The 144179-nt window shown below is 40.7% G+C and overlaps 1 protein-coding gene across 1 annotated transcript; it reads right to left on the minus strand.

Moving 5' to 3' along the window:
* Positions 1 to 51438: 51438 nt before the first annotated feature.
* MTPN (myotrophin) lies at positions 51439 to 112084 on the minus strand. The gene is made up of 4 exons (XM_080666879.1): positions 111742 to 112084; positions 73793 to 73906; positions 71796 to 71879; positions 51439 to 54683 (listed from the first exon to the last, which is right to left on the minus strand). The coding sequence occupies exons 1-4, from the start codon at positions 111811 to 111813 to the stop codon at positions 54597 to 54599; spliced, it is 357 nt and encodes a 118-aa protein (XP_080523005.1). The 5' UTR covers positions 111814 to 112084; the 3' UTR covers positions 51439 to 54596.
* Between the last annotated feature and the right edge of the window lie 32095 nt (positions 112085 to 144179).

A 144179-nucleotide genomic window follows, 5' to 3' on the forward strand; every position in this document is an offset into this window, starting at 1 on the left:
CCTAGAGCAGAAGGTGAACGAGGACTTGGTTCAATAAATATAGTTTATACAAGAGTGAGTTATTCAGTAGATCTTATCATATTTCATGGCAAAAAATTTATTGGGAAAACAGTAGCATGAGATACAACTCCATATGCCCAATCATGGTTGAATCACAATCATAGTTTGACAACAGATACAAGGCTTTAGAAATTTAAAATGGAACTGCCTTATGATCCAGCAATTCCACATTTGAGAATATATCTGAAGAAATCCAAAACACTAACTCAAAAGAATATATGCACCCCTATGTTCATTGAAGCATTATTTACAATAGCCAAGATATGGAAATAACCCAAGTGCCCCATCAACAGATGAGTGAATAAAAAAGTTGTGGAACTTCTACACAATGGAATACTACTTGGCCATAAAAAAGAATGAACTCTCATCTTTTCGAGACAGCATCGATGGAGCTAGAGGGTGTTATGCTAAGTGAAATAAGTCAGACAGAGAAAGACAAATACGATATGATTTCACTTATATGTGGAATCTAAAGAACAAAATAAACAAGCAAACAAATAGAAATATTCACATAGATACAAAGAATAGACTGTTCATAGAGGAGAAGGGTGTTTTATGGGGGGCTGGGTGAAAAAGGAGAAGGGATTAAGAAGTACAAATTGGTAGTTACAGAATAGTCACCGAGAGGTAAATTATAGTTTAGGAAATATAGTCAATAATCCTAATAATAAAAGGCTAATATGCAAATTGTCCCCTTGGGAGTTGGACTGACTGGGAGTTCGACTGCTCACTATGATGTGCGCTGACCACCTGGGGGTAATGTGGAATGAAGGAAGGCCTCAGGAAGGAAGACCCCAATCAGCCTTGATCACCAGCCAAGCTTAGGGACCCTACCCATGTACAAATTTCGTGCACCAGGCCTCTAGTATTGTAATAACTGTGCATGGGGCCAGGTGGGTACTTAAAATATTGGGGGAACCACTCTGTAAAGTAGATGATTGTCTAACCATTATGTAGATGATTGTCTAACCATTATGTTGTACACCTGCAACTTATACAGAATGATATTAAATGTCAACTGTAATTTTAACCACCCCCCTCCCCCCCAAAAAAATCAACAAAAGCATCCTGGGATAAAAATCAACTATATGGGCTCTGTAATAAAGACTGTATTTTATCACTATCTATAATATATATTGTAAATATATATTTTTCCTATCAGTAATATTTATAATAGCCGTATGTATGTATATACATGCATTCACTTTTTTTTGAGAGCCGGTTGTTAAGTATTTACCTGCACACCACCATCCTAGCTCCAGAATTCTGTGACTACACATTGATTTTATGCTATTATCTCAAAAGAAGCGATGCTATTCTCATCAGTGCCCATGCTGGGCAGTGGAGATAAGAGATGGCGAAGACACCATTTGCCTCCTTGCTTAAGGAGTAAAGCTGGGGGCCGGACAGTGTATTTACTGCAAGCTCGGTGTGTCACTCATGACTGGAACAAGGATCAGGCCTCGTGCTGACGAGCTGGCTCTTTGGAACCAGGCACTTTTTGCTAAACCTTTTTTTTGGTTCAAAGGCCAGAAGTTTCTGGCTCTTTTCTAACTCAAGGGTTGGCAACCTTTCTGAATTAACAAGCCAAGTCCTCATTTATTCACTCTAACGTAGTGTGTGCCAGGAATGCATAATAACTCTGAAAAGTTCTCTCTGTTAATCCACGTTCTGGCTGAAGTCACTGTATAAAAGAATTCTTTTATTAAGACAAAGACTCTGAAACATAAAACCAAAAATATGCAACTTCTTTAAACGTTGACAGGAATGGAATGTTTGTTATTTTTGTCCCTCATGTGCGGGAGATTTTCATCTTGCCCCGTGACAGGAGCACAAGGGCACGTTTCTTGTATCAATGTCCCAAGTCAATCAATGCTCAGGGTCTATGTGCTGGCAACTCAAGGGCCAGGGGGAATGGGCTGGTGTGGGGGGTGTTCCTGAGCGTGGATCATGGTTTAGGGGGCGTGATATTTCTTTTACTTGGTGTGTCGTCCAGAATTCATCAAGGCAAACAAGAGATTCTACCTCTGCTTATGTAAATGATGAACAGATTTATTGAATGGAGATTTGGTAGGTCAAAGAACCCTTAGGAAGGCTATAGAAGCAGGTTTGTAAAGAGACTAGGCATCAGCTAGGACCACAACCCAGTCACATTCCAAACAACAGCCTGGTGAAGGCCCTGGAACTGCCTTTGCCATCACTGAATTCTGGGCACCTCTGCCTCTTTATTTGTGTGTTGTGTGAAGACCTGACTCAAAGTCTGGCATATAGGAGCCTAGGCCACTAGCCTTTGCTGAGCTGTGAGGCGCCCTGGGAAAAAGACTATTTGGCTTTTTGCAGGATCTCTAGTGGGAAGAAGGCTCTGCTTTCCATAGAAAAGCACAGGGGGGCGTCCTGCACACGAAGGTAGGGGATTCGGGCTGGGTGGCCAAAAATGAAAAGTCAAATGTCCATGACACTTGGCCACATGCTCTGCAGATTTATATGCTCTCAGGTGTCAGCTGGGATGTTCCCAGGTACACGGGAACTTTCTAGTTATCTGTGGCTCTGTGGGACCACTGCTCACTGTGCCTCCTCTTCTCCAAGCAGGTTGCTCTCTGAGCCCCTTCTCCTCCTCTGCAGGCTCAGGGGTGAGTCTGGAGGAGATGCTGGTTCAATCTCGTTCCTGTTGCATTCTTTCTTACCCATCCTCAGGATAGCACCTGGGCTCCTCCTGGGTGAGCTGCGTCATGCGCTTCTTCTGCCCCATCACTCAGATCTCCCACTGCTCAGCCCATAGTGTGTATGTAGTCCCAGGAAGCAAAAGGGTGTAAGAAACCAAGGACTGGGTCCTTGCATCCCAACGCTTCCTGGGGCGGAGAGGGGAGGGTCCACTGGAGTCCTCTTAAAACTATGGCCCATGTTGCCTTGTGTCACAAGGGGGCGATCCCTTGTCTTGGTGTTTCATTTGGAAAAGTGCCTAATCCTTACTTTTGGGAAGATACTATCAAAATAGTATGCATTTGTTTGGTGCTGTAGGGTTTTCAAACATTTCCATAACGATTATCTTATTTTATTGTCTTAGTCACTCTCTAAAAGAGCCATTATTATCTCCATCATGGAGTCAAGACGCTGAGGCCCTAAGGGCCCAAAGTCACAAGGCTGCTAAGGGCTAGACTGGCCCTAATTCTCCTTACACCTCCCTTGGCACTCCATGGACTGTGTTTCTGCTGTCAGCTTCTAATGACAATGACATGTGCAGCTATGAAGAAGTCAGTCACCCAAGATCCAGCTCCTTGCTGAACAGTCGTGTCTCCCGTGGTGTTTGCAGACCCCTGCCTGAGCTCTGTCCTGACTCTGGGGTCAGATCATGTGAGCCAGGCTCCCCCCTAAGGTGGCGAGGAGTTCTCAGCAAGACCAGAGCCGTGGATTAATTCCCAGACCCACACTTGGCCTGTAGCTCTCACTCACTCTCCTTCCCTGCTAGTCATGGAATGCCTCAGGGGCAAGGCAAACACAGCTGGTGAAGTAGTCACAGTCCCCTAACAGGAGGCCACGGGGAGGAATTCACAACAGCCCCAGCCCCTCGGTCTGGAAGACAAATGACTTCTGTTTCAGACCAATGGGAGTGTCAGGTTATTCCAGCCTGATGAGATTACAGCTCAGAGGGTCACGAGGAATCAGTTCCTCCAGAAGAGGAAAAAAACAGCTGGCACTGGAGGGCCTTCTGCTCCAGGTAACGTGGGGTCACAGGCTGACAGGCTCCAGGTGTGACTGGATTAGGGCGAGAGCAACTGGCATGTAAAACAAGCCCAAAATATAGTGATAAACCAGGGACTGTCAGGAAGGCTCAGGAATGTCAGGAAGCATGACTTTGATGATGCAGACACTCCAGATCCTGGGTCCCTTCTTTCTGTCCAGACACAACAAAGGGGGCGTTAGAGTCCAACTGGAAATGGAGAGATGTTAGGCCTATCAGAGGGAAGGTGGAAAGGTGGTGGGAAATAGGGAGGGGCCAGTGAGGAGAGGGAAGCACTTTTCTGGGTCACAGAGTTTGATGGGGAGCCCAAAATCTGAGAAATCAAGATAAATAATATTTCAAAGCAATATTTACAAAGATTAACATTACTGCAAAAATAATCTGTGTTGAACAAAATGACATCTTAAAGGAAGACTGGATTAGTAGCAATGCTGTATGGAGCCATATCAGAGCCTTAGGCAAAGAGAAAAATTAATATCGATTCTGTCTTTATTTAAATTTTGACATTTTGTTCAACATGATTTTTTGGGTCATTTTTTCCCAAATTTTTTGTGGTTAAGCATATATAACACAAAAGTTACCATTTTAAACATTTTTCAAGTGCCTACTTCAGTGGCATTAAGTACATTCACAATATTAGATACAACCAGAGGCCAGGTGCACGGATTCATGCACCAGTGGGGTCCATCGGCCTGGCCTGTGGGGATCGGGCTGAAACTGGCTCTCTGACATCCCATGAGGGGTCCAAGGTTGTGAGAGGGTGCAGGCCGGGTTGAGGGACCTCACTGGTGCACAATCAGGGTTGGAGAGGGACCATGGGAGGGCTCCAGGGCGTGTTTGGCCCATCTTGCTCAGTCCTGATTGGTCAGACCCTAGCAGCAAGCTAATCTACTGGTTGGAGCATCTGCCCCCTGGTGGTCAGTGCCTGTCATAGTGACTGGTTGAACCATAGAACCAACAGTCTGGCACTTAGCATATTAGGCTTTTATTATATAAGATCATCATCGCTGTCCATCTCCAGAGTCCTTTTCATTTTCCCAAACTAAAATTCTATGTTCATTAAACACTAACTCCCATCTCCTCTCCCTCCAACCTCTGGCAGCCACCATTCTACTTTCTGTCTTCTGACTGCTTAGGTAACTCATATCAGTAGAATCATACAATATTTGTCTTTTGTGACTGGCTTATCTCAGCACAGTGTCCTCAAGGTTCATCCACCTGGTAACATGCGTCAGAATTTCTTTCCTTTTTAAGGCAGAATAACATTCCATTTTATGTATGCACCACATTTCCCTTATCCATTCATTCATCTATGAACATGTGGGCTGTTTCTGCCTCTTGGCTATTGTGAATTATGCTGTGATGAATATGGGGATACAAATAACTGTTCAAGTCTGTTACAATTTGTTTGGGGTGTACCCAGAAGTGGAATTGCTGGATTATATGGTAATTTTATGTTTAATTATTTGAGGAATCAGCTTTTATATTAATACACTAGAGGCCCGTTTCACGATATTCATGCAAGAATAGGCCCCTGGCTTCACTCCCAGCCGCCCGGGAGCTGGCACGTCCCCGCTCCCTGGGCACCTGGGAGCCGGCACATCCCCGCTCCCCGGCCACCCGGGAGCAGGCATGTCCCCGCTCCTGCTGGGATCCAGCACGTCCTCGCTTCTGTCTGGAGCACCACTCCAGTAGCTCCCCCTGCCGCCCCCCTTCCCCTCATAGCAGGCTTCACACCGCTCTGTGCCTGCATATGCAAATTACCTCCATCTTTGTTGGGTTAATTTGCATACTCACTCTGATTGGCTGGGGGCGTAGCGGAGTGATGGTTAATTTGCATGTTTCTCTTTTATTAGGTAAGAAGATTGCATTAGAATATTACTTATCTTGTTACTAAAATTTTCAGGACTTGCTTCAATGTAGTCCTAGCCCCAGAACACAGTCCATGATGCCCAGGGGTTCATCCATGGCACTGTGCTGAATGGAGCCACACAGCTCTTTTCCAGAAGCACGAAAAGACCCCTTGGCTGGCCTGTTATTCAGTGTTTTGTCCTTATTTGGGAATATGATGCTTTAGGTTGTTTTTCTAGTTGTGAGAACAGGTAACACCAACCTGCTGCCTTGTGACACTGGCACAGATCTGTAAAGGAGCCGCCAGGGTAAGGTGTGGTCTGCAACAGAGACGTGCTGTTCTGATGAATGGGATGCAAATTGTTCTGAGCAGGAACTGCACCTGCTGGCAGTCTTTATCCTAAATTTTATTAGCAGCCCTTAGTTCTTCACGGTCCCCTTGGTTTTCTTATTTTTTTCAAGTGAGATTCTCTTCCATAAAACAAACAAGGTTTTGATCCCTTTGTCCAGGTATTTTTTGTTTTGTTTTTATTAGTGGGAGAAAGAAGAGCAGCCCCAGGCCTGGAATCAAGCATGACCTGCACTCTGACAGCACCCTTGGACAGCCTGAGCACATTCTGGAATTACAGAAACAGGCGCATCTGAGAAATAAAATCAGTTTTTCTCTATTGGTGCTTGAGAGGAAGATGCAAGTGCTCACTGTTCCTGTGGTGGTCCCCAAGCACCTCTGGGAGTGACAGGTGCCTTTGAAGAATGACATTTGGGAGACACCCCGGCAGGTTTCACCATCTACTTCTTGGGATCCCTCCCCCAAAGGGCAGTTCAGTCCTTGGCTTTTTGGGTTAAATATGTGTTTCCCAGGTTATAATCTCCATCCCCCTGGCGCTCTGTGCTCCATGAAGGTTGGTGAATGACTGCCCTTGTTCTTATGCTCATCCTAGGACATAGGAGTTGTCTCTTTACTTCTCACCTCCCATCAGGGACTTACTATTCTTTTCTCACTTGATTGGAAACTGGGTGGGGAATGGACATGGGAGCAGAGAATAGCATTTTACCATTGACTTTAGGGTGATGGATGAGCCACTTCATAACTCTGGGCCTCAGTTTCTCCAGTGGCTCTACAATAACATCTGACTCCCCACTGCTTTTGTCTGTTGGGAAGAGTTCCTCTGACATGAGAAGAGGAGATGTTGATTACATGTAAGGGTGTATGGCTGGGCTGGCTGTGTGTGTGAAGTCTACATGGAGCTTCACTATGTACCTGACAGCATTCTAGGTGCAGAAGGTATAGCATTGCTAAAGCATGGTTAGGGTACAGTTGGGGACACAGGCAAGTAAAAGGATTCAATGAGAGTGTGTGTTTAGTACAGTGCCCAGTACAGCTCAGCAAGGGCAATCCTCATTTCTATCTTCCTCTTCCTCTCCCCCCTTCCTTCTCATTCCCCCTTCTTCCTCCCGGTGCTAGGGAGCGCCTGCACTTTCCTAGCACCACCAGGCACTGTGCTAGGCCTTGGGGATGAAGATGTTACATACAAAGATGAAATAGTTACATTTCCTTCCCTTAATTTGCTAATAATCTAGAGGGAGAAATAGACATGTTAACTCAATTTACATGTGGATGAGTTAAAAGCTATCACACCCATCTGCCTCTGGAGTTCCCCCTCACAATAACCCCTTTATGGACTAGGAAACAAGGCTCAGACAGCCATGGATTAGGAAACAAGGCTCAGACAGCCATTTGGTTCCTTTCAGATATGCAAATAGCAAAGGCCAAGCCGAGATTCAAACCTGGGGCACTGGGATGCGGAAGCCTGAGATGTTCCATCTTTCAGAGATGTTGGCCAATGCTTGTCCAATGAATGTTCATTCATGGGATGCACGAGAAAATACCCAGAACAGGCACAGCAGGGAACACAAAAGGTGCTTAAGAGAACTGAAGAGTATCTGCAGTTCTTCTCTCCTGCAATGTGTATGCATAAAGAAAGAAAGGGAGAGGAAACAGCAACCGAAACCCATCTTCTATGAATCAGTAGCAGAAAAAGACATAGACTCAGTCAAAGACCCGAAAGTTTGTGTCCCCATCAGAGTTCATATGTTGAAGCTTAACCCCCAAGTATGGCTATATGGGGAGGTGGGGCCTCTAAGGAAGTAAGTTGCTTAAATGTGGTCATAAGGGTGGGGCCCCCATAAGAAGAGATACCACCCCCACCCCCTCTCTCGAAAAGACCATGTGAGGACACAGTGAGAAGGTAGGAAGAGAGCCCTCACCAGAAACATCTTGGCAGCCCAAGCAGGCTAACACACCTTCCTTCGCAGTGACCGAGGCACTCGCATTCGCTGCCCCTGCTCTGGGGCTTTTAGTCTGTGTCTCTGTCTTCAGTACTGATCGCTTTGCTTTGCAATTTCTGCACAGAGATGTTTATCTTAGTTTTGTGTCCAACTATGACTTTCAGTGTTTCTTTTTTACATATTTTACTTACTGTGAGGTGACCTAGGAAGTGAGTACATCAGAGTTCTAGAAGAAAGAGTCACAAGGAGACAGATGTGCCATTTGACTTTGCCCTTACTAATTGCTTTTTTTTCCTTTTCTTGTGGGCACAGTGTTTGGAATCAACTGGTTACTACTCCATAGTTACTAATTATTCTCAGGTTCACTAGGAACCAGTATTTTCCATGTCACCTTGGGGGAAGGCAGTCAACCATTCCTTCCCCTTTCTCCATCCTCCAGTCTACTGATCACGGCATCTCTCCAACCACAGCTCTTGGTGGCTCTCTTTCCACATTACCACCAACTCAAGCCTTCACTCTCCCAAGCAAAAATGGCACACATGCATCTTTTGTGTGTACCTAAATGAGGTGCAAGTTGGGAAACTACGCTACAGTGATGTATTGTTTGGGATGTTTGTGTGTGCCTGTGTGTGTACTTAACATCTCTGTTTTGAAGTGTGAGCTGAAGTGATTAATTTTGCCCACATAAGGAAGACACACCTGGACTGCTGTGTACCTGTTGGCCCTCCCACTGCTCGCCCATTGGTGGCTTCTTAGCTTGCAGATGGAAACTGCTGCTCACAGGCTCTGTAGACACTTGTGATTCTGCCCCACAGCCTCAAGCAGAACTGGAGCCTTTTCTTAACATTAACCTCTTTCTTTCTCAGTGTTACAGGATTGCACAGTTGTACCTCTGGTTTCCAGCTCGTGGCGTTAATGCCTGACAACCAAGCATCGAGTGGAAGAGAAGGCTTCAGATGCAGTTCTCGAGAGGTTCAGTAAGGTGGAAATAGGATGCACTGTGTGCTGCTCAAATCTTATTCATCCGCCCATCAGCCAGGTGGCCTTGGCCAAGGTCTGTGAGCTTAATGTCTGTGCATTCATCTGGAAAGTGGGCATAAAATACAGGCTCCCAAGGTTAGTGTGAGTGTTAAATAAATGGGAAGCACCCAGCCTGGGTCTGGAGATGCTCAAACTATATGAATTTTTCTCCCTCCCTCTCTTGATCCTTCCAGAGCTAGCTGCCAGATCTTTGCTGTCACCCCCTCCCCCCCGCCCCCCGCACCTCATCTTCTAGTGCTAATCCAGCAGTTTGACTCCTCTGAGATCCTTCCGTTCTTGTCATGTTGTGATTGGGATACAACAGCTGTTATTTGGGCTTCTTAGGTGGTTTGTCTGGTGTGTCTCCCACTCCATCCTCGCTGTGATTAATTCCTTGGCTAAGGGGCCAGGCAGTTTTTTTATGATTACATTGGTTAGGAGAAAAGTGGAGAGAATTTTAAAAAGGCTTAAAGGGGAAATAGGGTGGACCAGAATCTGCCAGAAGATGGTGTAAAACTCAAAATTGCTGAACACAGCCATGGGGACAGTCCCTTCTCCATCTGAGAAGGTCAACTGAGTAACTGAATTTCTGTTCTCAGAGAATTCACCAGAAGTAAGAGCATCTTGCTGTGTTTGGCCATTCTAAGCCCTGGAAAATCTATAGAGAAGTTGGACTCTGTCCTTGACACAAAGCCACCTCCTTTTTTTGTGTCCACTCCCCACTCTCCCCAATAGGCCTGTCTTCCTCAGTTCTCACAAAATTTACCTCTTCTTCCCTCAAATTGAATATTCTTGTGGCACTCAACCATCTGAGAACTCAATTCACAACTAGGTTTCTCTCTATAGCATTATTTGTAAATTCTTCCAAAAGGAAGAATTTGCATTTTTAAAAAATTGCTTCTTAATGAAATGACATATTTAGTTGGGCTGTTCTACATTAATTGTGGGAAGAATTAATGGTAGATGTGATGGCCTTAGGAAAGCTGCATTAGTATGGCCACACTATGAAGCATGGAAGCATATGAATTCCAGTCTGACAGCATGGGGATCAAACTTCCTTTGGAGTTTCTACGTGTGGTCTTGGACTCCTTGCTTTAAGAGACACCTAGACTTTATGGGATCCATTTGTATCGGTGAAGTGTTAAGAGCAGATCCAGTAGGCCTGAAGAACCTTCTTGCCTCTCATGAGAAATGTCTTTTAGGAAAGAATATACCTGTTCAATATTACATCACCCAGTGAAGTGTACAGGGAGATGGTTTTGTTTTGTTCTTGCCCCATGTGAGGATGGCTGTTGTTTGAATCAGAACTGCCCCAAGATGTAACGGGCGGTCAGAAGGGCAGCTGTCAAGGGAATTCTAGTCCAGGTGGCTGATCTGACCCATTCCCCTTCCTGCCTCCTCCATCCCAGATCATCAAAGCTTTCCATGAGTGAAATCCGAGAAATCAGCCTGTGGGTGGAGTGAATTTGGAGTGGAGAAGATTCCTTCCCCACGGTTTATGTCAGAGTCCCCAAGCCAGTGCAAGGCTGAGAGGAAAGAAGTGACTGACGGAGGCAAGGCCTTTGCTTCTCCCACTCCCATAACTGCCCTGCTTTGGGAAATGGACATCTCATTCATCTGCTGCGGTGACAGATCTCTGCAGGCTCCTGAGTGCTGATGAATATGAACCATTTTTATTTTATCTCTGTGGACTGAGTCCCTAGCACAATAAGGAGACATCTTGCCAAATCTAGATATGGCATTTAGGTGAGGGAATAAATTTGAATTCTTTGATAATCACATCATTTTTACTTTGACCCCAGACAAAAAAATCATATCATTTTTACTTTGACCCCAGACAATCGCTCTCTCCCAAAGAAAACTAATCTGAAAAATTAGTTTTAATGGAATATATAAGGTATTCAAGGTATATAAGGTATTCAAGGTTCTTTGGATCTTATTGCAAGCCTGACTCAATTTTTAGTATAGTAGAGTTTGAGAATTAAATTTTCTATGAGCTAGCAAGAACTGAGAGACAGCAGTACTTGATATGTACTTGGGAGTCTTTCCCAGTCCAGAAACTTAAAGACCCATACAGTTTTATGGGCAATATCTCATAAGTTCTTTATATCCAATTGTGTTCTTTTCCTATTTATCTTAACAGAATTCCTGGAAGGATCAAAATTGGTATTTAATAAACCATTATTTACCAGAATGCTATACAAAGCTTCCTAAAGTGCTTATGTCTCAAATGAATCAATCAGTACAGTAATCACATACAATCAAACATATGGATGTTAAATTACAATTTAAAATTCCCACTTGACTTTTCTGCTATCCCTAAGTCCTGTAAAAAAATACTGACAATACTGAAGATTAAGTATATTTTATGAGTAACAAAAATGTTTCCCAATAAAACTTTTTATGGTGATTTACTGATGGAAATTGAGAATTCAACAAATAGTGATGGAAAAGGATAAAACAAGAGATGCATGAAATTAATATTCATTATAATAAAAACTGAGCAATCTAGGTAAAGAACTTCAATTTAAGAAAAATCTATACACCTACAAAAAACTTATAGGTAACATTATACTTAATGGTGAAAGACTGAATGCTTTCTCCTTAAGACAGGGAACCAGGCAAGGATGTCTGTTCTCACCATTTGTATTCCAAGATCACGGTGTCAGCATAGTTGGGTTTTGGTGAGGACTCTTTTTTAGGCTTCTCACTGTGTGTTCCCATGACTTGGTCTTTGTGCATTCGGCGGGGTGGGGGTGGGGGGTCCCTCTCTAGTCTTTTCTTAAAAGGGCACTAATCCCATCAGACTAGGGCCCCACCCTGATGATCTCATCTTACCCTAATTACTTCCCAAAAGCCCCATCTTCAAATTCCATCACTTTGGGGGATAGGGCTTTAACATATGAATTTTGGGGAGGCATGTTCAGTCCAAATCACTTTCTATTCAGTAGTGATAAATGGAATATATACTTAATAATCAAAATGGATTACACATAAGTTTAAAAAGACATATGTATAAGACATCTTATTCCATCTAAAGGTATCATTTGGTGCATAAATGGATTTTGAATAACTCCTTCGGCCTAGGTCAAGACTAGACATTGGCAGTTGCTACTTTAGTTGTCTACCAGTTACTGTGTACCTATTTAATGTGGGTGCACTGAGTATTATGTACTGGGGATACAAAGTTGACTAAGCCATGGCTTAAAGAGTCTATATCCTGGGCAGGGAATCCCTGGAAGGCAGGAACTGTGTCTGGTTTACCTCTGTGCCTTGACAGAACTTCTGAACAGTGTCTCACACAGAGTCACTGCTCTGTAGACATTTATTGAATGAATAAATCTAAAATGTGGCAGTTCATGCCCCTTGAGCAACATCAATCTCTTGTGACTTCCCCTCTTGCATAAGGTTACATTTTGTGAGTCCAATAATGCAGAAAATTTGGGAATAAGGCTCAAAATCTAGGCTGAGACCAACATGTAAATGGGAAAAGTTTGTCTCTAACTTCCATCCTCCTTGTCTCTCTCCTATTCTGCAGAACTTTAATCTATTCATCTAAGGCAAGAATCAACAAGTGGTTGTTTTTTTTTTGTTTGTTTGTTTTTTTAAAGCTAGATAGTAAATATTGGGCTTGCTGGGCAATTGGGTCTCTTTTGAAACTACTCAACCCTGCTGTTGTGCTGAAGCATCCACTGACATATGTATATAAATGGGCATGGCTGGGTCCCAATAACACTTTATGTATAAGAACGAGCATTGAGCTGTGTTTGGCCTATGTGCCATAGCTTGCTGACTCCTGCTCTAGGGTTGGAATCCATTGCCAGCATTCACTGAAGCCATGGGAGCTATACTTTAGCTTCAAGTAATGGGACTGATATTCACTGAAGGCCACCCAGTTTTCCAAAAAAGCTTCTTGAAACATATTTAAAATTGTACTCAAAAGTACACGATCCAGAAGGTAGAAAGCCATGCTGGGACTGGCCTCACTGACACTCAGGACATACCTATGCACCCCCACTCTTACAGATCCCAGAGTATTGTTTGATAGGGATGTGTGTGGTAGGCACTGTTTCCAGGGAGTGGTGTGGATGAAGCAGGATTGCATTTGGAGTAAATGGGAGGTGAGGCCACAGTGAGAGGCAGGCATAGACCAAGTATCAGAGTCCTCAAGGCCCCGTGTTTAGAGACATGTTAGAGGCACTTATGGGAATAGCATGCCATTGTACTCATTGCAAGGATTCATTAAAATAATGTAATAAGGGTACATATCTAACCATGCTGGAAAAAGACGTGGGTGGAGTCTGGAGAAATCCATATGCAGGCTTCCTTATGCTCTCTCCCTCGCATGAGGGGCCACAAAATGCTCACTCTTCTCCCATCAGTGAAATGCAGTGACATGTGTGTGATATTTCTGCCTAGGAAATTCCATTAGAGACTCAGCGCCCAGGTTGTTGTTGAGGGCTGGTCATGTAGGCACCCAGTGCATAGCATGGACCAAATTCCAGGCTCCCAGAAGGAAAGCAGGTGTTTATCATAAACCACATTGTTCAGGCACCATAAACTCCCCTCATCATTAAGGGAACTGTTTGAGTGTCTCCTTCCCAGACTCCAACCTTGCAAGCAGACCTTTTTAAAGGTAGCAGTTTGGAGCCTGACATGTTAACTCTGTTGTATACATCCCCCTACTCTGAGACATCTGAATAATCAAAAGGAGAAGAATGATAGGGCATAACATAAAGGGCGGGACATAAAGGCCATGGTGGTTTTGTGATGTATGTATTGTGAGCTTCCATGACATCTCAATGTACACACACCAGTGGGATGATGTAATGTGGTACTGCACTCACCTCCCATGTCTTCTTGGTTCTTACTTACTGCTGTTCATGCTAGTTTGAAACAACTCTCACGTCTCCCTGCCTGCAGCCCACTTGCCACAGTCCATTTGCACAGGCTGCCAGGATATGACTTGGCTCTCATTTTTCTTATGTTGCTGTTTGTGCTAAAAAAAAAAATCACAACAACAACCCTAAACTGCCTGTCTATTGCCTGTTTTATTGAGAAAGTCTAGGTTATTATTTTTAGTTAACCTTATTTACTTACCTCAATCTACCTTTCCCTTCTTCTCTCTTGACTCAGAGAATAAAAGATCCTTCTTTCTGCTGATGGCCAGTGTCACCACCTGTGTCTTTGACCCCATTCTCTGACCCTCCTCTCCCATCTCTAGGATCTTGCTCCCTCACTTATCTCTCTTCTCCTGTATTTTACCTCTGTACCGGCTTTTTACCCTGAGAACATAAATATATTGTATTTAAGTTTTTCCCATCATTAAAAAAATGCTAAAACAAAACCTTCCTGTGCCCTCTTCAGCTGCTATTCTTTCTCCTTTCATTCTCATTCAAACTTCTTGAAGTACTTATTTTTTAATCATCTCCTCACCTCCAATTCGATCTTCATTACATTGCAATTTGACTTCCACCTACAGACTTCTATTGACTGTAAGGAGCCTATGAGCACCTAATTGCTGAATCCAATGGGCACTTTTTATTCATTATCTTTCTTGACCTCTCTGATAAATCTAACACCATTGATCACTCCTGCTTCCTGGAAACTTTTATGTTCCCTGGGCTTCCAAGACAGACAGAAGAAAACCGTGGTTCTCACCATTTCTATTTGACTAATTCATTATGGGCTCTACTTTCTTCATCCACTATCTAGTTGTTGGTGTACCCCAAGGTTTTGTGTGTTGTGCACTCATCTTATTATATACTAGAGGCCCGGTGCACGAAATTCGTGCACGGGGAAGGGGGTGTGTCCCCCAGCCCAGCCTGCACCCTCTCCAATCTGGGACCCCTTGAGGGATGTCCGACTGCCTGTTTAGGCCCGATCCCGGTTGCCCGTTTAGGCCCAATCCCACCAGGATCGGGCCTAAACGGGCAGTCGGACATCCCTCTCACAATCCAGGACTGCTGGGTCCCAACAGCTTGCCTGCCTGCCAGCCTGATCACCCCCTAACCAATCCCCTGCCAGCCTGATTGATGCCTAACTGCCGGCCTGATTGCCCTTAACTTCCCTCCCCTGCTGGCCTGGTCACCCTAACTGCCCTCTCTTGCCAGTCTGGTTGCCCACAACTGCCCTTCCCTGGTCGCCCCCAACTGCCTCCCTTGCTGGCCCTGTCACCCCCAACTGCCCTCCCCTACAGGCCTGGCTGCCCCCAACTGCCCTCTGCTGCAGGCCTGGATTCCCCCCAACTGTCCTTCCCTGCTGGCCTGATCGCCCCCAACTGCCCTTCCCTGCTGGCCATCTTGTGGAGGCCATCTTTGACCACATGGGGGCAGCCATCTTGTGTGTTGGAGTGATGGTCAATTTGCATATTACTCTTTTATTAGAGAAGATAATCCATCTGAGCACTCTAACCACTATCTGGATACTGATAACTCCCCAATTTATATCTTCAGCTTACACATCTCTTCCAAGCTCCAGACCCATGTATTCATCTCCATCTGGATGTTCTAGGAGAACCTCAAATTCATCATATTAATAACTGAATTTATCATTTTCCTACTTCTTGGATTTCCTATCTCATTTAGGGGCACACCACTCACTAGGTGTGCAAGATAGAAGCCATCAAATATTTTTTATTTTTTCCTTCATTCACATGTTCCATCTCTCTTTAGTCACCAAGTCCTATTGATTCTATTCCTAAATATTTCTCAACCTATTATCTCTCCTTCTCTGTTACCAACACCTCTTCTATTCTTGCCTGGATAACTTTAAAAGCTTTCTGATAGGTATCCTTGGTGACTATCTTACCTCCAACAAACCCATTCATTCAACACATATTTACAGCACACCTACCATATGAACTGTGCTAGGGGCTGGGGACACTGAGCTTACACTATGGTAATTGTGACTTGTGTGTGTGACATATAAGTGGCTAAGTAATTGAATCTACATTAAATAAGAAAACTTCAGATACCAGTAAGTACTCCAAAGACAAGATACTAGGATAGAAGCTGACCAATGGGGTGGATTAACTTTGGATAATCCCAGTAGGCCTGCCTGGGCAGGTGATATCTGGGCTGAGACCTGAATGATGACAACACCAGATCCTGAAGGAAGAGCATTCTGGGCAGGTGAACAGCAAGTAGAAGGACTCTGAGGCAGGTCCATGCTGATGTGTCTGAAACATATCAGGAGAAGGGATGGATAGTCTGGGATGGGGCCAGATTGTGTTGGACCTTTTAGGCCATAGAATGGGATTGGGAATTCAGACTGTTATGAGGAGCCACTGGAGGACTTCCATCAGGAGATTGACATGATCTGATTTACCTTCCAAGCAGATAACTCTAGTTGCTGCATGCAAAACAGGTTGCGGGAGCACAGTTGGAAGTGGTTAGGAGGTGAATGAATGATTCCACATAAGAATTGATGATGGCTCGCCTAAGGGGTTAGCAGGCATGGAAAGAAGTGTGTGGGATTGTAACGTAACTTGATGCAGAGTCAATAGGACTTGGAAAGGAAAGAACTAAGGATGTCTCCTCCAGCCTCCATCATGGGCTCCAGAGTGATTTTCTAAACACAACTCAAGGCATATTTCTTCCATGATTCAACAATAACCCTTGGTATTTCCTCTCTGCTTATCAAACAAATTCTAAACACTGTAGCCAGAGACATAAGGCCACCCCGGTTTGTTCCTGCGTTTCTCTCCAGAGGACTTCCTTGGCCCCGCTCCCTCCCTAGTTGTTCTTTGTCTCTTCTTTGGGCATTTGCTGTTGAAACAAACAGTGTTGAAATTCTCTGTATGTGTCTATAGGATCCTAAGGTATGAAGACTTTGTCATGTTTATCATTTTATTTCCATTGTCTACCTCTTTGATACTTGAAGTGTGGTTCTTGGGCCAGCCATGTAGACATCAGCTGGGAGCTTGTTTGAATCTGTTTTTTAGTCATGAGATCTCCAGGGGACCCACCCTACAGTTTGAGAAGCTGGCTCATTTTCTGGATGCAGTTGGCACTCACTGAATATTGAACTGAAAAGAACCAGCAATCCAATCTAGACTCCTTCAGAGCACAACAATGATTTCCTTTTGCTGAAATAGATCCAAGTCATGAAATTAGCTTCTTTGAGGTGGATTAAACCCTTACAAGATGCTTTGGATGTATTGAAAGTGTCTGTCACCACGGGACTGGTGACATTAGTTTAAAGTAACATAAGACAAGTGTTACATTTACTTCAAGCATAAAAACTAGCGTATCAACGTTTCAGACTGGATTGACTCAAATGTATTTTTCTTATAGAATACTCTGTAATTTTTTTTTTGCAAAGTTGCCATATAATCTAACACCTAACTTTTTCCTTTGAATAGTCAATACTCTAATTAACTGTTGAGAACAAACTTCTAAGTACCAAAGGCAGGTACTCTGTTCATATTTGAACTATTAACAAACAATGCACAGTGCTAATTAGTCCATCAACACTTCAGTGTTATTCTTTGAGATGCTCTCAATTATTTTGCAGCCTAAATAAATCCATAAGATCAAAAGATCCCAACTTTTCTTTATCTTTCTTATAAACTTGGTTAAGTTACTATACCTTCTTAGCCACACACCACAAAATAGGATTAACAATCTATTCCCTACGTAGGCCCTCAGGGTGATGAAGATTTAGGGCTCTCACACATAGCAATTCTAATTTCCTTCCCAGGCCCTCATACTCTGATCGCTCAGTGTCCCCTAGGCATGAGTGGTCAACACTAGAGCCTGAGGATAGCTGCCAGGTCACCTTGTAGTAGAAGAAGGGACAACTACCTTACCTCCTTAGGGAATTCAATGCTGCTTGAACTCAGAGGCATCTCTTTGATATTAACTCTACGTCTCCAGCAACATTACCTAGCCCCTCAATGGACTGAATGTGTGTGTCCTCCGAAATTCATACATTGAAATCCTAACACCCAATGTGATTGTATTAGGGGGTGGGACCTTTGGGAGGTAATTAAGTCATGAGGGTGGAGCCCTCACGAATGGGATTAGTGACCTTATAAAAGAGACCCCAGAGAACTATCTCACCCCCTTTCTGCCAGGTGAGGACACATGGGAAGTCAGCAGTTGGCCACCTGGGAGAGGGACTTCACCAGAACCTGATCATGCTGGCACCTTGATCATGGAATTCCAACACCAGAATTGTAGGAGATAAATGTCTGTTGTTTATAAGCCACCCAACCTATGGTACTTGTCCTAGTAGCCAGATGAGCTACGAGAGGCCATTGCCTGGAGGCAAATGCTTCACCTTCTCAGGGGCTGACAGCTCAGAACAGCTCTCACTTCCACCTGAATGAAACAGCAAGTAGCTCTTTCCCATAAAATGCTTGGTAAGTTCTTGACCCACCTGCTTCTCAGATGGAGGAACATCATGGTGAAAAGCAAGTGTTTCATGTTTAAGATGGGAAAATCCACTCCCAGAACAATAGAGTAAAAACATGTTCAGTCTTTTGCTGTTACTATTTTTGTAGAGTTTGTGTGGGACATTGCAAAGAGCAGTGACCTGGAGGTGAGGGATCTGGGTCTTGTCCTCCTTATCTGTAACTGGCAGTGTGACATCCTTGTCACCTCTCTTTGCCACAGTATTCTCACTAGGTGGCCTCTAGCACCTCTTTTAACACCAACATTTTAGGACACTGTTTCTATACTTCCCAGTCTTTTCTGGGGAGGATTAAAAAAACAGAATGCTCAAGGTCTGACCCTTTCTGAATGTCTACAAAATCCCAGTGATTTAATGACAAGCAGTGGTGTGCTGGTAAATGTTTCACAACTGGCACTGATTGTAGTATTTGCCAATTTCCATGGTGTAAATAATCTCATCATGGCTGATTTCCAGCTAGCAAGGCGATAACAACCTGCTCATTAAATTTCTGAAAATGTAACAGTCAGACCTAACGAGGTTCTGTGAGCTGACTTCAACACACCATTGGGAACAAGCCTCCTTGTCTATTCGGAGAGAAGCAGGACTCACTCAGTAAGGGGCAGAGATGCTCGCTCATCATCTTGGCTCTATGCCTGGCTATTGGGAAAGGTCAGTGTGGACATCAGAAAATTATAGAAGATTGGCATTGAAATGTGCGGTCAAACACTGAGAATAGAGATGATTCCCATTTATCAGGATGTCTGACAACTCTCTCAGGGCCTTCTGCCAGAAATGCATCATTCCTTTATGCTTGTAGAAGGGCATACAATGACACTCAGAAATTAGATTGCCAATAAGAAGTGTTCCAAGTAGAGAGATAGTCCTTTCTGTGCCAGATAGGAGACAGTTCAGGAGTGGGGTGAGGTTCAAGATTATGTTGAGTGGAGTCTCTCCTATTTAATTTTATGCTCATTAACTAAAATCAACTTTTTATTTTGGGCTGGCATCCCTTTTCCTACAGGTATGAATTCATCTCTTGCTGCTGTTTCTGCGGGCTAGTACTCTCAATTTTTCTGCCTCTGTTAAAAAAAAAATCCCAGAATATGCTGAGAGAGAGACTCATATTTCATACTTCTTTAATCGTAATTGAAAGCATAATGGAAGGTCATAGGTTCAGTTCTGCAGCAGCCAGGGGTGGTAATGGGAACATGGGCTGTATGTTGTCTAAACAAGGACCTGAAATAGAAACGGTGTTCTCTTCATATTCTGTCTCCCAAGGGGGACACCAGTGTCAAGTGGGGCCTGGTCCTCAGTGAAACGGAAATATCAATAGACCAAGAGCTTTGCACACCTGCAATGTCAAGATAGAGCTCAATTTGCAGATGCCAAGCACTGAATGTTTTGGTGAAGACTGGGCAGGAAGTCTGGTATAATGCATAGCCCTGCAGTTCTTTGTTCCCTTCCCAGGACAGCATGGAGCAACCCCTAAGGTTATTGTCATCACTGGAAACTATGCAGGTAAATTATGTGTCTGTGTGTAGGTTAATTAGGAGGCAAGGGACAGGGACCCTTACCCAAAGGTAACAAAACAAAACAAAACAAAATGAAACTTGACATAAACTCACCCATCCATCTTCTATATGAATGTTGTTAGGCTCAAGGGAAATCTGGCAAGACTGGGCCAATGGACTCAATGAGCCCCATCTTCTTAATGGACAGATACACACACCCCTCAAACATTCATTCTATCTTTTCTAGAGTATGGATGAGGACTCGAGGAATAATCTGTGCAGGAAGGATAGCACATTTATTGGGATTTGCCTGAAAAGTGGAGATGAAAATTAACGAGTGTGAGAAGAAGTGTTTTAATGAGAAGAGGAGTCTACAAGATAGTGCCTATGATAGGTTATTGTTTATTGCAAATATTTATACCAATGGATAAAATTTGGAAGTGCATACAAAGAAATGAAATTTAAGGTAGGCTGGTAGGATAATGAGTGAACATTTTACAAACTTTCCTAGTTTTGTAATGCTATTTGAATATATTTAAATCTTTTGTGAAAAGAATTTCAAACTTGGGAGGGGTAGGGGGCAATGGGGAGATAAAGACACATATGTAATACTTCAATCAATCAAGAGAAAAAAAGAAATAAACCTACGTTTCTATGAAAAAAAAGAAAGAAAGAAAGAAGGGGATTTCAATCTTCATGAAGAACAAAATGTGCTGGAGTTTCCTGGAGAAATTGAAATCAGATATAATTAAGAGTTTCTTTGTGGGATGATTAGACCCTGGGAGGTGCTTATAGCACAGCTAAGAAGCCACCTTCAAGAATGGGATCCCCTTCACCCTGCTGGCCTCTGGACTGGGGGGATAATAAACCAGACTGCTGCTGAGAATTCTCCCATCTGAGACAGTGGTCCTGATACACAGCGTTGACTGAGATGCATTGTGACTCGGTGAATTGAAGGCAGAGCTGTGCACAGGCAAGTTTATAAAGCGGGGAAAGACCAACTTTGATGACCACCTCAGATCTCAAATGCGTTTGCCCCTTCCCATAACTGAACTAGGACCTCCCAGCAGCCACGGCAGTTAGAAACCAGGTGAGTCAATCCTGCCTCAGGGTCAGCCTATCATGAGGACTTTGCAGAGGCTCTTGCAGCCATAACCCAAGGGCATGCCTCTTGCATGTAGAGGAAGACATTAGGAGCAGCTTTCTAGTGTGGGGAGGACTTTTGCTACCACATGGGGGGACCACCTCTTCACACCCCATTCAGGCCATTCTTCTGCTCCAAGTTCAGCGTTCTCCAGTGCAAACGCCTTTTTTTTCCAGACAGGGAAGTTATTTTGGTAACTTGGCTGGTACTGTGGCCATACCTGGTTAGAAAGATACTACTTGCCTGAGATATAGAGTTCTCCTGGAGTTAAAGGGCTCTTGTCTTCCACCCGGCACATTTGTGTAGCAGGAAGCTCCCACTGAGCTTAGGCTGCAGACAGCTCTATTCGACCCTGGCCCTCGGTTGCAAGCTCAAAGAGCCTCAGTTTTCTCATTTGCAAAGTAAGGCAATTACCTCGCAAGGTTCTGGAGATGAAGTGCACCAACAATGAGGGCCTGGCATAGCATAGGCCCTCATTAGACATTAGTTCCCTTTAAAATGTTAAGAGCAACAGAGATAAAGTACTCATTTGGTGCTTCCTGTATGGTTGTGACTCATTCTCAATGCTGACCAACACTCAGGAGGTGTCAAACAGCAGCCCTCGCTGGCTCGGAAAGGCACACTTCTTGCCATGACTGGCACTTCTTACCATGACACGTGGTTTAGCCACAGATATTAGCAAAGATTGTTTCAAAGTAACTGTGGGGGCCTCCTCCCCCAAAGCCACTGTGAAACCCTGTGACTGCTTCTATTCTGGGCCCCCGGTCTCCGCCAGGGCTTGGTGTTGGCTCTGAGTGCTTGGCACACCCTTGGGACAAGTTGGCTATTCTAGAGTTCAGGGCCAGAGCTCACCGCCCTTGCCTGCTGACGGATGAGGCTGCTTGCCCCAGCCCAGGGCCCAGAGTGAGGAGGCTGGTGAGTAGGAAGGAGTTGTGGAGTGACCACATTCTAATGCAAAAACAGATCATAAACTAATGAAGTAAGAAAAATGTATAGTATATTTACTAATAACAAATGCTACGGAGAAAAATAAAGCAGGGGCTGTGAATAGGAAGTGTTCTCGGGACATTTGACATTGAAGCTGGGGTGATGCATTAGGTTGCTGGGGCTGCCATAACAAAGCAACACAGACTGGGTGGCTTAAACAACAGAAGTTCTCGTTTTCACCATTCTGGAGGCTGCAAGTCTGCGCTCAAAGTGTTGGCAGGGAGGTTTCTTCCGAGTCCCCTCTCTCTGCTTCGAGGTGGGTGCCTCTTTCCTGTGTCTTCACGGGGTCTTTCCTCTGTGCGTGTCTGTGTCCTGCTCTCTTCTTCTTATAAGAACACTTGTCCTATTGGGTAGGTGTCTACACCAGGGTGGGGAACCTTTTTTTTTTTTTCCAAGAGCCATTTGAATATTCATAACATCATTCATGGGCCATACAAAATCATCAACTTAAAAATTACCTGCTATATTTGGCCAAACATTTAATTAACTCACCCCTAATGCCTTGGTAGGGCCAGACCAAAGGATTTTGTGGGCCTTATGAAGCCCGTGGGGGGGATGTTCCCCACCCCTGGCCTACATGAATGACCCCGTTTAACCTTAATTTCACCTTTAAAGACCCTGTTTCCAAATACAATCACAATCTGAGCTACTGGGGGTTAGGACTTCAACACATAGGTTTTGAGGGGACACAATTCAGCCTATAACACGGCCAGGGAAAGTCTTACTGACTTGACACTTTGAATAAGAGCTTGAAGGAGGTGAGGAAGCCAGCATGGGACGATGAGAAGAGTACTCTAAGCAGTGGGAACAGCAGGTGCAGAGGCCCTGAGATGAGAACATGCCGGCTTCTTCTATAAGCAGTAAGGCAGCTAGTGTGGCTGGAGCCGAGGGAAAAGGAAAGGAGGGGCAGGAAGAGAAGTCGGAGGCATCAGGGCTGACTGCATGGGGCTTGCAGTCCATGAGGACTTGGTCTTCCCCTAGGGAGGGGGGTGCCAGGGGAGCGATGTGGTCTAACGTACAGCACCATGAGATGGAGCAGAAGCAAAGGCTGTGGCAGTAACCATGGGGACCAGGGTGGTGGTAGTGGGGGTGCTCAGACTCTGGGTAGATTTTGGAGGAAGAACTGACAAGATTTGCTGCTGGATCAGATGGGGTGGAAATGTGAGAGAAAAAGAAAAGTCAAAGCTAACTGCAAGATTTGGGGCTGGAGCAAGTGGGACTAAGGAATGGCTATTTATGGAGATGGGGAGACTAGAGGATCTTTGGGAGAAAATGAGGAGCCAGTTTAGGATAAGTGAGGTTTGAGATGCCTATAAGAATTCCAAATGAAAATACTGAGTGAAGATGCAAGTGTGGCTGTTAGGCAAGAGGTTCCGGTACGAAGAGAAATGTTTGGGAGCCATCAGCTTATAGATTTTATTTGACTATGAGACTGGGTGATATGACAAGGGAGAGAGGGTAAATGCAAAAAGGAAGATGATCGAAAGACAAATTCCAGGGTTCTCCAACGTTTATAAAAAATCCAGATGAAAGAGGGCTCTAGGGGTCACGCTCCTCTTAGGCCTCCAAGTTATCATCCCCGCTGAGGGGGTTATTGTTAACAATCAGACCAGGAGTCATTTCTGTGTTTTCCTGTTGACTTAGAGGAACCACAGCTCCCACAACCTTTCCTTGGTCTCTTGCCTACCACACCCTGCTCGTCACTGTCTCCTGGCTGGAGTGGGGCGTGGAAGGCGGACAGTGCAGGCCACACACGGAGTCTTGGAGACTGAGACCTGGCTTAGCCCTTGCCAGAGACTGTGCTGAGCACACATAGTTCTGAAGCTGCCCGTCTTATCAGGGACCAACAAGTCTTTATTTCTCTGGAGATCAGCCTCGCCGCTTGTATTAACACGGAGGGGAACCACCGGTGTTGCTAGAGGCCTGGAGAGGACCACGAGGCTACCATTTACTTTCGTCCAACCCTGCAGGGAGAGAGCCTGTAGGAGCCATTTTTAAGTGGCCAACTGACATGACTTAAATGAAGCTGGAGATGCAGGGGGAGGGTTGGTTGACGCAAGCCCTGGTGTTAACCCGCAAGAGGAAACCTGCCTTTTGGCAGGAAGTGCCCCTTTGGTTTCAGATTTTAAAAATCAAAACAAGGGTTAGTGTTCTTGTCTGACCTTAGCTGTTGAGTCTGGGGATGTCTAAAGGCCCTCAGTGCCTTCTACACATAGGCACAGGCAGGTGCCTCGCCATTCCCCAGACCTGCTGGGGAGGGCCCCGTGTTCTTTCAGTGCAGAGTTCCCAAGAGGAGCTGGTGGCATGGGCAGGCCGTGGCATGTAGTTGGTGCATTGAGGCCACATTACATAATGTGGAATCATAGAGACAATTAGCTCTTTCATTTCTCTTTCAATCTTCTTGCTTACATCAAAAGACACCCCAGGTGCTGGCCTTCAGCACCTCTCTTATCCTTGCTAATCATCCTTTCTCATGCAGAGAAGAACTCCAGGCTCAGAGTCTTGGGGAGCCAGCCAGAACTTGAAATCATTGCTTTTATTATATTTATTTATTTTTTTATCAGGAGTGATAGCTGATTTCTCATAATAAATTCCCCAAATAAGTTTTAAAAGTGACTCAATTTAAGAAAAACATTAATTAAAAAACCAGAGCAAGCCATTTGTGGCTATGGGAAAAATCATGACAGTAGTGTGTGAATGACCGCACACTGACACCATGAAATCTCACATCTGCGCACATGGAGTGCAAGCGCCTTTCCTAACAATGGAGAGCCAGGTGAGAAACCATCATCCCAAGAATATTGAGGATATTACATTCTGCTTTCCGGAGATGCAGGGGAGAAGTCAGGAGTCACCCTGAGGCCTTTTCTAAGTGCTTTTGTTTTCTTCTCCCTGGAAGCATGTCGTACCTTCTCTTAGTCCTCGTGTTCTGAGGCTCCACGATGTGCCTGGTGTGGGTCAGAGTTCATCCTTTGTGCTGAACACACGGTGGTTCCTTTCTCACCTGTGTCAACTCTGGGAAACCTTCTTAGAAATTTTTATTGAGGCATATTTGACATTGAACATTGTGAAAGTTTAAGGTGTACAACGTATTGATTTGATATTTCTATTGCAATATGATTGCCATTGAAATGTTAGCTAATGCCTCTATGATGTCACATAATTATCACTTTTCTAGCATTGAGAACAATTCTCATTCTAGTCTCAGGTTCCCCAGTGAAGCCTCTTTCAAAGCCTTGCCTGCAACATACACACCTGACTGCCTCGCTCCCAGAGCCTCTGGTTCTTAGGATGAGAGGATCCCCTGAGAGTCCGAAGTGAAAAAGCAGGTTGCTTCTCAGTTTCCCCCCCTGCAGCTTAGGATTGAATTTTGTGCATTTATATCTTAAAAAAAAAATCAGTTTGCTGTGTTAATGAGACGTACTTTCTGTAACCCATAACTTATTTATGAGTATATTTAAAACAACTTTCACTAATTTCTTTTTAGCTGATTTCTGATTTAATTGCATTGTGGCCGAAGATGTGGTCTCTCTACAGAGTGCATGAAATTTTAGGAAACTTTGTCTTTTGCGATCTACTTTATGTTCAATGTCCGTAAGTGTGCACTTGTGTAATTGATCCTTTGAAGTATGCAAAATGGGATTGTTGTCTCCATATTACAGGCGGGTAGTCAGGAGCCCAGAGGACTGTAAAGACTTGTCCAAAGCCCCACAGGAAAGAAGGACCAGGACTGAGGGATGCGGAAGGAAGTGCAGCCTGATGGTTAAGAGCATGGACTCCAGTAGAGTTACCTGGGTTGTATCAATGCTCTGTCATTTTCTAGCCATCTGCCTCCTAGGGATTATAATACGTAGTTCCTACTTCATAGGATTGTCAGGAGGTTTACAAATATGGCACATAGTAAACATGCAGTAAAAGCTAATTATTCTATTTTTTTAATCCAATGTTTATGGTCCGTTTAGTGTAGAGGAGTCATTCCACTGAAGAGTATGCCTTTAGAAATGTTTGCAACTACTGCTTAGCCCAGCAATTTGTATTACATTATGGCCACTATGCATGAGAGAAATTAGGGATAATTAGAAATACCACAATGTAAGTGGAGAAAAGCATTCTGGATGTAATCCACAGAGGGCATTCTAGCCAATTCAGCAAGTTCTTTATTGAGCATCTATTATGTGTCAGTGGCCATTCCTACCCAGGAGTTTTTTTCTATCTTCTGCAGCTCATTACCTCAAACAAGGTAAATACTGGGGAAAAACTTTATAAAATGAACAGCAATAAAAATGCTTAGAACTACAAGGTTGAAAGAAGGCTGGGGTGTGTGTGTGGGGGGGTGGTTCGCCATCCACTTTGTGGTGGATCGCCTAAATAGGAGGAATTATCTAGGCTGCCCAGACTGGCAGGTGCTAATCCCTGCAATAATCATTTCGAAGCTCTCGGAGCCTAGAATCATCTAGCAGGGAGGGCGAGATGCCAGCGGTGGGTGTCCACTGCGCTGTCTCGTGGAAGCAGTCCTCTCTTCTCTTTTGTGGGCACAAACAGCTGACAGTCTTTAGAATAAAGGCGCCTGGCCTGCCTCTGAGCTGGACACCTGGAAACAGGCCAGCCCCCACCTCCCTCATTGTGGACTCTATGCTCCACATCTGTCTCCATGAAATCTGACTTTCACTCTGAAACGTCCCAGCTCTGGCCCCCTCTTTCTTCCTGTTGGTGGAGAAATTGTGCAGTTATCTCTTTCTGTGCCATCTCCCTCCAACCCCGCAAAGAAAACATGCTTGATGATATATTTTCCTGCTCCACCACTATTGCAAGCAATGTGATATGCAGGGACATTTAAAAAAAAAGCTTTTTAATTGGAAATAATTTAGACTTGAGAAAAGCTGCAAAAATAACAGAGCATTTCAGGATACCCCTCACCCGGGTACCCTCATGTTACCATCTTACATAAAACATAGTACGAAGATCAAAACCAAGGACTTAACATTGATAACAATACTAACCACTCAACTGGAGACTTTATTCAGATTTAACCCAGTTTCCCATGTGTGTTTTTTCTCTGTTACGCAAATCAATCCCAGACCCCAAATTGCATGTGATGTCATGTCTCCTAAAATCCTTTAATCCATGACATTTTTTCAGTCTTTCTGTTTTTTATGACCTTCACACTTTTGAAGGATTGTGTTCAATTTTGTGGGCAATTTGGGATGCTTTCATGTTTTTTCATGATTAGACTGTGGTTATGTATTTTTGGCAAGTGCTATGGACTAAATTGTGTCCCCCGGCCCCAATTTATAGGTTGAAATCCTAAACCCCATTGTGACTGTTGGGAGATAGAACTTTTAGAAGGTAATGAAGTTCAAATGAGGTCAGAAGGGCGGGGCCTTAATCTGATACCAGAGGTACATGAGGTCAGTAGGTCTTATTACTGGTACTTTTTCCTTGATAGTTGGCTTAAAGCATGTCTGAAGGTGTGTGTTTTTCCACTGTAAAGTACTATGTTTCCTTTTACAATTAATAAATATTTTGAGGGGAGATACTTTTAGATTATTTAAGTATCTGGTTTTCTTCGAACTTTTTCCCATTGAGTTTAGCAGCCATTGGTGGGGTTTTGCCCGCAATAATCATTATTGTGAAATCCTATTGGTGATCTTGTATTTCCTTCTTTCCTTCTACATTTATTTTTAAATATTTTTATTGATTTCAGAGAGGAAGGGAGAGGGATAGAGAGATAGAAACATCAATGATGAGACAGAATAATTGATTGGCTGCCTTCTGCCCACCCCCTTCTAGGGGGGGATTGAGCCCGCAACCCAGGCATGTGTCCTTGGCTGGAATTGAACCTGGGACCCTTTAGTCCACAGGCTGACACTCTATCCACTGAGACAAACCACTAGGGCCTTCTACATTTATTAATTGAAATTCTTTTGTGAAGAAGAGATATATCTTCTTGCCAATTTACTTATTTGTTCAACTATTTTAAAGTATCTGAATAGACTTACGTATGTTTATTTTATTCTAGGATTACAATTAGATGTTATTTATTTTATTGCTCTATTGTTCTGGCTTTGGCCATTGGGAACTCTTTTAGGTTGGTTTCTATGCTCTTTCAGACTTTTTGAGCACTTCCTTACTTCCTGCTACCAAGAAACGCTCCAGTATCATCTCGTATTTTTCTTACCCAGACCTCGAATCAACCACTTCAAGGAGCCCTAGTTCCTGTTGTGGGAACAGTATTTAAAAAGCAAGATCTGAGTGCTGGGTGTCCTTGTTGCTACTGGGGTGCCAATGAGGAAGGGACATATTTTCTTTCCAGGCATATTTTTCTGTGCTCCCATCTGCCGTAGTGCCTGAAATTCTGAGTCTTCTGGAAACCCGTGTGATTGAAATAAGACATCCCACTACCCTCCAGCGGCCTTAGAGAGGGACTGCTACATCTGGCAGGTTTTTTCAGTCCCCAGGTAAAATGCAAACATCCCTGGACTGTAGGATGATGCAGCACTAGGTAAAAGCAGGTTCCTTGTGAAGGAGGCCCAGGAGCAGCCCATGCCTGAGGTCAGCTGAGACACCGACACGGGGGACAGGGAGGGACCTGCAAGAGGAAGTGGTGTTCACCTGTGACTGTTACAGCTTACTCACAAACTTCCCTAAGGCCAAATCCACCCTTCATCCCTAAAACGGAGAGCAGTACTCCCTCACGCTCCATTTTGGGTATAGATAAAGTTTTTTGAGTATTTTGGGGTCAGAAAGTTGCTGAGAACTGGCAAAAAATATCTAGGTAATAACTTCACTAACTTTTATCAAGCTCATAGACCTAGGTATCCACTTTCTAAAACGTGTTCCATTGCAAAATTTTGTCCCTTATTTGCCCTACTCATATAATTCTGGTCCTTTAATTGATCTCAGCTCCATTTTTCTCTCTCAAGTACATTTGATCAACTATAAACTCTTCTGATAACCCACACTTCCTTTCTTCTTAGTGTTAGCATGGTATATTTTTCTCCATTCATTTACTTTTACTATACAGTATGTGCCTTCGTAGTTAAAGTGCATTTCTTGTAGACAATATATAGTTGGGTACTGTTTTATGATCCACTTTGATGATCTCTGCCTTTTAATTAATGCATTTAGACCATAGATGTTCAAAGTGATTATTGATATAGATGAATTAATATCTACCATACTCATTACTGTTTTCTATTTGTTGCCCTTGTTCTTTGCTACTATTTCTGTCTTCCACTCTAGTCTATTTTTATTTAAAAAATTTTTAAATTAAAATTTTTAATTATCATTGACATACACTATTCACTTCAGGTGTACAACATTGCCTTTTGTGGTTTTACTTGAGCATTTTATATTTTTCCTCCTTTCTTAGCATATCAGTTATGCTTTTTTTTTTTTAACTTTTTAGTGGTTGCCCTAGAGTTTACAACATATATTTATAACAAATTCAAGTCCATTTTCAAATTATACTATACCACTTCATTGGTAGTGTGAATACCTTATAATAATCCTAATTCCTTTCTCCTTTCCCTTGTATTATTGCTGTTATTAATTTATATATAAGCATACATAAGCATATATACACTGAGTGGCCAGATTATTATGATCTCTGAACGCATAATAATCTGGCCACTCAGTATATATAAGAGGCCCGGTGCATGAATTCATGCATGAGTGGGGGACACGGATGGTTGGCTGGCCTGCCTGCTGGTCGAACTCCTGGTCGAGGGGACAATTTGCATATTAGTCTTTTATTATATAGGATATACATTGAGTGGCCAGATTATTATGCATGAAGAGATCATAATAATCTGGCCACTCAGTGTATATAACATATATATGTTATATACGTAAGTATACCTAACTGAATACATTGTTCCTATTATTCTTTTGAACAAACTGTTATCTGTTGGAACAATTAAGAAAAAAATGGAAGTTTTTATTTTACCTTTACATATTCCTTCTTCAATGCTCTTTCTTTCTTTATGTAGATCTGAATTTCTGACATATATTATTTTCCTTCTCTCTAAAGAACTTATTTTAACATTTCTTGCAAGGCAGGTTTGCTGGCAACCAATTCTCTCAGTTTTTGTTTTTCTGAGAAAGTTTTTATTTCTCCTTCACTTTTGAAGGAAAATTTTTCAGGGTACAGAATTTTAGGTTGGTGATTGCTTTATATCAACACTTTGAACATTTCACTCTACTCTCTTTAAGCTTGCATGGTTTCTGAGAAGTCAGAGTAATTCTTATATTTGTTCCTCTGTAGCAGGGGTGGGGAATGTCCAGTCCAATAAGGTCTGGGAAATCATTTGGTCTGGCCCTGCCAAGGCATTAGGAGTGAGTTAATTAAATGCTTGACCAAATATAGCAGGTAATTTTTAAGTCAATAATTTTGTATGGCCCGGGAATGATGTTATGAATATCCAAATGACCCTATGACAGAAAGAAAGGCTCTCCACCCCTGCTCTATAGGTAAAGTCTCCCTGCCCCCCACCACAAGCTTCTTTCAGAATGTTTATTTTTGATTTACAATAATTTAAAAATGAAATGATATGCCTGGGTATGTACTGGGGGTGGAGTGGGGTGGGGCATTTATCCTGCTTTGATGTTCTCTGAGCTTCCTGGATCTGTGGTTTGGTGTCTGATATTAATTTAGGGAAATTTCCAGTCATTATTGTTGCAAATGTTTCTTCTGTTTCTTTCTTCTCTTTTCTTTCTGTTATTCCCATTATGCTTATAAGGTGTAGCTGTTTCATAGTCCTTGGATATTCTATTCTGTATTTATTTTATTATTTTATTTTATTTATTTTATTTTATTATTTTATTTATTTTATTTTATTTATTTTATTTTATTATTTTATTTTATTTATTTTATATTTTATTTTATATTTTATTTATTTTATTTTATTTTATTTTATTTTATTTTATTTTATTTTATTTTATTTTATTTTATTTTATTTTATTTTATTTTATTTTATTTTATTTTATTTTATTTTATTTTATTTTATTTTATTGCAGTCTTTGTTCTCTGCTTTTTGGTTTTTGAGAATGGATTCTCCTGATACATCTTCTAGCTCGCAGACTCTTTCCTCAGCCATGTCCAATCTGCTAATGAGCCCACCAAAGACGTCCTCCACTTCTGTTACCGCAATTGTTTTTGTCGTTAGCATTGTTTTGGTTGTTTCTTAGGAGTTCCATCTCTTGGCTCACATGGCCCATCTGTCCTTGCATGCTGCTTTCTTTATTTACTAGGGCCCTTAGCATATTCATCAAATTTGTTTCAAAGTCCTACATCTCTGTCATGTCTGCCTCTGATGCTTGCTCTATTCAAATTGTGTTTTTGCCTTTCGGTGTGCCTGATAGTTTTTGCTTGAGAGCTTGACATGAGGTACCAGGGAAAAGGAACAGCTGTAAATAGGCCTTTAGTGATCTGGGGTGTGGTGTTCGCGGAGGGAAGCATTCTACAGTCCTGTGACCAGGTCTCAGTCTTTTAGCGAATTTATGCCTCTGGACTGTGAGCTTCACAGTGTTTGTAACTGTGTTTCTCTTCCCTAAAGTGGGGCAGGATTCCTAGAGCCACAGAAGATGGTGTTCCTCCTCCCTCCCCTTAGGCTCTGATTATCCCCCCGCAGGCCGGCCTCTGGTTAACTAGTCTCACCTGAGGGCAGGCCCGGGGAGAACAGCCTGCTCTGGGGTATTTAAAAATGGCTCCTTTCCTTCTGCCTCCTGGAAACGCAGGGAGCTTGTCTCAGGCACTGACGGTGGGAATCTGGCTGAGCTCCTAGAGGTAAATTTCACCTTACAGGCATGCCTCGGAGATACTGTGGGTTTGGCTCCAGGCCACAGCTATAAAGTGACTGTAGCTGCAATGAGACTTGCAATCTTTTTGCTGGTGGAGGGAGGGTCTGGCCTCCAATTTGTAAAACCACAACTTCTGTGAAGTGCAATGAAACGAGAAGTGCCTGCGGGGTTCTCCTGGAGCTTCCTCCGCCAGCAAGTGGGCCGTGGCTGGTTCAGGTTTTCCGCGGCGCTGGTTCCCTCGGGCAGCTCTGCTCCCCAGTCTCCGCTCCTCCTTTCCCCCCTTTTGTCGCTCCAGTCTTGGCGGGCAGCAGTTTGCCCTGTGCCCTCCCCTCCCTTACAGACCCAGGCAGAGTAGTTGCATTTTCCGTCTGGGCAGCTCTTACTTGTTAGGGTGGAGTGGTGACTTCTAAGCTCCTTATGTGTGGACTGGGCACTGGAGGCGTCTCTCTAGCTTCTGCCTACCTTCCAAATGTGGGCTCCCCCGCACCGCACCTCTCCTCCCCCACCCTGCCTCTCTAAACATCCAGTGGAGTTGTAGCTGGAGAGTCAACATTAAGGCCAAGGAAAGAGCAGTCTGTTTTTCAGAGGCTGGCTGACATGCTCTGGAGAATGTGGGTGGAAGAGGGGAGGTGGGGACGGGGCGATGGCAGGCCGAGTTGGAACAACAAGCTTCCCGGGCTCTTCCCGGCTCTGACTCCCAGGTCACAGGTGGTCCCTGCAGGCTCAGATCTGGCGTCTTGGAAACCCGAGTGACTTGCCCTGGGAAGAAAGCTCAGGCTCTTGGAAAAGCCCACTTCCAAGCTCTCCTACCTGGAGTCTTGCTCATGAATCTGTCTGCCTCTGTTGGGAGGAGTGGACACTTTGAATTATCAAGCATCTCTATGCACAGGGGAAGACAGGAGCGCCCCACTGGGTATTTTAAAGACAAATCATATTTGGGAAAGCGGTCAAGATTCTCAGCATTGAGAAAATCCTGGGGAAAGGCGCTCAGCCAGTTATTTATTTATGCTTTCCAAGGGCGCTGGAAACACTGGTAGCAATGGGGTGGAAGAACAAGCCGGCCATGTATTAATAACCAGAAAGCCTGATAATGGGAGGGGGAGGGGCCACAGCGGACTAGTAGGCTCCCGAGGCCCTGGGTGTGGGCCCTTCTAATGACTTCTCAGTGAGGCTACTGGGAAAGAGAATGGATTTTTCCCTCTTCAGCCACCTGTGTCTGAAGAACTTCAAGGTAATTCACTAGCAAGTTCTTTATAAGAAGGCAGCTATTGCTTTGCCTGGATGGACACAGAACATATATACCTGAGGCTGGATTTTTATCTATTTTTTTAAAATATATTTTATTGATTTTTTACAGAGAGGAAGGGAGAGTGATAGAGAGTTAGAAACATCGATCAGCTGCCCCCTGCACACTCCCCACTGGGTATTTGTCCGCAACCAAGGTACATGCCCTTGACTGGAATCGAACCTGGGACCCTTGAGTCCGCAGGCCGATGCTCTATCCACTGAGCCAAACCGGCTAGGGTGAGGCTGGATTTTTTAAAGCAAATTAAGTAAAAGACTTATTGAAAGTCTGTGAAATGCCAGATACTGTTCGAGGCACTGGGGACACAAAACTTAAAACAATGGTCCCTGGCATTTAGCTCACAGCCTACCTGGGTATGCCAGGTCAAGGGCAGAGCAATGCAAAGGTTGCCAGATTAATTAATCTATAAGAATTTTTGCAGTATTGGTGTGCTTGGGGAGATTTAAAAAAAAATCATAGCCTATTTTCTCATGGGACTGATAGGGAAGGCAAAAATAAATATGGAATAGTAACAGGATATTTAATGAAAACTTGGGCAGCAGGACTTTGAAAAAAGGAGAGGTCAGTGTGGATTACAGTTTAGAGAAGAAACAGTGGGAGACTCATTTCTAAAAGGAGGATGAGGTGGAAAAATGCAGGGCTCAGGAGCAAGGCCAAATATTGAACCTGACATGGAAGCCACTGAAGGTCTTAGAAGAGAAGAGGAATGTATTTGTGTCCTAGGGCTGTCATAACAAAAACCACCCACTGGGTCACTTAGCACAGCACAAATGTACTGGTTCGCCGTTCTGGAGGCTAGAAGTCAGAAATCAAGGTGTCAGCAGGGCATGTTTTCTCTGAGGCTCTGGGGGAATTCTTCCTAGTCTCTTCCTAGCGTCAGGTGATGGCCATCCATCCTTGGCTTCAAGTTACATCCCTCCAATCTTCACATTACCTTCTCGAGGACACCAGATGTATTGGATTAAGGGCCCATCCTACTCCAGTATGACTTCATCTTAATGAATGACATCTGCAACCCTATTTCCAAAGAAAGTCACATTCTGAGGTACTGGGGGTTAAAACTTCAACATATTTTGGGGGGACACAATTCAACCCATAAGACTGGTCAATTGGTGAAAGGTGGGATATTGATAAGGTTAGTCTGAATGGAGCATGTTGATGGGTTGGGTTGGGAGGGACTTCTGGCTGGTGGTTGCGACAGTCTCAGGGCCTGTAAGGGGCAATCGTGTGGAGAGGTAAGCGTGGCCATGGGAGTTTTTATGGAAGACATGACAGCAAGAGAATATGAAACTAAGTGTGAAATCAAACAAGCGTGGCCAGGTGTTAAGTCTACATGATTAAAAGAATGATGTTGTGACATGTTCAATCAGTTGATTTTTAATAAGCATTATATTTGGAAGGAAAAATGTTTTCTTTGGAAGAGTGGGTGAGCAGTGAAGATTGTGAGTTTAGTTTTCGTTGTAGAAGGTACTTGGAGGGCAGGGCCCAGAGCTTGGATGAGATTTCAAGAAGAAAGATATAAATTTGGGAGTCAATCCCGAGGAGCGGGGGACGCCCTGGAGCCTTTGAGTTAATACCTGTATCCTGGACCTGGCTTCGGGGTTGTTTCTTGTTTTGATATTAAGCATCACCCCGTTCTCTCTCCAGTGGGGTTGCAACACATGAACACTAGGTACACTGTCGATGGTGTGACAGGCTGACTGTGGGTTGTCTCCTTGGGGATGAGAGTAAAGGGCTTTAGGATTAGGATGCAGAAGGACTACATCAGTTGCCTGACATTCTTGTTCCCAGGGTATCCTTGTTTATGCCTCCAAACTCCCGGAGCCTTCACTTGTTGGATTAGAAATGGGATGTTTTCAGGTTTCCTAAAACCTAGCACAACTGCCTGTGTCTGTCTTTAAACATTTGAATCGTTACCATCATTCTGTGCTGCAGATCGGTATTAGCTGAGGGCTCTCAGCACTTGCTTCTCACTTGATTATCCACAAGTGTTTCCGACTCCATTAGTCAATCTAGTTTAAATTTGGCTCACCTGTGCTGCTCATCAGCTACTCTGCTAGTCTGTGGTCTTAAATGAACCTCTTTAGGCCCATTAGCATCATCAGGGGAGAAAGCAGGATTGAGCAAAGATCTTCAATTTTCGTTGGATGGATTTACTTTTGGATACAAGGAACTTCATCACTGGTGTCAGAATTGTTTCTGGGTTCCCGGCAGACACATTTCAGCTCAGCCAGGTGGGAGCACAAGAAACATGGACGAGTTAATCTAGGGTGCAAGTTCAGTGTGTGCAGAGGAGGACAGCACACGATATGAGGAAAGGAGATGCTGCTACGCCAGGGTGTTCATCCACGTGCAGCCCATCACCCTGTATGGAGAATCTGCTGGCGCACCCTTTGCTTTGACATCTTTAGCTCAGAAGCTTATGAAAGCACAGATGTCTTTCTGCTTAAGGAGATGACGACTTCAAAGAGGAAGAATGGGGCCAAAACCATAGATGCCATTTTTGGCAAAAAAGATTGTCAAGTTGACACGCAAAACTATAAACATAATTCTTTCCTAAAATATGTCAGGAAGCACCAGGCAATCTTTAACCCAAATAAATGACTGTGGCAAGAGAAAAAGAATAAAGAGATTTTCCCTTTCTTCATCACTCCCCAATTGACTCTCATAATAAAATAGTGAATATCTCATAAAAACAAATAAATTCAATCAAATGAAAATGTTCTGGTTCACGTCAGAGGTACTGGATTTTTTTGACTCCCTGATATTGAATCAGTAAGACCTCCTTTTAAAGTCATGCCCTTTTAATCTGCTGAAATGATGGAGTTGAAACTTTTAAGAGGTAACCAGTATGTGTCACAACCAAAACATGGGCACTTGATCTGGTTATCCTCAGAGAAGAATTCCTTTTTTTTTTCTTCCCATCATCAAACCACAGTCATATCTCCTGAGTGAGCCATTCAGTTGCCTGCAGGAACTGGGTGGCAGACATCCAGGTTTTAATTTTTTTTTTTATTGATTGTTATCATTATGAAGAGAACTGTTAATAATGGCATGAAACAAGATCTACACTCCTAGTTATGGTCAGGAGAGGGACTACAGGCTGTCTGTAATGGCACATTCAAAAAGAAGAGGAGTAAGAAAAGTGCTTCTGTGCTCAGTGCAAGGAGTAGATGTTAGGAAGCATGTCCTCCTTGGGGAGAGCAAGCCTGGGACCACGTTGCTGCTTCGTGCAGCAAATGAAACTCTGGTCAGCCTCTCCCTGGATGTGGACACTCCCTACAGAGAGCGCCAGGCTTCCATCCCCTGCGTGGTTCTATTAGATGATCGGGTCAGAGGGCTCTGGGGCTGAACACATCACGGTGGGGCCTGCTGCTGCTCCTTGGTTAGTGAGTGGACACAGGGCAGAGAGATGCCCTGGGCATCGCTGCCCTGCAGGCAGGGTCATTAGCAGGGTGCCAGGCAATGCCCCGAGGGGCCTGCTGGGCATGTACAAGGGTCTCGGTGCTGCTGCCACCTGCCACCTCCCTGCCGTGTCTCCGCCCGCGTCAGGGTTACACAACACCATATGCTACCCGTGGAGCAAGTCCAACCGGGTGGAGCTTTGCATACCTGAGGCCATAACGTTTCCTGCAGATTTACAAGCACCACCAGGGGCGCCAGCCTGAGCAGGACATGGTGCCTGCCCTCCAGGAGTAGCAGGCCCTCTCTGCCACCCGCTGTGGGTTTTCTAGCTCCGTTTGCTCATTCCCTGCCAGCACACATCAGGACCGGAATGATTTCGTTAGGAGTAGACTGTTTTCTGTTTGTTCTCTCCTCCCAGCACCTAAGCCCTATTGGGCTGGAGTCATGGCAGTAGTACTTACTGTAGTGCCCGATACATATTTAGACAATGAATATTTGTTGAATGAATGAGCTCACCATTTAGAGAGCTGGCTAGCCTCACCACCTCCTTTCATTAAATTCACACTGAGCTGAAATGCCCCTGTTTCTTTTGTAGTTGGATTCTCTGGGCAGCTCCTAGACCCTGTGGCTCCTGTATCAGGCATGTCTTTCTTCCCTGACCTTTCACTTTCCCCTCCCTTCTTGCTCTTGTACCTGGAGGCAATGTTTAGCTTCTGGAGCCACTGTGGCTGGTATGGGTCTCAAGCAGGCTGCTTTGAAATGATTTCAGTCTTGGCTGAAAGATAGTGCTGAGGCCCTCCCACCCTCCACAGCCTTCATTTTTGGCAGGAAGGCCAACACTGGGTACCTCAGTGGTTAGCATGGGAATCCTGGTGAGTCTTAGCCCTGTGGCTCCTCTTTTTCCCATGCCATGCTGCCCTCTCTATGCAACCTGCCAGCCCCTCCCAGCACTACTTACGCCACAACTTTTTCTTATTACCATATTTTGTCTTAAACCACTAAGTGGCTCCTACCAGCAAATCCCCACCAGCCTTTGATTCCTGCAGGAGGAAAAAGAAACACCTTCAAGGATGTGAGAGACTCTTTTTTTTCTGTCTGCGCAGATAGAAAGGGATAAAAAAGATGCTAATGAAACACAAGGGTTCATTATTTATGGTACCTAAACTTTCCCAGAGGGAAGGCAAAGGTTTTTGGTTTTTAATGTATTTTTCTTTCCTTCAAGAGTTTGAAAGAAAAGGAAATCTGGGCCCTTAAAGGTATTTGTTTGCTATCCCACAGGTGTGTGTGTGTGTATAACATCATTTTCCTCTTACTCTTCAGCTATATTTTCTTGTCCGTAGGAGACGCTACTGATTCTTCATAGTAGATGTCCTTCAGAGAGCGTGTTGTAGCAGTTAACCTATTGCTGCATAAAAAACCACCCCAAGCTACATGTAAAAAAGTGAAACTAGACTACCAATTTACACAATACATAAGCATAAACTCAAAATGAATAAAATATTTAAATATAAGTCATGAGAGGAGAAACCAAGGTGGCGGCATAGGTGAACACCTAAACTGCTGCTGCGCGCAACAATTTCAAAACTACAACTAAAAGACAGAACGGACACCATCCAGAACCACAGGAAAGCTGGCTGAGTGAAAATTCTACAACTAGAAGGAAAGAGAAAAGCTCACAGAGAATTGGAGGTACGGCAAAGGGTCTTTGTGCGTGCAGAGAGGAAGGGCGGCTGAGAGCCCGGCTGACTTTCTCTGGCGGAAGGGGGAAGGAAGCCCCCGACCGCACTGAACCCCAGTTCTGACTGCATTGAACCCCAGTTCCGGGCGAGCCCCTGGGGACCCACGCTCTTGTGGGGGGAGTCTGGATTCTCGGGCGGAGACTCGGGAGCCGGGGAAGGCGGAGGACTGAAAGCGCGTGCGTGCCAGTGCGCACAAAGGCTGCGGAGGTTGCCACAGGCTTTCCCTAGTGGATGGGAGTCAGAGGCTCCTGACTGCACTGAGCCCCAGTTCTGACTGCACTGGACCCCAGTTCCAGGCGAGCCCCTGGGGACCCACGCTCTTGTGGGGGGAGTCTGGACTCTCAGGCGGAGACTCGGGAGCCGGGAAGGCAGAAGTCTGAAGGCGCGCATGTGCACGCAAGGGCAAGGCTGACGGGAAGCCAAGACTGAGACTCCACCCCATCCAAGCTGAGCACAGAGGCTATTGCAATTTGGCAAGTCTAATCCAATAAGGCTGTCTCCAGCACCGAACTTCTCCCAGCATAGACACAGCTGATCCTTACAGCCAACTGTCCTGGAGGTCAATTTTTCCCAGTGATACCAACAACAATAAAGACTTAATTACAACAAGGCTGTACACACAGTCCACAAAGGGGTGCACCAAGAGTGTCCACCTCAGGTTAACTGGGGAGGCAGACCCACTGGGCCGTATTGGAAACCTAGCACACAATTCTACCTTACCAACTCAGGGAAGCAGTGAAAATGCGGCGTCAAAGAATCAGATCACAAACGAAAGAAATGGAGGAAAACAAACGACTGGATATAGAATTCAAAACTACGGTTATAAGGCTTTTTAAGAATATCCTAGAAAAGGCCGATAAATATAACGAGACCCTCGAAGATATGAAAAAGGACCAACTAGAAATTAAACATACACTGACTGAAATAAAAAATATTATACAGAGACCCAGAAACAGACAAGAGGAACACAAAAATCAAGTCAAAGAATTGAAATACAAAGAAGCAAAAAAAAACTCAACCGAAAAAGCAAAAAGCAAAAAAAAAAAATCCAAAAAGTTGAAGATAATGTAAGAAGTCTCTGGGAAAACTTCAAGCGTACCAACATCAGAATTATGGGGGTGCCAGAAGAAGAGAGAGAGCAAGATACTGAAAACCTATTTGAAGAAATAATGACAGAAAACTTCCCCCACCTGGTGAAAGAAATAGACTTACAAGTCCAGGAAGCGCACAGAACCCCAAACAAAAGGAATCCAAAGAGGACCACACCAAGACACATCATAATTAAAATGCCAAGAGCAAAAGACAAAGAGAGAATATTAAAAGCAGCAAGAGAAAAACAGTTAGTTACCTACAAGGGAGCACCCATACGACTGTCAGCTGATTTCTCAACAGAAACTATGCAGGCCAGACGGGAGTGGCAAGAAATTTTCAATGTGATGAATAGCAAGAACCTACAACCAAGATTACTCTACCCAGCAAAGCTATCATTCAGAATTGAAGGGCAGATAAAGAGCTTCACAGATAAGAAAAAGCTGAAGGAGTTCATCACCACCAAACCAGTATTATATGAAATGCTGAAAGGTATTCTGAAAGAAGAGGAAGAAGAAAAAAGTAAAGATAAAAATTATGAACAACAAATACATATCTATCAACAAGTGAACCTAAAAATCAAGTGAATTAAAAACCTGAGGAACAGAATAATCTGGTGAATATAATAGAATCTGGGGCATAGAAAGGGAGTGGACTGATAATTCTCAGGGGGAAAGGGGTATGGGGGGGTTCATGAAGTGACTGGACAAAAATCATACACCTATGGATGAGGACAGTGGTGGGGAGGTAAGGGCAGAAGGTGGGGTGGGAACTGGGTGGAGGGGAGCTATGGGGGGAAAAAGGAGAAATAATTGTAATAATCTGAATGAAGATTTATTTAAAAAAAATATAAGTCATGAAACCATAAAAACCAGTGAAGAAAACAGCAAAATCTCAGACATCTTGTGCAGCAAAATTTCACTAATACAATGCCTAGCACAAGAGAAACAAAGGAAAAAATAAACAAATGGGACTACATCCAAATAAAAAGCTTCTGCACAGCAAAAAGAAATCAGCATCCAAAGGAAAAGGGATCCCACTATATGGGAGAACATATTTGCCAATGATATCTGCTAAGGGGTTAATATCCAAAATATATAAAGTACTCTTACAAATCAGCAAAAGGAAAACAATCCAATCAGTAAATGGGCAAAGACCTAAATAGACACTTCTCTAAAGCAGACATACAAATGGCTAAGAGACATATGGAAAAATGCTCAATGTCACTAATCAGAGAGATGCAAATTAAAATGACAATGAGATACTACCTTACACCTATCAGAATGGCTGCCATCAATAAATCAACAAATGACAAGTGCTGGTGAAGAAGAAAGGGAACCCTCGTGCACTGCTGGTGGGAATGCAGACTGGTGCAGCCACTGTGGAAAACAGTATGGAGTTTCCTCAAAAAAATAAATATGGAACTGCCATTTGACCCAGTGACCCCACTTCTAGGAATATATCCTAAGAAACCCTAAACACCAATCAGAACCTATGCACCCTTATGTTCATAGCAGCACAATTTACAATAGCTAAGATCTCAAAACAGCCCAAGTGCCCATCAGTAGATGAGTGGATACAAAAGCTATGGTACATCTATACCATGGAATACTATGCAGCAGTGAAAAAAAAAGGATCTCTCACCCTTTGAGACAGCATGGGGGGACCTGGAGAGTATTATGATAAGTGAAAGAAGCCAGTCAGAAAAAGACAAGTATCACATGATCTCTCTCATATGCAGAATCTAATGAACAAAATAAATTGATGAACAAAATAGATCCAGAGACATAGACGCATGGAACAGACTGCCAAATCTCAGAGGGAAGGCAGGTGTGGGTGGGAAGAGAGCAACCAAAGACCTTTCATGCATATATGCATAACCCATGGACACAGACAATAGAGTGGTGCAGGCCTGGGGTGGTGAGCAGGGGCAGGCTAGAAGAGGGAACAAATGTAATACTTTCAACAATAAAAATTAAAAAACACCCAAAATCTAGTGGCTTAAAACAACCACTGGGATTCTGCAACTGGGATTGGGTTAGCTGGTGGTTCTTCTGCAGGTCTCATCTGGGTCACTCATGCAGCTGCAGTCATCCGGGGGCTCAACTGGGGCTGGACGGCCCAAGATGGCCTTACTCCCACCTGGGCCTGGCAATTAGTTGGGCTGTTGGCTAGGACACTCCAGGCTGCTTTCCATGCTGAGATGCAAGGCGCAAGCCCCAGTGAGGCAGTACTTGTTGCTGGGTTTGTGTTTTATGTCCCATTTGGCTCCAGCAAGTCACATGGCCAAGCCCAGGAGTCTGTGTGGGGTGTAGTTACCCAGGGGCATGGATAAAGGGAGGCACGATTCACTGGGGTCATCACTGTAACCATCTACCACAGCTAGAAAGAGAGGTGTGTTATCTGTGGGTGTGGCATTTCACTTGCTTCAGCTAACACATTATACTCTCCCCTGGTTTTGCTGATCATTCCATAACTAGGTCCTGGCCAGTCCTAGAGTTTTTCTTAACTGATTCCATCAGTATCAGGAGTTGGCAGCCTTTTTCTGCGAAGGGCCACAGAGGAAACACTTTAGGCTTTGTGAGCCATGCAGTCTGTTACAATCACTTGCATCTGTTGTGAGGTGTGGCAGCAGCCACAGACAATATGTCCATGAATGGGGCATGGCTGTGTTCCAATAAAACTGTTTACAAAAGCAGTTGGTGGGCCAGGTTTGGCCTGTGAGCCATGGTTGGCTTTGCTGAGTCTTGATCTATATCACACTGTTTTAGACTGCTAACAAAATGTACATTACACTCAAGTATTGCTAATTCTCAAGCTTGGAAATGAAATGTCTTTGTGGAATTTGATTTCATCATGAAATAACATAATTATGTTAATAGATACATGTAACAATATTTAACATCATAAACAAGTCCATAAAAAGTGTTCTACGTATCCTCTTAATAACTTGGGAATAGCTGTGTTAATAAAATGAAAGTTGGTTCAGTGGGTGGGGCAATGTTATAGGTGTAGAGAGAACAAACTTTATAGAGTCAGAACTAAGTTGCCTGAGTTCTAGCCCTGGCTCTACCACTAATTGGCTGCATGACCGCAGGCCACTTCTCTGAGTTTTAGATTTCTCATCTGATAATAGAGATGAGAGAAAACTAACAGTGCTACCTCATAGGGTTAGTATACAAATTAAATTCGTTTATATAAAAAAAACTTAGAATGGTACCCAAATCATAGTAAATGCTCCATTAAAATGGTGAAAAAATAAAAATATCATAAAACTCTAACTTCCTTAAATAGTAATTTTTGATAAGCAGAGGCTGGGGGTAGTTTCCAGGTTCAAAGTGTTGTGGTATAGTTTCAAGAATTTTAAATTTTAACTTAAAACTGTTAGAACTAATAAGTGATTTTAGTAAAATCACGGGATATAAAAATCTGTTGCATTTCTAACAACTACCCAAAAAGAAAATTAAGACAATTTCATTATAATAGCATCAACAGGAATAAAATACTTAGAAATAAACTTAACCACGGAAATGAAAAACTTATACTAGCATAATAAGAACTACAAAACATTAACAAAAGAAAAAAGACACAAATAAATAGAAGGGCAATTCATATTCATGAGTTGGAAGAATTAATATTGTTAAAATGTCCATACTTCCCCAAGTGATTTATAGCTTCAATACAGTCCCTAACAGAATCCCAATAACATTTTTAAAGACCTAGAAGAACATTCCTAAAATACATTTGGAAACAACAAAAGACTCCAGAGCGCCAAAGCAGTTTTGAGCAAGAACAGCAAAGCTGGAGGCATCACACTTCCTGATTTCAAAAGATATTGCAAAACTACAGTAATCAAAACAGATTGGTACTATCATAAAGACAGATGTATAGACCAATGTAACAGAGATAGACATAAACCCTTGCATATATGGTCAACTAATATTTGACAGTGGAGCCAAGAATACTCAATGAGGAAAAGATAGTCTCTTTGATAAATGATGTTGGAAAATTGGATATTCACATATAAAAGAATGAAATTGGGCTTTTATGTCACATCAGGTATAAAAATCAACTCAAAATGGATAAAAAAGTGAAATTTAAACCCTGAAAAAATAACTCTTAGAAACTTAGGGAAACAGCTATTGACATTGGACTGGACAATGATTTCTTTGATATGACACCAAAAGCACAGGCTGCAAAGGAAAATAGACAAGTGGGACATCACACTAAAAGGCTTCTGTACAGCAAAGGAAGCCACCAACAACATAAAAAGGCAACCTACAGAGTAAAAGAAAATATTTGTAAATCATATATCTGATAAGGAATCCTATATAATAAGAGTAATATGCAAATTGACCATCACTCCAACACACAAGATGGCCAGCAGGGGAGGGCAGTTGGGAGGGACCAGGCCTGCAAGGGAGGGCAGTTGGGGGCGATCAAGCCTGCAGGGGAGGGCAGTTAGGGGTGACCAGGCCGGCAGAGGAGGGAAGTTGGGGGCGACCAGGCCTGCAGGGAAGGGCAGTTGCGGGGGACCCAGGCCTGCAGGGGAGAGCAGTTGGGGGGGTAACAGGCCTGCAGGGGAGGGCAGTTAGGGGCAATCAGGCTGGCAGGGGAGCAGTTAGGCATCAATCAGGCTGACAGGGGAGTGGTTAGGGGTTGATCAGGCTGGCAGGCAGAAGCGGTTAGGGGCAATCAGGAAGGCAGGCAGGCGAGCAGTTGGGAGCCAGCAGTCCTGGATTGTGAGAGGAATGTCCGACTGCCTGTTTAGGCCTGATCCTACCGGGATTGGGCCTAAATGGGCAGTCGGACATCCCTCGAGGGGTCCCAGATTGGAGAGGGTGCAGGCTGGGCTGAGGGACAACCCCCCCCCCGCCCCGTGCATGAATTTTGTGCACCGGGCCTCTAGTTAACATATAAAATATATACAGAACTCCTATAACTCAATAGCAAAACCCCCAATAACTCAAATGAAAATGTGCAAAGGACCTGAACAATTTCCCCAAAGAAGACATACAAATGGCCAATAGGTATGTGAAAAAGTGTTTAATGTCAGTAACCATCAGGGAATGAAAATCAAAACCTCAATGTGATATCATTAGGTTGGCTGTTATAAAAAAAACAAAGGACAAGTGTTGGCAAGGATGAGTGGAGAAAAGGGAGCCCTTGTACTCTGTTGGTGGGAAGGCCAATTGGTGCAGCCACTATGGAAAACAATACAAGGTGGGGCAAAAGTAGATTTACTTTTGTGAGTACGTGAAACACAGTTTATTATAGTTTTATTATTAATTATTGTATTTTCCATACAAACCATGTAAACCTACTTTTGCCCTACCCTGTGTAGATTCCTCCAAATATTAAAAAAATAAACACTTGATCCAGCAATCACATTTCTTATTTTTCAATTACAGTTGACATATATTATGTAGTAGCTTCAGGTGTACAACATAGTGATTAGACATTTGTATAACTTACAAAGTGACCACCCTGATAAGTCTAATTCCCATGGACACCATACATAGTTATTGCAATATCATTGACTATATTCTCCATGCTGTACTTTACTTCTCCATAACTGTTTTTATAACTGGCAAATTATACTTCTTAATTCCTTCCCCTTTTTCACCCCTCCCTCCCCATCCCCCATCTGGGAACCCTCAATTTGTTCTCTGTATCTATGAGTTTGTTTCTGTTTTTTTGTTGCTGTTGTTAGTTTTACATTCCACATGTAAATGAAATCATATTGTATTTGTCTTTCTCTGTCTGACTCATCTCATTTGGCATAATACCTTCTAGGTCCATCCATGTTGCCACAAATGGTAAGATTTCATTATTTTTTTATGTCATTATTTTTTTAATAACACAGCTATTCCCAAGTTATTAATGTGGTATATATTTATACCACATCCATTGCATATATTGTGTACTAATATACATATGTACCACATCTTTATCCATTTGTCTATTGATAGACACTTAAGTTGCTTCCATATCGTGGCTATTATAAATAATGCTGCATATGTCTTTTGGATAAATACCCAGAAGTGGAATTGCTGGCTCTTATGGTAGTTCTGTTTTTAACTTTTATAGGAACCTCTATACTGTTTTCCATAGTGGCTGCACCAATCTGTATTTCCACAGATGGTGCATGTGAGTTCCCTTTTCTTCATATTCTTGTAAACACTTGTTTGTTGATTTATTGATGATAGCCATTCTGACAGGTGTGAGGTGATATCATTGTGGTTTTAATTTGCATTTCCCCGATGATTAGTAATGTTGAACATCTTTTAATGTCTATTGGCCATCTGTATGTACTCTTTTGGGAAGTGTCTATTCAGGTCATCTGTTCATTTTTTTTTAAATTGGATTGTTTGAGTTTTTTTGGTGTTAAGTTGTATGAGTTTCTTATGTATTTTGGATAACTCCTTATTAGATGTATCACTGGTGAATTTCATTGTTTTTCTTTTTATGGTTTCTTTCACTGTGCAAAACTTTTTAGTTTGGTGTAGTCCCATTTGTTTGTTTATTTATTTTTGTTTCTCTTGCCCAAGGAGACATATTTTTTTAAAAAAGTTACTAAAAGTGACGTCAAAGAGTTTGCTACCTGTGTTTTCTTCTAGGAGTTTTATGGTTTCAGGTCTTACATTTAAATCTTTAATCTACTTGAGTTTATTCTTGTATATGGTGTAAGAAAATGTTCCAGTTTCTTATTTTAATGTCTGTCCAATTTTTACACCACCATTTATTGAATAGACTATCTTTACCTCACTGTATGCTCTTGCCTCCTTTGCCATAGATTAACTGACAATATAGGTGTGGGTTTTTTCTGCATTCTCTATTCTGTTCCATGTGTCAGTTTTTATGCCAGTACCATGCTGTTTTGATTATGATAGCCTTGTAGAATGCTTTGATATAAAGTGATATCTCTTTGTTCTTCAAGGTTGCCTTTGCTATTCTGGGTTTTTGTGGTTCCATATAACTTTTAGGGTTATTTGTTCTAGCTCTGTGAAAAACACCATTGGTATCTTGATATGTGTTGCCTTGAATCTATAGATTGCTTTGAGTAATATGGAAATTTTAATGATGTTAATTCTTCCTATCCATGAGTATGGTATATGCTTCCAATTATTTGTATCTTCAATTTTTTTCTTCAATGTCTTATAGTTTTCCAAGTACAGTTTTTCACCTCCTTCTTAAATTTATTCTATTTTGATGCAATTGTAAATGGGACTATTTTTTTAATTTCCCTTGTTGGTATTTTTTATTGGTCTATAAAAATGCAACCGATTTGTGAATATTAACTTTGTATCTTGCTATTTGACTGAATTCATTTATTCTAATGATTTTTTTTTGGTGGATTCTTTAGGGTTATCTATAGCATGGGCGGGGAACGTCTGGTCCATGGGCCATTTAAAGGCTGATAAATCATGTGGTCTGGCCCTGCCAAGGCATTAGGGGTGAGTTAATTAAATGTTTGACCAAATATAGCAAGCTAATATTTAAGTTGATAATTTTGTATAGCCCTCAAATGATATTATAAATATCCAAATGGCCCTTGGAAGAAAAAAGGTTCCCTGCCTCTGATATATAGTATCCCAACAATTCCATTTTGGGATATACACCAAAAGCAATTGAATTCTAAATCTCAAAAAGATCTGATCTACATTCCCATGTTTATTGTAGCATTATCCACAATAGTCAAGACATGGAAACAACCTAAATGTTTATCAATTTACAAATAGATAAAAGAAAATGTGGGGAACAGGTGGAACAAAAGGTTTATAGTTGTAAATACGAGAAAGTTTATTGTTATTATTTATTAATTATTGTATTTTTCATACAAACAACTGTAGACCTACTTTTGCCCCATCCTTTATACAGACAATGTAACATTATTCAGCCTTAAAAAAGAAGGGAATCCTGCCATATGAGACAACACAAACCTTGGCGGAATTATGCTAAGTGAAATGAGCCAGACACACAAAAAAATGCATGATCTCACTTATATGTGAAATCTAAATTACAGTAGTCCCCTCCTTACCCATGGTTTTGCTTTCTGAGGTTTCAGTTACCTGCAGTCAACTGTGGTCTGAAAATGTTAAATGAAAAATTCCAGAAATAAACAATTTATAAGTTTTAAATTGTGCACTGTTCTGAGTAGCTGATGACATCTCACCCTGTGTTGCTTGGGGCTATAAGTCATCTCTCCACTGTACACACACTCTTGCCTGTTAGTCACTTAGTAGTAATCCCAGTTATCAAGTCAATTGTCATGGTATCATAGTACTTGTCTTTAAGTCACCCTCATTATTCTTAATAATGTCCCCAAAGCCATTCACATAACTTTTATTACAACATATTGTAAACATTTTTCTATTTCATTACTAGTTACTGTTATAACTTTTCTATTTTATTTTTCTTACTGTGCCTAATTAATAAATTAAACATTATCAGATGCATGTATAGGGGAAAAATAGCATACAAAGGGTTTGGTACTTATCACGGTTTTAGGTATCCACAAGGGGTCTTGGAATGTATCTCCCATGGGTAGGGGTGAACTACTGTGGTCAAACTCCTAGAACAGAGTAGAATGGCGGTTGCCAAGGGCTGGGGGAGAGGGAAATGGGAGGTGTTGGTTAAAATGCACGAAGTTTTAGTAAATAAATTTTGGAGATCAACTGTTTTAAAAATTAAAAAAAAGCACCAGGTCACAGAGCCACCTCATAGACTGAAGCAGCGTTCAGCAAGGGGGTAGGTCTGAGCATTGGTTTTGAATATCTGCGTGAGAACAGTTTTTATTTTCACTTATTATTTGTAGGAGCATGGGCTCTAAAATGAGACAAAATTAATTTTTACTACTAATGTGTTGTTTAATGGCTGTGAGCAAGTTACTAGTATTTCCTCTCTCTTGGTCTGTCTCTCTTGTTAACATCTCATTATTGTGAAAAGTGAGTAAGATAAAGTTCTCAGCACAGTGCCTAGCTCCTGTCACACAAGAAATGTTCATTAAAAAAATTACGTAAATTAGCTGAGACCTGAGTACCTTCGAGCTTGCTGAAATTGGACTGGCGAATCACGAGCCAGACGACATAGCTGGACTTGGGAACACCCACAAGAGACGTACAGAAACATGGAACATTAGATGTCAGGAAGGGACATATAAGACATTTTCAGACTTGTTAGTAAAACCTTAGAAAAAGATAGCTTCTTTAAAAAATGATGTTAATTATCTAGTGTATCCTCAAAACCGGCATCCTCTGGCTAGGAATCGTCTTTGCGTACTTTCCTTTGTGTGATAGATGAGTGTTGCCCGACATGTGAGCCAGCATTCTACCCCAGCCCTGTAAATGAGACTCCCCTTGTGGCTGCAGCTGCGGAATGCAATGCGTAGACGTTGCTAGGGTGGCCAATCCTTCATCTGCTTCTTTTTAAAGCTGTGCTTCAGGATATGCCACAATGGCTGTGACCTGCATCCCACCCCATGGGCAGCATTTCCTCAGAGAACCATTGTGACTGTGATCTTTGTCTTCCCTTCATTGATTGTGGTTTGCAGTATCAGTAGTATTTAGGCTCCTTGGCCAATATTTAGGTACAATTACACTTAGGCCCCATGGTCCTAACGGCAGCAATCCTTTAGCCAGGCATCACTGAAACAAAGCTTATCTCACACTTGACTATATAATGGTTTGACATTAATGGTTCAGAACAAATACAGTGAACATTTACCATGTGCTAGGTACTATTAAAGCTGCTGATACATTTTCTCAATCAGTGGTTATATTTCAATGAAGTAAAAGCTTTGAAAAAAAAATCCTAATGCTGATGTACAATGATCTGGCTGGCGTTTGGGACAGAGTTGACCTGAAACTGAATATACTTGGCACGAGGTGCACCCACTACAGTGGAGAATCCATAGTCACCGCACTGATGCCAGCGCAGGGCAGTGGGGTGGAGAGAGGTCTTTGGCCTCCCAGAGGGGTCTCTCCTGCTGCCGGACTGGCAAGCAGAAGCCAGAGGGACACCATTAAATGGCTGTAGCAATCCAAGTGACCTGCTGTTGGGGGAAAACCCCAAAAGTCTGAGATCAGGATTGATTCCAAAGAACTGACATGTAGCCTTACTCAAATTCATAAGAGCTTTAGTAAGAGAAACTTACATACATGGGCAAAGGGCAAAGCAGCTGCATCCAGTGATGGCGGGCAGGAAGAATCCACACCCCTCCCCGTAAGGGCCCCTTTTTAAAGGGGAAACTAGGAGTTAATAGCAAAACCAGACAGCAGGTAGTCGTGTTGACCTCCTGAGAGAACAATGTATCACTATGTGAAAAGTTAAGAGAACATCAGGCCGTTATTACACTCTATACCATCATTAATCTCCTTCCTGAGGGCATGACGTTTGCCCTTTTGGGTGGCATTTTGTTTTTGGGGTAGTTAGCCAAGAGTGAGGATACAGAGTTAAACAGTCACAAAAAAGTTCATCTCCCATGGGGCCGTGGCTGCTGGAGCCATATTGCATCTCTAAAGTGAGTTCCCCTGCACCTGCGATGTGGCAAGCCTGAGAGGACTCATGATGCTTCTCCCCAAATTCCTGAGGTTCCCCTCACCCTCCTTTGGAATTCAGGAAGCGGACTTGGGCAGGGCCTAAATGTCAGGAATTCAGCAGTGCGCGGGGGCTGTAACCCTGAACTATGGAAATACTGTCCATAGCAAGTGAGAGGACATCCTACAAAGAAAAAGCCCTAAGAAAAGTGAGGGGTTATTCTCACCTGTGTTCAATCTTTGGACCCACTGTTACATCTTACCCTGACTTCTTTTGCCCTGAACATAACTTTGAATATCATCTTGAGATTTTCTTGGGCGTCTAGAGCTCAGGACTTGGCCAGAGTTTTGCCGTCTCCCATGTTAAAGGATTCCATTTACTTTCTAGGAAGCTAGCCTTGATGATGTCGTATTTACAGGCTTTTTGACTATTGGTTTCTCCCTTTATGGTCTGTATACTGGTCCTCCAACTTGGGCGTACATCAGAATCACCTGGAGGGCTTGTTACAACAGACTGCTAGACCCAGCCCCAGAGTTTGGGTAGAACCGGGCTGGGCATTTCTATCAAGTTCTCAGTTTATGGTGATATTATTAGCCCAGGGACCATCTTTTGAGAATCACTGGCAATGCAGGAGGAAAGAAACAAAATCTTTTAAGTCTGATACATTGTGCCATGTGAAAGTCCTGTGATAGCTGCTCTCTAATCACCAATTTCGCAGTAACTCACCCTCAACTCTTTCTTTCCTATAGATGTACTTTCCATCAGCAGATACTGGTCTTCTCTTCAATTATATAAGGGGGCTCTATCCCCTTTAACACATATTTAGCCAGACTTAAATACTTTTATAGACCTTAATTCTTCAAACAAGAACTTCAGTGCTTATAACCTTTTCTGTGGACACTCCCACCTACAACCACCCATACTACCTGTGTGCATTCTTCTGTCGACCACATGAAAGTTCTGAAAGACAGCTTTTGCTGTATTTTAGCATCTGTTCATATTTTTGGACCGTTTCAAAGTAAACTACACAATAATCTTGGGGTATCAACAGGATTACAATAGAATAACAAATTTTACCTACAATCATGTTCAGTTTTGAGGTTTAAAGTTAAATCAGAACATTTATACTGAAGAATATACCCTATAAAAGTGCTCAGGGTCAAGTGAGTTTGGAAAAAATGGAGACCCTTCAAGGACGGTGCAGCAACTTACATGAGCACGTGAAAGATCGATCAACTTTAACACTTATTTAGACCCTGGTGACCCAGGCTGTGCTGGTTGCCTTGTCCCTTGTAATGGACCCAACATTTATAGAAAGACCATCTGTATCAGGAGACTGACACAAAAGCAAAACTTCCCAATGAGCAGCCAGCTTATTTCAATTAAATCGTTCCTATGTCTTATTTTTCTTTCCACTTATTTTTTCCCCTAGAAGTGTGATTCAGGGAGAAAATTTAGATTAATTACATGTTTAAGTTGATCAAAGTACTGGTCCAGTTGTGGAGAAGACTGGAAAAGGGAGGCAATAGTAACTGAGGGAGAAAAATGCTGCCAACATGTTAGCTGTAGCACAATTCAAGTTTATTCCATTTGTTCTTGCAACACAAAACTTAAACACAGTATTAGTTAGCATTCTGATGTACATGAACTAGGATAATATGAGAAACCCAATTGTGTCAAAAGTATTACATTGTGGAAAAAATGAACTCAAATATGTCAAAATGCACAAAGCATTAGTCTTCCTTTATTACTGCTTAGAAAGATATGATTGTTTCTCCATTTACAAAATAGAATCAGGACAATTTAAATTTTTTAAATTTTGCATGCAAAACACTGCAATTGCTTATGTAGGAGGGCACTCTCACCAGCTTCTATACACAACCGAGTATGCAATATTGCATGGAAGAAAACAGCTTAATTGAAGTGTTAGGGAGAAAAATCAAATAGGTACATACTGACTTGAGCTCCATTATTTGGGAGAAAGAATCAATGAATAAAGGGGCTACTTGCTTGCAGCTTCCACACACTGACCCACCTACCTGCCCTTCATGCCCACTGGGTGTAGAAGGTGAGCTATGCATAGAACTACTTGGTTTACTCAGGTGCTGTATTTGGACTGTAAGTCTATAGATAACCAGTCTGAAGCTGCAAGGGGGAATTTGTTAGTATATTAATAGCATAGTAAACACTCAGGTGTTTTTATACACCTGTTTTTAATTGCTATAGTGCATACGAAATGACTGACTTAATACAAAACTACAGAACATGCAAGGTTTTTGCTGAGATGTTATATATTACTTCAGTGGAGAAAAAAAACTTACGTAACCTTTCACTAATGTATGTAGTACCAAAAAGCAGACATGGTTTTAAATTCCTTTACTCAAAATATGAACATTAAGTGTTGTGAATTTTTCTGCCAAGCGGTTCAGAAATACATTATAAATAACCTAGTTAAAAAAAAAAAAAAAGAAATTGTAAACCATCTTGGCCAGTCTATTCTATGTTTACATGTTATTTTCTCAAGCAACCGCTTCATAATTACGGGGTTTACAAAATGGCTGGGAAAGAAGAAGGCGAAGCAGCCTCCACTGCATCACAGGGAACACAGGGCAAACTGTACAAAAAGTCACCTGGCTTCTACACCAGGTGACTGTGGGAAGCAGACCAGGTTCAGGAATGATAGGACAGTGCACTCTCTGCAATAGCCAACTAGAACAAAACACTGAGGATGTAAAGGTAAAACTGTAGAGGGTAATCCAAGCCTTTTAGATCACATTATGCCAAGAGGTGAAAACAAAGATTTCAAAACACCTTGTTGATGGTTCAAGACTGATAGAGTGCCCTCCATCTCCAATGAGGATGGCTCCAGGTTTCAGTTCAGTGGTATCATAAAGTACTGATTACTGACTTTGACTCTGACTCTAACAGGCTGCATTAAGGCAGCAGAATTAGCCAAATGTATCAAAGTATTTAAACCACCACTTTGTGATTGTTTTCTTAGATAAAGAAAAATTACAGGGTTAGGCTAGTTTTAAGTGAAAAAAGCCACAGGATAAAAAAGGGTTCACGGGGAAAAGTGTACGTGTACACACACACACACACACACACACACACACACACGCCACACACACACACACACACACACGCCACACACTAACCAACCAATAAGACTTGTTATTAGCCAGCCTGACGGTTCTTTGATAGTTTAACTCTGCTGTCGAATGCTACATTGCCTTAAAAAAATCCATAATTCTTTATTTTCCACAATCTGAATACTAGTCCCTAACCCCATTTTTAAAAATTTGAGGTACATTTAGTTATTGCATGACATGGCTAAGGAAAAATCCTAATATTTTTAGTAAGCTTAGATGGGTGGCAGGTCAAAGGAATCTTAAACTTTGCTATTGTGCATTTAAAATACTAAGTATATGCTTTAATTAGTCATACTGCTCAAGAAATAAACATTTGAAAATGTGTCTAAACATTTTCTGCAGGTCATAATTATCATCTTAGGGCTGTATTTAAGGGCACAGAGTACATTTTGAAAATGTCACATTTTCTATGTTGCATGATTTAGAAAAGAATAAAAAATATACTGTGCAGGTGGGCTGGCATATGTTTAGCATAAGTTTATCAACAGCTGGGGGAACCTGGTAACAAGCATATTTTTGAAGAGATGGGGGTTAAATCTGTCCAAATAGTAAATCTCACCCCAGTGATAGCTTTGGTGCAATAAGTAATCAGCATCCAAGATGGGTCAAAGAGACATTCCAACAATGTTCCTTGTTCTCCACACATAACCGGGGTCAATCCATTCAAATAGCAAATGAAGAAAACTATAGGTACGAAGACAACTGTCTCTCTTTGTATGATACTAACAGGCTTATGGCTATGATTCTAGTTTTACATCCCCTTTTACTACCAGCAAAGTTTAAAAGTGTTTCAATGTCATATAAGTATTTGAATCTAGAGGAGAAAAATTTATGCATACTGGAATGGTTTCTCCTATAGACTTCCAAAATTTAAGATTTTATAAATAAAACTAGTCAGTTTTACCTAAAGATACATGAAATCCATGTGAAAGGGGAGAGGAAATCCAAAGTTCAGGCATCTAGCAATTTAGGTGTGCCCCACCTCACCTTCACTGAGCTTTCGCGTAAAGCTGAAAGTCACTGAGGGAAGATTTGGTCACTAACCACAGGCAGCGCTCTTTACTACACCAGGAGATTCCCCAGAATGCACCTTAAGGCAGAAGGCTAGAGCTAATTGCTTATCTCAGCACCCTAAGTTTACATCACAGCAGCCACTACTGTTCGCACAGTTAGGGCTACCAATTATGTAGAGTTGGCCTTTGTATAATCAGACCCTCGACACAATCTAATTAATGAATTAGCTAGGGAGCTGAGAAGGTCAAATGTTACGGTATGTGTCTTTGCTCTCCCTTGGGTATAAACTGTGTATTTTTGGAAATGGAAAAGAGGCCGACTTGATCAGGAGGCTTTGTAAAAAGCCTGATTGTAGTTTTTGCCTTTTCTCCAAAACATTGTTTTTGTTTTTTGTTTTCTGGTAGTCTGATTTGTTATGAATTTCTCTCTCCCCTCACCCCTCCTAAAGTATTTAGCTGAAGAAGCTGGCAGATAGAGAGTGACAGACAGACAGGCAGCAGTGTGAGGCCACAGGAGAGTCATTCTTCCAGAGCTGTCAGCCCATTCGTCCATCACTGAAGTAGGGCTTTGATTGCCTGGTTGTCAGTGGCTTCAAAAGCAGTTAGTCCATCTGGGCCTTTCACAGTCTTATCAGCACCCTGGAAAAGAATGGGAAAAGCCTTTATCATTAAATGAGCCCACAACTGAGAGAAGAGAATGAGACTAGATTACTTTCTCTTACTTAAACAGAGTTCATCCTATTGAAGAAAAAACCCTAAACACTTGGCAAAGTTATAGATTAAGTTATAAAAATGTCAGATTATTTTTCAGGCACTAGAAATTGTAAACTACACACACAACTTGCCAATAACATTGGCAACGACTGGCTTTTATTTATACTAGCATGTATTTGCCCAATTAACCTTTAAAAATTAATACCCCTAGGTGTAGTGTAAAATCTCTTTAGCTAAAAAAAGAAAGTGTCATAGTGACGAAATTATTTTTCCCCTCTCTGCAACTTTTTGGAGTGTACCTAAGTGTTACATTATTTTTAAAAATCTGGGGCTTACAAAACTTTTATTTTTGACAGAGTCCTAAAGAACACGTGTAATACGGATCATTATTCTTATAAACACTTAGCAGTGAGTGGCTGGGATATGGCTAGGAGAGGGGCTCTGTGATGCACTCTGGGGATGAAAGCTCTTCAGCCTGCCTCAACACTTCTGGAAGCTGCTGTTCTGGATCATTTACTTGCAACACGGTGTTTTAGGTTTGGGAATGTGGACCTATACTTTGTGTCCATCCACTGTTTTAAATCTGTCTTCCTTTACTAGAATAAAAGTTCCATGGGAGTAGGAACCGTGCCCGCCCGTTTTACTCACCACCGTGTCCCCAGTGCCTAGGAAAGTGCCTGGTGCATGGTAGGTGAATTTGCTCCCTGAGCCTCTTTAACTACCAGAGACAGCATTATTCTCCCACTGAGGGTTCTCTTTGCTAGCTCCACCCAACCAGAATTCAGTCACCGAATAGTCTCCAGTGTCCTTGCCAAATCTCATTATTTGTTCCTAAGGCCTAGCCTACAGAGCTGACTAAACTTGGCATAGTGGGTTCTTTTAAAGACCAACTCTAGTCAAACGCACCAGTCTCTTCTCCCATTAATCTTTCTATGCTTTAATCCTATGGAATTTCTCACCATTCCTGAACATACCATGTGCCATGCCTTTATACATGCTGGTTCCCAAATGGAATGTCTTACCCCTTTTCCCTGGCAAATCCATTCAATCACTTAACAAATATTTGCTGAATGTTTGATGTGTAGACATTATAAGGGGCTGGAGAATCAAAGAAAAACTAGACAATCTGCCAGCCTGGCTGGTGTGGGAGACAGACAAATCAACCAGTATGAATCAGTGGGATGAGAACAATAATGGTGTTATGCATCATGATGAATGGCCTGTAACGCAGACTGGGATGTGATACAGGGTGTAACAAAGAAAATCTTTCTGGATGAGGCAATGCCTGCACTGAGTCTTGATAAGTAAGTACAAGATGATTAGGTAAATCAGGAAGGAGATGACGACGAATTCTAGGAAGTGTGACATTATTACAAAGTCCTCTTCAATATGATCTTAAAAGTCTCTATTTCCTCACTTTCTAATTCAATTTAACTGCTTTATGGAACATATGGAACTCATAGTTAAGTGGGAGAGAAACCTGTAAGAACTTCAATGTGGTAAATCCTCCAACATAGGTTAAATGCAATAATTGGGATCATTGTATTCAAAACAAATTCTTCATTTTGAGTTTTTATGACTAGCACTGTAAACTATAATTCTACATTAACACAAAGTTAAATATTACAGTGAACACCTGTTGCTTTTTAAGCTTCCAGAGTTCATTTCCCTTCTTTTGATAACTGCATCCTAATTTCATTTTGGGGAATCATTTGTCCCATTGTGTGGACTCCTGGGAACATAACTCAAGGTGCTACGTACTTTGCTTGCCAAAGAATAATTTGACTCAAGCATCCATTTCAGGATTCTGAATATTGACTGGAGAGATCAAAGGAGAGAACAAGAAGTTGTGAGCCCCTGTTTATTTCTGTAGCATCACCCAGAGGAGACAGTCAAGAACTTTCTGCTCTCGAGTCCTACAGCTGCCATACCTCTGGCCTCTTCTGAGCCTGATCCTCCAGCTTTCCTGTTGGTTCTATGACTAGTCCAATATCTTCAAAATTCTTTCTACTTGTTAGTCAGTTTCTGCTATCTGCAACCCCCAAAATCTAGCTTACAAAGTATTTTTTTAATTTATATAAATCATCCTATATAATAGAGGTATGTGCAAACTGACTGTCACTCCAACACACAAGATGGCCGCCCCCCATGTGGACACAAGATGGCCAGCAGGGGAGGGCAGTTGGGAGGGACCAGGCCTGCAGGGGAGGGCAGTTCAGGGTGACCGGGCTAGCAGAGGAGGGCAGTTGGGGGCAACCAGGCCTTCAGGGGAGGGCAGTTGGGGGCGACTAGTTCTGCAGGGGAGGGCAGTTGGGGGCGACCAGACCTGCAGGGGAGGGCAGTTGGGAAGGACAAGGCCTGCAGGGGAGGGCAGTTGGGAAGGACAAGGCCTGCAGGGGAGGGCAGTTGGGGGGGGGGGAACAGGCCTGCAGGGGAGGGCAATTCGGGGGGAAACAGGCCTGCAGGGGAGGGCAATTGGGAGTGACCTGGCCTACAGGGGAGGGCAGTTGGGGGCAACCAGGCCTGCAGTGGAGGGCAGGTGGGGGCGACCAGGCCTGCAGGGGAGGGCCATTGGGGAAACCAGGCCTGCAGGGGAGGGCAGTTGGGAGGAACAAGGCCTGCAGGGGAGGGCAGTTGGGTCGACCAGGCCAGCAGGGGAGGGCAGTTGGGGGCAACCAGGCCTGCAGGGGAGGGCAGTTGGGGCAACTAGGCCTGCAGGGGAGGGCAGTTGGGGGCGACCAGACCTGCAGGGGAGGGCAGTGGGAAGGACAAGGCCTGCAGGGGAGGGCAGTTAGGGGCAATCGGGCTGGCAGGGCAGTTAGGCATTGATCAGGCTGGCAGGGGAGTGATCAGGCTGGCAGGCAGAAGCAGTTAGGGGCAATCAGGCAGGCGAGCGGTTGGGAGCCAGCAGTCTTGGACTGTGAGAGGGATGTCCGACTGCCCGTTTGGGCCCGATCCCATTAAACGGGCAGTCGGAAATTCCTCAAGGGATCCCAGATTGGAGAGGGTGTAGGCTGGGCTGAGGGACACCCCCCCGCCCCTGCTGCCTGTGCACAGATTTCGTGTACCGGGCCTCTAATAATTATAATACAAACTCACAACAGAACTCAGATTACACCAAAAAACAACTCATTTTTCAATTACAGTTAACATTCAATATTATATTAGTTTCAGGTGTACAGCATAGTGGGGTAGATAATCATATAATTTACGAAGCAACCCCCGCCCAAATATTTCAACTACCCACTTAACTTTAGGCTTAGTTATTACAATACTAGATTCTATTCCATATACTGTACTTTACATCCCCATTACTATTCTGTAACTAGCAACTATACTTCTTAATCCCTTCACCTTTTTCACCCAGCCCCTCAACCCCTTCCTTCTGGCAACCATCAGTTCTATTTCTGATTTGTTCATTGAGATTCCACATACAAGTGAAATTGTAATAGTATTTATCTTTATCTGACTTATCTCACTAAGCATAATACCCTGCAGGTCCATCCATGCTATTGCAAAAGGTAAACTTTCTTTACGGGCAAGTAAATTTCCAATGTATATGTGTACCACCACTTCTTTTATCCACTTGTGTATCGATAGGCACTTTCCATACCTTGGCTATTGTACATAATGAATGCTGCAATGAATGTAGTGTGCATATATCCCTTCAAATTAATATGTTGGGTTTTTCCGGATATACACCCAGAAATGGAATTGCTGGGTCATAAGGCAGTTCCTTTTGAATTTTTTGAGGAACTTCCAGTGTCTGCACCAATCTGCATTCCAACAGTGCATGAGGGTTCCCTTTCCTCCACATCCTCCTCATCCTTGTTTGATAATTTATTGATGACAGCCATTCTGACAGGTGTGAGAAGATATCTTATTGTAGTTTTAATTTGCAGTTCCCTGATGATTAGTGATGTTGAGCATCTTTCATATGTCTACTGGCCATCTGTATGTCCTCTGCCCATTTTTGAGTCAGATTTTTTTTTTTGTGTGTGTTAAATTGTATGAGTTTCTTACATATTTTGGATATTAACCCCTTACTGGATGTATCATTGACGAATATCTTCCCCCATTCAATAGCTGCCTTTTTATTTTTTCATAGAACTAGATGGTTAATAGTTTCCTGGTTGTGCAAAAACTTTTTAGTTTGATGTAGTCCCATTTGATTATTTTTTTTCTCGCCAAAGGAGACATATCCAACACATTATTACTAAAAGCAATGTTAAGAGTTTATTACCTATGTTTTCTTCTAGGGAGTTCTATGGTTTTGAGTCTTAAATTTAAGTCTTTAAATCACTTTTTTATTCTTGTATATGGCAAGAAAATGATCCAGTGTCATATTTTTGTGTCTGTCCAATTTTTCCAACACCACTTAATGAAGAGACTGTCTTTATTCCATTCTATATCCTTGCCTCCTTTGTCATAGATCCATTGACAATATAGGTGTGTGTTTTTTTTCTGGGCTCTCTATTCTACTTCATTGATTTATGTGTTTGTTTTTATGCCATCACCATGCTGTTTTAATTACTATAGCCTTGTAGTATAGTTTGCTATCAGGTAGTGTGATACCTCCAACTTGGTTCTTTCTCCATTGCTTTGACTATTTGAGGTTTTTTGTGGTTCCATGTACATTTTAGGGTTATTTGTTTTAGCTATTTGAATAATGTCACTGGTATTTTGATGGGGATTGCATTGAATCTGTATATTGTTTTGGGTAGTATGGATATTTTAATGATGTTAATCATTCCTATTCAAGAGCACGGTATATGCTTCCATTTATTTGTATCCCCTTCAATTACTTTCTTCAGTCTTATAGTTTTCTGAGTACAATTCTTTCAACTCCTTGGTAAAATTTATTCCTAGGTATTTTATTCTTTAATTCAATTGTAAATGGGATTGCTTTCGTAGTTTCTCTGATAGTTTATTGGGGTATAAAAATGCAACCAATTTCTGAATATTAATTTTGTATTCTACTTTACTGAATTCATTTATTAGTTCTAATGGTGGTTTTTTTTTTAATTCCTCACCTGAGGATATTTTTTTTCCATTGATATTTAGAAAGAGTGGGAGGGGAAGAGGGGGGAGAGAGTTCTAATAGTTTTTATGTGTGGATTCTTTAGTTCTATCTAGTATTATATAATCTGCAAATAATTGGTTTTTCTTCTCTTCCAATGTGAATATATTTTCTTTTTCTTGTCTGTTTACTGTGGCTAGGACTTCCAATACCAAGTTGAATGTAAGTGGTGAAAATGAACATCCTTATCTTGTTCCTGATAAGGAAAACACTTTAGCTTTTCACCATTAAGTATAATGTTAGCTGTGGGTTTTTCATATATGGCCTTTATTATGTTGAAATATGATCCTTCTATCCCCACTTTGCTGACAGGTTTTTATCATAAATTGATGGTGGATGTTGTCAAATGCTTTTTCTGCATCTATGGATATGATTTTCATCATTCATTTGTTTATGTGGTACATGTTATAATTTTTGTGGATATTGAACCAACCCTGAATAAATCCTACTTGGTCATGGTGTAATATCTTTTTAACGTACTGAGGAATTCAGTTTGCTAATATTTTGTTGAGGATTTTTACATCTATGTTCATCAGGGATATTGGCCCATAATTTTCTTTTTTTTTTGTAGTGTCTTTGTCTGTTTTGTTATCAAGGTAAGGCTCGCCTTGTAACGTAAGTTTGGGAGTCTTCCCTCTTCAAATTTTTGTAGTAGTATGGGCAGAATAGGTGTTAATTCTTCTTTGAATGTTTGGTAAAAGTTAAAGACATCTGACCTAGCACTTTTGTTTGTTGCGAGTTTTTTGATAATGGACTCAGTTTTGTTAGCAGTTATTGGTCTGTTCAGAATGTCTCTTCCTGGGAACTTGTCAATTTCTTTCATGTTGTCTAATTCAGCAGTCGCCAACCTTTTGGACCTCACGGACCACCAGTTGGTGACCGCTGGTCTAATTTATAGGCATATAATTGTAGTATTTCCTTATAATACTTTGTATATCATGGTGTTGGTTGTCATGTCTTTTTCATTTCTGATTCTATTTGTTTGGGCATTCTTTTTTCTTCTTGATGAATCTGGCTAAAAGTTTACCAATTTTGTTTATATTTTCAAAGAACCAGGTTTTCATTAATCTTTTCTATTTTTTTTTTGGCCTCTACTTTGTTTCTGTTCTGATCTTTATTATTTCCTTTTTTTCTGCTCACTTTGGGTGTTGTTTATTTTTCTATTTTCCAATTCCATCAGGTGTAAGGTTAAATAATCTATTTGAGATTTTTGTTGTTTCTTGAGGTAGGCCTACATTGCTAAATTTCCCTGTTAGAACTGCTTTCACGGTGTCCCACAGCTTTGGGGTCATTGTGTTTTCATTTTCATTTTTCTCAAGAACTGAAAACAGTTCTTCCTTGATCGCATTAACCCATTCATTGTTCAATGACATGTTGTTTAACCTCCATGTCATTGTGTTTTTCAGTTTTCTTCTTGTAATTGAGTTCTAGTTTCATATCATTGTGATTGGAGAAGATGGTTGGTATGATTCCAATATTCTTAAATTGAGACTTGTTTTCTGGCCTAATGTGGTTTATCCTGGGAAATGTTCCATGTGCACTTGAAAAGAATGTATATTCAGATGCTTTTAGGTAAAATGTCCTAAAAATATCAATTAAAGTCTTTCTGATCTGATATGTCATTAATACCACGTTCCCTTGATTTTCTGTCTGGATGATCTATCCATTGATGTCAATGGGGTGTTAAAGTCCCTTATTATTACTACTAGTAGCCCTGTGCATGAATCTGTGCGCCAGCAGCTCTCTGCGGGGCCTGGCTGCTCCGCGCCCGCTGCCCATAGGTTCTCCATGGCCCAGAGGCCCATCTGCTGCTGGGCACGGTATACTTGCCTTGTCGCTGAGGTGACGAAACAAGCATTCTGCCAGGCCGCTCACGCTGCCCGCTCTCAGCGGCCGCCCCGCCCCTCCCCCCCCCCCCCGGGACTGGGGGACTCGGTGGGGCTAAGAGGACTGGGCACCACCATCTTGTGGCTATGGGTGCCGCCATCTTTGTGACGGAGTGGCAGTTAATTTGCATATTACCCTTTTATTAGGATAATAGATGTATTTCTCCTTTATGTCTTTCAATATTTGCTTTATATATTTAGGTGCTCCTACACGAGGTGTGTAATGTTTATGGGAGTTGATCCTCTTTAATCCCTTTATCATTACGAAATTCCTGTCTCTTGTGATAGCCCTTGTTTTAAAGTATATTTTGTCTTTAATACAAGTATTGCTATCCCAGCTATTTTTTCTATTTGCATAATATATCCTTTTCTATTCTTTACTTTCAGTCTGCGTGTCTTTCAATCTGAAGTGGGTCTCTTGTAGGCAGCTCATATACTTTCATTAAAAAATAAATTTCCATTAAAGATAATTATTGATAGGTATGTATTTTATTGCCATAGGTATGTATTTTATTGCCATTTAATTGTTTTCTGATTGTGTAGTTTTGTGTTCCCTATTTTCTTGTATGTTGATGACTTTCTAGTGTAGTGTTTGGACTTATTTCTCTTTATTCTTATAAATTTCTTATAGGTTTTTGGTTTGTGGTTACCATGTACTTCATATTTATCAAACTATGTTTATAGCAGTCTATTTTAACTTGATGGCCACTTAAGTTCAAACACATTTTTACTTACCTGCTCCATATATTTTTGTCATTATTTACTTTTTTTGTGTTTGTGTGTATTTCTTAATTTACTGTTGTAATTACACACTTTACGACTTTTGCCTCTTAACCTTTGTACTGTAGTTGGTTGAGCCACTGATTTTTACTATTTGCCTTTGTCAGTGAAAATATTTTTATTTCTATCTTTTCTTATTCATATTTTTAATCTTTTTTGCTTAAATAAGTCCCTTTAGCATTTCTCGTAATGCTAGTTTAGTGTTATTAATTTCTTTATATTTCTTATCTGAGAAACTGTAACTCTTTGTTGACTTTAAATGATAGAGAGCCTTGCTGGGTAATCTTGGTTGTAGGTCTTTGCTTTACATTACTTTGAATATTTCATGCCAATCTCTCCTGGCCTAAATGTTTCTATTGAGAAATCACCTGACAGTATTATGGGAGCTCCTTTGTATATAGCTAAATGCTTTTCTTTTGTTCCTTTAAGATTCTCTCTCTGTCTTTAATCTTTGACATTTTAATATTAATGTGTATTGGTACAGGCCTCTTTGGGTTCCTCTTATTTAGAATTCTCTGCACTTCCTGGACTTGTATGTCTAGTTCCTTCCCCAGGTTAGGGAAATTTTCACTCATTTCTTCAAATAGGTTTTCAATCCCTTACTCTCTCTTCTCCTTCTCTGGTATCCCTATGATGTGAATGTTGGAATGCTTAATGTTACCTTAGAGGTCCCTTAAACTATCCTCATTTTAAAAAATTATCCCCCTCCCCTCCCCTCCTGTTCTGGTTGGGTGTTTTCTGCTACCTTGTCTTCCAGATCACTGAATGAATTCTTTGCTTCATCTAATCCAGCGGTCACCAACCAGTGGTCTGTGAATTCCCTCTAATGTAGTCTTCATTTCAGTCATTGTATTCTTCATTTATACATGTTTTTTTAATCTTTGTTGAAATTCTAAGTTCATGTATTCTTCCCTTGAGTTCATTGAGCATCCTTATAATCCGTGTTTGGAACTTTGTATCTGGTAGATAGCTTGTCTCCATTTCTTTTTTGAAGTTTTGTTCTGTATTTTCATTTGGGACATGTTTCTTTGTCTCTTCATTTGGCCTGACTCCCTGTGTTGTTTCTATGTATTAGGTAGACATGCTTATTCTACTCATCTTAGCAGTGTCCTATGGGGCCCAGTGGCACAGTCTCCCTGTTCACCTGAGGCAGTTGCTCCAGGCCATCCCTTATGTGAGTGTGTGCACCCTCCTGATGTAGTTGAGCCTTGATTTCTGTTGGCACATAAGTGGGTGGGATTGACTCTCAGGCTGACTGGCTGTGAGGGCTGTTGGTGACTACAGTAGACAAGCTGTTGTCTGGGGGCTGATCCCGTGGAGCGGGAGTCTTTACTGGGGTTCTGGTGCCAGCCAATCTGCCTTTCATGTGTATGGATGTGGAGGTGGCTGGGTGGTGTCGTCTGAAGCCAGCTACTGGGTGTGTTGTTTCTGGAGCCTCTCAGGAAGAGCTCTGGTGCAGGTCCAGATCAACTGCTGTTTGTATCCAGCTTAGGGTGACCAGTAGGAAATACAAAGTAATCTGCATATGGTTGCTGCTTGTGCTTGGAGGTTCTTGGGAAAGGCTATGCTGTGTACTGAGGTGCCAGGCTTGAGACCCTTGGGTGGGCACCATGATATGAGCTGAGTTAATTCAGTTTTCCCCCATATATCTCTGGTGCTTTTTGAACTGCTACTCTTGCAAGCTTAGGGTAAGTTTGTGAGCCACCAAATCTTTGCATGGGTCCCTCAAGAGGAAAAAATACTTGGGATTCTAGCAGCCCTCCATATCACTGTGATATGTAATCCCTGCTGGTTTTCATATCCAGATGTCATGGGGCTCCTCTTCCCAGCACTGTGCCCCAGGCTAGGGCTGGGATCCCTGCTCCTCAGGGGGGACCTCTGCAGCCCAGAAACACATCCCAATTCTTAATCCCCACACGTAGGGTGTGGAACCTGCTTGTTCTGTCTCTACCCCTCCTACCAGTCCCTACATGGCTTCTTCCTTACATCCCTAGTTATAGGGCTTCTGTTCAGCTAGTCTTCAGATGGTTCTCAATGATAGTCATTCTACAATTTAGTTGTAATTTTGATGTGGTCATGGGAGGAGGTGAGTACAGTGTTTACCTACTCTGCCATCTTGACTGGAACAGTATTACATTTGATTCTCAATTCAAACAGCAAAATCTGCACCAATGCCACTTTGAGGATTTGATAATGCTGGTGGTATCTGAGAGGGGTATTCATGTATTATCAGTAAATGGCTGTATGAATTTTTTTAAATGTAGCAGATAAAATATTGAACAAAACATGAATGCTATCAGATAAGGTGGTTTTCTACATTTTCTTAGCAAACTAACTTTAATATTTTTTACTTTAGAGCAGGGGTTGGGAATGCCCGGCCTGCAAAATTATTTGGCCTGGCCCTGCCAAGCATTAGGAGTGAGTTAATTAAATGGTTGACCAAATACAAATAAATGGTTGACCAAATACAGCAGGTTAATTTTGAAGTTGATAATTTTGTATGGCCTGTGAGTGATCTTATAAATATCCAAATGGCCTTGGGCAGAAAAGAGGTTCCCCACCCTTGCTCTATAGCAGTTGTATTTAAGACTTAGTAAACATTTTGACTTATTGTAAAAGAAAGGTACTGAGTAAACCTTTGTTCTATATCTCATTCATTTATCTCCAAAGCAGGAGCAGTTAACTTAAGAGTGGTCTGAACCAGCTATGAGTCAATAAAACAATATGTTGTTCAATAATCAGTGGTCAACTGTGGAGAATAGTATGGACTTTCCTCAAAAAAACTAAGCATGGAACTCCCATTTGACCTAGTGATCTCACTTCTAGGAATATATCCCAAGGAACTAGAAACACCAATCAGAAAGGATATATGCACCCCTGTGTTCATAGCAGCTCAATTCACAGTAAGATTTGGAAACAGCCTAAGTGCCCATCAGCAGATGAGTGGATTAAAAAACTGTGGTACATCTACACAATGGAGTACTACTATACTGCTATAAAAAGGAAGGATCTCCTACCATTTGCAACAGCATGGATGGAGCTGGAGAGCATTATGCTAAGCGAAATCAGTCAGAGAAAGATAAGTATCACATGATCTCACTCATTTGTGGATTATAATGAACAACATAAACTGATGATCAAAAACAGAGACAGAGAAGCATCGATCAGATGCTCAAACCTCAGAGGGAAGATAGGGGAGGGTGGGGGTAAGGGGGAGAGATCAAACAAAGGACTTGTATGCATGCATATAAGCATAACCGATGGACAAAGATACCAGGGGGGTGAGGGGGTAATGGGGGGATAGGGACACATATGTAATACCTTAATCAATAAAGAAAAGAAAAAATAATTTTTAAATGGAAAAATAATAATCAGTGGTCATATATATATGTATATGTATATTTCTGTTGTTGTAAGGTTACAGTAGACTTTCTAAGAAGAAAGATTCTTTGATGAAGTGTGAAACGGGGAAAGAATGGAAAACAAAAAAGCAAAGTTTCTTTTGGACTTCCCTCTCATATATAACAAATGACAATTTATAATAATTTTAATATGCTGCCATTTTTTTAAAATTTAAAAGTGAAACAAATTATGTTTTAAAACGAAAATTTCAATAAGATTTTGATTTTTTCATTCTTTTCTATTTAAAATAATTCTTGTTCTTATATATATAGAAAGTTGAGTGGTATGTCCTTATAAAGGATGGAATATAAACACACACTAAACATAGCTTATCTGTCTAAATTCTAAATTGTAGCTAACTTAACATCTTTAAAACAGCAATAACAGAAGTAAACATTTAAATATTTCTTCTTTCCCCACAACATGCTACAGTGAATTATCTAGAAATGGTTTTCCCTTAGGACAGTGGTTCTCAACCTTTCTAATGCCGCGACCCTTTAATACAGTTCCTCATGTTGTGGTGACCCCCAGCCATAAAATTATTTTCGTTGCTACTTCATAACTGTAATTTTGCTACTGTTATGAATCGTAATGTAAATATCTGTGTTTTCCCTGCTAGCAGGGAAGCCTAAGACCATTGGAAAACACAGATATTTACATTACGATTCATAACAGTAGCAAAATTACAGTTATGAAGTAGCAACGAAAATAATTTGGCTGGGGGTCACCACAACATGAGGAACTGTATTAAAGGGTCGCGGCATTAGAAAGGTTGAGAACCACTGCCTTAGGATTAGGGAATAAGGATACTTGACTACTTAAAATTCTTTATTACCCATTATATAAATTACAAGGCATTACATAATTTATAAGGAATTTTAGTATTAATATTATAGAAATTTTGATATACGTTAATACTACAGGAAATGCCTAACATGGTAATGTATTAAATGCTACAGGGACTACTATTATTTCTCTTAGAAAAAGATCTCTTTAATCATGGATACTAGATTATGATATCAAATTATATATGTAGCTGTGAAAAATAAATGAATTTTGGACTTATGAAAGTCCACTGGCTAATGTCATAGTTAAGGAGTAGCATTTCATGATTTTCTTTGAAATAATGTAATCATGCAAACCTTCTATTATTCAGGTATCTGAGGTTTTAACCAAGAAGACCAGTTCAGATATTAACAATGAAAATTCCATATCTTGTTTGGCTACATTAATTGATAATAAAAATTTTCAACAAATATGCACTAGCATAGTCTGGTAAAAGCATCCAGAACGATACACATTTTTACTACTGAGGGTTAAAGTTGTGAAATGCTGTGAGCTAGAAGAGGGGTCGGTCAGCAAGCTATGCCCCAGATGCTTGTTTTTGTAAGTAAAGTTTTACTGGAATGCAGCCAAGCCCATTTGTTTCTGTATTGTCTATGGCAGCTTTAGAGCTACAGTGGCAAAATTATGACAGAAACCATATGGTTGCAAGATTGAGCCTAATGCTCTAAAAAAAGGTCTGCAACTTCTGAACTACATTATATTTTATACCACCTTTTAAGTTTTCCTTTTATTGCAAAAACTTCCCAGTTAAGATTTTCTAGGATGGAAAAAGGGAAGCTTATTGAACTTACAATTTAAAATGACATGTGCTTACACTCTACTTTTGCTTTGATAAAAACAGGCTGCTTGACCGCTATGCTGTTCAGTTGTCACTTCTCTATCATGAATATCTGTTTCATACTCCAACTTGGGTTTCTTCCTCCTCTGCTACTGGTAAATTTCCCAGGATGCTTCTCGAGCCTGTATTTTTACTTGCTTCACCTGTCTCCTTTCCCTTTTCTCTTCTCACTAGTTTTATTAATGTTTTTCACATACTCCGGATTTGGTGAAAGTACCAGGAACTTTGATCATCCTGCTTCCATCTTATACATTATTTAACAATTCTGTAGTTTTAGCTTATTTTAAAAAACTTTAGTGCTTTGCATTTTAATATTTGTTTAGATTTATTCACATACTAATTTCTTGCCTATGACCCTTCTTGCGTCTCACCTTTCTCTCTCGGTTTATTTTGTTTCTGCCTGAAGTGCACTCAGCTCTTCACTTATTTGTTGCTTAGGGGCACTAACCACTTCTGGACTTGGAGCAGCCTTGGATCAGCTTCTACCTTTTGTAACAACTACCCTCTTGCTCATGTTAGGAAATGTTTCTATAAACCTATCTCGCCTGCTTTCTGTTTCTCAAGGATTCATTATAATTTCTTATCTAATGAACCCCTTCTTACGGTTCAAACCAAATATTGATTCATTCATTTTAAAAACATCTTTTCTGTGGTTGGGAGGGAGAGGATACACTGGCATGTGCTCACACCTTGAAGTGGAAGTCCTACACGTGTTGTTCTCTACATTACTAGCTCACCAATTAAAAATCAGCCCAAATAGCTTTTTCTACATGTTCAATTTCTCATAACTGTTTCTGACAGTAATTAACCTCCCTGAGAAAAATGATTTCCTTATCCATAAAATGGAGATGAATATACCTATGTATTTGGGTTGATAAAAATTAAAGGAGATTATATACACGAAGTGCTTAAAACATATTATATAGATGTTAGTTTCTTCTTTTGCTATATGATCAAGAATTAAATGTTTTAAATTCTTGTGTCATAAATTTCATCTTCCACTGCATTAAAATTTAAAAATAGTCCAGTAAGTATTACATAGTTTAGTTTCAAATATTTTAGCAATCTCCTTTTTGTTTTTGTGATTTCTCTCCCCTCCCCCCATTAGTTGCAATCATACTGAGTTCTTAAATTTCTGTTTATTGTTTTGGCTTTTTTCCTATGCTACTCACATACCACCTGAATAATATACCAAGAATGTCAATGAATCTGGTAAACTTCTTAAACTAAATACTTTTTAAATGAATTTATAATAATACATAAGGATTCTATTTTTGATAAAAAGTAGAATAAATTAGATTTCATAATACAAACATTGATTTTAATGTTAAAAGGGGTACTGAAACAGCTTCGTTTTAGCAGCTATGGATTTTTTAGAGTACAATCAGTTTCTAAAAAAAATATGCTGGTTAACAAAACTATAGGGTATCATTAAAGAAGCTTATGCAATAATAAAATGAAAGTAATTAATTTTGAAAAAGCAGAACTAAATTTTACTAGGCTGCTTTTATAAAGGTTAAAAAATGTCATCTAAAATAATAAACAGCTCTATAAGGTTAAAATTGATCTGCTATCAATAGAGCCATCTCTGAATGTCCCTGACTTAGCTACAAAAATCAAGGCTCAAACACAAGCAAAAGAACAAAACTGCAGGCACCAAGTAAAAGAAAAAAATAAGCTAGTTAAAAGTCAGACACCTCAACTTACAACCAATAATTTAGCAACAGAGTACATATTTATAACGATCCTTCTGGGATAACATATTAGGGCCTTCATGTAAATCAAACCTTCCTTTTTAACAATGACCTGGAACATATTTTGGCAATAAGGGATAGAGAACAATGAATGGTTCATATCCTCTCTAGCATAAGAATAATTATGTCTTATTTTGTTTGTCCCACAGGAAAGAGAGGCATATCAGAAAGAAATAGTTTGGATCCATAGTTTGAGCATGTTTAGGGGCATCTTACTTAGTAAATGACCAGAGCCTAAGGATCTAAGCTAAAAATGATCCCACGGAGGTTTTTATTTTTCAGACAATTTCACCCTTGGCGGGGTAGAAAAACATAACGGAAAGAGGTAATTTCTTTTTGTTTGTTTTTATTCTGACTTATGAATTTATTTATTTATTTATTTTTTTTTTCAAATTTTTATTAAGGTATTATATGTGTACATATCTTACCATTGCCCCCCACCCCCACCCCACTCCCATACATGCCCTCACCCCCCAATGATTTGCATCCGTTGGTTACTCTTATAAGAATTGAATTTATTTATTTTTAACTGAGATAACTGACATGTAACAACTTTATTAGTTTAATTTGATATTTGTACATATTGTGAAATGATTATTAGAGTAAGTTTAGTTACTTCACATCCATCACTTCTCATCCTTACAAATTTTGTGTATGATGGCAACTTTTAAGATTTACCCTCTTAGTAACTTTCAAATATACAACTGTCTTGTTAACTGTTTCTTTTACTATACGCTTAGCAGATAGGTTGATGCCAGGGGAATAAAGCCCATTTTGAGGAAGAGAGCTTACAGGTAAAAAAAGAAATCAGATCCTGGTCCCATGGCTTAAGCACAGGGTCAGGCAGTGCCTCCACTGTACAATTATATGCATCAACAAGATCTCCTTAAGCCTATCTGAGCTGGGGTTAGTAACTTGCAATACAAAGAGTCCAAACTAATAAAATACAGGAAATTATATAAATCTTTCACGAACTATACATCAATATTTGTAGCCTGTGACAATCAGTTTTTAATACAGTAAACGAAAATAATCCCCTAGGGATGAAATTATCTAGTAGTTCACAAAGGTGCTTTTTAATCTTTTCATGAATATGTGGGAAGGAATAGACATTTTCATGAATAAGGAGAAAGACAGTGACTGGAAGTCTTTGTGAGCACATCCTACCACACATTCTGAATCTATTAGTGGCAAAAAATATTATTTCCAGTTGGTTTTAGGAGAATTAGTATGTGTGTAGTAGCTAAAAATTACTGTTGATATTTACCAAAATCCCCCCAAAACTCATAAAACAACCACTACACATTTAAAGAAATCCAGTAACTGTGTTTAACATGAAGCTATGGGTAAAAACCCTGAGTTTTAAAGGAACTGAATTAACTACTTTCAGAACAGTATCTTTAAAAAGTTCTCAAAGTATTATGAGACAAATGTGCTACCTTCTTTCCCAATTTTACTGAAGTTGACTAGATGAAGCATAAAATCATCTTCAGTCTTAGTTATAATAAAAGCTATTTATTAAACTCTAATGTACCAGTTATGGTGGCAAAATGCTTTTACTCATTTGATTTCTATTTCTTTCTTGCGTCTTTCAGCAGGGATTTTTAAAATACCAAATGAAATGTTATAAATAACACTTTCTAGAGTATGGCCATAAAATGATAAGCTTGGGATTAATACTAGTGCCTTATTTTATTAAGATTTGTCTCCGAATATTTGCAGGTCCTAATACAGCTAAATGGTTGCAACTGGTGCATTAATTCCTGAGGCTGGGTTTTGAACTCCGTCTAAGAATTTATAATAGCAAAGACAAAACACTGGAAAACTCCAGATTTACCATGATCTCAGTAACAAGAAACCAGATGACTTGAAGAACCTTTACTTAGAGAGTAAACTGCCTCTAATACTCTTCCCAGTATGTATTCTTCTCAGTACGTACTACAGAAAAAGAAGTTTACAAATTTCAATCCAGGGTCACTCAAAGTGTGGTCTGTAAACAGCTACTAGTCCACAACATTTTCTATATTGTTAACTACAATGCTTATTTCAGTTAAACAGTTTGCTGTGGGAAAAAAAAAAAGTTATTTGATTTTAGAGAGAAACACTGATTTTCTGTTCTACTTATTCATGCATTCATTGATAATTCTTGTATGTGCTCAACTTCGGCACATCGGGATAATACTTTAACTGAGCTACCGTGCCAGAGCCATTCACAGCAACTATTCTTGATTATGGAGACTGTGTTGTTTTATATTCTAGCCAAAGGTTCTTACCCATTACCAACTAGTAACAGTTTGTTACCAACTATTTTGGGTTATAATATTCTAGACCTCAATTTTAGATACTACTAGATTTCTGTCCCTGAGGCCAAACAAATAAATTAACCAAATACTTAGCTGAAACAGTCACACAGCAGTGGAAAAGGCAATAAAAAGTAGTAATTGACCTCACCTTCGAGAGAAGCAATTTCACACAGGAAACGTGACCTTCATAGACAGCAGACAGAAGGGGAGTAATATGATGTTTATCTGGAGCCTGTGAAATAATAAAGAGATAAAACCACCTTATCCATTTTTCATTTCTTCTTTCTAGATGAAATCAGGAAACACTTGTGAATATTTTAAAGTCAATGTTTACCTATTTGCCTTTCTATCCAAAATCACTTTATAGGTACACATTTCTAGTCTCTGGAGAGCTGCCCTCTAGAGCAGCAGTCGCCTCCGTGGACCACTGGTGGTCCGTGAGGTCCGAAAAGTTGGTGACCGCTGCTCTAGAGGCCCAAGCCCACAAGCAAGGTTTCTCTTTGGGAGTCAGCAAAGTGAAGTAAAGGGAACAGGGCTTTGACCCCAGCTCAAATCTTGGCTCTGCCACTTACTGTGTGACTAGTTATAATCTCTCTGAGCCTTACTCCCCACTAATATAGAAATACCATTGAGGTGCTGAAGGGAAGAACATAGCCAATGAAAAGATTGCCACAGCTCAGCCAAGTGACTTAGTGTCCCCTGAAATGTGAGAAGTTCATCTCACTTGCTGTCATGGTTACTTAAACATTTTTCTAAAACTCTGAAATGCAGAAGCCACAAAAGGAAAGAGTCAGGAGATGGCTACTTCTGTCTGACCACTTGCTTACTGACCTCTGTCAAAAAAATGCACCATATTTACCATGACTGCAGGGTCCTATGGTCCACTGGCAGATTGCTGATCCTCAGCTTGAAAGTCATTTTGTTTGCTTGTTGTTTAAAATCCCAACTATACATTTCTAAGTTACAGAAATTATGGTATAATTTCAGACTGTATAATTTAAAATGAGGTTTCCACAAGAACTATTTTATACATCTATCTAATAAAAGAGTAATATGCAAATTAACCATCACTCCGCTACGCCCACAAGCCACTCCCACCAGCCAATCAGGAGCGAATATGCAAATAAACCCAACCAAGATGGCTATGGCCACAGAGAGCAGGAGGGAGGCTTGAGTTTTCCTGGCAATGGAGGAAGCCAAGATTTCTGCACACCCTGGCCGGCCCAGGCCTCGCTTAAGGCTACAAAGTTTCAATTATAGAAGATACATAAATCCCAACAGAAATGGCTGCCGCCAAGGAGCAAGCAGAAGGCTTGGCTCCGCTCCAGGCTACAAAGTTTCAATTGTAGAAGATAAATAAACCCCAGGTACCAGGGCCTCTGCTTGGGTCACCAGGGGGCATAGCCAGCCTGCAAACCACCACAGGCCCCTCACCCAGGCTGCCCCACGCCCCAAGGGAACCCCCACCCTGATCCGGGACACCCTTCAGGGCAAACCAGCTAGCCCCCACCCGTGCACCAGGCCTCTATCCTAGCTAATAAAAGAGTAATATGCAGATTGACCATCACTCCAACACACAAGATGGCTGCCCCCATGTGGTCAAAGATCCTGCCCCCATGTGGACACAAGATGGCCACCACAAGATGGCCAGCAGGGGACGGCAGTTGGGAGCGACCAGGCCTGCAAGGGAGTGCAGTTAGGGGTGACCAGGCCTGCAGGGGAGGGCAGTTGGGGGGGACCCAGGCCTGCAGGGGAGATCAGTTGGGGGAGACCAGGCCTGCAGGGGAGGGCAGTTAGGGGAAAACAGGCTGGCAAGGGAGCAGTTAGGCATCAATCAGGCTGGCATGGGAGTGGTTAGGGGGTGATCAGGCTGGTAGGCAGAAGCGGTTAGGGGCAATCAGGAAGGCAGGCAGGCGAGCAGTTGGGAGCCAGCAGTCCTGGATTGTGAGAGGGATGTCCGACTGCCCGTTTAAGCCCGATCCCGGTGGGGTCCCAGATTGGAGAGGGTGCAGGCTGGGCTGAGAGACGCCCCCCCCCCGCCCGCCCGTGCACGAATTTCGTGCACCGGGCCTCTAGTATAAAATAATCACCTAAAGCATATAACAGGAATTTTTTTTTTCTAGAATGACAATGTTCTTTACATACATTAATATCTGCTCCTTTCAGCAGCAGAAATTCCAGGATTTCAAGCTGCCCACAATCTGCCGCATAATGAAGAGGTTTCCTTCCACCTTCTAGTGTCCGGTTGACATCTTCTCCCTTATAAGAAGCCAAAGAAAACAGTATTTATGTGGATGGTAGATTGAAGGAGGGAAGGTGCTTGATATTTTTACTTTCTTAAAGCTCTAAGAATTTCGTGAAATATTTGCATTTCTTGCAAACTGAAGTAACCAAAAACATTCTGGACACAGTTTGATAGTAATTCAAACCACGATTAGTCAAGCTGAAAACAAGCAATAATGCTAAATGTAATGAAATATACAGTGCTCTATTTCTAAGAAGTTCAATCAGCATAACGTCAAGAGGTGGCCACATGAAACTGATGAGTTCAAATACTGACTTTTTTACACATATCACACGACATGTATTTTAATTCTTCAAAGAAAGCATCACTACTTTGATGGTGTTGGCCATTATCACAAGGAATGTATTAGCTATTAAGAATTCATTTCATTCACTCACAGTCCTATTGTATGTTAAGCACTGTACACAGGGGACAATGGTGAGTGAAATCAGACATGGCTTCTGATTGCACAGAGCTTACCATCTAGTGTAATCAGTTTTAAATGTATTTCAAAATATAACTGCTATGAAGGAAAGAAACTCAGTGCTACACAAATACTTTTCAGAAGGAATATGACAATCTTGGTGATGGACAGGAGGTGGGTAGTATCAGAAGATGAACTTAAGGCCTCAAAAATAGTTCCCATTCATTGAGGATTAACAGAGATTCTAAAAATCTACACTAATAAAAGAGAAACATGCAAATTAACCATCACTCTGCTACACCCACAAGCCACGCCCACCAGCCAATCAGGAGCGAGTATGCAAATTAGCCCAACCAAGATGGTAGCAGCCATGGAGCTGGAGCAAGCAGGAGGCTTGGGTTGTCCCCATCAATAGAGGAAGCCAAGCTTCCTGCTGCCCTGGCCTCCACTCAAGGCTACAAAGTTCAATTGTAGAAGATAGATAAATCCCAGATACCTGCTTCCAGCAGGCCCTGGCCTCTGCTCAAGGAGGCGCTAAAAAAAAAAAAAAAAAAAAAAAAAAAGAAAAGATAAAAAGGAGGGGCTGGGAGCCTGGATCGCCGGAGGGCATGGCCAGCCTGAAAACGGCCCTCAGCTCCTCACCCAAGCTGGCTACACCTCCATGGGGTGAGGGTCCCCGCTGGGGGGCTTGGCCAGCCTGCAAACAGCCATCAGCCCCTCACCCAGGCTGGCCAGGCACCCCAGTGGGGAACCCCACCCTGAAGGGGGTGTGGCCAGCCTGAAAACAGCCCTCAGTCCCTCACCCCGTCAGTGGAGGTCAGTTGGCGGTGATCAGGACAGCGGGGGGGGGGGGGGTATTTTGGAGTGAGCAGGCCATCAGGGGGGCAGTTGGGGGTGAGCAGGCCAGTGGGGAGGGAAGGAGAGGTGAGCAGGCCAGCAGGGGGGGGCAGTTGGGTGTGAGCAGGTTGGCACGGGGGGCAGTTGGGGGCGAGCACACTGGCATGGGGGGGCAGTTGGGGGTGATCAGGCTGGCGGGGGGGCATTTTGGGGTGAGCAGGTCGGCAGCAGGGGGCAGTTGGGGGTGAGCAGGCTGGCATGCAGAGTGGTTAGGGGCTATCAGGCAGGCAGGTGAGTGATTAGGAGCCAGCAGTCCTGGATTGTGAGAGGGATGTCCGACCACCGGTTTAGGCCCTATCCCTGTAAACCAGCAGTAGGACATCCTTCGAGGGGTCCTAGATTGGAGAGGGTGCAGGCCGGGCTAAGGGACAACCCCCTCCCCCGTGCACGAATTTCATGCACTGGGCCTCTAGTAATAAATATAATTACCCTCTCTGCTGACCAGCTACTACAGGTTTGGCACTGTGCTACATGCATTATCTCTAATCTTTAAATAATTCTAAAAGGAGAAAATCTCCACTTAACATATGAAAAGTCTAAAAGCTGAAAGAGGTTAAGTAACTTTTTAATGTGGCTCAGTTAGTAAGAGTAGAGATCTAAACCCCCAAAACTACCACACTGCCTCCAGTTCAGTATTCGCCCCCCTCCCCTTTTTAAAATATGTTTTAATTTTAGAGAGAGGAAGGGAGAAGGAGAGAAACATCAATCAGCTGCTTCCTCCACATCTCCTACTGGGAATCGAGCCCAAAACCCAGGCATAGGCCCTGACAGGGCACTGAACTGCTGACCTCCTGGTGCATGAGGCAACGCTCCACCAACTGGGCCGTACTGGCTGGGCCTCTTTTTATCTTAAGGAAAATTCAGACTTTAATGAGTAGCAAAATGTCTGAAAGAATTTATTTTTTTTAACTGCAGTATTATTCATCTAGTTTGGTTTAGTCAACTCATCAAGCCATATCCTGAACTGAGATATTCAGAACTCATTTTATAGCTATTATGAGCTTTTCTTTCAAACATACTCTATATGGACACAGTCTATTACATGCTTAAGATCACTGGAGACTGGATTACTCCCAGTTCACTCCAACTCTACCACTTAGTTGTGGGACCTCAGACTATTTTCTAAATCTCAGTTTCCTTATCTGTAAAATGGGAATGAAAATACTTATATCTCACAGGGTTTTAGTGCATCATTAAAGGACATAATTCATGCAAAGTATGTAACACAGTACCTGACACAGGGTAAAACGTAAAAGATTAAATGCTTTCTGTGGATCCCTGATGTTGACTTACACTGGTTTTAAAAGACTATCCAAACTTGTTTCTACATAACCGGTGAAATATAAACAAAGAAATGATTCAATGATATAATACTTTATATTTAGAAACAAATTTAAATAGTAACAGCATTTTGATGTACCACCTTATTAGTCTTTATTCACAACTGCAGAAATGTGAGACTCTAAAGATAGATATTGCTTAAATGATTCACAGATAGAAGTAGTTTAATTTTTATTATTAACACTTCCTTTCCATTACTGATATTAGCTGGATAGGTCTTTTCAGTGAATCAAAGCAAAGAAATACCTGTAGTGCGCAATTGATAGGATAGCTTTGTGAAAAAAACATCTGACACCTTCCTTCCCTACTTAGTACAAGCATGCAAAATGCATACAAAATGGAGCTGTTGTGTTTAAGCTTTATCTTTTATCCCTGCAGACACTGACTTTATAATTCTTATTTTAGCAGACAAAAGAAAATGAGAGCTTTAAGTTACTAACTGAAAAGAAAGGATCCTCTTCAGCAGGGCTTTAGCAAAAGCAGTATTTATGGAAAAATCTATAGTACTAAATGCCTGTATTGGAAAAGAAGAAAGGTCTCAAATAAATGATCTTTGTACTTTTCACTTTCAGAAGCCAGGGGGAAAAGGTATATGGAAATCTCTGCAGCTTCTGCTCCATATTGCTGTGAACCAAAAATGCTCTAAAAGATAGTCTATTTAAAAACAAACTGAATCCAAAGTAAGCAGAAGGAACGAATAAAAATCAGAGCAGGAACCAATGAAATGGAAAACAGAAATAAAAGCTAATTCTTAAGAGATCAAGTCACTGATAAATCTCTAGCCAGAGTGAATGGTGGGCCACAATGCAATATATAGGTCATGTATCACAGAAATGTACACTTGAAACCTGTATGAACCTATTAACCAATGTCAGCCCAGTAAGTTTAAAAATAATAAAAGTGAATATGCAAAGAACTTCCAAGCCCCAGATGGCCAAGAAGAAAAGGATAATAACAATTCTACACATTATTCCAGAAAATGGGAACCATCCAACTCATTCCATGAGATTAGCATCACTAGGATTCTAATACAGGACAGAGATGTTATAAGAAAAGGCCACCACAGGCTAATATCCTTCATGAACACAAATTCTGAATAAAATTTTAGTAAACAATCCAAAAATATATAAAAAGAATATGCTATGACCAACTCAGATTTATCCCAGGAATATAGGTTGGTTAAATATTTGAAAAGTCAGCCAATATAATCCACCATTTTAACAAAGTAAAAAGAATCAAAACAACCCATATGATCATCCCAGTAGATGAAAAGGTATCTGGCAAAATCCAACATCTATTGCTCCTAGAAACTCAGCAAAGAAGTAAAAGAGGGAAATTTCCTTGGCCTAATAAGGGATTTCTACATAAAAACTACAACTAACATTATACTTACTAGTAACTGGTAAAAGATTGAATGCTTTTCCTCTAAAAATCAGGAACAAGTTATCTGTTCTTACTTTAGTCAATGTTGTAGTGGAGATCTAGCCAGTGCAATTAGGCAAGAAAAAAAAGGGTGCATTCATTTTGAAAAGGAAGTAAAACTGTCTTTGCAAATGATATGATCATCTATGCAGAAAATCCAAAGGAATCTACCAAAAAGCTACTAGAATAAGTAATTTTGGTAATGTTGTAGAACAAAAGATTAATATACAAAATCAACTGCATTTTATACTAGTCCTATCTAATAATGAGGGAATATGCTAATTAACCATCACTCCGTCACAAAGATGGCTGCACCCACAGCTGAGGCCAAGTTCCCATAAGGAGCCTTAATGAGCAATCAGCAGGGACCTGAGGCTATGCCCTCCCCTACCCAGCAGTGCTTGACAGGGGACCTCAAGGTGCACTTCCTGTCCTGGTACTGGGCTAGGGGACCTCAGACTGCTCCTCCCGCCCCAGCGCCAGGCCGGGGACCTCAGGCCACACCCCCCACCCCGGCACCAGGCTGGGGGACCTCAGGCCGCACCACCCGCCCCAGCACCAGGCCAGGGGACCTAAGGCTGCACCCCCCTGCCTGGCGGGGCTTGACAGGGGACCTCAGGCCGCACCCCCTGCCCTGTGGGGCTTGACGGGGGACCTGAGGCTACACCCCCCTGCTGGAGGGGCTTGACAGGGGACCTGAGGCTGTGCCCCCCTCCCGGTGCCGGGCCAGGGAACCTGAGGCTGCGCCTCCCCCACCTGGCAGGGCTTGACAGGGGATCTCAGGCCATGTCCCACACCTGGTGGGGCTTGATGGGGGACCTCAAGGCATGACCCCTGCCCTGGTCTGGGCTGGGGGACCTCAGGCCATGCCCCCCATCCTGGCGCAGGGCCAGGGGACCTGAGGCTATGTCCCCTGCCCAGCGGGGCTTGACAAGGGTGGGACTGGCCGGGTCTGGATGTAGCCCAACGGGAGGTGGTGGCCAGCCGGGTCTGGGTCTCACGTGATTTTGAGGTGCATGTGGGTGGGTGGGGACTTGACTCGGGTCCCACGGTGTGCCCCAGACTCTGACAGGAGGAAGGTTTTCATATACGTTTTACTAATTTTCTTTCATCTCTGACACTTCTATTATAGAGAAAGGGCAAATAGCAATATTAAATTATTTCCTCTAATTAATCCCCTCTTATTTTTTTGGTATAGCAAAGGTGGTGATTTATTGAACAAGTGCAGACTCCCACATGGGGAGAGGGAAAGAGTCCCACAGAATGGACTCCCATGTGGGGAGGGGGAAAGGGTCCCCTAATTAATCCCCTTTTAATGTGCACGAATTTCATGCACCGGGCCACTAGTAATGAATAATTGCAAATCCAAGCTAAAACAGTATTTACAATAGCATTCAAAAATATAAGACAATTTAATAAATCTAACAAAAATGTGAAATACCTATACAATGAAAACTACTAAATGTTGTAGATAGAAATTAGAGAGGATCTAAATAAACAGAAACATACCATGTTTGTGGGTTAGAAGTTTCAATATTGTAAAGATGTCAATTCTCCCCAAATTGATGTATAGATTCAATGCAATACCAATCAAAGCCCTAGCAGGTATTTTTAAAGACATTAACAAACTGACCCTAAATTTCATATGGAAACAAAAACAATGGAGAATAGCCCGGCCGGCGTGGCTCAGTGGCTGAGCGTCGACCTAGGAACCAGCAGGTCACGGTTAGATTCCCAGTCAGGGCACATGCCCGGTTGCAGGCTTCATCCCCAGTGAAGTGCTTGCAGGGGGCAGCCAATCAATGATTCTCTCTCATCATTGATGTTTCTCTCTCTCTTTCTCTCTCTCCTTTCCCCTCTGAAATCAATAAAAATATATTTAAAAAATAAACAAACAATGAAGAATAGCCAAAACAACTTTGAAAAAACAAAAAAGCTGGAGGGCCAACACAAACTGATCTCAAAAATTATTAAAAACTGCAGTCATCAAGGAAGTGTGGCATTGTCATAAAATTATAAACTATTCAAACTAATTTAAAATGATAGAAAGCAGATCCTAGGAGGGACTATGAAGGGGCACTTGAGAGTAATGGATATGTCGTTCCATTACTTGATAGTGGTGATGGTTCACAGGTGTATACAGGTCAAAACTTATCAAACTGTATACTTTAAATATCTGCAGTTTGTTGTATTTCAATTATACTTCAATAACAAATTTCTATGGCTCTATTTTTACACCAAGGTTGTGGGTTTGATTTCTAGTCAGGGCACATAGAGGAAACTACTAATGAATGCAAAACTAAGTGGAAGAACAAAACAGTCATCTTTCTCCCTCTCAAATCAATTAATAATGTTTTTTAAAGTATTTTGATGACTATTCATTGCTCCCAGAGGATCAAGTTTAAACAACATAGTTTAGGACATATGGAAATACTAGCCTATGATGACCTTTCCAAATCTCACAGCATTTCTACCCCCTACCCTTTATTTAGCTAGCTCCTACTAATTCTTCAGAATCAAGCTTTAATAAAACTTCTAGAAAGTCATATCTAATCACCTCAACTTAGAGAAATGTGATCCTCACAGATGTGCTCAAGTACTTTGTACTTTCCTGTGTCATAACACATATACTTTGTACTTTCCTGTGTCATAACACATAACATTCTATTCAAACTGCCTGCATCTATATTCACTATGGACATGGGTCAGGAACCATGTCTCCTTTATTTACTTCTGCATGTCCAGTGCCTAGCATAGTTTGTGACACATAGTAAACATTTATGTAATAGAAGCTTTTTGACTGAGCAAATGGTGAAGTTGCTCAAACAATAGACTTGGAGATCACACATGAGATCTTCCATTTCAACCAAACACTGTTATCTAGTAATAGCAATAGTAACTTGAGAGCAATGATGTTTACCAATGTAGAGAAGAGCATGAATGACAATTTCAGGTTTTCAGCAGTAACTTTAGTAGTGGTGGTGAAACAGGAAAGGAAGATAATACTCTATCTAGTTTCATTCTCCTTACCCTCCATCCATATTCTAAGCATTAGTGACATTACCAGAGGAAGTTAGCCACCTATTCTGTAATTTTGATTCTAATTTCATGAGACATTACCAGCTAGACAAAAATCTCATATTAATTTTGTCTCCCAGATTCTGGGGCTAGGGAAGAGAAATTTTCTGCACAATTTCAACAGGTCCCTTAGCATTACATGACAATCTAACCATGTTTTCCTTTGTATCTTGCTGTTCCACTCTCCATGGAGATTATTTAAATATCTTCCGTTGTTTATAAACTGTTAACTTCTCTATCTCCTCACTTTCTTTTCTCAGCATATAACCTCATATCCTTCTTTTCACAGAACACTGCCTTTAGAAAGAATTCCTCCAGAACTTCTCTCTACCAAGCCATCTAAAGCCAATCTCTCACCTATATGTGTTAAATATTACCTTTCTTGTTTTCTTAGAAAGCTTACTCCTTTGTTTATCCCTTTTCTTGTCTGTGCTTTCAACCGTTCCTGCTCTACTGGCTCATCAGCATATGCTTTTCACAACTCTTCCACTAAAAAAGCAAACAGCAACAAGAACCTCTCCTTGGAACTGATATCCACCTTTTAGTGACTGTTCTCTTTCCTATCCTTTCATGGCTAAACTTTCCAAAGAAGCACTGTCTATATTTGCTATCTCCAATTTCTCACCTTCCATTCTAACCCGACTTCTACCCGGAACACCATTTTTGCTGATGTCAATGATCTCCATGTTGTGACTGACAATGTTGACTACTCTTTCCTTTTTTAAACACTCTTTCTTTTGGCTTCAGTGACACCACATTTTTTCACTTTTCCTCCTACTCTCTGCCTGGGGCTTCACTGTTTCCTCTCCTGACTCATCCACTTCTATCAGATGTTTAAAACAAATTTTTAGAATCTTAGTTTTGATTTCAGATCGTCATCATATATAATTCAAACAGCTGATAAATTTGGTTATCCTTATACAATTTTATAATATCTACTTAGAAATATCTTGATTATATAATTTTTTTGGAATAATACTTCCTTAGGGATAAAGTTTATACATGTTTTTAAAGACATCATGCAGTAATAGCATATGCCATGGAATTTGGCAGCAATAACATTCTTACTATGATGTGTGTGTAAATAACCAGGCAGGTCACAAATAACTGCATATAACTTCTATTTGCCATATACAGTTGGGGTAAAGCAGGCTGGCAAACCTAATTTGACATCACATCCAGGCCTATTCTAGCTTCACCTTTCCCTTTTAGCAAGAGTAATTTACCCAGTTTCATTTTACTCTCCTTCCTTTCATGGCAACATGAAGCCTATTGATTGTTGAATACACAATATAGATTTTTATTATATTAAAATTGTATTTTTACAATTGAAGTTATTATTTTCTCTAAATATGGTATATTCCAGTGGTCGGCAAACTCATTAGACAACAGAGCCAAATATCAACAGTACAACGATTGAAATTTCTTTTGAGAGCCAAATTTTTTAAACTTAAACTTCTTCTAACGCCACTTCTTCAAAATAGACTCGCCCAGGCCGTGGTATTTTGTGGAAAAGCCACACTCAAGGGGCCAAAGAACCGCATGTGGCTCGCGAGCCGTCGTTTGCTGACCACTAGTATATTCCATATGTGTAGTATATTTGTAATATTGCAGATAAGAAAATACTACTTCATATTTTCTGGTTGAGTTTAAATTAAATACACTCTATCCAGAACCACCATGGTGACTGTGTTCCTTCCTTGTGCCTCTCAAGGTTTAGATTATGGTGGGATGGAGAAAGTCTATGTGAAATTCTAAATCAAATGGAAGCCAAGAAGAGTCATAAGATTACTCTGTATTCTAACAACTCAAGATGAGCTTCTCTGAGTCTTCTCTGGTCCTAACTGGAATTATTCTTAGAATTAAAAAAAGAAAAAGGAGTGATAATGCATGACAAGTTTACATCAATAAGTTGGTGAGTTCTACATTGGGAAGAGAATCTAATTATTATACCATGATTTATTCCAATGTCAAAGCATGGCATTTTAGGTCTGAACATTGGATAAGTTTTTCAACTTTTTGAAAATTAAATGACATTACTGGCATTTGAGAAAGCTAGTCATGTTTCATTTCTTAAGTACTACTGTTCTAAATAACAGAAAGCCTCAGTTATAGCAATAAATTCTCTTATTTGACTAATAATTTACTGGTTAACTGTCTAGTTCTATCTTTAATATCAATAAATCAACTAGTATGTACCGAGAAACCAGGTTCCTAGCCTTGTATTAGGTATGCTAAGGCTACAAAAAAAAGAGGAATTGCAGGTCTCTACCCACAAAAACTTTTTCACTAATTAATTGGTTTCACAAAATAAGTATTTTTTTTTTTTGTATTTTATTGATTTTTTACAGAGAGGAAGGGAGAGGGAGAGAGAGTCAGAAACATTGATGAGAGAGAAACATCAACCAGCTGCCTCCTGCACAACCCCCACTGGGGATGTGCCCGCAACCAAGGTACATGCCCTTGACTGGAATCGAACCTGGGACCCTTGAGTCCGCAGGCCGACGCTCTATCCACTGAGCCAAACCGGTTAGGGCATAAAATAAGTATTAATTCCTATATATCTCACCCACTCACAAAATATAAAATAGCCTGCCCTGCTAACTCTCTACCTCACAAACTTTTTCAATGAAGTACTCCAAATAACAAAGGAGGAAAAATACATGCTTCCCTGAATCTAAGAGAAAAATCTTAAATAGCCAAATTAAAAATTCAAAGAAATATTTCTGCATGAATAGGCACATAGCATATATACATATATGTGTTGTTTGTTTTAATATAAAAGCCACGACCCTAAATCCATAGCTATTGATCCCCCTTTCCCACCCATGGATGCTTTAGGAATTTGGGCCATCTACTCTATGGCTTGGAGTACTTCCTTGAAGAGAGCTGACTATTAAAGAGCACAATATTCTAAAATCTAATTCAGTCTCATCTATTTCTGATACCATGATATAGTATGATAATTTCTGATTCTGTACCTTTCCTCTTGAGATCTACAGACTACTAGACAATCTATGGATAGACTTTCAAAGAGTCTACAAATTCTTTTGCATGTGTATATGATTTTCTAGGTAGAGTCCATGTCACTTTTCATTAGATTCTCAAAGGGGTCATGACCCCTGAGACGTTAGGAATCCATTCCTCTATTAGAATGCATTTGCTTAGGTATCTCAGTCTTACCTATCTTTCACTGCCTACTTAAGTTCTACTTTTATGAAGAGAAGTATTATTAAATAGTGGAAAGAACACTAGACAGAAGCCTTGGCTCTAGTGACCTCTGCTACTGCTCACAAGCTTGGTAGACCTATTTCCTCACTGAATAACCAGTGGGTGGAGAAGATAACCTTTCAATTCTATTACACTTAGTTTTCATGCTCTTTGCTTTTATGTGTTAAAGGCATCTGGTGATTGTATCAATCTATAATTGTCCCCCCGGCCCCCACCCCACTCATATTCTGGATCTAGAAAATAGGTTTTCTGTACTTCAGGCTATGAGAACAAAGTAGTTCAAGAGTTTTAATGCTGAAAATGGCTGCTACAGTATAGTTAACTTTCCACATAAGCTAGATCAAGCAGGAAGATTAATATAACAATATGAACAATGTAAAAAAATTATAGACATACCTTTCAAAGGCAAGTGTTTTTTCTTTTAAATCTATTATTACTCTGACTTATTTTACTAATGTATGAATTTTAAAAGATGGAAGAAACACTGCATTAGAAAAAGACACACTATTTACAATTCAACAAACATTTATTTAGCCTATCATAAGTTAGACACTGTGCTACTTGCTTGGGATAAAATAGAAAAGTCTGACTTAATGAATTTGCTGCCTACTTGGGAAGATACAAGAGCTTCAATGGAGGGAATGCTCAATGACTTAACTTGCTGACAATTTATTTTTTTTGCAATTTAGCTTTTCATGTATTTATATTTTGTGTTAATTAAATTGTAAAGGTCCTTGGGGGTCAGAGACTACTACTTCTAAATAAAATCACATTTCACAATGCCAAATGTGGTACTTTGTTATTGTTGATTATGATAGCATATCATAAAATGCTAAATTAAGGAAATATCAGTATTAGACACGCTGTCTACTGATCTGGAGATGGTGGGTGTATGTGAGAGAATATGCCTGAAGAAATAAATTAATACGTTTATGGTGTATGGAATACCCATAAGCCAACTGGAAACCAGGAGGTGCTAATTTGGAAAGTATCTACTACATATAATTGTTATGAGGCTTCACCGAAATAATATAAGGTGCCTGCGATTATATAGAAAGCCCTCAATAAACATCAACCACTATTATTATCAGAGGCCTCACTACTTCTCACTTGAATAGCTTTCTACCCAATTTTTCTATGTTCAACATTTCAACCAATATAAATCAAGTACATCAATGTTACTAAAGAGTAAATGATCATGCAAAAAATTCAACTGTTTCTTTTGTTGAATAAAAATCCTCATGGTGACACTCAAGTCATCTTCAATTTACCATTCTGGCCTTTTTATTCTCATTCATACACTGCTCTGAACAAACCAGTGCTTTCCCACTTTTGGCAAACTTCTTGTTGTTGTCTTTATTTGGCATGGTACCCAACTTTCATTCATGTCTTCAATTTCTGAAATTCTACTAACCCTTCAAGATCTATTTTCTATTTAAAACTTTTACCTGATACTCTTGATAAAGGATTCTCTCCTTTTAATCCTTATACTTCTTGCTTACATGTCTCTTACTACATTTATCTTTATTCAAGATATTTGTTATTTATGAATCTCAATGAAAACCCCCATTAAAGAAAGAACAATGCCTTACTTATACTAGTATATATCACCTATAATGGCTATACGCGACTTGCGCATAACAGTCCAATTTAATGAATTGGTGTAGTTACTTTTATACCATCTTTGTCACACTATGTAACCTGTTGCTTACCAAAACAACTACCACTTCACAAAGAGGTATTTTAAAATCATTACTAGAGTGTCTGAAAAGCCACAGAATATGTTTTGAAAGGACTTGGAATGCCATCTAATTCAACCACCCATTCTGTGGTTGAATCCTTGCTTGTGTATAACTCTACCTGCAACTGACCTTCTCTAATGAAAGGCAACTCAAGATCTTACTGATCAATCCATTCCTGTTTAAATGCTGAAAAATCACTATTTACTGGTTCTGGTTCTATCCCTGGGGACACATGAAACAAGCAGTCCCTATTTCACATTAGATTATTAATTACGTTTAGCAGTCACATCACATTGTAATTAAAACAAAATTTTTTCTATGTAATTTGTTATTATCCTAAACTTCAGCTACTGATTTTCTGAGTATATATGTAGGGCCATCATATTAATTGCTATTCAATTGCATCTTATAATGTTCATCTTATTTTTCCAGGCTCTAAGTTCTTTCTAGATTCTTATTAAAAGGAACTAGAGGCCTGGTGCACGAATTCATGCATGGGTAGGGTCCCTTGGCCTGGCCAGTGATTGGGGCCGGCCGGCCAGGGGGAGGGACCATGGGAGGTTGGCTGTGGGAGCGCACTGACCACCAGGGGAAGCTCCTGCGTTGAGTGTCTGCCCCCATGTGGCCAGTGTGCGTCACAGCTACCGGCCAGTCATCTGGTTGTAACAGTCACTTAGGCTTTTATATATATACTAGAGGCCCGGTGCACGAAATTTGTGCACAGGGAGTGTGTGTGTGGGGGGTCCCCTCAGCTCGGCCTGCACCCTCTCCAATCTGGGATCCCTCGGGAGATGTCTGACTGCCGGACATCCCTCTTGCAATCCATCTGGGACCACTGGCTCCTAACCGCTCACATGCCTGCCTGCCTGATCGTCCCTAACTCCTCTGCCTGCCTGATCACCCCTAACCGCCTCTGCCTGCCTGCATGATCGCCCCTAACTGCTTTCCCCTGCCAGCCTGATCACCCCTAACTGCTCCCCCCTGCCAACCTGATCGACCCTAACTGCTCTCTCCTGCCGGCCTGATCGCCCCTAACTGCTTTCCCCTGCTGGCCTGATCGCCCCTAACTGCCTCTGCCTTGGCCCCCGCCACCGTGGCTTTGTCCAGAAGGACATCCAGTCTATCTGGTCTAATTAGCACATTACCCTTTTATTAGTATAGATATAGATTTGTTAGTCCATATCCTCCCCACCCTATCTCCAGCTGTACCTCACCTTTCCTCATCATAGTCACTAAGGTATTTCTAAAAAATTTAAGATTGAAGGATGAGCCCACCAGTGTTCAGTAAACTTCCTTCCAGTGTGCTATAAAAGAGGTAGTATATTTGGGTACTACAATTCAGAGTCTTGAATCTGGGTCATTTCACTCATCCAATTATCCTTTTCCATCATTCCCCCAAGCATATCATTGAGACATTCAAATTTCAATGAAATGTTTGAGATTTCCTTTATCTAACAATCTAGAACTACAAAAAAATTAGTATAGCAGGACTTATTTCTAAGCACTCCTTTCATAAGTGTTACAAACAATCCCACTGTCACCATACACATACTTAATAAGTAACACATGAATTAAATAAAATTTGGAAAATAAAATGTTTCTTCTAGTAAGGCCTACCATCCAAAATACAACCATTATTACTATCTTGCCATACTTCTGTGTTTTTTCCCCCCTATGAAAGGTAGTTGCTTAAAAAAAGTTACAATGACACTACTAATTATTTAACACAGGAGAGATCTTGCTGTTATTCTTGAAAGCTACAGAATATTTTGTCAAGTAGATGAGTCATAGTTTACTTAAAATTTCTCCTAATTCTGAACATGCAGATTAATACCAAATACCCTGTAACATTAAAGCTTTTGTTTTATAGAACAAAACAATATCATATGTCATTGGTTCCAAAACACACGTTTTCCTGTATTTTAACATCTCTGAAATTGAGTCACAAAAGAGTAAGAAAAATCTTAACACTTGGCCTTGGTGAGAAAGGGAACTTATGGGCTGACTATGTGCTTTGTAAAAATACTAACAGTCATTGCCCATGCCTGGCTTTACTACAGAAACTAATATATAATGGGTCAAGGTGCTAGAGTGTGAAGTACGGAATTAGATTATGATGAATTTAGAGAACACAGAATAGTGAGATTCACTGAAAGTAAGACCAGACAATAGTAAAGCCCATGATGATGTTATACACCCTTCTCCCTACCATTCAGACACTTTTCCTGCCAGTTTGTTAATGCCAAGATGGAAGTGAATTGGTTCACCCAGACTCTGTCTCTGCTAACACCCTTTTCCTGTTCAGAGTTTGGACAATCTTCTTTGCCTGCCATTCAGACTTTAAATTTTGCCAAAGATGTTCACCTCGAACTGATACAGCTTAATCTGATCTTGATTTTGCCTTCTGGATAGAGAACAACTGCGAGCTCTTTCTATATAAATTCATGTTATCCTGGTATACACTGCTCTAGATCTTTTATAAGATCTTTTATAAGCTTTAAAGAATTTTTCACTCACTAGTCATTTATTTGGTCAGTCATTCACTCAACATTTAAGAGCTCCCACTATGAGCTAGAAATTATTCTAAGTGGTAGAAATATAGAAGTGAACAAAAAAGACAAAGTTCATCAGGTCAAGTAACTGCTCCAATAGGCTCAGCATGAGCTGGACTATGCTCACTGTGATTCCAGAGTTTCTCTTTTGGCAATAGGTTTGTGCTAAGTCATACAAACATAAAATGAAACTCCATTCCTCCTCTACTTGCTTAATCTTTTAAAAAGTACTCATACTCAAGCAGAATGAATAAATAAATAAATAAATAAATAAGCCCAGACCACCTTCTTACAGATATACAAAAATAAACTAAAAATGGATTAAAGTCTTAACTGTTAGACTCAAAACCATAAAGCTCCTAGAAGAAAACATAGGTAGTAAAATCTCTGAGCAGTGGTTAGCACACTGGCCCGTGGACCAAAGGGTCTGGGTTTGATTCCCTGGGTTGTGGGTCCGATCCCCAGCCCTTGTATGGATGAGTGCAGGAAGCAACCAATCGATATGTCTCTCTCACGTTGATATTTCTCTGTCTCTCTCTCTCCTTCCCTCCTCTCTAAAAAAAAAAAAGAAAAAAAAAAGAAAAAAAAATATCAATGGTAAAAATATCCTCAGGTGAGTTTTAACAAAAACTCTGACATTTCTCTTAGCAATATCTTTTCTGATGTATCTCCTCAGGCAAAGAAAACAAAAGAAAAAAATAAACCAACTAAAAACTAAATACACTGAACTAAAAATTTTTTGCAGAGCAAAGGAAGCAAATTTAATCTAGTGAATGGAAGAAGGTAGTCACCAATAATACATCTCATAAGGAGTTAATATCCAAAACTTATAAAGAACTCATACAACTCAACACCAAAAAAACACAAACAATTCAATAAAAAAAAAAATAGGTAGAGGACCTGAATAGACACTTCTCCAAAGAGGACATTTTGATAGTCAATAGACATATAAAAAGATGCACTCATGTTGTTAATTATCAAAGAAATGCAAATTAAAACAACAATGAGATATCACTTCACACCTGTCAGAATGGCTATCATCAATAAACCCACAAACAAGTGTAGGTGAGGATGTGGAGAAAAGCGAACCCATATGCATTATTGGTGGGAATGCAAACTGATACTGCCACTATGGCAAACAGTATGGTCCTCAAAAAATTAAAAATGGAACTGCCTTATGACCCAGCAATTCCAATTCCATTTCTGGGCATAATGGAAGAAATGCAAAAACACTAATTTGAAAGAACATATGCACCCCATGTTCACTGCAATGTTATTTACAGTATCAAGATATGGAAGCAATCCAAGTGCCCATCAATAAGAAGAGTGGATGAAAAAGCTGTAGTACATATAGACAATGGAATACTATTGGGCCATAAAAAAAAAAAAATCACCCCATTAGTGACAGCCTGGATGGACCTAGAGGGTATTATGCTCAGTGAAATAAGTCAATCAAAAAAAGACAAAAACCATCTGATTTTACTTATGTGGAATCTAAAGAACAAGATAAACAAACAAACAAACAAAATTGAAGAAAACTCAACACAGAGAACAGACTGATGGTTGCCAGATGGGAGGGAAGTTTGGAGACTGGTCATGAGGATGTAAAGGGAATATTGTCAATAATCTATGCTAATAATAGAGGAATATGCAAATTAGCCAGGACACCATAACGTCACGACCAAACAGCAGGGACCTGAGGCTGCACAGCACCTGGCTAGGGCGAGGGACCTCAGGCTGTGACCCCCACCCAGTAGGGCTTGTTGGGGGACCTCAGGCTGCGCCCCTCACCCGGCGGGGCTTGACAGGGGACCTTAGGCCACAGCCCCCGCCTCGGCGCTGGGCCGGGGGACCTGAGACTGCGCCCCCCGCCTGGTGGGGCTTGATGGAGGACCTGAGACTGAGCCCCCCACCCGTCGCCGGGCCAGGGGACCTGAGGCTGTGCCCCCCACCCAATGCCAGGCTGGGGGACCTGAGTCTGCACCCCCCGCCCAGAGGCTTGATGGGGGTAAGGCCGATCGGGTCTAGGTCTCCTGCATTTTTGAAGCACGTGCGGGTGGTGGGCAGGGACTTGACTCTAGGTCCCGCGACGTGCCCCAGACTCAGGAGGGAGAGTTTCATATACATATTACTAATTTTCTTTCATCTCTGACACTTCTATTATAGAGAAAGGGCAAATAGCAATATTAAAATATTTCCTCTAATTAATTCCCTTTTAATGTGCACAAATTTCATGCACCGGGCCACTAGTATTGTAATAACTAAGTATGGTGCCAGGTGGGTACTGAAAATACTGGGGGTGGGGGTGGGGACACAATTTGTAAAGTATATTACCTAACCACTATGTTGTATACCTGATCTAATACAAGATAATATAAAATGTAAACTGTAAATGAAAGATAAAGTTTTTTTAAAAAGTACTCATGTTCATATAATGGAACCGAGAGTGGTTTTTGGAATCTAACAATCTAAAGACAAATCATGGCTTTGCCATTTACTAGCTTTGTTACCCTGGGCAAGTTACTTGAATTTCTGCAAAAACGATCTTTCAAGATACCTTTTTTTTAAATCAAAATTTTATCACAATTCAGTGAGAAAATGTAGACAAAGTACTCAGCAAATAATCTAACATTAAATGGTGACCATTAGAATATCATTATTATTGTTATGTTTATTTCATAACACAGGGCACATATTAGATTTGGTTTGCTTTATCTGTATTATGACATTATTATTCTAATCACTTATATGGTCCAGACAGTAAATTTTCTTCTGATGGGCTGCTATTACTATCATTGCAAGTACAAGCTTCTGGAAGTTTAAGGCAAACAAGGGACAACAGATTAGGTACACACTGGTGAAGAAATCATTTCAAGGGGCTCTGTGATAAGTGTTACTAGCTCAAACATCTACAATATAAATATAGAGTAAGTCAGGAAGAGTCTAGTGTACTTAGTATTTCTATTTTTCTAGATGTCTCACTCTTCTTTTATTAGATTTCCCCCAGCTTTTTGCAATCTTCAAACAGTTTTTTCCCAAAGCTATTCTCCTAAATAGTTTTAATATGGAATAAAAACCCATTTACAAATATGAGGTATATTTTTAATAGTTTCTGATTTCCAGCTCTTAATGGCAAAATCTTGTATATTTTTCTCAAAAGTGTATGTAGTATGGTGGAGATATTTACTAGATCCAGTACTTCTTACAGGACTCTATTACACAATATGGTTCCTTTGAATAATAAACATTCAGATGGGATAGCATCCTTTATACTATTTCTAAATGAAATGGTCATCTGATTCCTGCAGAGAACTTTAAGCCATTCTTCAGGCAAAAAGAAACAATTCTCTTCCTTTGATCTCCAAGATATGTACAGGTTGCTGCGACTGAGTTCTAAGGCATAAGTACATACTGTACTGTCACAAGAAACCAGTGTCCTCAAAAGCTACTTAACAAAACAGAAGACTAAATTAGCATATGTATGACCATTTTGTAGCACTGCAAGTAAATACTGGATAACTGACAGAGTAGAATGCAGCAAAACTATTAAATTTAACAAATTCTATATAGTGTCCCCAATAATTCAGTTACAGCTAAGTATTATCTTTCATCACTTAGAATTCAGAATTCCTTAAGAATGCACTGTTTAGGGCAACCAGCTTGGGTTCCCCTCCCTGTAGCACTGAGCTTTTCTATAATAAAACTGCTTTCACTCAAAAAAAAAAAAAAAAAAAAGGCAATGTTTCATATTTTGAAAATGACAGATCCTTTTGAGAATCAAATGAATGCTATGGTCCCTCCTTTCCTACAATCCTGCCTCTGCCCTGCTCTCTACCCAGGCCCTGAAGGGTTAAAGTCTTTACCTTAGGATATAACTTTGCCAAAAGAATCATATTACTGAACTGGTGGCATGAGTGGGTAAAACAGTACCAGAATTCTAAATTACAATACAGTGATGGATTCTATTGTGTTACTACTACTGAGGAGCAAAGCAAGCAAGAAAGGTGATAATACTCTATCTGGAACTTTACAATACAGAAAAACAAATGGGTGGCACAACGTAAAAGGCAGAAGGTCTAAGAAGTATAAAATCAACTTGCTGTTACTCTGTTTTCTACAAAGTTAATATGAAAGGTCTGTCTTAACGAATGCATCCAACTCTCAGTTATAATCACTCATTTAATGAGTATGTACTTAATAAATACATAATGTATGCTCATAAAACACTTTAAATGTGTTCTGAAGAATAGTTTCTTATTGCTGTTAAAATCCATACTGGGCCTGGCAGTGTGGCTCAGTGGTTGAGCGTTGACCTATGATCCAGGAGGTCACGGTTCGATTCCCATTCAGGGCACATGCCCAGGTTCTGAGCTCGGTCCCCAATAGGGGGAGTGCAAGGAGGCAGCCATTCAGTGATTCTCTCTCATCACTGATGTTTCTATCTCTCTCTTCTTTTCCCTTCCTCTCTGAAATTAAAAAAAACAAAATCCATACTGGGCTGATCCTGACCAAAGTGATCACCTTAAACAAACATGTCATGTCAGACATGTTCCCAATTGAGGGTTATTTTTTCATTAACAAAATTACTACAAGACACACATGAATGGTAGTGATGGCTGAGTCTCTGGCAAAAAAAAAAAAAAAAAAAAATCGTTCACATTAAAAAAAAAAATCACAGCAAAGCATATATATTAAGAATAAAAACTGCAAAGTAAAACAAAATGCTGTGTTTTTAACACAATTATTCACATAACTATGTATTTCTGTTTCTGGGATTCTTAACCTAGGACTACTCAAGGTCTAAAATACATATACAAATAATAGGCTTATTTTTACTTACTTGCCAGTATCACACAGAACTAATGGAAATCAAAGAAAAAAAAATGAGCTAGGGAAAATTTTAAGAGCAAAAGTAATGCATACCTCTTCGTATTTTTAAGCAAAAAAAAAGTGTTAAGCATCTATTTTTCTTACTAACAAAAAAGTTTTTAAATGGCAATCATGATAGTTAAGGCCCCAAATCTTATGGTATATTTCCCCCATCTACACATCTACATAGAACTTTAACTTAAGCTTCCCCTCCTTCCCAAAATAACTACTTTAGTGATTTAAATTAGTTCTATATAACTGTTTTACTTATTAAATGCATACTTTATTTTTCTTCTTTGGAAAGTTTAAAAGCAATTAGTCATAGACATTTTCTAACTGAAAATAGTGAAGTATTTGAATAATTCTTCTACTGATGGTATAAAGTTAAAATTCTAATTTAACCAAACATGTATTTATAGAAAGAAAAACTACTGAAATTAAGAAAATCCACTCAAAACACTATAGAATTTCAATTTGGACAAAAGACTAATATGAACAAAAAGTAGCTTCATTGTCAAGAAAATAATTCACGGCTCCACAGTTGAAATTTATTCCTAAAATCTTAAAGTAGCCTGGAAAATATCTCAAGTTCTGATCCAACAGTTTACATTCCTAAAGGCTGTATCTGTAAATAAACCCATGAGAAAGTAGGAAGGAGAAAAAGGAAGGGAATGGGGGAGGCAAAAGAAAAGAAGGAGAGAGGGAAAGAAAAATTCAACCCTCAAGTTTCTGACGTGATTTCTATGGCAATCTACTGAGTGGAAAGGGGGATATATACAAGGTGGGGCAAAAGTAGGCTTACATTTGTTCATATGAAAAGTAATACAATAATTAGTAAATAATACAATAAAGTGTTTCACCTATTCAACTGTAAACCTACTTTTGCCCCACCCCATATTTTAAGATTGTTTTTCTGTTGCCATCCTACACGAATAACAGCTTGAATTATTTTTTCACATCTTTTATTCCTAACAGAACTGCTTGTTTTCCAGTATTATCATAGAAAATAATCTAAAGGTAAGTCAATTTTACTCCTTGAAACTGTTATTTTGCCCAAAAGTTTACAAGTTAAAAAAAATTGTATTTAATCATTTTAGCTAGCATATGTCTTGCTCCTCATCTGTGTTTACTAATATTTAAATAAAAGTATGGAGAACCTCAATTTCTAACCTTGGATCTTCCCAGTTCAGAAAACTTCTATTTCTATCTATCAGTTCAAACTTGTTATTCTTGACCTAACCAGTGTTGTTGAGCACTGTCCCGTGCATCAAAAGGTTGCAGTTTCGATTCCTGGTCAGGGCATGATCCCTGGTGGAGGTGCTGTGATGTTTCTCTCTCACACTGATGTCTCTTGATCTCTCTCCCTCTCCTTTCCCTTCCTCTCTTTCTAAAAAATAAAAATCAATAAAAACATTTCTTAAATAAACATGTTCTTCCCTATCTTTTGCTAATTCAGTCTCTGCTTTATCTACTGTAATAATCTTCAATTTTTATTTTTAATATATTTTATTGATTTTTTACAGAGAGGAAGGGAGAGGGATAGAGAGTTAGAAATATCGAGAGAGGACCATCGAACAGCTGCCTCCTGCACACCCCCTACTGGGGATGTGCCCGCAACCAAGGTACATGCCTTTGACTGGAATTGAACCTGGGACCCTCAGTCTGCAGGCCAACGCTCTATCCACTGAGCCAAAATGGTTAAGGCTAATCTTCAATTTTTTTAAATCTCGGTATTTCATTTGTGGTTCTGAAACATTTCAATGCAAATGATTGAATATAGAATATAACAGTTCTGGAATGAGTCAGATCAAATCCTGTCTTTCCACTTCTTAGCTGTAGGATCTCAGGCAAGTTACTTAGTTTCTATTTCCCTAACTATAAAATAGAGAAAACCTAACTGGGTAGTTGTGAGAATTAAATTATATGCCTATCTATATGTATATTAATTTATATATAGGGCCATATCTGGCATAGAGTAAATACTCAAAGAATACTCAGTGAGAAAGCACTCAATTTTCATTATCTTTCATTTGGAATTTGATATTTGATTTGGCGTTGACTCTCCTCTCTATTAAAATTTCTGCCCGGCTGGTGTGGCTAAGTGGTTGAGCATCGACTTACGAACCTGGAGGTCATGGTTCGATTCCGGTTAGGGCACAAGCCTGGGTTGTGGGCTTGATCCCCACTAGGGGGCGTGCAGGAGGCAGCCAATTAATACTCTCTCTCATCACTGATGTTTATCTCTCCATCTCCCTTCCTCTCTGAAATCAATAAAAATATATTAAAAAGAAATAAATAAACATAAAATTTTCATCTGAATTTGATTTGGTGTTGATTCTCCTCTATACTGCAACCAAATGTGACTTTTTCTTGGCTTTTACAAATAGTCTATTCTTTTTTTTTTAAATTAAATTCTTTATTGTTTAAATTACATATGTCTCCTTTTTCCCCCATTGACCTCTCCCTGGCTGCTCCCACCCCAGGCACATGCCCTCACCCTGCTACTGTCTGTGTCCATGGGTTATGCTTATATGTATGCATACAAGTCCTTTGGTTGATCTTACACCTCCCCTGCCTTCCCTCTGAGGTTTGACAGTCTGTTCGATGCTTCTATGTCTCTGGATCTATTTTTGTTCATCGGTTTATTTGTTCATTTAGTGTATTCTTTTAGTTGTATGTTTTCTTAACACAGCTGTATAGTTGCTTCTAAATTTTATTCATGTTATCCATTAAATGGGGAAATGATTTATTCAGAACCCATACAACTATCTTGTTTGCTCTATACACCCCTTACCTGAACCTAAGAAAACTTATTCTCAGAAGAATTATTCATTATTGTATTTCCATGGCTACTGAATACAGTGGAAGGCACTGTAGGTGCTCAAATGATATTAGGTGAATGAATTATTAATGAACCAGTGAAAACTGTGCTAACTGCCTCCTCTTTCACTTCTGGAGTTGAAAATCAAGCTGAGTTTCAGGACTGACACTAGGGCTGGGGAGAGAAAAATTCTGGAACAATTCCTAACTTCAAAATAATCTAGGCCTCTTCCCTAAGTTTCAAATTTACTATAGAGATTTTATGCTTTTTTTAAAGAGATCTTCATTCAACCTCTCTCTTTCTCTTCCCTATCCATACATGGCTTTCTATGACAGTTCAGTATCTTTTAACCATAAAGGTTTCTGAATCAGACTTTCGGAAATGCTGGTCCCCAAAGTAAGTTTTGTATTTGCTCATACAATTTAAATTATTTTTTATCTCAAGAACTCAAGGGGAAAAGAAATTAGATAACCCAGTTTTTGCCACTGGCCAAATCCAGCCTACTGTCTGCTTTTGTAAATCAAGTGTTACTGAACACAGACATGCTCATTTGTTTACATAGCATCTATGGCTGCTTTTGCGCAATAGCAGACATGGCTCACAAAGCCATATAGCCTCTAACACAACTATTCACCTCTTTGAGGAAAGGATCTACATAAAAAACAACACAAATGGCAAATATTTACAGTTAGAATGTAATGTGTTGGGCACTGCTTTGTGAATTTTACATCTACTATCTCTTAAAAATTAGATAAGACATGAATGGACACTGGTACAATCCCCATTTGCAGATGAGAAAGCTGAGGTTTGATGAAATTAAATAACTTGGCTAAGGCTAATAAGTGGTAGGGTTGGGAGTCAATCCCAGGCCTAGTGGAATCTGAAGTGAAAGTATAATTACTATTCTACAGAAGGCTTTAAAAGAACAAACAATACAGGTATTTTCTAAGTTTGCAGTTAGAACGCTTTCAGTTGGATTGGGTTGATGATCACAAGGTTAATCCTCACCCCTCGGTGAGGTTATTTTCCCATTGGTTTTTAGAGAGAGTGGGAGGGGGAGAGACACAGATAGAGAAACATCAATGTGAGAGAGACACATCGATTGGTTGCCTCCTGCATGCACCCTGATCATGGGACTAGGGCTGTGATCGAGCCTGCAACCAAGGACCAAGGTATGTGCCCTTGACTGGAATAGAACCCACGACCCTTCAATCCTAGGGCCGACACTCTATCCACTGAGCCAAACTGGCTAGGGCTCCACATTCTTTGATACTGTTATAAGTAGTGGCATTGAGTAGCGTTTTTAATATGTATTCATTAATAACAATAAAAAGCACTGATGATTCTTATTCTTCACAAAGAACAAGCATAAAAACTATCTTTACTTTTACTGAGACTATATGGTTTTAAAAATTAATTGAAATTCTAAAATGAGCTTTCAGCTTGAAGACGGCTTAGGTGCAACTTTCTTTGGTCACCCCAAATCCAGGTTCATCCGACTTCCACCATGCCACAGAACTTGGACCCCAAGAGATCAAAGTCATATACCTGAGGTGCACTGGTGGATAAGTCAGTGCCATGTCTGTCCTGGCCCTAGGGAGCCCCTGGGTCTGTCTCCAAAAGAGGTTGATGACATTGCCAATGTAACCAGTGAATGTAAGGGTCTGATTATTACAGTGAAACTAATCATTCAGAACAGGCAGGTCCAGACTGAGGTAGTACCTTCTATCTCTGCCCTGACCATCAAAGAACTACCAAGAGACATAAAAAAAGCAAAAGAAACCCAACATTAAGCACAGTGAAAATATAACTTTTGATGAGATGGTCAACATTGCTCAATAGATACAGCACTGATCTTTAGCTAGAGAACTTTCTACGATCATTAAAGAGATCCTGAGGATTGCTCCTCGGTGGACTGCAATGTTGATGGCCAGCACCCTCACCCCTTATCATATCATAGATGACATCAACAGTGGTGCAGTGGAATGCCCAGCTAGTTAGGAACTACAAAGGAAAACATTTCAATTAAAGACCATTTATCAACTAAAAAAAAAAAAAAGAATTCTAAAATGTTGGCCATGAGAAATTACAACTGAAAGCTGGTGTTAATATTTATACAACTGTTATTAAAACCGTATTCCACAACTATTATAACAATGTGGAAAAGTTGGATAAAGTTCAATGATACATCATTTATACTAAGAACATTTGTTACAAAAAGGTATATGGTAAAACAACACTGAAAACAACAAAAGGGTTAATTCCTAGAAATACTATTCAACCAAAATTTAACTAAACTATATGGCAGATAAGAGACAATGTGATAAATAGAGAATACAAAACTAATTTATATCTTCAAAAAGCTCACAGGGGAGATAGGTAAAAATTAATATGGGTCCTGGCCAGTTTGGCTCAGTGGATAGAGCATCGGCCTGTGGACTGAAGGGTCCCAGGTTTAATTCTGGTCAAGGGCACATGCCTGGGTTGCGGGCTCAATACCCAGTGTGGGGAGTGCAGGACACAGCCGATCAATAATTCTCTCTCATTGATGTTTCTATCTCTCTCTCTCTCTCTCTCTCTCCCCCTTCTTCTCTAAAATCAGTAAAAATATTAAAAAAAAATTAATATGGGGTTCTTAAGAATAGTAACCAATTCATATTGATGAATAGAAATGTAATATAACCCCCCAGATGATAAAAGTAGCTCTCTAAATTGCTGGGAAGGTTGAGGAACTAGGCTCAGTAAATGAGTAAGACCAAGGAGGTTTAAAAGAAAGAAAATAAAAATCTGTCACAAGAATGACGTGGGCACAGAAGCGATGCCACAATGGGCACCCCACTACCTCTGTTTTTGGAAATGATTTTTTATTGCAGCCACTACATCCTTTACTGTGCTTGAGTCTTTGTATTTAGCTCCAGATAAAAGCATCCAATTAGCCATGTTTGGGTTAGGGGCCCATTTCCTAAGTGTAGGCAGGAGAAAGGCATTTATTTGCCCTTTTTGGCATTGCTATGGTAGGAGCCAGGCCTTGCACTTCACCAAGATTCATGAAATGTATGTACCAGTTCCCTATGTACCAGAGAACCCCTCAAACACAGGGAGGGATTTCAAATGCTGGGAAACCCCCCACCTCCCAAAAGACAGATGTCCCACCACAAACACTCTTAAGCCAAGATCTGTTGGAATATTATGGGGGGAGAGTCTCTGAGTTCTCAGAGACTATTGAAAGGCACTGTTCACATATTTAAATGGAAACAAATGATCCACATCTGTACATGCACTTAAAAACAAAGAAACAGCCATTAAGAACAAAAGACATATGCCTTGGTTGGTATGGCTCAACTGACTGGGCATCATCCCGTGCACTGAAAAGTTGCTGGTTCGATTCCTGGTCAGGGCATATGCTCCTAGGGCAGTGGTTCTCAACCTTTTTAATGCCGCGACCCTTTAATACAGTTCCTCATGTTGTGGTGACCCCCAGCCATAAAATTATTTTTGTTGCTACTTCATAACTGTAATTTTGCTACTGTTATGAATCGTAATGTAAATATCTGTGTTTTCTGATGGTCTTAGGCGACCCTGCTGTAGATCCTAAGACCAACGGAAAACACAGATATTTACATTACGATTCATTAACAGTAGCAAAATTACAGTTATGAAATAGCAACGAAAATAATTTTATGGCTGGGGGTCACCACAACATGAGGAACTGTATTAAAGGGTCGCGGCATTAAAAAGGTTGAGAACCACTGTTTGGGGCTGTGCAGGAGGCAGCTGATCAATGTTTCTTTCTCACATCAATATTTTTTTCTCTCCCTCTCCTCTGCTCTCTCTCAAAATCAATTACAAATCATAAAAAAAACCCACCATATTCCACAGATTTGAGTTTCTTAAACCATTGTTTTTCAAATTCAAGTCTAGTGACTTGCCAGGAAAGTCAGGAGCCCATAGTTCTCAAGTTTAAGTAACTCTACACTACAGCATAAAAACAATAGGAAAGCTTTACATTAGATACCACGCTGGCATAAATGAGGGATTAACTGCACAGTCAGGATATGCTATGCAGAACAAAATCTTTAAAAATAAGGAGAATTTTACCAAGCAGATAAGAGTGGGGCAAAAAAAGAATATTCCAATAGAAGCAATAGCTAGTATAAAGTATTTCATTAGAAAACACCATCTTGTAGTGTGAAAAGCATCTGTTCAGGTTCATGAAAACGGAATTAAAAGTCCTAGTCCCAATTAGCAGTATGATCCTGGTCAAGCCTTTAACATCTAATTTTTTCCTTATTTACAATATAAGGCAGTTGAATTAGATAATCTTTTAAGCAGTTCTGCTTCTAAACAAATTTATGATTACTATATATCAGTAATTGGCTAATACTTATTAGCATTCACCACATGTGAGGAAAAATGGTACATAGTTTATTATTATTACCTTCATTTTTCCCAACTGAAGAAACTTAAGTTCTGAGCAGTTAACTAGCTCACCTCAAAGTGATACACTTAGTAAGAGAGCCAAAGCTGGAGGATTTAATTCCAAAGCTAATACATTTAAGCTCTACACTATGGTTTCACCAATAATGCACTTTTAAGTTCTTAAGGACAGTGTTGTAGCTTCAATTATACTATGGGTAAAGGTTATTATCTATAACCCCCTTTTTTGGCTAAATTTTCAAGTAACCAGGAGTTTTGACTTAAGTATTAAAATGTTCATTATTTTATACTAGAGGCCTGGTGCACGAAAATTTGTGCACTCGGGAGTGGGGGGTTCCTCAGCCCGGCCTGCGCCCTCTCACCATCCGGGAGCCCTCAGGGGATGTCCTACTGACAGCTTAGGCCCGTGACCGGGTGGACAATCAGGGGATGGTGCCGGCCCCATCACCCTGCCGCCGCTGCAGACTGCCCTCTGCAGGAAGCGACTGGGCCAATCAGGGGAAGGCGCCACCCCCATCGCCCCTCCTCTGCCATTGCCGTCCCCTCCCTCTGCCCGCTGGCACGCGCCTTGGCTGGCTTGACACCACCTGCTTGCTGGCCCTGCCCCCCGCCGACTGGTTGTTCTGCAGTTTGGTCAATTTGCATATTACGCTTTTATTATATAGGATAATCAAATAGAAATCTTTCCACACATTTATCTGACTTTTTAAATGACAGAAAAGTTGAGCAAATATAAACTTTTCATGAAGCTTAAGGTTGCATTTATATGTATCAATTACTGTATGGGCTCCTGGAACTTTAAGCTAACATGACTTTTTGCCCCTTCATTTTCTTATGTTTTGATTTCTCTCATGATTTTAGGAATCACAGTTCCTCTCTACCTCTGTAACGTTTTGTGGACTTAAAAAAGCAAGTCAAGTTTCTTAACTAATCATAACTATTTATATATAGCTGACCCTTGAACAACACAGGTTTAAACTGAGCAGGTTCACTCTTACACAAATTTTTAAAATAAATGTATAATCAGCCCTCCATCTCCCTGGATTTTGCACCTGCGGGTTCAACCAACTGTGGATTGAAAACATTGTTTTTGATCTGAGGTTGGGAATCAACTGATGCAGAGGGCCGGCTATATGCACTGTTTTACATAATTTTATATAATGGGTTTGAGCATCTGAAGATTTTGGTATCTGTGAGGGGTCCTGGAACCAATCCCTATAGACACTGGGAGACAACTACAGTTAAGTTTTGGGAGAATAAAAAGTTATACATGAATTTTCGACTGTGTGGGCATTGCCACCCCTAAACTTCACGTTGTTCAAGGACTAACTACAGTAAAGACACAGTTGCAAAAAATTTACTTTTGGCAGTATTTCTCATTACGAGGTGGCCTTTGATGTAATAAAATAACTTTTAATTATCTAAACATTTTTAATACCTGACCATTTCTCTGTTTCAAAAACTTTTTTTTAAAAATATATTTTATTGATATTTCACAGAGAGGAAGGGAGAGGGATAGAGAGCTAGAAACATCGATGAGAGAGAAACATCGATCAGCTGCCTCCTGCACACCTCCCACTGGGGATGTGCCCGCAACCAAGGTACATGCCCTTGACCGGAATCGAACCCGGGACCCTTCAGTCCGCAGGCCGACGCTCTATCCACTGAGCCAAACCGGTTTCGGCTCAAATACTTTTATATAAAATATTTTCCCACACTGCACCGTATCTTCCTATCCTAAGATACTTCATAAAGAATTAAAAGCTAACACATTATGTTCTTCAGATCACATGATGCTAGCATTCAAGAAAAAAAGTTTTATGCTTATGAAGATATATGGGTTAAATGTGAGGTAGGTCCAAACAATCCTCATACTTTTTCTGAGACAAGAGAAAAAAGGGCAAAAATTTAGAGGACCCACCTGCAAAAATTCTAGAGAATATAAGAGGAATAATGGTTCTATCCCATACTAAAACATATAAAGTTATAATCATTAAAACAGTTTAATATGGATATAAAACAAGTAAGAAATTCAAACACATAATAGAATTCTATTCATGATAAAGATAACAGTTCAGATTAGCAGGAATTATAAAATAAATGGTGTGAAAACTGTTAAAAATACACAAATTATAATACTATTTCATGCCTTACTTAAAAATAAATAACAGAAGTAACAAATGCAAAAAATAAAAAAATAAAACACCAAAAGTTCTATAAGACCAAATTTTTTTTTTGAAAAACAGGTCTATGTAAACAGGACACAAAAATCCAGGTCACAAAAGGGGGAAATCATGATAAATTTAACCACATTAAAGGTAAAGTCTGTTGTAGAACAACTACTATGACAAAACAGATGAAGTCAAGACACAAATAGAAAAATATTTGCTAAGTATATGATAAAAAAAGATTTCCCTTAATTTGTAAATAATCCACACAAATCAATAAAAAGCAACAAGTAATTTCCTAATAGAAAAATAAACAAAATAAACAAGAAATTGTGTGAAAGACAACAAATGCTTATAAAGTTTTAATAAGATACCAATTTCCTTATTAAAGAAATGCAAACTGAAGCAACACATCATTTTCCACCTATTCAAATGGCAAAAACTAAAGAATGTGATGATGCCCAGTGCTGTCAATGTTTGAGGGAATGCTCAGTCTCATGCACTGCTGTGTGTCCAAGTTGATAAAACTCATTAGGAGGGTAATACAGATACGGTAGTCTCAAGGTTGTCAAGGAATATATATATATATATATATATATATATATATATATATATACACACACACACACACACACACACACATACACACACACACACACACACACAGACTCTACACTACAGCATAAAAACAATAGGAAAGCTTTACATTAGATACCACTACACACAAAGGTAGTGACTGTAATACCATTTAATTACAAAAATAAGCTAGAAACAAAATGTTTATCATAGAGCACTAGTTAAATAAATTATCCATAAAATGGAATGCTATGTACCATTCAAAAGGAGGGGGCAGCCTGGACGGTGTGGCTCAGTGGTTGAGGGTCAACCCATGAACTGGGAGTTCACAGTTCCGTTCCTGGTCAGGACACATGCCTGGGTTTCAAGCTCATTCCCCAGTGGGGGGTGGGGGTGGGGTGGGAGGGGAAGTGCAGGAGGCAACCAATCAATGATACTCTCTTATCATTGACCAGAGGCACCAGTGGGGTCTCTTGGCCTGGCCTGTGGGGATCAGGCCCAAACCAGCTATCGGACATCCCCTGAGGGGTCCCAGATTACGAGAGGATGGTTCTCGGGTGACACACCCCAGAATCAGGCTCCCTCCTCTCTGGTTCTGGGTGCATCACCCGAGAACCGCAGCTGCCAAGTCACCGCAGTGCGGCAGCTCCTGAGCGTCTGCCCCCTGGTGGTCAGTGTGCGTCATAGCTACAGGTTGGCTGGTTGAAAGGTCGGCTGGTTGCTTTGGCTTTTCTATATATACATGTTTTATATCTCTCTCTTCCTCTCTGAAATCAATAAAAATATTTTTAATTAATAAATAAATAATAGATGAGGTGGCAGATAAATAAATTTCAATGTGCAACCTAAGATGTATTAAGACATTTAAAAAAGCAAAGTGCAGAATTTTTTAAATAGAGAAAAGAATAAGTGAACTTTCTATCTTTTCCTGAAATTAATTTTGCGAACCGCTTTGTTCACAGGGACTGAGCAATAGAATCATAGGTGTTGCATTTTCTAATCTGTCTCTAAATATAATTTCATCTTTTAAAATTACTAGGAATTAACTAAATCATGGGCCAATTTTTATCTTCTTTTACATGTCTTAAAAATACCTGTAAGTTTTATATTTTAAAGAAAGATACCACCTGAGTAAGGAGAATGGGCAATGGGACACTAGTTTCACTTTATTCTATTCAATTCAGCTTTAACTTTTAAGTAATAAGCATATATTATATTTATCATATAAATGAACTTTATTACACCTTTAACTGTAAGGATAATGTTTAAAAATCTCAAAGGAAAAAAAATAAAATCTCAAAGAAAAACACTATAAACAGCCTATGACATCTGAGTGAACATTTGCCTTCCAATATAAAAAAAAAATGCCTTTATTTTATATTCAAAGAAAAAAGAGTAAAAGACTAATAGAAGGAAAAGTATCTATATTAACCTTTCTATATCTACTGAGGGCATCTGTATCTTATACAAGCTGATATATTTGCTGACTGGGTCACCAGCCCTGCTATACAAAGTGACAAATTTTTATGATATGGAAACTGATAATTTCAAAAAAAAAAAAAAAAAAAAGGGAAATTTCATAAAACTAATAATTGCAAAATAGATTGAATCAGGACCCCTTTTAAATTGCCTATTTTATTAGGAAATGAAAAGTGATCCCAATAAGTCTTGCAATTTCTAAAGATTAGAGTTGACACTTTACTCAGGTTCAAGAGATCCTATCCTTTCAAAGGGTACACACTTGTTGCTTTTCAAACCTATCAGAGTGTCAAAGGCGGATGTAATTAGAATGGGGGCTGGAGAGGGAAAGGAAACCACAAAGAGGGAAGTTAGAGACCTGATGTATAGTATTTCATAGCAAGTGAAATAGAAGCACATTATAAACAAGAGTACATATATCAAACCTAGTGGAGATTATCTGGAATTACTTATCAATACAACTCATAAGCATTCACCTGTGAGCTAGAGCCTCAAAATCTTCCACAAAGCTCACCTCTAACTAGTCTCAATGGATAATTACCATCCTGCATGATTATTTTTTAACACATGTACTCAATTATATAGCAACTAGAGGCCAGTGCATGAAATTCATGCGTGGGCAGGGTCCCTAGGCCTGGTCCGTGATCTGAGCCCATCAGGGCCTTCCAGCTGCTGGCTGGGACCTTCCTTCGTTCTGTGCCGCCCCCTGGTGGTCAGCACTCGTCATAGCAAGTGATTGAACTCCCACAGGGACACTTTGCATATTAGCCTTTTATATATATATATAGATAGATACCTGAGTTACCTAGCATTATTGAGAAGTCAGAGAGACTGAGTTAAAATCTCTGCTTCACTACTCAAGAGCTTTATGACCTCAGGCAAGTTATTTAATCTTTGTCTCAGTCTCTTCATCTCTAAAATTTCTAAAATGGGATCATGCTTATGGGTTGATATGATAGATGACATTATATTTGTGCATAGTATCACAGTGCTCAAATAGATAAAATTTTAAGATGATACTTTTTTCAAAGAGTGCTATTTATTTAATTTAAGGCATTCTGAACAGGTCACAATACTGTCCTTGTTTCTTCCTAAGACAAATAGACACAATTTGACTTTTTCTGTACTGTATAGAATCACAATTACAAACTATAACAATAAATTATGAATGACTATAAATACAAAAGTTTCCATAAGCTATCAAATAGTCTCTTTATAGACACATCGTGAGCAAAGACAGCCTCTGATGAGATTTAAAGTTTACAGAGCTGTTGTTTCTATGCTAATTATTTTCAAACTAGAAGCCTGTTGAGTGAAATTTGTGCAGGGGCGGGGGGGGGGGGGGGGCTCACCTCAGCCCAGCCTGCACCACCCTCTCCAATCCAAGACCCCTCAGGGGATGTCCGACTGCTGGTTTAGGCCCCCATCCCTGAGGAGCCTAAACTGGCAGTTGGACATCCCTCTCGCAATCTGGGACCACTGGCTCCTAACTGCTTGCCTGCCTGCCTGCCTGATCGTCCCTAACTGCCTCTGCCGGCCTGATCACAGACTAACCGCTCCCCTACCGGCCTGATGGCCCCCAACTGCCCTCCCCTGCCGGCCTGATGGCCCCCAACTGCCCTCCCCTGCCGGCCTGATGGCCCCTAACTGCCTTCCCCTGCCGGCCTGATGGCCCCCAACTGCCCTCCCCTGCCAGCCTGATGGCCCCCAACTGCCCTCCCCTGCCGGCCTGATGGCCCCCAACTGCCCTCCCCTGCCGGCCTGATGGCCCCTAACTGCCCTCCCCTGCCGGCCTGATGGCCCCCAACTGCCCTCCCCTGCCGGCCTGATGGCCCCCAACTGCCCTTCCCTGCCAACCTGATGGCCCCCAACTGCCCTCCCCGCCAGCCTGATCACCCCTAACCACCTCTGCTTCCTCAGCCCCCATCACAGTGGCTTTGTCCGGAAGGAAGTGGGAAGTCCAGTAGATGGCTAGCTGACCTGGTGTAATTAGCATATTACCCTTATATTAGTATAGTTACATTAAAAAGTGTTTAATTATGGCCATTTTTCTACTTTTCAATCATAGTCAGAGATAACTTGTGCCTGCCTCTTGTAAGCTCTTTTCATTTTTTTTAATGTGCTGATTCTAACCTTCCGTGAGCTAAGAAACCAGATCATCATTTCAAGGTAGACTGATACGGTGAAAAATATATGGGCTGTAAATTCAGACAGCTCAGGGTTTAAAGCCCAGTTGTGTTACCTACTTAGTGACCTTGTTAAGTTACTTAATTTCTCTAAATTCAATCCTTAAATATCCTCATCCTTAAAATGGGAATACTATTACCTATATTGAAATGCTGTGGTAATAAGCAAATAAAAACTTAGGTAAAAATCTTGCAGAGCACTTTATAGTACCTGGCAACATAAGTCATCCTGTCAATGGTAATTATCATTATATAACTAATGAAGTATGTTGTAACTGTAGCTAAGTGACGAATAAGAAGAATTTCTTACTTGGAACATATGCCTTTAATGTGTGAAATTCCTTGGCACTATACTAGGGATACAGACATGAAAAAGAATGTAACATCTACTCTCCAGAAGCTCGAGCCTAATTGAAAACAGACATGCAAACAAAATCATAGCAATTTGATAAGTGAAACACTAAAAGCAGCAGCACACCATTAGAAGTAAAAATGTTTTCTGGAAGAGGTGATATTTAAGCTAAGAGGATAAATAGAAGCTCACCAGGTTGGGGGTTAGGGACTGAGGTGAGCCAACTTGGTCAAGGAGGATGACTGCACATATACAGTACAAGAAACACCATGGCAGAGTCTGGAGCAGAGTTTAGAGAGGCAGGAACAGGCCAGTTTGGAACAGCCAAGTATGCCAAACTAAGGAGGAGTTGGCCATTAAAAAAAAAAAGAGGGGGGGGGGGATCACAAAAGTATTTTAAGGGACTGAGGGAGATTGGCTGAAAAGATAACATGCCCAGATTCACATTGCAGAGAGATCGCTGCAGCTAAAACATGCGAATTGACCAGGAAGGAGGGAAAAATTAGTCAAGGAAAATAGAGTCCAGGCAGGAAAGAGGCAACAACTAATGTAAAATAGTAGCAATAAGGATGGGGAATAAGGAGTAAATGAGAGACACTACGAAGGTAATCTTCATACACTCAGAAATTTGGGGATATACCCCCAATTTCTAGTTTGGGCAAATGGTTAGGTCATGATGCCATTAGTCAAAATGGAGCCCACAGAAATAATTTTTGAAAATAAAATGAACCCTCAATTTGGAATTTATCGAACAGAACTATCCATTCTGGAGCTCAGGTAAGAGCTGAATTAATTATAATGGAAGAAATTAACGTAAGGGCAGAAATGGAAGATGAAGGCAAAAATGTCCCTCAGAGGAAGCATATAAATTGCAAATAGGGCTATGAATATCTATTATTGTTGGCTTTCACTCCTCTTCTGATTGGATAAACTAAATTTTGTGTTGGATGCCATTTATTACTTGCATACTACTTTAAAAGTATGATAGCTTTTCCACATAGTCTGCTGAATAAAGATGCTTAAGTTTCCCAAGCATTGTGTCTAACTTCTTTACCATCAAAGTCCCTCGGACCAATAAGTTAACTAATATGGTCTTTGGGTCAATCAAAAAGCCAAAATGTTTCAGGTATTGTTTTAATGTTACCGATGAACATTTAATAGGGAGTTTTCTTTATATGCTGTTTTTCTTTTTCCATTTAGAACTATACAATTTTCAATGGTTTGGGAATTCTGAACTCATTTTTCAGAGCGCAGGAACTCACCCAAACCAACAACTTATGCCTATCCATACTTTACATTTCTGTATAAAAGTCAGAAGCATGTAGAAAAATACAATTATGGATTTTAAAAAAATATTAGTTTAAAAAAGGGAGCCTATTAAAATATTTCACTTAATAATGAGAGATCTTCACAAGAGAACACAGGAGAGTATTTTAAAGGCTCTTAACCCCTTAGGAGGAAAACTAGACAAGTTCAACTTTTTAAAATATAATTCCTTTGCATAGAACTCAGATAAATGCACACTACATAAACTCAGAAAGTGGTAACTAGTGTTCATTAATTGGTAGATAAGAAGGGTGAGTCAATGAATAAGCAGGGGAGATGGTTCTGAGCAGGAGAAACCCTGTTCTAAGGCAGGGGTGGGGAACATCCAGCCCCAGGGCTGTATAAGGCCAAATAAATCATTTGATCTGGCCCTGCCTGCCAAGGCATTAGGATAACATGAGTTAATTAAATGTTGACCAAATATAGCAGGCTAATTTTTAGGTTGATAATTTTGTATGGCTCACGAATGATGTTATAAATATCCATATGGCCCTTGGCAGAAAAAAGGTTCCCCACCCCTGTTCTAAGGACTTGAGAGTGAATAGGTACAGTAAGGGAGCTCAGTCAGTAAACACTAAAGAGTTAGGTTTTGGTTGGTTGGTTGTTTTTTGTTATTTTTCACTAACAAAGCAAGAAATATTTTAAGAGACTCAAGTTACTCAATAAAAAGTAAGAAAGGATGCCCAGCTGGTATGGCTCAGTGGTTGAGCATCGACCCATGAACCAGATGAGGAAATCATGGTATGCTTCAGGTCAGGGCACATGCCAGGGTTATGGTCTCAGTCTCCAGTAGGCGGTGTGCAGGAGGCAGCTGATCAATGATTCTCCATCATTAATGTTTCTTTCTCTCCCTCTCTCTGAAATCAATAAAATCATATGGGGGGGGGGGAAACTAAGAAAGAAAAAAGCTCAATGATCTGTTTATAGGATTACATTACAGTCCAACCTTTTTGGATAAAAAGTTCTTAATACTTCCTTTTACTTTTCTTTGAATGTCTATTCTCCTTTTTGTGCACATCTTTTTTGTTAATGAGGGTAGGCAGTAACGTAGCATTAGGAAAAAGCCAAAATCAAACTGAACATAATGACCTAATTTAAAAAACTGAAAATACATGAATCCCTTGTTATTGGCACATATTTTTTCATAAGTGTGTTTGTGTGATTGACAACTCTGTACAATTTATCTGCCTGGATGTGGACCTTGGGAATGTCCTTCTAGAAATCTTGGTATCAAATGCTTTGCAACTACACTTTAGATTATGAGAGAATGCAGGGAGCAGTTAAAGAGGCTACGTTTTGGAGTCAGCAGTTCTAGTTGCATCATTATTTTAATCTCTGTAACTTTGAATTTTTTTCTTAAGTACCCTGCATCTCAGTACTATTATCTGTACAATGGAACTAATGAAAGGACTTACTTTACAAGGTTGACAAGTACGCTAACATAAAAAAGAGTCAGGAAGACACTACATAAATTGTGTTAGTTTTTGTAAGTGTAAGCTCAGTACTTATCAACTTTTCATATTTCAAGGTTCCACAATAACAACACAAACACAAAAGCCCACTCACTTCCAGAGTACTGCAGTATCCACCACTGGAAAGTGCACCACAGACAGAAGTGTTCCAGGTAAGTTCTCCCCTTTAATTTTACATTGAAATATCCAGTAAGTCAGGTTTCAGACTGCCACTACCTGAGAAGGCGGTGAATAGTGTCCTAAAAACCGCTGCAAACAACAACTAAGCTGCATGCAAAAAGGCTGAATTGTAGTGGTAAAGAGAGTAAAAACTATCAGTATACCTTGCACAAGCCTACAAGTTTAAGAAACTCTGCTTCTACTTACTTGCATCCTAACAGATCTCTGAAGCAAAAACACAGCACCACATTAGTTAGTGGTCATACCCTCTGAAGAACTAAAATCTGGACTGGGTTCTCACACTTTTAGGTGAGCAAGACGCCCTCCACGGTTAAGTAATAAAATTATACTTTTTGTTTCAGAAGATTTCTTCTTAAATGCTCATCCTATCAGAATCACGTGTGTAAGTTCTCTCATAATTAAAAGGCACAATTTTAGGGTCCGAAGACAGGTCGGCATAGAATTTTACCAATCTACCACAATGTGGATTCTGTTTTGTATTTTGAGTTTAGTTTTGAGATTAACTGTCTTCATCATGATTTTACCCTCAAACATACTGTGGTTAAAACTGCGTGACTATTTATCACACATGTAAGCATTTCAGATGGAATCCCGAAGAAAGAATAAAGTTAACATGCTTGTTTGAAAACTACTTAGATATCTTAAACACTGCTGAAAACCTTCCCACTTGAAGCAAATTAAGTATTTGCTGTAGAGGGGAGAGGAAAAGGCCACACCCAAAGTTAAGACTCGATGGTGAAGTGATACCAAGTTTCTTAAGTTTAACCATTGCTATTTCTGGTACCCCCCCCTTTTTTTTCACGGTCACTGAATACGTTAAATTCATTAACAGCCCACGGTTAAAAAAAAAAAGTTCTTCTGATTCTAATCACTTAGTCACTTCATTCAGTAAAGGGCAGGTTCAAGATGGGGAATTACTTCATTCAAAGAAAGATGTAAGTAACTCTGGCTGGGAAGAGGGCCAAACTCAAATGGTCAGTGCTCAAAAGTGAGGCTAGCGCCGATTACCATGCCTCCCCTCCCCCAACGGCCAGGAGAGCACGGAGCGCCGGGTGCAGCCACAGCAGTTACCTGACACGGAACGCGCCCCTGCTCTCCCGACCCTTCTTCCAGTTACGACGCTCCCTGACGGCCTCTCCCCGGTGCCACCTCCATCCCGGCCGCCTTTCCTCCCCCTTCCCGCCCCCGCCAGCCCCGCTCCCAGCGGCTTCCTCAGCCTCCGCTCCATCCCACCTCCTCCACTCGTCGCCCGCTCACCTTGGCCACATAGTCCTTCACCTCATCCAAGTCTCCGTTTTTCAGGGCCCACATGAACTCCTTGTCGCACATCACTGCAGCGGGGCGGGCCGCCTGGCCGGGCAGAAGACGAGGAGGTGGTGGCAGGAGCGAACGGATACTGCTGGGCGAGAGGGAAACGGGCCGCGCCGAGCGGAGAGAAGAGCAGGCGGGGGAGGCTGCCAGGCGGGTGAGGCAGTTGGCCCAGGCGACAGTTGGGGCGGGAGAAAGTTCTTTTGCAGCCACCGGGCCCAACAGAGCAGGTTCCGCCTGGCCGAGAAGCAGCCGGAGCGTTTACACTTCCGGTTCACTCCCAGCTAGGGCCCTCCCACAACTTCCTCTTCCTTTTTCCCTCCTAGCGCTTTGGGACCCCGCCCCAGGGCCCTGGCGGAGCCACCTGTGTGCGCAGGCGCGGTGTCTAGGCCGGCTACCAGGAGCCAGGGGTTGGGGGAGGAAGGAGGGGAGGAGGGGGGAAGAGGGAGGAGGAGGGAGGGAGAGGAAGGGAGGGGGAGGGGGAGGGAGGGAGGAAGGGAGGGGGAGGGGGAGGGAGGGAGGGGAGGGGGAGGGAGGGAGGGGAGGGGGAGGGGGGAAGGAAGGGAGGGGTGAAGGGAGGGGTGGGCGGGCCAGGAGGCCAGGCATCAGAGGACTGGAATCCCAGAGTGAGAGTGAAGGGGGAGTTAAGAGTACTGTATCGCTGATGGGATCAGGACGTTCCTGCACACCATAAATGGGAAAAAGTAAAAACAACAGAAAAACTTGGAAGGCATCTTGCTCACCTGAAAGTCTCCAGTAGAAGTGTTTAGTTCTCTCTCCTCTTTGTTTTCTTTCTCTCCCTCTCTTCTGGGCTGTCAGCATCTCTTGGGCTCCTAAGACTGCTAGGATATAGTAAAAAAATAAAAATTAAAAAAAAATAAAGGAAGAAGGAGAAAAAAAAGAGATGAAATAAACTAGTTCCTGTGCTCAAGGAACTCTTTAATACTTAAAGTATTTAGCATGTCAATACTATGTATAATTTCTGTGGAGGGAAAAACTTTAGTGTGTGTTGGGGGAAAACTTTATTCATCTCCCTGACGGTGGTTATGTCCATGACTAGGACTTCAGTTTGGTGCCATAGGGCACAGCAAACCTAACTGTCCTGTACAATTGCATTTTTAATATTTTATGTTCATTTGTTTTTAAGGATTTGAAGCTTCAAGACTGGTCTAGTGAAGCCAGTCTATTCTTCCTAGAGTTTGTCTCTAAAACCTCGAGGTACAGACACCAGGGGAATTATGCTTTAACCCTAATGATCCAGATATGCACACATGATCATAGAGAGATCCAATAAAAACTCTTATTGGAATGATTATACATATATAAAGTCTACTATTTATTAAACCTAACTACTTTACCATGCTTATTGCCATATAGTATAAGGGTTCAGAACATACTCTGGAACCAGATTGCTTAGTTTTGAATAGAGGACCCAACCCTTACTAATTTTGTAAGTCACCTTTGGCAAACTGACTTACTTCACAATACTCATAAGGATTTTCAGTTTTCCATATAAAATGGGGTAACAATAGTGTTCAATAATGTAATTTTGGGACTATCATTTAGAAATGGCAAATAGAGGTAGGTTTGAAATCAAAAGAAAAATCTTCAAACATTTAACAATACCATTGTTATTCTGTTCATTTTACTTTGTGACCTTTAGAAATACAACCTTATACCTAACAATGATGGAAACAAATCTCAAGGAGAAATATGTTATGCAAATCCCCAGGTCTCCATCTCTTCTCTGCCTCCCACTCTGACCTATGTGATCTTTGAGTTACCGTATTTTTCCAAGTAAAAGATGCTACTTTTTTCTAAAATCATTAGACTAAAAATCGAGGGGCATCTTATACATGGAAGTCAGCTGAGGATGGAGCCACGAAGGTGCTAGCTGCCCATACCTTGTCAAAGAGGCTTCCTCCAATCATGAGCCTTATTGTTACTGACTTCAGCTAATGCCATAATTGGAGGTGGAGGTGGAGAGTGTGCAGATGCAACAGGGACTTGAGCACTCTGAGCCCATAAAGATGCCAAAAAATAAAAAGATAAATACTGGTAAGCGATTGTCTTACTCTGCAAAATTCAAACTGAATGTAATCAGCTATACAGAAGAGCATGGAAATAGAGCTGCAGAGAGACAATTTGGACCTCCTTCCTCTGAGTATATGATCAGACAGTGGAGAAAACAGGAAGAACAACTCCTTAAGATGCCAAAAAAAGAAGAAGGCCTTAAGAGGAAAACCAGCAAAATGGGCAAACTTGGTGCAGAAGCTGAAGACTTGAATTATGGAGCAGTGCCAGAGTGGCTTCTGTGTGTCAACAAAGCTTATTCAATGTCAGGCAAGAATGTTTGCAAGCGAAATGAACATTGTTGATTTTACAGGAAAGGCAAAATGGTGCTTCAATTTCATGAGGGGAGAAGCGTTGGCCATGAGAACACAAATAAAGCTAGCTCAGAAAATGCCACCAGTATATGATGACGATCTCACATATATAGACAGTGACTCAGAAGACAGCAGTGATACAACAGAAGTTGAAGAAATTGATATGTCTGGAACTAATAGTGATGAAGAAGAGAGCAGTGATGCAACAGAGGCTGGATAAAGTGATATGATGCATAATATCATGGTACTGATATGTAAACATTACCTGCGGTAATTACTAAATAAAGATATGTTCTGTTTTATGTTTAAAATATTGATTTCTTAATTTTTGGTTGGAAAAATGGGTGGCATCTTATACATGGAGGTGCCTTATACATGGAAAAATACGGTATAGACAGCTCTTGATTTATAGCTCCAGCCCAAACTTCTCCTGTGTGATCCATTCTTATATTTAACTTCTTACCCATTTGAATGCCTCAAACTTAACATACCCAAAATAGGATTGTCTCCTCTAAATTCTAAACCTAGTTTTCCTTAGACTTCCCTGTCTCTGTGACTGACAGCACCAATCACCCCAGAAACATGGTGATAAAGATTCTCTCCATGACCCAACACTAACTAGGATCCTCTGAGCACTCTCCTCAACTAGGCCTCATCCTTGGTCTATAAAGACTTGAACAAACACTAACATATTTCCTAACAGCTTAAGACCGAATCACTAAGATGACTCTTGTCCTCCCCCTCCCCCCAAAGTTCCTGCTTCAGAAAACTCAAAGCTGCTATTGTTAATTAATTAATTAATTAATTAATTAACTTTACCATTTGTTCCAGGCAACACCTGAGGATAGTGCTCTGTCTCCCAGTCTCTGTAGGAGGGTAGAATTCTACCTTCGATTCTTGCCAGCTAGCAGACACAGCTGGCCTAATTCCATTTACACTAACCATTTAAAATTTTTCACTTCCCTGATTCTACTGAGACCCCGTTCTTCCTATTCCCTAATTTTTCCTTTAAAACACCCAATCACCTTTTTATGATTCAAAGTTGAGTTCAGTTCAGAGTAGACTCTTTTCCCCTACTGTAGTAGTTATGACTGATTAAAAACTAGTGTCTGTCTTCCTTTATCTTTGATAATGGGAGTCATAAACAAATCCTACTATTCCCTCTTATTCAATCCACCAATAAGTCCTTCAAAATATATCTTATATTCTTGACTTCTTGCCATCTTCACTACTGAATACCCATCTTCCTCCCTGCCACCCTCCATGTACACACATACATAGCCCTTCCTGGCCCTATAATCTGTCTGCACTACTATAATAGCCTCCTAGCTAGTCTTCCCTTTTCACTCTCATCCTTTTCCAAGTAATTCTGTTAGGTAGGAAGTTAGACAAGAGCAGCTGGGGTCCCGAACAGGGGTCAGACCAATATTGCCTTCGGACACCCTCTCTATGGGTAGCCCAGCAGCCAGCAGACTGCCAGTCAGCAGGTTCAGAACCAGCTGGTTCCTGGCCCAAACTCAGAGGAAAACAATATGACCTCAGTGTGATCTTACTAGGGTCCTGGATTAATTATAATAAAAATTTCATTGTGGTTTGGACCCCCCTGTTGGTTTTTCTGTATGCATTATGGGAAAGGGCATGTGCAGAAGAAATACCTATACTAATAAAAGGGTAATATGCTAATTAGACTAGGTTGACTGTACATCTTCCAGACGTCCGACTTCCTTCCAGACAAAGCCACAGTGGCAGGGGCTGAGGCAGAGGTGGTTAGGGGAGACCAGGCTGGCAAGGGAGCAGTTAGGGGGCGACCAGGCCAGCAGGGGGGCAGTTAGGGGATGACCAGGCCAGCAGGGGGGCAGTTAGGGGTGACCAGGCCAGCAGGGGGGCAGTTAGGGGGCAACCAGGCTGACAAGCAGAGGCAGTTAGGGGCAATTAGGCAGGCAGGCAGAGGGGTTAAGGGTGATCAGGCAGGCAGGCAGGCAAGCAGTTAGGAGCCAGTGGTCCTGGATTGCGAGAGGGATGTCCAACTGCTAGTTTAGGCCTGCTCCCACAGAGATGGGGCCTAAACCGGTAGTCAGACATCCCCCGAGGTGTCCCAGATTGGAGAGGGTGTGGGCCGGGCTGAGGAACTCCCCCCCACCATGCATGAATTTTGTGCACCGGGCCTCTAGTAGTTATATAACCCTATTCTGTCAATCATCCCTGAGTGCAAATGAAAGTCTCCACCCAGAAAATCCCTCATTTAAACCATATAACCCAGGAGTTTGGGGCCATTGTCTCTTTCAACTGGCCTTCTCCTTGCTTGGATAAATAAATAAATCTTCAACAAATCCCACTTTGCTTTACTTTCATTTTCTTTGACCTTAAAATCTTTTCTGCATAGACAAGAACTGAGGTCCCAGCTGGTAATCCCCATGGGTAACATTTTTTTTGGTGCTGTGACTTGGATTGCACAAACAGAAGTCCAGGGGAAGGGGAAGACATGCCTCAGGGGAAGGCACTCTCACACAATTAACTGATATCCAATCAACTAGAGAACTTTCCCCATCCAAGGGAATTTACTGGATCTGAAGATCCCATGTCTACCTGGCTTTGCCCCATGGATGGAGAGGTAATTGCTCTCGGGGCTATGTCATTTCTGACATCTCCATAGCCTGGGATAATAGTACTCACCCTTCCCCTCTCCATTCCAGAGGACACTTAAATAGATGAACAGGACCTCTCATACCCCTGGAGGAACCTCACTGGGGCTCCAGTAGTGCTTATTCCAAGAGATAGTGGTCGCTCTAAGACAGGAGAAACCTTAAAAATGTTACAAGAGCAACTTGATTCATTAGCTGGTGTTGCCCTTCAGAGCAGAATGGCTCTTGACCTCCTTACAGTGGTAGAGGATGGTACCTGTTTATACCTGAAGGAAGAATGTTGCCTTTATATTAATAAATCAGGAAAGACAACAAAACATACAAGATATCCTTGAAAGGGCAAGCAACATACAGACTACTAGGGATTCCTTCTGGAATACCAAATCTTGGTTTCTCTTCCTCTTGCTTCCCTTTGCTATGCCCATAATTATCTTCATAATCCTACTAATATTTGAACCCATGTTACTCGATTTATTAAAACAATTCATTTCTTCTCATATAGCAGCCATACAGTTCCAAATGGTACTGTCTGAAGGATACCAAGCCCTCACTCCCACGGAACAGACTTCTTATTTTGGGCCCCTGGATGGACATCGGCAGCCACCTCCCTAAGCAGACAGCTAGCAAGTATGGTAACCCAAAGTTTCACAATGACCCTGATCAGCTTGAAGCAGCCGGAGTGGTCTTCACCCAAAAGTCCCCCAAGAATTGGGTTCCTATAACCTGAGGGGGGAAATGTTATGTAGGAAGTTAGACATGAGCAGCTGGAGTGGGCTCTGCCCTGGGGTCATGAACAGGAGGGATTGGACCAACACTGCCTTTAGACCCCCTCTCTATGGGCAGCCCAGCAGCCAGCAGACCGCAGGCAGACAAGTTTGGAACGAGCCAGTTCTTGGTGCAAGCTCAGAGGAAAACGACATGACCTCAATACAACCTTACTAGGGTCCTGGACTAATTATAATAAAATTTGCATTACGGTTTTGACCTCCCTGTGGGTTTTTCTGTATGTATTATGGGTAGGAGCATGCACAGAAGAAATGCAGTCATATAACCCTTTTCTGTCAATCATCCCTGAATGCAAATGAAAGTCTCCACCCAGAAAATTCCACATATAGCCAGAGTTAATTTTTTAAAACATAAATCAAACATGTACTTCTTGTCCTAAGATCTTTCATTGGCTTCCTATTGCATTTAGGATAAAAGCCTGATTATTTGTATAGTTCTCCAGGCCCTCAGTGATCTGATCCTAATGGTCTCTCTGAATTCATGACATGCCCCTCCTACCTATATTGCTTTTTTGGTTCCCATAGATCTCATCTTCTGCTAGTTTCAGTAAAAACCAAGTTCATTCTACCCTAGGGCCATTATGCTTGTTGTTTCCTGTATGGAATATTCTTTTAATTCTTGTTCACTCCTGACCTTTGAGGTTTCAATACAAATGTTCCCTCAGAGAGACCTCCCAAACCACCCACTTTAAGTAGATCCCTCAATTATTTCTACCATATAGCCCAGTTTTATTTCCTCCTTCATCTCACTTATTACAAATATTTTCATTACTTTTTTTTGTTTACCTATTTTGTTAGGCATTCATGGTGTTTTAGAAATGTTTCCTTTTGTCTGACATCCTGGGCACAAGAGAGAATTGCTCTTTCTGGCTTCCTTGTGGTTGAGTAATGTCATGTAACTAATTTTGGCCTATTCATTATGAGCTGAAGTAATATGAGTCACATTGGCGATGAGGAAAAGTAATATGAGTCAATCCAAGACCCTACAGAGCTCTTTAATCCCTCTGCTATGGCCACCAGTGACTTTCAAGACAGTGGCTACACTCACTCTGGGTTCCTGAAGGACTAGCATGATCAGAGCTTTCTTGCCATCTCATAATGGATGTGTAATATAACAATAATTAAGCTTTTGTTGTTTACAGGCATTGTTATTTTGGTGTTTATTACTGCAGCAACACTGAGCCAATCTCTCTCTCTCTCTCTCTCTCTCTCTCTCTCTCTCTCTCTCTCTCTATATATATATATATATATATATATATATATATATATATATATGAGTTTGTTTGAGTCAAACTGGTAACATATGCTGGGGAGCAAGATCTCAAATGCTCTCAAAATTGAGCCAATCTTGACTGATACAGAAATTTTGTCAGAAGATTTTGTTACTAGAACAAAAACCTTGATTATGCTAAGAGAATTCACCCCTCCACTAATTCAAGAAATATTTATGGAGCACCTACTATGAGCCACGGTAGTGATAAATTTCTGGCATATAACCGCAGCAAGAAAGATAAGATTCTGGTCCTCATTAAGCCTACTTTCTAATACAAAAGGCAGACAATAAATAGGTATTTTTGTTCAGGATAGCCTACTCTGAACAAAATATATTCTGCAATAACATACAACCCCCGCCCCCCAAATCACAGTGGCTTAAAACAAAAAGGTTTATCTCATTGATATTATCTGTCTATTATGGGTTACAGGGGAATTTGCTTCTCATCATTACTTAGGAACCCAGGCTAAGGGTTGCCAACCTATTTATTAGAAAAAAAAGTGTATGGGAGGATCTTACAATGGCAAATACATGTTTAAGTGTTCTCTTATGTTCACAACTCCTTTGCTAAAGCTAGTCACATGGCCCAGCCTTATTACTCACTAGGAGCCTAGAAAGTGCCCCCAAAGGGTGAAGCATGAGCAGGCAAGACTAGTGACTACTGCCCTCAGCACTTCTGATAATTAGGTATTAGGTTTACCATTCTTTCCACATACAAAATATATGCATACTCTCCTCTGGGAAAATAACCCAAAAAGCTCTCCTATCACAGTATCAAGTTCAAAGTTCATGATCTCATAGTAGTTTAGCCTGGATGTATCTTCTTTTTATGGAGGCATATAAACTAATAATCAAAATGTCTGTGTTCCTCCACCCCCTCCATATCCTGTATAATAAAAGACTAATATGCAAATAGACCGAATGGTGGAATGATTGGTCACCATGACCCGCACTGACCACCAGGGGGCAGATGCTAAATGCAGGAGCTCATGGCTGGTGAGTGCAGCAGCGGTGGCAGGAGCCTCTGCCGCCTCTGCAGCAGCGCTAAGGAGTTGTCAGTCAGATATCCCCCGAGGGCTCCTGGACTGTGAGAGGGCACAGGCCAGGCTGAGGGACACCACCCCCCGCCCCCCCCCCCCCCCCCCCGTCCGAGTGCACGTATTTCATGCACCAGGCCTCTAGTCTAATATATAATGGTAGACAGGAACAGGGTAACTACCATAAACACTCTCATTCAAAAAGGAGAAGAATGGGATTCAGATAGCAACCAACTGTCTGTGGCAATTCTGGAATCCTACCAGGCAGACACTGCAAGCATCTCTACACCAGGTGGAGATATTCCTTGATTAGGCCCCAATTCTGAGCCACAGTATATCCCCTTCATTGCATTGTATTCTGTAGTCCTTTACACTGCCTTCCACCTTCTAAGAGAGTTCTCTTTCATTATCCCACATGTTCTTATGTCAGAATTGAGTGTAATGGTAGGACATGTAGCTGATGATCAAGTACTGCTTGCTGGTATGGGGAACCCTTCTCTCCAATATATACATAGTGGAATTGGATATAGAACCCTTAATTTTGTGTGTTTGTATATGTGTGTGTGTGTGTGTGTGTGTGTGTGTGTGTGTGTGTATGTACAGGGCATTCCCCCAAAATATATACACACTTTGAATAATAATTAATTCTAATAGGTCAAATATGAAAAAAGACATCAATTGAGTTATCAGCTATAAAGGGTGTATACATTTTTTAGGGGACATCCTGTATATATGTATACATATAATTAGAAAAAAATACTAGAAGGAATCACATATTAATTATGTCATGTCTGAGTTGTGGCATGACCTCTTGTTTTCTTCCCTATACTATGCTATATTTTCTAAATTTTCTATTAACAAATATTAATTTAAGAATCAGAAAATAAAATTATTTTTATTAAGTCATATATCTGTGTAGAGCAGAACTTATGTCCAATTCAATTGAAGGAGTTTCAGTCATTGCTATACATTTATCAAAATGAGGTGACAAGAAAGAATAATAAAGTGGACATAGCTCTACCAGATATTAAAACATAATATGAATTTACAACAAACAATTAATTTAATAAATACTCATTCAGTGCCTGACACTGTTTTAGGATCAGTAACTAAGATAAGATCTCTGTCCTCATGGAAATAAATATTCTAGTGGAGGAGACAGATAATAAACAAGTAAATTAATGAGATAATTTTGATAGTATTTAATGCTAAAGAAGGATGTTATTTTAGTGAATGTTGTTGGAGGGGACAAAATTAGCTAGATAGGGCGGTCAAAGGCAGCCTTTCTGAAAGCAGGATATTTGAGTTGAGACTTGAATGAGGAGTCAGTGAGCCACTCAACCTTCTGCAGGGAGAGCATTCCAGGCAAAAGGAACAGCGGTTGCAAAGGTCAAGGCAGGTATAGGCTTGGCAGAGTCAGGAATTGGGTGGGCTCAGCTAGGAGCAATGTGTAAAAGTCATGGCAAGTCCTGACAAAATAATATGGACTTGCTAAATGTGCTGTAGTAATTTTTTTTTGGGAGAGAACAAAGTATGACCTATGGAATATTACTGACAAACTTTTTAAATTTGGTCAGAACAATGCAGTGCTAAACTGGTGTTAACATCAAACAGAAAGTCTACATGAGTATGAAGTTCAATTTTCCATTTCTCTTGCATCTCTCAAGTTCTCATTTAGGTCCCGTGCCTCATGCAGATGCAATGTTATGAACAGCTAAGAACCTTATAGTTAAACAATTTCAGAACCCCTGTTCTCCATCATGCCCTGGTTAAACCCTCGAAAATTAATCAGGTTATCAACACACAGTTTCGGGTAGCACATGCAGCAGTCAAAGGCCAGAGTTGGGCCATAGGGGCAGCCTACAGGCCAGGTTGTGTGTATGGGTATGGGGGAGGGGTGGCCATGAATCTGGGAGGCCACAACATTTGGGCTGGATCAAGTCTGGTGCTAGAACTCCCTGGGTACTTCTGCTTCAAAGGATCTAGGTTTGTTGTAGAATGGGAGTAGGCTGAGCTTAAATAGCCTCAGCTGTGGAAGGCAAAGAACATCAGGGCACAGGAAATTATGCTCTGATCCTTCAGAAATTTTCATCCAAGGATTGGGTCGTGATGGCAGCAGCAGATTCAGAGGTTGGCTGGCTCAGCTGAGTGGAGACGAGCCATTTTAGGAAGATGATGAGTTAACTTGACCAAACAGAGATGTTTAGTTCAGTGATAAGAGGGGATCCTGACTTATTATAGATGCTTATTTGTGAGAACTTAATCTACTGAAAAGTTTGAATTTCTTCTTTGTTCTGATTTATGTGCCACTTTTTAGATTTAATGATTAAGAATGATTTAACATTATTGACTTAATTATGGAAACAAATGTATTGTTTAGACAAAATATTATCAGTTGAAAAGTATGCTATTTTTTTCCTTTTAGTAATCCATACCTCTGTGGATTCCCATGCCAGGCACCATTACTCACCTTTGGCAGTACCTGCATTTTAGGTCACATCCCTGGGTTGAAATGAATAGTCTCTGAAATATTAGCTTTGTAATCCTAAACCTGTAATAGAAAAGGCAAATGTCACACTGTCCCAAGAGGCAGCAAATGGACCCTTAGGGAACTATACTAGATTGGATGGATGATGAGACTGACTTAACTTGCAAAACCTGCCACATTGAATTGAGTTTGTGACACAACTAAAGACCCTTTATAGGAAGAGCCAAAATTTTACTGAATTATTAAACTGCAACTTGCCTTCAATTGTCAGTAATTATGACAGTGACAAAATGGAGACAGAATGAAGTCTAATCATGTGCATCAGGAATCATTTCCAAAAACATGCCTCTAGCAGGAGGGAAATTGATTTTTAAAGAGAGAGAGGAGTGGGGGGGGGGGAGAGAGAGAGAGAGATTTATGCATTCATTAGTTGATTCTTGTATGTGCCCTGCCTGGGGATCAAACCCAAAAACTTAGTGTATTGGGACAATTCAATAACCAACTGAGCTACCCAGCCAGAGCTGAGGGAACTGGATTTTTGATTCAATATTCACACATATAAATGTCTGTATTTATAACATTGCTGACTACAATAATTCTGAAATGTTCTCCTTCATATGTACTGACTAAAGAATACATATATGCTCTGGCTGGTGTGGCTCAGTTGTTTGGGGCATCATCCTATGCACCAAAGGGTCACAGGTTCAATTCCCAGTCAGAACACATACCCAGGTTGCAGGTTCAGTCCTCGGTTGGGGCATGTATGGGAAGCAATCGATTGATGTTTCTCTCTCACATTGATGTTTCTTTCTCTCTCTCCTTTTCTAAAATAAAAAAGGGGGGGCAATATATATAGAGTTAAGAAACCATATTTTAGAAAACTGAAAGGTAGGTAACTAGGAAATATAGACAGATGGTAGTGTGTGTGTGTGTGTGTGTGTGTGTGTGTGTAACTGGATAATTAACACCTATAATTCACTTTGTGAATAGATTAACTCATTCCACAGTCTCTGAAGTAGTGCCTCATGCTATTGACTCTGGGTAATAACTCAGGGGAGGAGGTGGAGGGGAGACAGTGTGTCTCAATGTCCATTAACACCTACCAATGCTCAAAGCCGAAGGGCTGTACTTGTCCTTTATGCCATTCCTTTCTTGATGTGATTTGCTTACCCATCCAATGCTGCAGTATAGAGGCAATGGGGAACTCAATTTCTTTGGAAAAGCTTCAAATGCTTAGACCCCACAGTAGGAATAATGATTTCAACATTGTTAGGTCCTCCAAGGTAGGTGGAAAGACTTCGATTATTTCTGCTAACTTTAACGACATTTACTAAGGGAAAAAGGAGGATAGCAATTCAAACTTCCATAAGCTATGTTTTCATAAAACACAAACTATCCAAAGTCATTAACAAAAAGTCTTATAAATGTTAAGAATAATAAAAATATTACATATTAATGTGTGCAACACATTTATATTTCTTTTCTATGTCTCAAAGCATATTTCCATTTTAAAGATTATAGGAATTTTCTTTCTTTTATTTATTTAATGCCATATCTTTTCAACCACAAATTATAAGACTCTTCTTATGAGAAAGTATGGTCTTTTATAATTCATTTTATTTATAGTAAAAATCCTGAACCATTTGTTAATTCCTTTTTCTGCTGAATTTGAGGAGAGTCCAATTGCAATGTATCTCCTTCTCCACTCTTCACAACATAGGACTATGTAGATTCACTGTCTATATGGAGTAGGAGCTAGTGTAATAAAAATGCATGTTATAGATATAATGACTTTGTTGCTAAAAGCAAATGCTTACCTGGTATGATGTGTGATATCCTTATCAGGGAGGCCTATACATATTAACCACAGGGGAGTAGGATATAAGGAAGAGTTGGGGAGAAAAAGGATAATAATGGATAATAATTCCACTGTTTTATAGATTATTAAAAGATTTTATATAATTTCATCTGATCAAACTATGCTGCTAAGTTAATTTTATTATGTCATTTTGCAGATGTGGAAATGAAACAGGAAGAGGTTCTGAGACTTTCTAAGGCTGCATTATCTATAGGTGGAGAAGCTGGGTGGCCATTGGGATTTTTGGTCCACATTGTTTAGAAAAACTGGGACCAGACATGCACACTGTGGTGAGAACAGGAGTTGGGTTTGTTAAAGTCCCAGGTTCAAACATTCATCATTTAGTGAAAGCATTTCCGAAAAAGCTCAAATCAAGGAGTACTTACCAAGGTAAATTTGTTCAAAGAATTTTCAGAATGAGAGATCAGGGTGTGGCTTCCTCTTCCTCAGTTCAGGCTTGAGGATGAGTTCTGGGGAGATCACTCAGGAAGAATATTGCTTCTTTAAAGAACTGAGAGCCAGAAGAGATACTTCTAGGCCAGAGAGGGAAAGAGCGAAGGAGGGAGGAAGAAAAACTGGAAGTGCAATGAAAATCATTGTGTTCATATCAGGGTTTCTCAATCTTGGCATTTCTTACATCTTGGGTGGAATAATTTTATATTGTGGGAAACTGTCTTGTGCACTGTATGGTGTTTAGTAACATTTCTTGGCTTCTATCCAATAGACATGAGTAGCATTGCCTCTCCCCCTCCAACCTGGGCAACCAAAATGTCTCCAGACATTGCCAAGCATCCTCGAAGGAGCAAAATCACCTTGATTGAGAACCATTATTTAAGAAGAATCAAGCTGACTTAGGTAACCAAGATTGTATACTGCAAGTTTACCAACCTGCATATGGATTGCATCTCAACATGTTTTTTTCTCACACTGTTGTAAAATATTTTTATTTTTTGTTAATTCTCATGCGATGATATTTTTCCATTGATTTTTAGAGAGAGTGAAATGAAGGGGAGAGAAACACAGAGAGAGAAATATTGATGTGAGAGAGATACATGACTGGTTGCCTTCCACACTTGTCGGAATTGGCGCCTGTAACTGAGGTACATGCCCTTGACTGGAATCGGACCCACAACCCTTCAGTCCCCAGGCTGATGCTCTATCCACTGAGTCAAACCAGCTAGGAGTATAAAGTATTTTTAAAGCAATGCGATCAGCTTGCCAAATGAATGCTTATAGAGCAAACTTCTATAGATGTGTAGTATTGGGGCAAAATAAAAGGGGAGATTATGATCTCATGATAAAAGACTAGAGAAAAATTCCAGATTCTTGAGATAGTGCCAATAGAATATAACCTGAAGCAGAAATTTAACAAGGCTCCTTCTTTTGAATCACATGTAGGAATGCAAAATGCAAAATGGCGCAATTTTTTTGGAGGAACATTTGGCCTTGACCTTGGTGTCAAGGATTCTGTGTCTAGCATGTAGAGGAGCCTCTACGTCATGTTAAGTTCACTGGTACCAAATCACAAGGGCCCAGAGCTGTCCTTTGTGAGAGAAACTGTCATGATTGTTTCCTAGAAAAATGAAATAAAAATACCACAAACAATACTTTTTTAAACTTCTTCCAAGAGATCACGAACAGCGACAACTTAATTCTTAAAGGGCAAGAGGCCTGTAATGTCTTTGCTTCTGAGGCTGGAAGAGTACAAGGCTTGGTGAAGAAATATAATATGCAATTTATGATTTTTTCATGGAGGAAAATCCATCAGTGAAAAAATAATAATGCAAATAAATCAGTCAAGTAACCAGTATTTAACCAATATTTCATTCCAGCTCCAGGAGTACCATTTCAACCTAAGAAGGAATATAATGAGGGATGTAAATCCTTAAGAAAACTTCACTGCTGGAACGTACTGAATTTTTAATGTATGGATTAAAAATATCATGCTTATCATGCAGAAATTATTAATGACCACTTTAGTGGACTTTAGCTATCCAGCATTGGCATGCTCATCTTATTTTTTTGGAAATTCCCTTTCTAATGCATCTTGGAAGGAGGCAGGCCTTCTCACAATGGTAGAAGAAGAATTTGCCAAATCCTTGCTGTTCTGGCATCTCTTTGAGACTGAGAATCTGTCAGTCAGATGGTGACAGCTGAGAACCTAGAGCCATAACAATCATGTGGTAGTTGTGAGACTTGAATTCTGTGGTGTGCTGGTGACCACCAAAGGAAGACTGAGGTCCTCAGGGCAGTGGGCCGTATGTGGCCTCTGAGCCTGGGAGTGTCAGTGGTACAAGCCATAACATCAGAGGTTCAAGGGTGACAATGGCAGTAATAGGGACAGAAGGTTACTGGGGGTCTCACCAGACAGGTGACCCAAGGTCACACAGCTGATAACTGGCAGAGTTGGGAATGGACTGTTGTTCTAGAGACCTTTTGCTGCACCACCTTTAAATGAATGAACAAATGCACAAAAGATTGTTCTAAGGACCTCCCTGCTTTTCTTTTCTTTTTTATTTTTATTTTTTAACTTTGCACTGTTTTATTTTTATTTTTAATATATCTTTATTGATTTCAGAGAGGAAGAGAGAGAGATAGAAACATCAGTGATGAGACAGACTCATTGATCGGCTGCCTCCTGCATGCCCCCCACTGGTGATCGAACCCGGGCATGTGTCCTCACACAGAATTGAACAGTGACCTCCTGGTTCATAGGTCAATGCTCAACCACTGAGCCATGCCAGCCAGGCTGGACAGGGAGCATTCTAAGACTTCAAAGCCAGATTTTTATTTTGCGAATAAAGATCACTGATATCCTGTCTGCCTGGCCTTTCATTAGTTCCATAAAGGGAGTACTTTGGCCTACAGATAACTATGCACTAGACAAATATCTGGGACATAGCCAGAATAAGAGGCACACCACAAATAACAGCAGACTTTGAGTAAGGAAGTTCTGAGAATATAGTTCAGGATTAGTGTAAAATCAGAGGAAATGGGTGTGAGGCACCCAAACACGTGGATCAGATGTAGGGCTGGAAAGAACACGACTGGTGTAAATGAAACAGCATTTCCTAAACATAATATGTTTTTTTCAGACATGAAGATAAGAAGATACACATAGGAAAGAAATTCAATTATATGTTAGCATCAAAATGAACACATATGCATTTTATTTTTAAGAAACCCTTGGATTAAAATCTACATTTAAAACTATTATAATAGAGTGCATCTAACTGTATAAAATATTACAAAATGTGATTGGTAATCTTACTTCAATCATAGACTGCATAGCCTTCATTATGGTTTATGCAATAATGAGAGTTTAAGGTCCTACGCTTTAAAAATTTATTTTATTTTTTTCTGTGACTCTGCTTCTATTTTCTAATCTATGACTGATACTGAGAGTTTTACTAGAGGTCATTTATGATCATATAATTTAATTCTCCACATTTCTCTGAAACCTAATGAAAACAAATATTTCTGAAAAAGCAATTTGTTATTTCAGTGCTTATTACATGCTCCATATATATAATAAAAGTTGAGTGCTTTATGTTACAGAAGTTAATCTGAACTCATTCATAACTAAGTGTATTATCTCTGTACTAGTTAGAACAAGTAAAATAAAATGATAGGAACATTAAGATTTAAGCAGTTTTATTGTATGTTTGGAAAACTATGAAAATTAACATTTGAAAATTCCTTCTGTTGACACTTTGTATCATTTAATCATAAAGATGGAAATAGAAAATATTCCAGATGGTTCAATGTTATGAATAAAGTGGAAAATTATATCAACAAACACAAAGCATAATAGTAATAACATTTGCACAGGATTTTGAGAAATATTTATTTTAAATCTTTATTGTTGAGAGTATTACAGATGTTCCTCTTTTGCCCCACTCCACCCAGTTTCTGCCCTGCCCCAGGCCTTCACAATCCTCCTGTCTGTGTCCATAAGTAATGCATATAAGCATATAAGATCCCTGGCCAATCCCTTCTTGTCCCTCCTCCCCCTTCCCTCTGAGATTTGTCAGTCTGTTCCATGTTTCCATGCCTCTGATTCTATTTTATTCATTAGTTTATTTTGTTCATTTATATTTTTTTGTTCATTTATTTTGATTCTTAGATTCAATTGTTGATTGGTATGTATATATTACCATTTTATTGTTCATATTTTTTCTTCCTCTCCTTCCTTCTTCCTTCTTCCCTTTCTCCTCCTCCTCCTCCTCCGCCTCATCCTCAACCTCCGCCTCCTCTTCTTAATGAATACCTTTCAACATTTCATGTATTACTGGTTTGGTGGTGAACTCCTTTAGCTTTTTCTTGTCTGTGAAGCTCTGTATCTGACCTTCAATTCTAAATGATAGGTTTGCTGAATAAGGAAGTTCTGAGAATATAGTTCAAGACTAGTGTAAAATCAGAGGAAATGGATATGCGGCACCTAAACATGTGGGTCACATGTAGGACTGGGAAGAACACTGCTAGTGTAAATTAAACACCATTTTCTAAATGTATTTTTTTTTCAGACATGAAGATAAGAAGATACAGAGAGAAAAGAAATTCAATTATATGTTAGCATCAAAATGAACACATACGCATTTTATTTTTAAGAAACCCTTGAATTAAAATCTACATTTAAAACTATTATAATAGAGTGCATCTAACTGTATAAAATATTACAAAATGTGATTGATAATCTTACTTCAATAATAGACTGTGTAATCTTGTTTGTAGGTTCTTGCTATTCATCACTGAATATTTCTTGCCACTCCCTTCTGGCCTCCAAAGCATCTGTTGAGAAATCAGCTGACAGTCATGTGGGCACTCCCTTGTAGGTAACTAACTACTTTTCTCTTGCTGCTTTTAAGATTCTTTTTCTTTAACCTTTCGCATTTTAATTATGATGTGTTTTGGTGTGGGCCTCTTTGGGTTTCTCTTGTTTGGGACTCTCTGTGCTTTCTGGACTTGTCTTTTTTTTTTTTTTTTTTTTTCCACCAGATAGGGGAAGTTTTCTGTCATTATTTCTTCAAGTAGGTTTTAAATATCTTGCTCTCTCTCTTCTCCTTCTGGCACCCCCATAATGCGAATGTTATTATGCTTGAATTTGTCCCTGAGGCTCCATACACTATCTTTATATTTTGGGATTCTTTCTTCTTTTTGCTCTTCTGATTGGGTGTTATTGGCTTCTTCATACTCCAAATCCTTGATTTGCTTCTCAGAATCTTCCATTCTACTGTTGAACCCCTATAAATTATTCTTTTTTTTAGTTAGTGTATGCTTAATTTCTGACTGGTCTTTTTTATGTCTTTGATGTTTTCACTAGGATCCTTGTAAGTTTCACTAAGTTCCTTGAAACTCTCAGTAAGTCCCTGAAAGCTCTTATTAAGATCCTTGAGCAACCTTATGACCATTGTTTTGAACTCTGTATCCAGTAACTTTCTTGCTTCCATTTCTTTCATTTTTAACATGTTTCTTTGTCTCTGCATTTTGGCTGCTTTTCTGATTGGGTGTTTTTTGCTTTCTCATATTCCAAATTCTTGCTCTACCTTTGAATCCCTATAAATTAGTCTTTATTTTAGTTAGTGTACACTTAATTTCTGACTGGTCCTTTTTCATGTCTTTGAAATTCTAAGATCCTTAAAGCCCTTGCCGGTTTGGCTCAGTGGATAGAGTGTTGGTGTGCGGACTAAAGGGTCCCAGGTTTGATTCTGGTCAAGTGCATGTACCTCAGTTGCAGGCTCAATCCTTAGCCCTGTTGGGGCACATACAGAGACAACCAATAGATGTGTCTTTCTCATAATTGATGTTTCTATCTCTCTCTCTCTCCCTCTCCCTTACTCTCTGAAATCAATAAAAATATATTTAAAATACAGGTAGTCCTTGGGTTATGTCAGACTCAGTGTGCATCATCATGGTTATGTTGCCACCTCCATTTATATATATATAAAAGTTCTGTCATTTTGACATATGTACATATGTGCTTTATGTTTTTTATTATTTATTTACCGCAAGTAAAGGTCAGGAATTGTTATCTTTCTTTTAAATTTTTTTACCGTTTCACTTCATTACTTCTGTGTATGTGCTCCATGTGAGTGACCTAGGTGCTTATGTAGGTGGGTTCTGACTTACAGTGAAAATCACGTTACATCACGCCATAGGAATGGATCTCTGACGTAACCTGAGGACCTACTGTAATCCCTGAAAGTTCACTAAGTCCCTTGAAGCTCTCATTAAGATTATTGAACAACATTATAACCATTATTTTGAACTCTGTATCTAGTACTTTGCTTCCTTCCTTTTCATTTAGTTATTTTTCTGGAGATTTCTTCTCTTCTTTCATTTGTGACATGTTTCTTTGTCTCTGCATTTTGACTACTTCCCTGTGTTTGTTTCTATGTATTAGGTAGAGCTGCTATGTCTTCTGGAATTGGTAGAGTGACCTTGTGTAGTAGGTGTCCTTTAGGGCTCAGTGGTTCAGTCTCCCCAGTCAGTGCCTGAGCTGGGCACTCTACCTGTGTCCCTGTGTGGACTGTGTGCACATTCCTTGATTGCTGTTGGTGTCACTGGGAGGAATTGACTTCCAGGCCAATTGCCTATGAGGACCAGCTGCGAATACAGTACTATAGTGGAAGAGCTGCTGTTAGGAGACACCTCTATGGAGCAGGACTTGCTTCAGTGGGGCTTTAGTGTTCACTAAGTCTTCCCCTTGAGTGTTGCTTGTGGATGAGTAAAGTTGTAATCTGGTATGGTCTGAAGCTGTCCACTGGGTGCATTGGCTCTGGGGCCTCCTGGGAGGTGCAAAGTCAGCAACTGCCTTGGGCCACCCAGGAGGAGCTACAGAGAGATCTGCAGATAACTGCTATTTGTACCCAGGCAAGGCCACGGTGTCTTAGGCCTCTTATTATAGGTACGGGGCATGCTGACACCAGCTTCTACTTATTTGCGAGATTCTAGGAAAGTCTGAAGCCTGAGACAGGACAGGCCATTCATATGGAAAAGCAGCTGCAGTTTGTGTGGGGCTGCAAATTGGATGGTGTGGGGTCTCAGGGAATCACCAGGTGGAGCAAATAGTGTGAGCCAGGCTGATGGAAACTCAGATATGGCTGCAAATCAGTTCTGCTATGGGGGAGGTCTCGGCATAGGAACAATGACCCCTATGAGCACCCGGTCTAAGAGAAAGCTGCCCCCTGAGTTCTTGCTCCAATGCCAGACAATACAGTTCTTCACTATATGTCCCTGGCTCCCCCAGGGCGTTGCCTAGTGGCGGAAGTCAGAGGGAACAAGTCAGTGTAGGTTCATGTGCTGGGTGTTTGAGAGGAACTTTCTGGGTCTCCAGCGGCCTCAGTGTCACTCAGCCACAATCCCCACTGGTTTTTACAGCCAAAAGTTATAGGGACTTCTCTTCCCAGCTCTGGCATTCTGGGCTGGCAGTTTGGTGTGGGGCTGGGACTCCTTGCTCCTCATGGGAGGCCTCCACAGACAAGATATTCCTCCTATTTGAAAAACAACAACAACAACAACAACATACCACATGTGGGTGTTGGACCAGCCTGTTCTGTGCCTCCACCTCTCCTACCAGTTTCCATATGCTTCTTCTTTACTTATCTAGTTATAAGACTTCTACGCAGACTAATTTCAGGCTTTTCTGAATGATGGTTGTTCTGTATTTTAGTTGTAATTTTGATGTGGTTGTGGGAGGCAGCAAGTACCAGCATTTACCTAAGCCACCATATTGGTTCTCTATTATTTCTTAATAGAAGCAATTTGCATTACTGACTCTTTAGTGGGTTTCTTAGTATGCTTATTGTTTGAACCCAAAGAGCCCTTATATTTACATCTCTGGATACTGGAGGATATGTGTTTCATGACAATGTAATTATCATCAAAAGAGCACTGAACCTCTAGGTATTTATTCATCCACTTGGACCCAGTTCATCCAGAGCCCAGGCCCTGGGATGTTGGGGTGAGAGGAATGATGCTAGGAATTTCTTGGTTGATTTGTACTGCTATCATATGAATGAAATGTCTTGATTTTTCTTTTCTAAATAAATTCATTCCTTAGATTAGAGAACTGGCTAAACTGCAAAAGCCTTTTATAGATTGAAATGGCACAAAAGACAGTTTTTCTTTCAGTTGGCCAGAGTGAGTACTCTTTATTCTCTCATCCACAGGTAAAATACATTTTCTGGGAAATGAACATGCTTTGTATCTTTGTACCGTATATCCCACTGTGCTCACTGCTTGTCAGATTCGGAAATCACTTCACATTTGACAACACATTTGAATGGGATCTGAGGATGTCAGAAGAAACCATGGCATATGGAAACAGCTGAAAAATAGGGGATGCACTGCAATTATTTTGTACTTAAATAATTGCAGTGCAACTCTTAATATAGGAGCAGACAACAAAACCAGAAACAATGAGAAATTATCACTGGGCCCCGTGTATGACTTTTATATGATGAGAATTTTCAGGATTGGGGGGCGGCCCTTAGAAGGGTAGAAGGCAGGTAGCCATTTGTCACTGCATGGGTTATGCCTTTTCAAGGTTGCTACCAAAGTGGCTTTCACTTCGGATAGAAGGTTGGATTGGTTGACTTCCTAAGATTCATTTTAACTTTAAGATGCTATAATTTCACAATCTTTAAAAATAATTACTGAAAAAAAGATGCCCTTGGAGCTCACTGTGTGACAAAAACAAGTCCTTCCTCGTCTCTGGGTACTAGATCCCCCATCTGCAAAGTGAAATGGTTGAACACTAGATCAGAAAAGTATATCCATTGGCCTTTGGGGTAGTTCCAGCCTCAACTGAAGAAGAAACATTAGAAACTGCCACCATATTTTACATCTTGTGTTTTCAGATGTTAATGTTTTAGTGGCTCATAAAACAGTACTAATCTTCTCATTCACATTTTAAAAATTCATTAAAGTGGATAATCCAAGTTGTAAGAGTGGTTTTCTTCCATTCAATGCAATGATGTCACTTTCATTTGGAAGAGAGAAAATGTAATCTGAAAAATCTTGATTTTTCTTGAGTAGGTCCTTGTATAAAATTTTGACTACCATTGGTTTAGATGATATTATCTCTGCAGCTTGAATATTGTTTCTAATATCTTCACCACTCTTAGAATAATAGATTCTAAGATTAGAAGTTTGAAATTATTGGCATAGGAAGTTTTTACCTCTCTTCCACTTGCAGGAGGAAATACATCACTCACAGCATGGAGAACAAAATCAAATTTAATGTATAGTCAAAGTCTGTTCCAAAGTATTTACTTTCTCATCAACCAGGATCATCCTCTCTCCACCTGAATAGCTGCTTTTACTTAGGAAACAATGATTATTTCTAGTAGAGGTAGCTAAAAATTAGACAGATTCTAAGTTCCTTGAGAACAGAGTTCTCCCTACTGTATCCCTGGAAAATAACAGAATCTGGCAGTTAGCAGGAACTTAGAGATATTGGTGAATCAGTAAATGAATGAACAACTGAGTAGATAATTTTTTTTATAACTCTGCATCTATACTTTAATGGTGAGAGAGCCCTCTGCTGGAAGAATGGATCTTATATACCTATCTTTTAGCAGTGTACTGAAAATAATTCAGTTAATCACTCCTGTTTCTAGATGAGGTCACAGAGAAAGAGAGGCACCTTATTGGACAGAATATTATAAAAAGCTCCATGAAGAATCACCGGCTAGAACAGGATTCAGTTTTCACTAATTGGATATATTATAGATCAAACAATGGACTTCTAAACTAAAACCTCATATAACAAAATTTCTGATATGATGTTCCAAACCTATAACCTGTATTATGAGTAATGCAATATGAGTAATGCAAGCAGCAATAAGCATCATTGTCAAATGAAATTTATGAATTAATCTGATATAAACACATTTATGCAGCACACAATTATATATATATACACATATATATCATCTAATGCTACATAATAATAATGCAAATAAGCAATTCATTAAAATTACTTGGTATTACTTTTTTATGGAATCGAGACAATATGTTGCAGTTTTTCTTCCCATTAGGTATTCAAAGCAAGAACCACTAACACTTTTTATACATGGAGTTTCTTTCTCTTAGTCTGGAACTAACCTCTCAATTCGTTTCTTTTCCAAAATATATTTTATTGATTTTTTACAGAGAGGAAGGAAGAGGGAGAGAGAGTTAGAAACATTGATGAGAGAGAAACATCAATCAGCTGCCTCCTGCACACCCACCACAGGGGATGTGCCCGCAATCAAGGTACATGCCCTTGACCGGAATTGAACCTGGGACCCTTCAGTTGGCCGGCCGATGCTCTATCCACTGAGCCAAACTGGTTAGGGCAGAACCTCTCAATTCTTATAGTTTCTTGTTCACCTGTCTCCTTCCTATGATTCAGTTCATGTTCCCACTTCCACCCAGGGGTCTGTCATCCTGTTTCTTCTATGCTTTGTTCTGGGTACTCTGGATACTGGAGGGCTACAAGAGAGATGCACTGAGTAAGCTGGAATAATCTTTCTTGAAAGCAAAAGCACTATTACCACACTTTGGGAGGGGTTGAGGTGGGGGCTCAGAGAGCTGGTATACCTGGTAGGTTGGATACTCAGGTCTGAATGAGGAGACAGAATAACTTGGAGAGAGTGAATAGGAGGGGGTGCTTCTCACCAGGGAATGAGGAAACAGAAGAGTTGAAAAGTATGTGGAAGTAGAGAGCAGCCAACCAGAGAGCTCCAGATTTCTTCACCCATTACCCACAATTCCTTTTTATTTATTTTAATTTAATTTTTATTGTTGTTAATCCTAGCCCAAGGATATTTCTTCCATTGATTTTTAGAGAGAGTGGAAGGGAGGGAGGATGGGAGGAAGGGCGAGGAGAGAGAGAGAGAGAGAGAGAGAGAGAGAGAGAGAGAGAGAGAGAAGATATGAGAGAGACACATGGATTGATTGCCTTTGGCACACACCCTGACCAGGGCTGGGGATAGAATCTGCAACCCAGGACGTGCCCTTGACTGGAAATTAAACCTGTGACCCTTCAGTGCATGGACCAAAACTCTCACTACTTAGCAACACCAGCCAGGGCACAAACAATTCCTTTTTAATAAACCCATAGGAAGAGGCCTTCACTAATCACCAAGTGCCTGTACCAGGGGTTTTCATACTTGGCTGTGAGTTGGAATTACCCTAGGAACATGGAAAATTCCTGATGTTTCCCACTTTCAGAGATTCTGATTTAATTGGGCTGGGATGTGGGTTAGGTATTGGGATGTTTTAAAGCTTCTTAGGTGATTGTAATGTGCATCTAAGGCTGAGGATCACTGGTTTGTACTCTGGTGAAACAAGGAATTTCTTGCATAGAGTAAATAGGTATATTATTATTTCTGGTTGTTAATGCACCTTTCTCTTGCCTTGTTTTATTGTTTTCCCCTTCATCACTGTGGTAGGCAAAGTCATTGTACCATATCCCTAAAGATGTTCATGACCTTGTAAAGGAAGGAAAAAAAAATCCCCCTTTTCCTCCTCTGGTTCTTTTGGCTGGTTCAATAATCAAGTCAACATGAGACAGATTGACAAGAGAAAATAAAATTTAATTTCATGTGTATGGGAACAACACATACATGAGAGGTTCACAGATAGAAAGAAAAAATGAGGTATATATGACATTCTGAACGAGGGATGAGGCAAGACACCTTGAAGCTTCAAAAGATCATTGGAGGGACAGCATTCAGTAATTAGTCATTTGCTCCACCATATAAATAGGTTAACAAAGGTGATCTCTTATCTCTTATTATGGTTACGGCCCCTAATTAAATTCCTCTAGATAGCTAATGGGAGAGGCTAGAGTTTCTCTTGAATCTGTAGGGTCTGGGTTGCCTTTAGTTCAAAATAATCCACATACCACAGAGGCACATCCTGGCTGATTTCTTCTGAACCCCTAGCCCCAATCCTTGGGGCCAGAGAATATGTTATCTTACATGGGCAAGAGGATTTGGTAGATGTGATTAAGGATTTTGAGATGGAGAGATTACCCTGCTGACCTGGGGAGACTCAGGTGTAATCACAAAGGTCCTTATCAATGAAAAGAGGAGGGAGGAGAGTCAGAATCAGAGAAGATGTGCTGACAGAGCAGAGGCCAGAGCTCTGGGATCTCTGGCTTTGGGGACAGAAGATGAACATGAGCCAGGAATCTGGCAGGCTCCAGAAGGAAGAGAAGACAAGGACTATATTCCTACCTAGAACCTCCAGAAAGAACTCAGCCCTGCCGACACCTCGATTTTAGCCAAGCAACACTCATTTTGGCTTTCTGACTTTCAGAACTCTAAGAAAATAAATTTGTGTTGTTTTAAGCTACTAAATGTGTAGTAATTTGTAATAAGAGTAACAGGAAACTAATGCAATCACCAATCCCATATTTCTGCACCCACTTCCTCTTCTGCCACTATATGCAGCCACTGTGAGATGTTTACTATATATACTTGGATCCTTGGATTTGCATGTATCCTTAAAGAAAATATACATTTTACCTAAAGAAATACCTAGTGTGGCTGTGGAGGCTTCTTCCTAAGCTTCCCAAAATGTTTAATAGGAAATGAAATCTTTCTTTTGTTGTTTATAAAAGTTTAAATTACAAATGCTTGCCATAAGTCTTGGCTCACTTTTACTATTGCATAAAAGACAGGAGTAGGTGAGTGCTACTAAGTGAACTCCGCTTTTACTGGGGAGTGGGATGGAGGATTACTCACACGCAGGACAAAAACAAAACAAAACAAAAAACAACAACGAAGGGCTGGGAAGAAGGAAATGAGGAAAGAAATAAGACAAGGGAAGCAAGGGAACCTCCAAACAAACTTCTACTACTTCATGGTTAACTATCTTTAATTGTACACCAGTAATCAGAAGCCATGTGCAAGCATATTCCTCCAAATATACCTATGCATGCATGAAACTTAGCAGGAATGTTGGTCTATGAAGCTTAACTACCCTTGTGTTCAATATTTTGTTTTTCTAAATATAAACATTCTTTTTCTTCTTCTTCCTCTTCTTAAAGAATACCCTTCAGCATTTCACATAATACTGGTTTGGCAGTGATGAACTCCTTTAGCTTTTTCTTATCTGTGAAGCTCTTTATCTGCCCTTCAATTCTGAATGATAGCTTTGCTGGGTAGAGTAATCTTGGTTGTAGGTTCTTGCTATTCATCACTTTGAATATTTCTTGCCACTCCCTTCCGGCCTGCATAGTTTCTGTTGAGAAATCAGCTGACAATTGTATGGGTACTCCCTTGTAGGTAACTAACTGTTTCTCTCTTGCTGCTTTTAACATTCTTTGTCTTTTGCTCTTGGCATTTTAATTATGATGTGTCTTGGTGTGGTCCTCTTTGGATTCCTTTTCTTTGGGGTTCTTTGCGCTTCCTGGACTTGTAAGTCTATTTCTTTCACCAGGTAGGGGAAATTTTCTGTCATTATTTCTTCAAATAGGTTTTCAGTATCTTGCTCTCTCTCTTGTTCCTGCACCCCCATAATTCGGATGTTGGTATGCTTGAAGTTATCCCAGAGGCTCCTTACACTATCTTCACATTTTTGGATTCTTTTTTCTTTTTGCTTTTCTGGTTGGGTGTTTTTTGCTTCTTTGTATTTCAAATCATTGACTTGATTCTTGTGATCCTCTAGACTGCTGTTGGATCTCTGTATATTATTTTTTTTTTTTTTAAATATATTTTATTGATATTTTCACAGAAAGGAAGGGAGAGGGATAGAGAGCTAGAAACATCGATGAGAGAGAAACATCGATCAGCTGCCTCCTGCACACCTCCCACTGAGGATGTGCCCGCAACCCAGGTACATGCCCTTGACCGGAATCGAACCCTGGACCCTTCAGTCCGCAGGCCGACGCTCTATCCACTGAGCCAAACCGGTTTCGGCTGTATATTATTTTTTATTTCAGTCAGTGTATGCTTAATTTCTACCGTGTTTCCCTGAAAATAAAACATCCTCCGAAAATAAGACCTACTTACAGATTTCCTTCTGAGTGAAATATAAGGCATCCCCCGAAAATAAGGCCCCCAGGCTCTGTCTCAGTATGAAAATTAATTTACCGTAAACTGGTCGCTAGGGCCACCCCGACTGGTGTCTAGCAACCAGTGACGTTACGCGGAGTCCTGACGTCACTGCTGTGTGGAGGCGGAGCGGAGGTCGGAGTGAGCAGTGAGCGTGGGGAGGGAGAGAGGAGGAGACTTTCACAGATGCGTGTAGAAGAACAGGAGGATTAGAGCGGACGGGACGCGGCGAAGGTGGTGAGTGCTGGTCTGTCTCTGGTGACACTACCTGATGCTCGCGGCCGCCTTCATGATGACTGAAGGTTCTCAGTCAGTGGCAGACTCTGCTCCAGCCCAGATCCAGGCCCCAGCAAGCCCAGTGACAGTCCCCAGGCAGGCCCCAGGGGGTAAATGTCTGACAAAGGGGTGGGGGGATGTCTGGTGAAGGTGTTCAGTGGCACAGGGGTGGGGGGAGGGGGATCACTTAAAATGACACAGGAGGATCAGAGGGGGCAATCAAAATGACACAGGAGGATCAGAGGGGGCAATCAAAATGACACAGGAGGATCAAAAGGGGTTACTAAAATGGTAATCCCCCCTCTGATTCTCCTGTGCCATTTTGATTCCTCCCTCTGATCCCCCCTGTGTCATTTTGAGTGATCCCCCTCCCCCCACCTTGATACCCCAATTCCTTTTTATTTACCCCTAGAAATGAGCGCAAAAAGAAAAAGCTACTCCATGTAGTACAAGAAAGGAATCGTGGAAGACTCTTGGGGCCAAAATCTTACTGCTTTCTGCAAAGAGAAGATGTTGAGTATCCGGTTGGTCCGAAAATGGCGAGCAGAGTATGGTAACCTCATTGAACAAGTGGACAAGGGAAATGCTAAAAAGCACAAGTGTGGATCAGGTCGGCAACCATTATTTTCCGAGCTGGAAGACCTGATCTGTGAATGGGTTGTTGACAGGAGAGCAAAGGCTTTGGTTGTGAGTAGGGCTCAGATTCAAGAATTTGCCCTTGCAATGGCACCACAGTTTGACATAACCCCCGAAGACTTCAAAACATCACAACACTGGCTGGATAATTTCCTTCAGCGAAGTGAACTGTCTTTAAGAAGATCTACAACATTGTTTAGGTTGGAAGATACTCAAGTTAGTAAGCGAGCACTTGCATTCAAGTCCTTTATTGATGATGCTGACTTCTCTAAATACAATCTTTCCAACATGATTGCTATGGATGAAACTGCAGTGTTTATGGGCCAATCATCTCAAACAACAATTGAACAGTGGGGTGCCTCCTTAGCGTACATTCCCTCCGCTGCTTACGAAAGTGCACGTGTTTCCTGTATTTTGGCAATTCGTCTGGATGGCACTAAAATCCCACCTTTAATCATTTCTAAGGGCAAGAAGGAAAAGATTGAACGTGTTTTGGGCGTTTTTATTCTTGAAACTGAAAAAGCCTGGGCCACACAAGCAGTTATAAGGAAGTGGGTCGATTTAATGCTGCCGCTTGTTATGCGAGGGAGCCAAAGAGGTCTGCTAGTCTGGGATGCAGCCAGCACTCACCGTGCTAAAGACATTAAGACATTTCTTCACGAAAGAAAAATAGATAATGATTCCCGCAGGAATGACGGCCTATCTCCAGACTCTTGATATTGCAATAAACAAGCCATTCAAAGACAATTTGAGCATGGAAATTAATGACTACATTGAAAATAGAATGGAGAGAAATCAGCGTGGAAACTTTGTGAAACCTAAACTGCAAGAAGTTGTGACTTGGGTGAAGAATTCATGGGAGAAAATCTCTGACAGTTGCATTGCAAATGCACTGCGAGCAGGCTACCTTGACAAGAAGTACTCATTTAAAGACAGTGCTATTGCTAAACATGAGAGATTTGGTCCACTGATTCTGAAAGAAATGGAGTCACAAGAAATTCACCAGGAAATTCAGGAATTGGATTGTTATGATGATGTTCCAGAAGATGATGACATGATTGTCATTGAATAAATGAGTAAATTCTTGATACTGTAGGATTCACAGTTTGTCTGGTTTGTGTTGACAACTACCGTACTACCGTACCGTATACAGGTAATAAATTTCCTTTATTTTCATTTAACAATAAATGTGTACCATATTCTTTTTCATGGAAAAATAAGACATCCCCTGAAAATAAGACCTAGCGTGTCTTTGGGGGCAAAAATTAATATAAGACACTGTCTTATTTTCAGGGAAACACGGTAGTTGGTCCTTTTTCATATCCTCGAGGGTCTCACTAAATTTATCGGCCTTTTCTAGAAGATTCTTGAAAAACCTTATAACCGTGGTTTTGAACTCTATATCCAGTCATTTGCTTTCCTCCATTTCTGTCATTTGTGACCTGTTTCTTTGTTTCTGCATTTTGGCTGATTCCCTGAGTTGATAGAGTGGCTTTGTGTGCTAGGTGTCCTTTAGGGCCCAGTGGCTCAGCCTCCTCAGTTACCTGACGTGGACACTCTTGGTGCACCCCTTTGTGGGCTGTGTGCACAGTCTTGTTGTAGTTAAGCCTTGATTGTTGTTGGTATCACTGGGAGGAATTGACCTCCAGGCCAGTTGGCTGTGAGGATCAGCTGTGTCTACGCTGGGAGAACTTCTGTGCTGGAGACACCCTTATGAGGCAAGACTTACTTCAGTGGGGCTTTGGTGCTCACTGAGTCTGTCCCCTGAGAGTGTCTCTTATGGATCTGAGGAGTTGTAATCTGGATGGTCCCACTCTGACTCCTGGGTACACTGGCTCTTGGATCTCCAAGGAGGTTCTAATTTAGCCTCTGCCTGAGGCCACCCAGCAGGGGCTATGGAGAGATCTGCAGATTCCACTTCTTTGTTTGGGTTTTGGAGGTGCCCAGATGAGGCCCAGCTGTGAAGCAATGCAAGCTGCTGTGGAGCCTTGGGCCTTATTTTGGAAGATCTGGGGCTCTCTGACCCAGCTGTAGTTTGTTAGGTAATTTTAGATTGCAAAGAGCCAGGCCATTCATATGCAAAAGCCTCTGCGAACAGCTGGGGTAGGATTGTAAATTGAGTGGGGCGGGGTCTCAGGGAATCAACAGGGCAGATTAAACAGCAATGGCTGACCTTCAGCCCTGCCCTAAGAAGCCCCCGGGTCTCAGTGTCCCGTGGTAATCGCTGTAAACACCTCTGAGAGAAAGCTGCCCTTGTGTTCCAGCCTGAGGCCAGACAGTCCAGTTTCCCCCGGTATGAGTCTGGGTCCCCAGAGTCTCTCCCAGAACTGGAGTTCAGTGCAGTTGGGAGTTTGTGTCTCCCTCCAGATTGAAAAAGACAACCGTGTGCTCAGTTGCCAGCCCTTTCTGCGCACGTGCGCCTCTGTACCTCTGCACTTTACTTCTGCACCTCCTCTGAGTCTCAGTGTGTTTTTCTCTTCCCTTCTAGTTGTAGAGTTTCCTCTCAGTCAGCCTTCCTGTGGTTCTGGATGATGTTCGTTTTGTCTTTTAGTTGTAGTTTTGAAGTGGTTGTTCGAGGCAGCAAGTTCAGGTGTTTACCTATGCCGCCATCTTGGTTTCTCCTTAGAGGTAGATTTTAAAAATAATTTTCAGTCTTCCACAGTAAGATCATTGTCTTATATTTTTAAAGAAAATTTACTACATGAAAATATTATAAAGACCTTTTTATATATTAAGGTAATAAGACCTCGGTGTGTTTCAATTTTTTCCCCATTTTGTCTTTTGACTTTTTTTTGGCATTTTTTTTTTCTATGTAGGAATGGGAAATGGAGAGGGGCAAGGAGGATCTCCTAGTCAAAGAGTCAACAAATGCAAAGACCTCTTGGCCAGAGGATTGGAAAACTGTGATAGATAGAAGAGTGCGATATGAGTTGAGATTGGAGGAGTAAGTAGGGGTCCTACCAGAGAGGGATTTGTTAGCTATGGTCAAGAGGAGTTAAGATTTGATGCTACTTGCAAAGGGAAGTCATTCGTGGAGAACTTTAAAATAATCACACTGCATGGAGCATGGGCTATGGGATGTGAGAGTGAAAGCAGGAGATGTATTAGAGGCTGCTACAGTGGTCCCAGTTAAAAATGATGTTGGTTTGCACTAGGATGAGGGTGGCCGAGATAGAAAGGAATGAATTTCAAAAATGTTTTGGGGGTACAATTAAAGGGACTGGACATGGGAGGAAGAGGGAAAGGGAAGAACAGGAGTAATTCAGTTTTTGACTTAAGCATCTGAGTGTTTGGTGGTGGTATTTACTAAAATGAGTGTGAGATGAATAATAGGTTTGGGGACAGAGAGAATAAAGAGTTCTATTTTGGGCATGGAAGTCAGGAGAGGCCAATTTGATATACAAGTGGAAATGTCAATAGGCAGTTGGATAAGAGGAAGGAGCTTGGGAGAAAGGCTCAGGTTGGCTTTTTAAATTTAGGATTATACAGATGGAGCAGATGAGATTACATGGACAAGAGTTTAGACAGAGGGAAGCTCTGGGGTGTCTCTGGCTTATAGATGTCAGATTAAAGGGTATTGACAACAAAGGACAATATTGAAGGAGAGGCAGAAGTGTATGGTGGGTACAAGAAAAAAGTGGAAAGAGAAGCTATGCTGACTGCTTTTAAGAAGTTTATTAAAATGAGAATATTCAAGTGTTAAGTTTATTTTACGTAACTAAAAAAGTACAGTATGTATGTGTTGATTCAGCCAATGTGGGCATAACTCCTAATGATGAAAAGTATTTCAAGTAAGAGTAAGAAATAAGACAATGATAAAAATTCATCATTATTACATTTTGTTCTGAAAGAATTGGCCAATAAAATTATAAAAAAGGAAAGAAATTACAATCTCACAAGGTTAAAAGCCTTTCCAGTATTTTTTCTTGGATTTGTCTAAATTTATAGATTAATCTAAGTGAAATTAGATCTTTACAACTTTAAGCATTTTATCTGAGAACAGGTAGTATGTGATTTAATTAAATCTTCTTTTATGGACCTCAATAGAGATAAAACATTTTCTTCAAGAAGGTTTTGCTCGTTTCTAGTTAAATTTATTCCTAGGTGTTTCAAAAAATCTGTTGCTACTGTTAACAAATCTATATCTAAATTGATATAAATATTGATAGCAATATAGATGATCTTTAAAATATATAATACATTCTATATAATCCTATATAATAAAAGGCTAATATGCAAATCGACCGAATGGCGAGACAACTAGTTGCTATGACGCACACTGACCACCAGGGGGCAGATGCTCAATGCAGGAGCTGCCCCATGGTGGTCAGTGTGCTCCCACAGGGGGAGTGCTGCTCATCCAGAAGCTGGGCTCATGGCTGGTGAGCCTCTCCCACCTCCGCATTAGTTGGACATTCCCTAAGGGCTCCTGGACTGTGAGAGGGTGCAGGCCGAGCTGAGGGACCCCTGCCACCCAAGTGCACAAATTTTGTGCACCGGGCCTCTACTATTTAAATAATTATGCACAGAAAGATTAAACTAGAAATGACCAGAATCTTCCTAAAGAAAACATACACACCCTCTCTTCATGTGTGTATGTGTGTGTGTATATATATGGATTATGGTATATGTATTCATATACATTATATACCTATTTATATTCATACACATATATATCCTTTCTAGGAAATACTTAAATATATTTCTGAGTTTTGTTTTGTTTTTTTCTCTGTCTGGTACTAGAGCCTTTGTCTTTTTTCCTTCTCTAATTGTAATATGTTCCATCTTTAATTTCTTGGGCACACAGAAATAAAATCCTCAGAAACACACTTTGGTGTTTCTTGACATGTCCATAATCTTTTTTAAAAATTTTATTTTATTTTATTCCATCACCATTTATACCCTCTATGCCCTCTTCCATCTCCACCCAACTTCTACACCCCCGCAATCACCA

This window comes from Plecotus auritus (assembly GCF_963455305.1).
Source record: "Plecotus auritus genome assembly, chromosome: 4".
Taxonomy (NCBI): domain Eukaryota; kingdom Metazoa; phylum Chordata; class Mammalia; order Chiroptera; family Vespertilionidae; genus Plecotus; species Plecotus auritus.

What these genes read in the sequence shown, in the direction of transcription:
- MTPN (XM_080666879.1), bottom strand. Translation starts at nt 111,813, where the DNA reads ATGTGCGACAAGGAGTTCATGTGGGCCCTGAAAAACGGAGACTTGGAT. An exon ending in TGAAGGACTATGTGGCCAAG is followed by an intron (nt 73,907 to 111,741) that starts GTGAGCGGGCGA and finishes GCTTCTTATAAG; the next exon opens with GGAGAAGATGTCAACCGGAC. An exon ending in TGAAATTGCTTCTCTCGAAG is followed by an intron (nt 54,684 to 71,795) that starts GTGAGGTCAATT and finishes ATTCTTTTCCAG; the next exon opens with GGTGCTGATAAGACTGTGAA.